Source organism: Ptychodera flava, chromosome 16 (genome assembly GCF_041260155.1).
Source record: "Ptychodera flava strain L36383 chromosome 16, AS_Pfla_20210202, whole genome shotgun sequence".
Taxonomy (NCBI): Eukaryota; Metazoa; Hemichordata; class Enteropneusta; family Ptychoderidae; genus Ptychodera; species Ptychodera flava.
This window is the reverse complement of record NC_091943.1, coordinates 2,775,417-2,877,074: the sequence shown is the minus strand read 5'-3', so window position 1 is coordinate 2,877,074 and position 101,658 is coordinate 2,775,417. Positions and strand designations below refer to the sequence as shown.

General features: G+C 36.9%; 3 protein-coding genes and 1 long non-coding RNA gene across 4 annotated transcripts; all 4 read right to left on the bottom strand.

The window, feature by feature from the left end:
• Positions 1-2,905: 2,905 nt before the first annotated feature.
• Positions 2,906-5,499, bottom strand: LOC139152521 (uncharacterized). Its single transcript, XR_011556645.1, has 3 exons — positions 5,317-5,499; positions 3,511-3,620; positions 2,906-3,002 (listed from the first exon to the last, which is right to left on the bottom strand). It is a non-coding gene; the product is annotated as an uncharacterized lncRNA (long non-coding RNA).
• Positions 5,500-6,017: 518 nt separating this feature from the next.
• Positions 6,018-14,406, bottom strand: LOC139114898 (uncharacterized). Its single transcript, XM_070676828.1, has 8 exons — positions 14,348-14,406; positions 12,408-12,494; positions 10,431-10,529; positions 10,005-10,124; positions 9,488-9,593; positions 7,708-7,832; positions 7,207-7,378; positions 6,018-6,160 (listed from the first exon to the last, which is right to left on the bottom strand). Exons 2-8 carry the CDS (start codon positions 12,423-12,425, stop codon positions 6,018-6,020), a joined length of 783 nt encoding a protein of 260 aa, XP_070532929.1. The 5' UTR covers positions 12,426-12,494; positions 14,348-14,406.
• A 1,028-nt stretch (positions 14,407-15,434) lies between these two features.
• LOC139114897 (uncharacterized) lies at positions 15,435-49,319 on the bottom strand. Its single transcript, XM_070676827.1, has 24 exons — positions 48,800-49,319; positions 48,011-48,105; positions 44,538-44,661; positions 44,192-44,250; positions 41,294-41,380; positions 37,602-37,700; positions 35,791-35,910; positions 35,280-35,388; positions 31,475-31,599; positions 29,084-29,252; positions 27,684-27,812; positions 26,987-27,173; positions 23,618-23,727; positions 22,959-23,084; positions 22,499-22,759; positions 21,686-21,837; positions 20,950-21,112; positions 20,157-20,267; positions 19,579-19,859; positions 19,224-19,306; positions 18,658-18,698; positions 17,674-17,770; positions 17,260-17,371; positions 15,435-17,053 (listed from the first exon to the last, which is right to left on the bottom strand). Exons 3-24 carry the CDS (start codon positions 44,617-44,619, stop codon positions 16,979-16,981), a joined length of 2,778 nt encoding a protein of 925 aa, XP_070532928.1. The 5' UTR covers positions 44,620-44,661; positions 48,011-48,105; positions 48,800-49,319; the 3' UTR covers positions 15,435-16,978.
• A 13,526-nt stretch (positions 49,320-62,845) lies between these two features.
• Positions 62,846-88,249, bottom strand: LOC139152520 (insulin-like growth factor 1 receptor). The gene is made up of 20 exons (XM_070725710.1): positions 88,163-88,249; positions 85,642-85,740; positions 84,604-84,723; positions 84,114-84,219; positions 78,936-79,060; positions 76,062-76,233; positions 74,672-74,800; positions 73,977-74,163; positions 69,343-69,451; positions 68,685-68,810; positions 68,222-68,482; positions 67,410-67,561; positions 66,674-66,836; positions 66,231-66,341; positions 65,653-65,933; positions 65,299-65,381; positions 64,723-64,763; positions 63,763-63,859; positions 63,353-63,464; positions 62,846-63,149 (listed from the first exon to the last, which is right to left on the bottom strand). The coding sequence occupies exons 10-20, from the start codon at positions 68,749-68,751 to the stop codon at positions 63,075-63,077; spliced, it is 1,443 nt and encodes a 480-aa protein (XP_070581811.1). The 5' UTR covers positions 68,752-68,810; positions 69,343-69,451; positions 73,977-74,163; positions 74,672-74,800; positions 76,062-76,233; positions 78,936-79,060; positions 84,114-84,219; positions 84,604-84,723; positions 85,642-85,740; positions 88,163-88,249; the 3' UTR covers positions 62,846-63,074.
• Between the last annotated feature and the right edge of the window lie 13,409 nt (positions 88,250-101,658).

Genomic DNA, 101,658 nt, shown 5'->3' with positions numbered 1-101,658 from the left:
AGAAGCAGAATAACGGCAACTGCACCCGCTACTATCATTACCCACACATAGAGAGGCAAAGACATAGTTCCAGCTGTAGGTGACAAGTTTGCAAAATGAAGGGTGAGTTTTTGCTGGATCACAATTGTCTCTGCTTTTGTTGTTCATTTAGTTCAGTTTTTTCTGAATATGGTGAATTATTTGGCTAATTTGCCATCACATAACAATATGGAGTGTACGGTTGTTGTCAGCATTGGCATAAAATTGCCATGTGATACTGAACTTTTGTACAATTACTCAGATAATGAGGTTACTGTAGGGAATGTTTGGGTTACATCTGTTTTTATGGGGTACAGATGTTGAGTGCAATCTATCTCTAAGAATGAATGTTAAAGAATTTACAGTTATTTTACAAGTTTATTTGAAAATTATTTTTTTTGACGTTCAAGTTTTCAGTTCGTGTTGACCTTAAGATTTACTGAGGTTCAAAAGAGTTCAAAACTCTTGACAAGGCAGTATTGAGGGTCCCAAACCCAATGGCTAGGCCCCTATTGGTTTTGTAGGAGTTCAATAATCTTCTGCAACTTTTTCTTCTTCCCTAAGTTGTTTGCTCACCTAGAATTCAAAATCGCTCGACGTTAACTTCTCAAACTTGAAGGGCTAATAAGTAGATATGAGTACCAATGTACCTGACTGTAAAAGTTTCGATAGGTCACATGACCTAGCGGCCATATTGGATTCCCAAAACCTTAAAATGACTTCTCCTGATGACCTAGGTTTCCAGTCGATTTGAAATTCTTTGTATAGCAATCGCGATTCTAGGTCTTTGAAATTTACAAATAAACGTGACCTTGGCCGCCAAATTGGATTTTGCGAAAATCCAAATTTAATCTTCAAAAATCGTCTTCTGCAGAACTAATTCACCGATTGAACTGAAATTTTACTCATATCATCCTCATGTGATAACTTTTAAGTTTGTGAAAAGGCAGTTGGATAGGTCACATGATTTGGCCGCCGTATTGTATTTTGCGAAAATCCAAATTTAATCTTTAAAAAAATCTTCTTCTCCAGAACGAACACACCGATTGAATTGAAATTTTACTGGTGTCATCCTTATTGTGAGTACTTTCAAGTCTGCGAAAGGCTTTTGAATCGGTCCCGTGGTTCGGCCGTGGTATTGGATTTTCAGCAAATCCAAATTTAATCTTTAAAAATCTTCTACTCCAGAACAAAAACACCAATTGAACTGAATTTTACTTGTGTCATCCTTAGTGTGAACACTTTTAAGTTTGCGAAAGGCATTTTGATCGGTTATATAGTTTGGCGGTCGTGTTGGTTTTCGTGAAAATCCTACGATTACAAGCTAAACCTACAATAACAATATTATGATGTTCAGATTTCTTTTGCGTAAGAATCAAAAGACCATTTTAATCTCAAATTTTGCACATGGTATCATCATGGCAAGCACCTGAAACCAGGGCAACCGTTTGGGTCCCGCCAACACTGCTCGCAGCTTTAATTCTGTTTGTCGTTTGAATTGATACATATATATATATATATATATATATATATATATATATATATATATATATATATATATATATATATATATATATATATATATATATATATATATATATATATATTTACTGAAATATTTTGTGTGCTCGTTTCGTGCATCAACAGGCAATTGCAATGTTATATCATCTCTTCTTGGTTGGTCAAATGCGAAATTGTCAATTTGCTGGGTTTTTTATTTTTATTTGTAGTTCAGTCGTCAGGAAAACATTATCACAGTATAGCGTGTTGTACAATCGAATTTAACATTCTTCGATATGTATAATGCACAAATTATCGAGTTCTCATAAAACAGCTTACCACTCTCTGCCTGTCTGGTAACATATACCGTAAAGTTGCAAAAAGCTGTGTTATTGGATTGATCCGAAGCCCATATGATGATGTCGTGCTTTCCAGTGCCAAATCTTTGTCCTGATTCTCGATTTGATCCCCAAGCAACTGGCTGACCAGAGTTGTCAAGAACCGTAGGGTTGATCCAATTGACTACGGCGGAATTTCCATCAACGTCTGTCCTCACAGTTAGGTCTCCAGGACAGTCAGTGATATTTGGTGCCTGGACGTCTGTTGGAAATAATGTGATGATCAGGTCATACATGGCCAGATATAAAGTTGTTTAAGTATAGGATAAAGCCCGAGTACGAGGGCTCTTCTGGTATATAAAGTCCAACCCAACGATAAAATGTCGAGGCCGCAGGCCGAGACATTTTATCGTAGGGTTGGACTTTATATACCAGAAGAGCCGAAGTACGAGGGTTTTATCCGACTTAAAAACCAACGCCCCTAACTGATATATTTTCGTTTTCAATGTGTTTACGTCAACCGTCCCCTTTGTCAATGTAACATGTTTAGGATATGAATTAAAACTTTTATTTGTGAAATAGCCTTCCAATGTAATGGAACATCCTATAAATGCCCTAGGGCACATTATATAAATGCCCTAGGGCACAGCAGATTTTGTGTTGCAGCTGGTTTCCGCTGTGTTACCAAATTTGAATTTTTAAAAGTACCAGATGTCTACAGAATGTGACATGTTCACTTTTGATTGGACAGTACTTTACTACAGCGCTGTCATTCGTTTCTGGAATTTGGTGACCAAGGCTTTACGAGTAAATAAAACACCCTGAATTGAGCACTCTGATTGGTCAATCAACAGTAGATAGTTTTTAAAATCTTGATAGAGCATACCAACTTGACATAATATATAATGTGCCAAATGAAATAAATAGCTAAACAAATGCTTATTAAACAACTAAAATTAATTTTAGTGTGCATAATATAAAGGAAAAATTAGTTTGAATGTTTATAAATTGACTATCTTACCCAAGTCGCACACTTTTCCGTCCATCCGTCCAGACAAACGCAGCCCGTTGATCGATCACATGTCATTGCCTGTTCGCAATTGCATGTGTCGTTGCAGAAATTACCAAACAAGTTTTCCGCACAACCTATATGGGAAACTCCATTGCTAATGTATTATGTACTTTGTATGTGTAGAGTGTAGCTTACCAGGTGGATGAAGGTTGGACTAAGAAATTCTGTGGCAGTTGTTTTCTTCTTTTAATTATACAGAAATGTTTTGTCAAGTTGATATACTTCTCATAAATTTCACTCTGTTGGTTGAAAATAGTTTGTTGTCCTAGTCCACATATCGTGTTGAAATAGAAACACAGCCTGTATGTTCCAAATGTTGACACAAGAGTTAAGTCCAAACAAACTATCGTGACCGCTCATATTAGACACTACATTGATTTTACAGGTTTATAAATTTGTATTTTACCCTACTTTAGTGAATGTTTTCAGAACAATACCAATATTTTGAAAGGCTACTGCTGTTGCCCCTTTTAAGATTTCAATATCAAAACAAACTACGAACATACGACAAAGGAGAAGAAATGTTGATGTTCATATTAAAGATTTAGCAGGGATATTGTTACAATAACGTAGAGTGGTTACCTGAGTAGGTAACGGTAGCTTCAGCGACGTATTCTGTTCCATCGAAATCGGTAACTGAACACTGGTAAGTACCGACTCGGCCCTCGTTGAAATCGGAAATTATCAGTCGACTAAAGTAAAAAAGACGAATTCGATTACAAATAACAACCACACAGTACTTGAAGGAGTTCAACATATTGAAAATTGAAAATTTGCTTTAGTCACTCGGGAAATTTAAAATCATTTTTACTTCAAACCATATTTTAAGGCATAAATATACGATTGAAAAAATCTGAACTTGTTCTAACAAAGTGTTATGTAGGTAGTGGAATTCTTTACTCTTCTGTAATAGCGAAATACTTTGTACCAGTAGACTATTCAACGGTAACCCAACGTTGGATTTTATTATTCATTGAATGAACATCAAGCAATCGCTTTTACATATGTTAATATCAGCAAAGCGATAGAATGAGATATTTAACTGTAAATCACCCACTTATTTCTAAAATTTTATTGTTTTTACATATGAAAGCACTTTCTCGGTCCTAAGGGTATTCAAGGTATGTGTTGAGTGTTTGCTTACTGGTGGAAATGATGGTTCACCGTCAGCATACAGGTTTTCGTTTATGCGAAATTTTCAAACAGATGTTTTCATAGCGTTTTACTAGCAATAATGACAAACATTAACAATTCGGACACTTTTTCATCAGATAATGTGAAAGTCACGATGCCGTGGTTAAACCTCAAGTAGGATCTCGAATTCAGTTCTACAAAATATACAATTGAAGAAATCTGTGGAAAGTTTCTGCACTCTGGAATGAGATAAGACAAAATGACGGTTATAGATGTCCGGCTTTTTGGCAAAATGGATTGAGTATAATTAGTTATTTTGCCTTTCAGAAAACGAGAAGGGTTTGCAAGCGCAACTATTTTCCAAATCAGGATTTTGTACATTGCTTTTCTGAACATGTTGTAGTTTAAAGGGCCGACAATGTATCCAGATTGAATGAATTTTCTTTGACTCGATAAATTTATTGCCTGTTAATTGTGGAATACTTCGATAGCTGGTGTGAGTAATGTGCTCAATCACGACAATCTTTTGTTGTGTTTAGTACAAATCATGGGGCAATCAATGATGGGGGCAATATAAAATAGTTGATGATTTACCATTTATACTGTGCCTAATGTTTAATATCTTGAACAAAGTGGCCAATCAAGGAGTTATTACATGTAACGATATTTCTGTCTCAAAACTCTAAACCAAATATTGTGAAATTTTATATACCAAAAAATATGAACGAATTCTACTATTAAATTGATGATTTACTAAATGTAGTTGTGCATTTCCAAATCTACAATGATGCAAAAATATCCTTACGCAATATAATTTGGTCACCATTAGAGCATCTGATATATATATATATATATATATATATATATATATATATATATATATATATATATATATATATATATATATATATATATATATATATATATATATATATATATATCTGCTGTTTCATCAACACGTTACTGATATTTCTTAAAAGCAACGAACACGATTGGAACTAATTTGAGATAATTGGATGGTGAAGTAATGTCGACTTAATCTGCAAAAGAAACCTCATCTACTTTTCTTTTTATGTTAAACACTCGTTTTATGGGTAATTTGTAATATTGCAATATTCAGCTATAGGGCAGCTAACCCTTTTTAGAAATTTGAAAAATATGAAGATCCAATTATCCCAAATTAGTTCCAATCGCGTTAACGGTACCATGGATCTCTTCTGCCAGACACTAGATTCTCCTATGAAATTTACTGACCTGCTATGCAGTTCATAAAAGACCTGCTCTATGGAATCCAATGGTATTGTACCAGTTGAACCATTGAAAAATGTCCATATTGTACTGTTTGTAGATTTGACTTTAAAGTTGTAGTGGCAGGAAAGGAAGAACATTTGTCCGTAGATGGGCACATTGCTCATAGGAACTATCCATATCTCTTTTGAAGCTGCAATGAAACAAATGCGCCTGATACTGTCCAGAAAGTGTGCAATGATGTTTTGCAACACTGTGTAATGCTCGTGAAATTAGACATACTTAACATATTTTATGTTGAAAAAACACCGCTATTACCGCTGAGGACTTTATTTCAGATGAATGTTTGGAAGAAGTTAATGAAGCTTTAAATTCTGCAAACATAACTTAATATCTTATCTCCCTTGATAAGGACAATGCGATATTTTTCGATTACCGCATAACAGCTTTTTACATTTTATATGGCGTCTGTATTTACAGACTGTGTTTATGTTTTTCTATTGGATGATTCGAACTCACGGCCTATAGTACATACTCACCTAGCAAAGAAGTCGGTCATCACGGGAGCTACGCTGCATGCTACAAAAGGGTTGAATAACCGAAAGGTATCATTGCACTTTCGGCTGTTTGTCTTTATTGTTTGAGTTGGCTTCCGAAGCAATCCGTACAGTGAAGTAAAAAAGAAAGTATTTGCAATTTCAAAGGTATCAAATTTGTCTACCTATATCGCAGGCTGGTCCTGTCCATCCTTTTGGGCATTTACAAGCACCATTGAATCCATGACAAGTAGCACCATTTCTACATATGCAGTCTTTATCACACATCAAACCATATCTACCTTCTGGGCAGCCTGTAGGAAAAAATGTCCGAAAATTGCAGCAAGAAAAAAATGAAATGTGAAGGATTTCGACTGTAAAAGCATATTGATAATATAAATATTGGGACAGCGTGCAAGGTTGCCCTACCGGAGGCAGTGTTATGCTGTCTCGTCTGGTATAATAACTCTAACACATTGGCATAACCCTCTGTCGTACAATTTTATATTTTGATGCTTAGTTTTTAAAATGAAATTGAGATAGTATGAAAATGGTCAGGATTCTCGAGAGGACCCGATTCAAGGAAACCTCCGTTCATTCTCTATGCTGACCTGCAGTGCTAACGCTCATGCCGCTCTAATTTTCTGTTGCTGGAAAATCTAAATACTTGACCAATTCAAACTTCATTCCAGAACTCCATGATAGAGTTACAGTCCAACACTTTCGCAAAGACGCACATAGAATAAGCAAAGATAAGTTAAACTGAGACATACGTTTTCAACAAGCTCATTGACTCAAGTCGGCATAGGAGAATAAGTGAAATTGATAAGTAAGGGGACAAAAATCCTGAACAATCTGATTTCGTACCCTATCTTGTTAAATTGTATTCAAGCTGAATAACAGCTTTCAAGTACATATTGTTTGCACAGAATTCACCGCCGCTGTTGAGATGCTATGCACACCGTGTGTTAAACATGGCTCGGTGATCTTCATTAGTTGTTGCCGACAAGGAGAAATATATACCATCATTATTATTTCTGTCGCTTTCATAGATTACCAAGTGTCTGTGTTATAAGCATAGCATTACGCTTTACCTAAGCCTAACACCAGTCCTGACGCCATTCCTCATACAATTGTCAATGGCAGACTGCCGACAGGGTCGATACCAAAGCCCACCATTATCGTCGCCCAGTAACATGTAGGACTAGGAAATCGTTGCGTTCATAAATCTCGAGAACACTGAGTAACGCGAAGCGTCATTATAAAGAGCAATTATGAGGAAATGCAACAATAATTAGACAATAGATTAGACCGTTATAAATACAAATGTAGTTGACTGTGGTCATGAAATTTAGCTCACCGTTAATTACAAATTCTCCTTTCACTGTGTTCATGATAAATTCTGAGGCGGAAGGAGCAATAGATATAAGCATCACGACAGCTTCTCTGGTAGGAATCTGCTCAAGTGATAATTCGCCAATACAATCAGATCGTATCGGAAAATCGTTGGAAAAATTTCTAGGAAACGTGTCCTAAAGGAAAGAAAACGTAAACTTGAGTGATACATTTCAACTTATCTTAATCCAACCCTTATGTTTGCTAGAATAAAGTTCATCTCACCTCTTTCAATTCTCAAGGGTATACCTTTCTATTTTGTCGTTAGTCTCCGAAACAAGCAAATAGTTTGACCCTGGTGTTCCTACTCTTCATTGTTCTCTGACTACGATAGTATCACAACATGAGGAAAAAGGTAGTTTCAAACATATTGAAGGCAATTAGACCAATTTTGGAACAAGCATTTGGTTGTGATGAAGAAAATGTCAGTTCTGGTAACACAAGATTGACTCTCAATATAACTTACCCTGCCCTGATAGAACCTGGTTTTTGGTTCAGGAACTGGTGGTCCCTCCAGTTGACTAAATGTTACTATAAAATCACATAGGAATCTGAATGGATCGATTAATTCTACGAAGATGTCGGCACCACCTGTATAATTAAAAGAATGAGTTCAAATGAATATTTGCAGTATAACAGTACACCATTAGCTTCCACCACCATTTGGCATGATCAAATGATAAGCTTTTGTAGACTTATTTACATCAAGACAGTTGTTATGAAAAGCTTACAATAAAATGTGTTTTCTCATTCTGCCGTCTCGGTCAACAAGCCCACTACTTCCGTCTATTGCTGTACCACTATCACCACAGTCCTGGCGAAACGATATAACCATAAAGAACTGATAAATCTGGTTGTCGTCATTGTTGCTCAAGTTTTCATCCGATTTCACTGAACAAAACTAGATTGTTGTAGCTATTATTTCACTCTTATTGATGTCCTTGCAAACATACGCACAGGGGAACAAGTAATTAACAAAGGGATACAATATCTTTTGTTTTGAAGTAGAGACATGAAATGAGCACAGGATCGACTGCCACACTCTTTCTGTAAACTTAAGAATCAAAGGAGGGCAAAGGAGCGTAATTATTAACCCTGCAGTTAGTACCCGGGGGTCATTACCTCCCGTTATAGACAAATTTACAGCTTAATTATCAAATAGCAACTATGTTCTTCTCTTATTAATACGTTTTGTTTGCACTATGCATACCAAGAATTATACCATGAACCTACTCGTTTCCAGTTTTTAATGACAATGATAACAGTAAATCATTTGCTGTATGTCTTTACAAAACAAGGGATACTTAATATGTGCATAGCTGTCAGAATGAAATGTTAGGGAAACGACAAGATACAGAATTAGTTTATCAGCCCTTATCTAATTTTTAATTTTTCGTCAGTTTTAATACCATAACACAATGACGGACGCATGGAACCTGTTTTAGGAAATGGATCAATATAATGGTCATGTGTATGTCTCTTCTACTTTCCTCTATTGCAACACTGGATGGCACATAGTTCATGAACATCAATCAGAGGATTGCGCCAAGGAGATCAGTATTTATATTGAAAGTTTACGATAAAAGGTAAGTGTGATCAACAGAGTCGTCGAATTTTGCCTTATAATAAAGCCAAATAAAGAATCAAGTGCGATGATATCATTACTGGTAAAGAACTAATGGCATAAATATTAATTACATGGGTGAAATGTTTCCTTATTACACTCACTGAATTATGTTGCCGTTCAAATGACGATGACAGTGTGGATTATAGTACGGCCTTAGTCCTTTCAACACATTTATGTTTCACAGATAGTGTACTTAACTGAGATTAAAGGGGGAATTCTTCAGAATCTTTTCACTTTACTGAGTGCTTTAATTTTAAGGCAGAAAGAATAAGAGATGGGTAAGAATTCAACTTTCGGGTATCTGGTTTCCAAAATTCTTGCCAGAAGTAGACATCGAAAATGAGATAGCCATTCTGCAAAAAATACGGGTCACTGGCAATTACTTTCAATAAGTAAGATTTCATCGAACAAAGATTTAGAGGTTCGAAACCTCTGTAAGTTTTATCAGTATTTGGCTAACATCATGAAGTGTCAGAATGCTGTACAGAGCCTTTATTGGTGTATTTTTGCTCCCAGTACCATGGCTACCCACACATCTTACATGACCTGCCACTGCTGTTTTATGCAATATTGCATATTCAAGGCATTAATACTGAGGAGTTCAATTGAAAGGACTTACATCTACCATTGTCGGAGTCTGCATCCAAAATGACATCTTGAAGTTGAATATCGAATCCACGAATTCTTGCTTCGCCAAAAAAGACATCGAAAATGAGATAGCCGTTCTGCAAACGAAAAGTGAAACCCAAAATACTATCGTTAGGCCATCAAATCTCCTTTAAAAATACGGGTCATAGACAATTATTTTCAATAAGTAAGATTTCATCAAACAAAGATTTAGAGTTTCGAAACCTCTGTAAGTTTCATCAGTATTTGGCTAACATCCTGTTGGCAAATTGGCAATGATAGTTACTACTACCAATGTGAGTGAGAAGACTGACGATTCTGCATACACGGCTTTCGAATTGTTTTCTTTGGATGGCATTTATTGCATGCCAGAAAGCTTCGGAATACTGTGATATACGGTTTATCATGTAAATGTCGTCAGTTCGTTACTGGAATACAAGTTTTATCGCAACAATTTATTGAGATCATTGTCGTCTGTTAGAGTAATACACATTTAGACAATCACTCACTTGGGCCGTTGGAAGGCCTTTATATACAGGAGTTTCACACGTTGAGTTGTAAAATGGTGGCCAGTCCGACTCGTCCAGAAGAATCATTGTCAACGTTACCATATTCTCTAGTGAACGTTCCTTTTGGCAAAAAATGACAAAATTAAGAACTCGTCGTGTAACCATGGCTGCTTAAACAAATAGGTCTTAGAGCTTTTATGTGATTATCGTTATATTGAAGTCAGATTTAATAATAACTATCTTCATAAAGATCTGAAAAGACTTAACTATATATGAGACAGTTAAAATAAAAACTAAAGTGAAGTAAACACATTTCAGTTGATATGTTGAAATAAACTATGTAGTCAACCTATAATTGACGTACTTTAAAATGAGTGTATATTTTATATACTGTAATTTAGGACAAAAGATAAGCATGATGCTTACCATAAATGACATGTGCAGCTTGTAATAAGCGTCGATATCACAGTCAAAAAATCCTTTCGTGAGTAGAATACCCTCAGGCTGTAGCTTGAATCTGTCGTCCTACGAAAAGGAATTTAATGGTATTGAATATAACTATTGGTTGATAAATTAGAAGATACAGCAAGTGGATGAATTAATTCAGCTTCACGATTCCACACAATGGTTTCATTTTGAGCAACTTATGGGTGACTTATAAAAGGTACAAAGGTACTTGGATTGCATTTTAAATTATGCAGATGATATTTGTACGGATATCTTTACTTGTATGACTTGTCATTTTTTAACAAGATTGGAACTAATTTGGGAGAATTGCATGGTGAAGTAAGATTTAACCTACAAATTTTATCTCATCTGCGTTTCTTTTTATATTACACACTTGTTTTATGAGTAATTTGCGATATTGCAACATTCAGCTATATGGCACCTAACACTTTTGAGAAATTTGTAAAATATGAAAATTCAATTATCCCACATTAGTTCCAATCGTGTTCTTTGGAAAATTTCTAAGCATTTCTGTAGCTTTACATTAAATATGTATATATTCATTATAAATGTGTTTGCTTTGTTGGTGTAACTGATTCTTCCCATACTTCTATTGTCACAACGATTCTACACAACGATTTAGCCAGGACTTCATCAAGAAAATCACATACATACGTCACAACGTTAAGTCCAGCACGTCAACCAGTAACAGAGGCACTTAAAAATCTAGAGTAACTCCAATTTATCGCAATTCAAGTTCGCCCAAACAGAGGATATCAGGAAAATCAGAATCAATTAGCTATCAAAATCATACTGCTTCGACCAAATTCGAGTTTCACTGCTTAAGAAATGTCTCGATCCCCTTCTTTCATTCATCACAAAAAACTATCATCCTATCTCTTCACACTAGCACAGTTCCACAGCTATTCAAGTCAGCAGTCGTCAATCCACTCCTCATGAAATCGTCACTGGACTTCAACATTCTCAAAAATTATCGACCTAATTCCAATCTGATATTTCTTTTTGAAGTACTTGAGAAGATCATCGCCGTTGAAATCACCGACTATCTCAAAGGAAACTAGGCCTGTTACAACGAGCTCAAAATACTGCAGCAAGAATAATCACACGTACCAGGAAATTTGCGCCGATCACCCCAGTTCCCACCCATCTCCATTGGTTACCAGTTCGTTTCAGGATTGACTAAAGAAATTGCTGTTAACTTCCAATGTTATTGACAACAAAGCTCATGTGTACATCAGTGATCTACTCAAGCCCCATATTCCAACTCGTACACTCCCTTCATACACCAAGAAACTTTTAAAACATGCAACCTACAAAACCATCACCTATGGTTCTGTGCATTTCCATACGCTGCACCTAAACCATGGAACGCACTACCAATCGAAATCAGAGAATCCCAATTCTTGGAAAATTTCAAACGAAAACTGAAAATGCGTTTCATTCTGTGTGGTGTAACCATTGATCGCCACAGAGCAAAACGCTTTTTTGGATTTTGGTACTTAAAAAAAACTTTGTTGATTGATTGGTTGATTGATTGAACTACTAAAAATAAGTTAAGGAGCTCGTTCTGTCACATACTCATTGTTGTTTTGAAGCGGACCAAAATTTTACCTGGTTTTAGTGATCCTACTAGTTCGACTGGTTCCTTTTTGGCTCCGACGAAAAATTATCGAAACGCTTTTACTCTAACAATCTTGCAGCAGTTACTGTTGATCCATAATTCCATAACGTCAAGTCTAAGTTGCCCCGAATCCATTTTGACTGGTTATAATGCACGGCTAGTATTGTTCGTTTTCTATTCATTTCTTTCCGCCTTGGATAAAATTTTTGTGATCATCCCCCCAATCGAATTGATTCCTCTGAGATAAAGCAGTTTACGCAATTCCAGACTTATATTGGATTAACAAGGACGTTGACCCATTTTTACACATTTACCTTGTTTCCTGACAGCATCTGGAACGAAGTTACGTTGCTTCCCAGAGCGTCTTTGAAATTAAACACTATCTTTCCAGGATTTGAGCTCTATATGATAGAGGAAAATAGTTATGTAATCCATCACTCATTAATTTGTGTATCATGTCAACATTAATGTGATCAAGCCAACGTGTTAAGAGGCGTAATTTAAGTCAACAGGTTAAATGCGATGACAAAAATAAAAGACCGACTGCTTTATAATTGAAAGTTTTGATGGAAGTCGACGTGTAAATTTCTATTAAGATAAGGGAGAAACCGCATGGAAGAAAAAAAATAAACGTTCCGGGCCGTCTGCGCCAAATACAAGTAGGGCAATTTCAGAGGGTATCATTAAGCTTAACAATCCATCTGTGACAAGTTACTTTTAACCCTTCTGAAGTAGCGAATACTTGAGAGGTCATACAATAAAAGTCCCCTTATGCCCTTTGAGCTTTGTTGTTATAACGATTACGAATTTAGAAATGAAATTTAACATGACTCACTTTACAATTATTTCAAAGGCAAAGTATCGAGCGATACGGCTCACAAGTCAAGATACAGTTTTAGGGTGACCAATTACGTCTAGGTGATGTGATGTTCTAAACAGACTGCGAAAAATCTTCAGTAATAACTTTATCAATTTTCTGATCTCCTTTCAAATTCCAAGGTATGTAATTTGATTGCCGCCAGTCAGAAAAAACCAAAGACCAAAAAACTTCCTAATTTTTCTACTTTCCGAGACTGGTCTCATTTTTCTTTCTCAAGGCCTATGTACTATATGAAAAGGAGTGTGTCACATAATTGTAGCCTTATTTTGGTTTTTAATATTTGTTTTGACAATCAAACATAATGAAATTTTTTTCGTTTTATCAAGCATGGGAAACATCATCTTCTGAAATTAGCTTTCCGACTTCAATGATGAATTGTCATAAAACGAAAATTCAGCAAAAAAATGAATAAATGTTGTTTTCAGTCCACAGAGCTTCTCTTTATAAACGACCAATTCACACCTTTTTCTTCTTCATTTGACCAAATCGACTGCGATTATAACGGGGGATTGAGATCGTGTCGCCGCTCCATATATTTTAAACCTGTACATTTGGATACATTACGAAATGACTGAAAGTGAGTCACCTTACTGTCACTTCTGTTCTTTGCCAATAGTAGGATCAATGATAAGTGCTTCCCTACACCTGTTTTCTGTAAAAGCCACAGCTAGAAGGACAAGAGGTATTTTGGCACACGGCCTATGTGTTATTGTTGGCCTCAAACGGGTTGGAAGCAATGTGTCATGGATGTAAAGCGTAGGCTACATGCTATAAATCAATATGCATGGCAGTTCAGGCATTTATATCAGTGTGAAAGGCTTTGCTACAAACGCAATCCATTGACATTATAAAACTTCCATTTTGTTGTGTTGGTCATAAATTTGAATGAGTTAACTTCTGCTTTATAGAATAAGATCGCGTTTTCGTCTCGACTGAGCAATACGTTGTATGTAAAGAGAGCACATCCTTTAAAGTATTACGTCGCAGTTTTCACTTTCAATTTGAATGACGCAGTCTACATTAACAATGATAATGTATATTGAACCGTTTATTCGTTTTTGTGACAGTTTTAAAAGCTTGCAACTCACCAACATGAAACCGTCATATATTTTTAACTCATCGCATTTATGATGATCAACAAGGAGCGACTACGCTGAGAGTCTTACAATAGCTAATGTAAATTGTTAACTCTGTATAAAGAAAAGTTTAGCCTGACTACACAAAAGTATCTATTCACACTGTAATATTGAATAAAGAGTTGCCGAACGTGTGGTGATACGTTCTAACCTTCCTGAGCACAGATCACCGACTTTTAAATTTACATCGCTTCCATAAGTGGTTAAAGAGCCCCCAAATTATGTAGGCGTTACTTACTTCGGGTATACGGATCGTAAAGTTCAGGTTATTCTCGCCTTCAACGTGCTTTGAAGAGGCTTTTGTTGCGAAAAAAAGAGAGAGAAAGATTAAGGCAGGGTAGGTAACGTACAAATAGCATGCATTAATGTCATATAGCGTTGATTTATCTTCATACGAACGAAACTTCCCTATAATCTGCTTTAAATTGCCCTAGATAGTTTCTTGCGATTTTTTAAGGTCAGTCAATCGGGTATATTTTGCCACGTCAAAATATATGATAATCCGAACCTCTGCGCCGCAACATGCTAACCAAGTGAACTACAAGCATATTACAGCCAGCAGCTTTACACACACTTACCTACACAAAATAATGTCATAAGACAGAAAAAACAAAGGACGCGCGTCTCCACGTAACGTATTCCTTGTCCGACAGTCTTCATGATTGATCCTTCATGAAAGTATGTGTTTCAACAGACTGCTTCCGAATTTTAAATTTGAAGCAACAGAGCGTACTATTAAAACGGTTGAAAATCACATCATGAAAATAAGATGCGTGCGTATCATGTGACTCAGGTGAGAACAGAAATAGGGAATTCCAGTACAGCTAAACAAACACAATGTTTGCTTCGGTGACCCGACCGGCCCTAGACTTTTTCAAGTGGCGTCTCTAATTGTACCTAGAGTTGTGGGTTTCGGTCAACAAAGAGAAAAATATTTTTCAAGTGGCGTCTCTAATTTTACCTAGAGTTGTGGGTTTCGGTCAACAAAGAGAAAAATATTTTTCAAGTGGCGTCTCTAATTTTACCTAGAGTTTTGGGTTTCGGTCAACAAAGAGAAAAATATTTAAAAATGCTTCCAACCGTTGAAGCCTAATTTTCGGAGCCATGTTACCGAAAACACACATATTCTTTTTATGTAATACAATATTTGTCTTCTATTCATTCTATTCTATTCATTTATGTAAAACTGGGCCAATAAGACGACCGTGTTTAATTTATATTGTTTAATACTTTTTAGAGCGTCACTTTTTGCAGTCAAATATAAAAGAAAGTTTACATTTGTAAAAAAATACACCTATACCAAAAATAAATCAGGCCAGAAAATACAGAACACAGAAAAGCTTTAATCAAAACAATTATAAGAATTCTAACACACACTTACAACGTCTGATTGCCTATTTCTAACGAGGCCTTGTATTTAAAGACAATGAGCTAATCTGTTGAGAACATGACCAAATACGAAAGTCAGAGGACCCCAAAAGACTTGACGCAAAGTTCAAGAGTGGTCAAATCATTTTCTATAGGGAGGCCGATGTCGATGACACGCTCTCAATGACAATGTATGAGAGTGGAACTCCTACCGGTGCTAACGTAGTTTTGCTTAGCATATTAATTACTTTACATTCACTGATTATATCTCTGCATAAAATGGGTTTTTTTCAAAGTACAAACTTCGTATCGTAATGAAAATATTCAAATGCCAAAAGTTATGGCAGCAAACTCCGCCTTGTGCCTTTGTGGCAGTACCAGGCAAATTTATTTCGCTCTTTTTGGCCAGATGCTATCGTATAGTCATAGTTAAATTCACATGCACGAAAGGACAAGCTACAATGAAAACTGCAAAGTTTAAAGATCGACTTTCTCCACAGGTTACGCAAGTCAGAACTGTAAAACAGTACATCATTAACCATTCTTACAATTGTATTTTCACTGTAAGATATTCTTTTCATCAGACTATACTTTTATTTTCGTAAAAGAGCATCAAAACTATCAATCCTATTAGAAACAAACATATAACTTGCACTACTGCGTCTATCATAGCCCAGAAAAATACGAGCTGCATCACTGTAACCAACTTTCACTTTCTTCAAGACACCAGCAGTATAATCATTAATAAATCGACTGTGACCGAATTGTAGACAAGAGCAATTTATAGTCTGTTGTGCCGCCAGTCTCTGTTAGAGACTTGCCTTAGTTCCTTATTCTACCAAAGGTTCTCGGATGGCAGGACGAGCAACCAACAAGTTCTATAGATTAGTGCATTCAATTCAGTACAGATGCAAATGTACATAGTAATCGTGCGCGTTTTAATAAGTTTTAGCACATTCCTAAGTTGCTTGTTTACGATGGATGAATCCCGAATGTGTTCATACAAAATATTAGACTATTGTTGAAATCAACATTTCGAATCTGAAATTTGCGAACATTTATGAAATGCGATGTTAATATCTATCGAAAGTTATACCGCATGGATGCCAAATGCAGGCCTGGTTTACATCTAGTTAACGACATCTCAACGCAAAGTGTCACGGCAAACATGGCAAAACTATCATATAACTTGAGGCCTACATAGAATCGTAGTTCTTGTGCTTTTCCTTTGTCCTAGATTGCATCGTTCACATTTAACGTCCACAGAGTATTCAACCAAAAGGTTTCAGACGACATCTTTAATATGAAGCATGAACACAGTCTTTCATATGTTGACAGGAATTTAGATAATTTCCGATTAATGCTTGTGCTCGACATTTCAAGACTAAAGTCTTCTTTGTCAAACGCGTGTATATTGGTTGCTGTGCATAACGAGTGACGTCTCTTTTAGCACATGGTCGATTGTCAAACAAGACTTAAATGTTCCAGCCACACGCTGTTGTCATACAGGTAATTCAAATGATTCGTTATTGAGTCCATTGTTGTGTCTTTCTTTAAAGTCTTCAGTGAAGAATCTCTAAAAATGATGAAAACATTGAATTTGTAATGATGAACATGTAAGAAAGAAAGAAAAATACACACTCAGAAAAACAGCATGTGCCACTCATCAAAAATGATATATTTCGCATTCATGTAAATTTGAGATTGTTATAAGTTTTTCTAACTGACAGTCTACGAAAACACTCGAGGAGCACAAAATAAAGTGAAGTTCATAGAACTTACTTCAGATTTGTTCACTTGAGTTCCTAACATATAATCGAAGTCGGCCATCAACTGGTCCGGTGTTGGGCGATTGTATCGGTCTTCATGCCAACAGTGCTGCATAATCCGGTAGCTACAAAGAATGAAACATAGCGGTGTACGGTGACAAACATTCCTGCATTTCTGTATCCCTGTATCTTGGCATAGTATACAGCTGAAATAGTATAAGTATATCATATTACATACAGATTACAAACTCGGCATGGACACGGAGTTGAAGGTGGCGATCGGCTTCTGGTATACACGGTGAGTACGTTCTGTTCACGTTTTAAATGAATACGATGTGCCAACGTTTGAAATTAAGGGGTAAGTACAGTGGTACTTCCAGGAAGGTGGAATATTATGACCTTGATGATACGTGTGAAAATTACTTACGCAGTAGGTGTACATCCTTCTGGTTTCAATGGTCTTCTGCCACTTTGTAGATAGTCAAGTAAATTTTCAACTGGTACACCCATCATGGGAGAACCACCTTGTCAAAAGACGAGTATCGAACAGAAGGTATTAAATGAGATAGAACTACAGGTATCCATATGTTATAAACACAATTGTAACGAAGTGAGACAATAGGATATCTTTATTGTTCGAATTTATCAAAAATACTAGGTGGCGTATAGCTGAAAGTTGAAACATTACAGATCACCAACAAAGACAAGTGCATCGCAAAAAGGGATAAGTGGTTAAGCTTAAATCTGCTGATCATATCAACATTACCACAGTTTCCTTTTTTCCAAATTAGTTTCAATTATGTTCGAAGTGGAAACCTTCTCTCTGTCTCTAACTTCAATACAAAATATGTGATGTTCCGCACTTTTTCGTATTTAGGCTAATAAGAGTTTGTTCGAGTTACATAGAAGGATATACAGTTATATTACTCATTACTGTCAGAAGAATCAACAAAGTAACATTACAATATGATCAATTTATCAGTGAAAATAACAAGTCATTGATATGGACTAGTTAGTTGTATATATTTACCCCATTTTCTGTGTGTTTTCAAAAATAGAGTGATGGCTGAGTGATCTGACAGGGCACAAAGAAGAATACCATATTTCCTCTACACTATCAATAAAGGAGTCGCTGATCAAGAAAAGGTCAACCCTGCTTTAAATGATGGCAGGATTGAGACGCTTCTAGGCGCGCGTAAAGACGAACTTGTGGATTAAGAACCCGCCGCACGTCAACCAAATCTAGCAATCAAACATTTTTAAAATAAGGCTTTTTGACAGTCGCCACTCGCGGGGGTTCTCTGCCATACGATCTTTATCGATGTCAAATGCCAGGTTATGGTCACCACCCCAAATGAAGCAGAGGTCTGGGACTGATGTGCCCTCTTTTACCTTGATTTTCAGAACTTACCAAGAGAACCTATTTCCCAAAGTAGTATTCCGTACGACCATCTGTGACAAGAACAAACATACAAAATTACTGTATTGCAAAATGTCAATGAATATTGTTTATAAAACACAGGCTAATATCAGTATTAAGAGAAAATGAGGTTCATGTCGTTGTTTCATTTAAGGAAGTAAACCTAACATACAGTCGTTACAAACTTATTTTCTTGTTGTCATATTCGAGGTGATAAAATATTATACAAGTAAAACGAAAAACATTCGGAAAGGTTCTATTGATAATAGATAGAAGAAACATTATCAGTGTTACAAACGTTGAAGTAATCGTATTTTTTTTTTTAAATTATGAAAAATAAGGGTATCTTAAAAATTCCACATATTCTACATTAGCGTTTTTACTAATTTTGATGAATTTATATGTAATATTTCTGATGAATTTTTACCAAATCGACATCACATTTCATATGCTGCAGTTTTTATTCAAAATTGTGGCAAAAATCAGAAAAAAACTGACTGTGGTATATTTTATCAAGTCAACAAAAATTTGTTCTGGAGCTTAAAGGGTTAACTTACCTATCGCCTTCAAGTGTAAATGTTCCATCAACGAGGAACTCTGGCGGCATCCATCGTAATGGAAATCGGATTTGATGATTTGCCTGCGAACAGAGATATCACAAACGCTGAAGTGAGTATACGCAGTAAAACGTGGCACGTGTGACCTCATGATAACCCTCTTTCCACCAGAACGCTCCTTTAAGCTTGCATATCCACAGAAGATAGAAATCGGTAGACAGGAAGGGCTCAGATTAAATAAACGGTTTTAGCAGACAAGAGGATAGAACTACCTCCTAATATTTTCCTTGTTTGAAAAGGACTAAAAGAACGTAAATGGTGTCTTTTAAGAAAATCAAAATAATTAATAACATACCCATGAAAGTGAATGATAATCACTCTCAGGTCTTTCGTAAACGTCTCGTCCAAGTCCAAAATCTCCGATCTTGGCAGTAAAATCGTTAGTCAGAAACACATTGCGAGCAGCGATGTCTTTGTGCATGACACGTTTCATGGACATGAATGACAGAGCATTAGCGACATCTCTTGCAACTTTGATCAATCGTGTTTCAGTCCCGGAGTTAAGTAATCTCAGCGATATGAGGTAGTTTTTCAGATCTCCGTTGGATGCATATTCTGTCAGTATGTATTTTGGATCTTCATGGACGAAGAAGAACTTAAATAAGTTAACATTAATTAGGTTTCCACTGTGGATAACAACGCTTTCTTTCGAACAAAACTTTTTATTACTGTGAAAAGAAATTAATTAATACGATTCACGATAAGATTACAGATATTCAGATGAATTGAGAAACACCTTATTTCCAAAAACCTGGCATTGGTATACAATTTAGGTAATGGTCTTATCTTTTGCTTTGTCAAATCGTAGTTTAATCGTATGAAGCTGATTTTCTTAACCCATTTGTCCCTATAGGATGAAGTTAATTGTCCTACCTCCAATTATGCGAATGCCAAGAAATGAGATAATATTAGGATGGCATGCTAATTCCAGCAGACACCGGACTTCGTTGATGAAATTTTTCCGGCTTATTGCATCTGAACGAGCTGAATTGAAAAGCGAAAATCATAGTTCAGTAGACACTTTCAAGCGAACCATCGTCTCGTGTCTAAACCAGTACAAATGACATGGTCGCTGATATGACGCAAGGAATGGAAAATATTAGGTAATAATCGATTTATCATATACATGTACTCATGCTCAGAATTTTGTGAGTGATAGGAGAAAAATTGAATTTTCACGCCTTACTTTCATTCAATCTTGCTCATTAACAAGGAAATATCTGTTTAGTGGAGGTTAGATAAAAATTACAAAAACTTTAATAGAATAACCACGTGATATAACATTATTGCCGTATTTAGCTACCTTAAATATCCTTGTTCCTCAAAACCCTTCTAATTTTTATGTCGGCGACATCACATCGTAGACAGACAGCGGCAGTCATTTTGTTTGTATATCTTGCTTGCTATCACACTGAAAATGTAGTTTGGAAACACTCCAAACCTGATGACGCCTATTGTGCATATGGGAACACACACGGAAAATATTACTGTTGATATTGCAGGGAAAACGCCACCCGGATGGAGCGATATAGGGGCATTGGTATATGATAACGTTTATGAGCACACGCTAATCCTGACTTTCATATTATAAGGCCGAGAGGGCGCAAGGCGAATAGCAGCCTTTATCAAAGTGGACAGCTTGTGTGTTTACAGGTATTTGACCCACTTTCGCAGAGAGTTTTGGCTGCGACTATTTGTTCCTTTCCGTGGAGGACCAATCGAGCTTTGTAGACTCGTCCGTACTCTCCCAGACCAATCGGCTCTTCATCAAGTATCTTCAAAGCTTTCTTCTCAACATTCCAAGCCAATGCTGCTTTTGGTAAATGTTCCTAGATAGAAACGATACATATAATTTTAATTGAATTAGTAGCATAGTAACGAAAAGAAAGTAAGCATAGAGACACATTTTTCGAAATCATTTGTACCAGATTTATTTATTTTTGTTTGCCCACTTCCGGCTAATCTATGTGATAAAAATGCGAAGTTGAAAATTGAACAATTTTGTCTGCATGACGTAGGGACCCGTCCGTGTAAGATCGTATAAGGGTCTGGAAAGCAAAACCTGAACTCGAGAAGTGAAGAAATCATACACGTGTTCATATAAAGTACTTACGTTAATTAAGATACAGTTGTACTTAACCAATATTTTTTACCAAAGATGACATGAAAACCCGGCCAAACTATATCTTTTCAACAAGCAACAAGTTTAGTATGGTATCAATAGTTTACTCGAAGAATGAAGATGGTACATACTTGGGGTAGAAAATCTAAACTTTGGAATTAATGATAAAGAAAACGAAACCAAACGGTATTTTAATCATGGGTTGAAAACTAATTGAAATAGAAATTATCTTCGCAAAAGAGTCAATTTTAGCATAATAATGAAATAAAGTGAGTCTTGCCTGTAGATAATCTTCAAACTCTCGGTCGTTTCCATCTACGGGTACGTAAGACCATTGCGTTTTCACAATATACATGATCAGGAGAAGAATAATGACAACTGCACCCACTACTATCATTACCCACACATAGAGAGGTAAAAACATAGTTCCAGCTGTAGGTGATAAGTTTGCAAAATAAAGTGTGTATTTTGCGGTATCACACGATTTTGTTATTCATTTAGTTCAGACTTCTTGCTCAATGTGGTGAATTATTTAGCTAATTTGCCATCACATTACAATAGGATAGTACGGTTATTATTGTTAGCGTGGGTACACAATTGCCATGTGATACTGGACTTTTGTAGACGAACAATTACCCAGATAAAGACGTTACCGTTACTCTAGAGAATGTTTTGTTATATCTGAGGTACACATATCGGGTGAAATTTATCTCTAAGAAACAGTTTGAGGGTCGAATATTTATTTTAAGAATTTACAAGTATTTCATTTTGACTTCAGTTTTCCAGGTCATGCTTGCCTTAAGAGTTACTGAGGTTCCAAACAGTTCAAAACTCTTGACCAGATAATATTCCTGCTTGTCTTTTCTAAATTATAAAACGTTTGAATTGATACATATTTATTGACATGTTCTGTGTGCTCGTTTCGTGCATGCTTCTTGGCTGAGCGAATGTGACATTGTCACCAAATTTGCCTGGATATTTTATTCGTAGTTCAGTCCTCGGGAAACATAACAAAATAGCCTGTTGTAAAATTGAATTGAACATTATTCGATAGGTATAAGGCGTAAATTATCCAGACCTTAAAACAGCTTACCATTCTCTATTTGTCTTGTAACAAATACGGAAAAATTGCAAGAGGCTGTGTTATTGGATTGATCCGAAACCCACATGATGATGTCGTGCTTTCCAATGCCAAAACTTTGTCCTGATTCTCGATTTGATCCCCAGGCAACTGGCTGACCAGAGTTGTCAATAATTGTTGGGTTGATCCAACTGACTACGGCGGAATCGCCATCAACGTCTGCCAACACAGTTAGGTCTCCAGGACAGCCAGTGATATTTGGTGCCTGGACGTCTGCTGGACAAAATGTGAGGATCAGGTCATGCTTGTCCACATTTCAAATTGCATACAATCTTGATAGACCATTCTATCTTGTCATGGTATATGTCTCAAAAAAGAAATAAATATATAAAATAAATGCTGAATAAACAATAGAACTGATCTTCAGTGTGCGTAACAGATAAGTCTGAATGTTTAAAATTGACAATCTCACCCAAGTCACACGATTGTCCGGTCCATCCGTCCAGACAAACGCAACCCGTGGATCGATCACATCTCACTGCCTGTTTGCAATTGCATGTGTCGTTGCAGAAATCGCCAAAGAAGTTTTCCGCACAACCTATGTGGTAGAGTACACCGCTAATTTGTTATTTCTTATTAATTATTGTGTAGAGTGTAACTTACCAAGGTGGATAAAGGTTTTACTAAGAAACTCTGTGACATTAGTGACCGTCTTTTAAATATACAGAAATTGTCTGTAAAGTTTGTTAAATTTCTCTTAAATTTCATTCTGTTGGCTGAACACTTTTCTTTACCTGGTCCACATATCATTTGAAATAAAAACAGTATTAAGTCCAAACAAACATTCATTTGTCAAAACTAGCGTGATCACATATTGTTCACACTGACTGTGTTTTACAGGTTTATTAGTTTGAGGTGTAGCCTACTTTAGTAAAACGAATTATAAAATGCACATTTTTTCAGAGTAATATCAATATTTTGAAAGGTTACTGCCCCTTTTAGGACTTCAATATCAAAACAAACAACGAACATAGAGTACTACGACAATAACAAAGGAATCTGCGTAACGCTGTTGATGTTCACGTTAACGATCAGGCAGGGATATGGGTAACAATAATGTAGAGTGATTACCTGAATAGGTAACGGTAGCTTCAGCGACGTATTCTGTTCCATCGAGATCGGTAACTGAACACCGGTAAGTACCGACTCGGCCCTCGTAGAAATGAGCAATTATCAGTCGACTGAAGTAAGCAAATACGAAGTCTATTACAAATAATAAGCACATAGTACTTGAAGAAGTTCGAAAAGTTGAAAATTGAAAATTTACTTCAGTTGCTCGAGAAATACAAAACCATTTTTACTTTCAAGCGTATATAAGACATAAATATAGAGTCAGAATGAAAAAATCTGAATTTGTTTTGTCAAAGTGTTATGCAGGTAATGAAATTCTTTACTCTTCTATAAAAACGAAAGACTTTGTACCAGTAGACTATTCAAATGATCAAAGGTAACTGATGTTCGGATTTTATTATTCATTCAACGTACATCAACAATGCTTTTTACATCTGTAAATATGAGCAAAAAAAAAAATAGAAAAAAATATTGTACCTGTAAATCAAGCACTTATTTCTAAACTTGTATTGTTTTTATATGCTCAAAGCGTACTCACGCGGTCCTGTTGATGTGCAGCGTGCTCAGAAGGTTATATTTTATTGGTCGATTGTCACGTTTCAAAACAACTCAGTGAGTCTTTTTGTATAATTGATTTAAAACGGTAAGATTCAGCAATCCATTTGGATATCAGCTTCCGAGACGCTACACATCAGCCAAAGTCATGTGTTTAGGCTTCGTTTACTGGTTGAAATGAACATTCACCTTCTTCAGACAAGATTTTGTTTAAATACGAACTTTCCAAAGAGATGGTTTTCATAGCGTTTTATTAGCGTTAATGACAACATTCACAATTGAGACACTTGTTTATTTGATAATGTGAAAATCACGACGCTATATTTAAACCTCAAGTAGGATCTCGAATTTAGTTCTACAATATATACGATTTAAACTATCTGTGGAAAGTGTCTACACGGAATGAGATAAGACAAAATTGCCCACCTTTTTGCGTTTTCGAAAAGCTTATGATTTACAAATTGTCATTGTTCATAATTGATCACTAATCTGATAATATATACTTTGCATAAGTATATAAATGTATAACATTAACTAAATGCAACCACTTGGGCTACATACATTGCTCATATATATTAAACGATATCTAGTTTCATTTAATTACAAATATGAAGGTGTCATTGCCTATTCCCATTTTTTAATTTTCGAAAAAGAAATTGAGAATTGGAAAAGAAAATTCTGGATTGATTTTACAACACTTTCTCAGACAAAATTGACTCATGCTGACGCCATGTTGAAGCAAGAAGTCTTTCTTTTAAATGTTTTGAAAAGGTTAGATGCCTATTCCTTATATTTGATATACTTAAAATTGAACGTGTTCCGCCAACGATTGTTGATACATGGTTCCAAATGTTTTTCATCATATTTCCATGGAAACCGAAAAAAATAGAATGAAAAATAAAAAAAAATGGCGTTTGTTCCATTTTCCGTCATTAACGTTAATTCAGAATAAACCGATGAAAGCATTTTGACACTGATGTGTTGACACTGAGAAAGTGAGTAGTTAGATTGACGGGTAGGTAGGGTAAGGTATATGGCGTCTAATCCTTGCCAAAATTGCTACTTTCTATTTTACTGTTGTGAATTCAATTTACAACTCAATGTTCTATTCTGAATTCAATTTTACAACTCAACATTCTATTCTGAATTCAATTTTACAGCTCAACATTCTATTCTGAATTCAATTTTACAACTCAATATTCTGTATAGAATAGTAGTACACAAAGTCAAAAGAAACGTTGAGTTGTAAAGTTAAATTCAGAATTGAATGTTGCGTTGTAAATCTCAATTCAGAACAGGATGTGAAGTTGCAAAATTGAAGTCAGAATTGGATGTTGAGTCTTAAATTGAATTCAGAATAGAATATTGAGGTGTCAAATTGAATTTAGAATAGAGTGCTGAGTTGTAAAATTGAATTCAGAATAGAATGTTGAGCCATCAAATTGTTTTCAGAACAGTAAAATAGAAAGTAGAAACTTTGGTATGGATTGAACACCACATAAGATATTGCTATATCTCTACAAGAAAGTCAGCACTAGGTACATAAGGTTAGAGTTGATTAAATGTAAGAACGCAAAAAACAATTTTAAACACGTCTTTTACTCAAATATTGACCAAATGCTGCTTCAAAGATTGATAACCTTAAATCTGTGTTAAGATGTTGAATTTGCGTGCTTGTTGTATAGAATAGATTTTCACTTGAAGATTGCGCTGACGTTAAGCTTGGACTTTGAAATTCTGGGTTTCCACAAAGTTGATGATTTAGAAAGAGCCGAAAAAACAAATCTTCACGTTATATTCTATACTGTAATAAACATAGCCGAAATTGTGCTATCGAGGTTAAAACTCCCCGCTTTGCTCTCAAGAACTGAATAATTTTTGGTTGGCGTGGATTGCTTACTTTTTGCTCATTTACATAATTAATGATTTTAGAAAAACCGTATATACATTGATATTTGCTTTACAAATGTTTATCACCCGTGAAAGCCTTTAAGGGGTGAAATGAAAGATAATTGCTAATTTGCATATTTAATGAACTTCCCTAATAGGGGAAATATATCTGAAGTGACTTGATCAAAATTGACGAAAGTTGGTCATTCAACAATGTTACTTCAGTAAATTCCTAATTTGCATATTTAATGAACTTTCCAAATTAAGGATATATATCTTGATTGACTTAATCAAAGTTGACGAAACTTGCTATGTACATTGACGATACTTCGATACAACATTATTCAAAGTCATTAAGCGCTTTATTTCAGTCAATTTCTAATTTTCATATCTGATAAACTTTTCTAATTGTGATATATACCGAGATTGACTTGATCAAAGTTGGCAAAACATATTATGTACACTAATTATACCAGGTTAAAACAATATTGAAAGTCTTTACGCATTTTTATATCAGCTTATGTATCATTTGCATATCTAATGGCTTTCACAGTTTGGTATATATGGCTTGAAGAACTTGAAAAAAGGCAATTACACTCGGTGATACAATGACAGCAGTCAAAGAAATCTAGTATTTTTTACTCAATATATGACCTTTGCAATTAATATTTGGCGTTTACTGTTTATGATGTTAATCATAACACTTTCAATGACGTTGCAAACATGTAGCAAAAGTTTAAATTTACACACAACCGCAATATATAATGAAACACTTGAGCATTTGCAGTTTATCTGATTATAATCAACTAACCATACTAAAAAGTATGATATTCTGAGGTTTCACCAATATTTGACTGATATTTATTAAAAGCCAAAATGGATCTCTTCTGTGAGGCACTAGAGTCTCATATGAAAAATACTGACCTGCTATGCAGTTCATAAAAGACCTGCTCTATTGAATCCAATGGTATTGTACCAGATGAACCATTGAAAAATGTCCATATTGTACTGTTTGAAGAGTTTACTTTAAAGTTGTAGTGACAGGAAAGGAAGAACATTTGTCCGTAGATGGGCACATTGCTCATAGGAACTATCCATATCTCTTTTGAAGCTGCAATGAAAGAAATGCGCCTGAAAAGTTACAATAATTTTTAATACATTTTGTATAATGCTCGTGAAAGTAGGCCTACTTAATATTTTTTCATGTTGAAATAACACGACTACCACCACGAAGGACCTTATGTACTGTGATGCATGTTTGGAAGCAACTAATGAATTTTTAACTGCTGTAAACATAACTTAACATTTTATCTCCCTGTGAAGGACCAGTCGATTTCGATTATAGCATTTTACAGTATTTTACATAACATCTGAGTTTGAATACTGAGTTTATTTTTTTCTATTGAATTCGAACTCTGAGGCAATGAATCATACTCACCGAGCAAAAAGTCGGTTATCAAGAGGAGCTTTGCTGCATGCTACAAAAGGGGTTCACTAACTGAAAAGTCTTTGCAGTTTCTTTTATTTGTTTTTAATGTTTGAGCTGGCTCCTGAAGCAATCCGTACAGTGAAGTAAAAAAGAGACAGTATTAACAGTTTCATAAGTATCAAATTTGTTTACCTATATCACAAGCTGGTCCTGTCCATCCTTTGGGGCATTTACAAGCACCATTGAATCCATGACAAGTAGCACCATTTCTACATATGCACATTTTATCACACATAAAACCGTATCTACCTTCTGGGCAGCCTAAAGGAAAAAATGTCCGAAAATTGCAGAAAGCAATACATGAAACGTGAAAGATGTCTATTTCAAGAACATCTCGATAATATATCTATTCTGCACATGAGGCAGCCTGCCACCAGACTGAAAGATCCAGTCGTGTGCGGGCGCTCCGGCTCACTGCGACCTACGACCCTTCAGCAGGTCACAGGGCGCCGGAGCGCCCGCACATGACTGAATCTTTCAGTCTAGCCTGCCACTTGCCCAACTGAAGCCCGCGTAATACTGGGAATCAACTCTCCTCTGGTACCTATCTTTGACGCATTGGCATACATGGGATCTGATGATTTATCTTGGCGTTTCATCATGTTTATAATGCTCTTATCATAGATAATCCTCTGTAGTACAATTTTGTACCTTGATGCTTATTTTATTTTTAAAAAAGGTGATATACCATGAAAATGATCTGGATTCTCGAGAAGAACCGATTTAACAAAATCTCTGTTCAGTTTGTTACCTTCAATGCATAAGATCTTGAACAAACGCTTGCCTGCAGTGATAATGCGCATGCAACTCTAATTCTTTGTTGCTGGAAAATCTAAATATTTGACTAATGCAAACTTAATTCAAGAACTCCGTGATAGAGTTACAGTCCAACACTTTCGCGAACGGGCACATATAATGAGCAAAGGTAAATTAAACTAAGACTTACGTTCTTAACAAGCTCATAGGGCTCAAGGAAGCACAGGAGAAATAAATGAAATTGATTTGTACGAGGACAAAAACCCTTAACATTCTGATTTCGTACTGTATCTTGATAAACTTTTTCAAGCTGAATGATAGTTTTCAAGTACACATCGCTTTCACAGAGTTCACCGCCTCGGACTCAGATGCTATGCACAACGTGTGTTAAACATGGCTCGGTGACCTTTAATAGTTGTTACCGACAAGAAAAATTATAGAACATCATTATAATATATGTTCTTGGTTCCGTAAATTACCAAGTGCCTGTGTTAAAAGCACAGCGTTGCGCTTTACTGAAGCCTGACACCAGTCTTGACGCCACTCCTAATACAAGCAATAGTGTCAATGGCAGAGTGCTGACATGGTCGATACCAGAGCCCACCATCATCGTGGTCCAGTGACATGGAGAACTAAGAATTCGTTGCGATCATAAATTTCAAGATACTGAGTAATCAGAAGCGTTATAATAATAAAGAGCGATTATGTAGGAAAGGTGACAATAATAAAGTGTGATAAATACAGATATAGCACTGTCGTCGTGAAATTTAGCTCACCGTTTATTACAACTTCTGCTTTCACTGCGTTCATGACGAATTCAGCGGCGGATTCAGCAGCAGATATAAGCATCACAATAGGTTCGGTAGAAATCTGCTCAATTGATATTTCGACAATACAATCAGATCGTATCGAAAAATCGTTGGAAAAATTCCTAGGAAACGTGTTCTGAAGGAAAGAGAGCATACGTGAGTGATACAGTTCATCGTATTTTAATCCGACAGTAATGCTGGCTGGAATAAAGTTCATCTCTTACTACCGCTTTCAGTTCTCAAAGGTATACGTTTATTAGCTCACGTGTTCACACACGTGAGCTAAAATCGTAGTGATGTCTCTCGGTCTGTCTGTCTGTCTGTCTGTCTGTCTGTCTGTCTGTCTGTCTGTCTGTCTGTTTACATGATAACTCAAGAACGCCTTAACGGAATCAAATCAGATGTAAGTACTGTATACCTATCGCAATAGCTGATTAGATTCTTGTTGGTGTTGCTTGCATGTTAATGAAATTATTGAATATCATTTTTTCATATAACGGTTTTCGATGGAGACAGTATTGACAGTGTTGACATATATCAAGAAATACTGCACAAAATTTCATGAAAGTGTTCACTGATGACAATCTCAGAACATGATGATGATACTGTGAGTGTCATGTTAATTATCTGCTCATTTGCATATTAAATGAACTTTTGTAATTACTAATATAATTCCAAAATTCCTTTATCGAACTCGGTGATACCTGCTACAAATATTTATCTGATACATATCTAATTGCACTGAGAAGAATTGAACAGTGTCAAGTTATCAAACAGCTTATTTGCATAGTTAATGAAGTTTTGTTATTAGTAGTAGAACATCGAAACTACATCAAATTTGATGAAATCTGCTGCAGATACAGATCTGACAGATATCTGACTGTGTTGTGAAGCGTTTAGTAGTTTGAAGTTAATTGTGGATTCATGTGCATATGTACCTACTAAAAATATTTAAGTTATAAATATGTAGTTGTTGCGTGAAGCACTGAACAGTGTCAAGTTAACTAAGGATATTTAATGAACTTTGTAATAAGTGATCTTACTCTGAAATTATATGATGAAATGTGCTAAGATCTGATGTAATTGTCCTTTGAAGCATTTGATAATGTCAAGTTTATTAATAGCTCAGTTGCACATCAAATAAAGTTTGAAATTAGTGATTTAACTCCGAAAATAATGTGCTAAAGTTGATGAAACCTGCTACAGATTATCTGATATTGATCTGACGATATCTGATTGTTCTGTAAAGCAATTAGCAGTGTCGGGGTTCGACCACCAATTATCTCATTTCAACCACCAGATTCTATTTTGGGTGGTCCATCTTGTTCACCAAGTTTTCGGCGGTCACACTAGTACACTGAAAAGTTGTAAATGTTACACGCCTTGCTAGAAGTATCCAGACACGCAATAAAGAGATAGATACTTTGACAATTATGTAGTATACATCTTGTCTGTTCAATCACAGTCCCTCCACTGTAGTTGAATGGTAGTCCTTCAACAACAACCCCACTCCATTCTTCTCTACTGAGTGTTCGTTTGGATAGGCAATTTCTCTCTTTGTTGTACTGTTTACTGCTATGATTATGATGAGTTCGTTGATCAGTTTGTAATTCTGTCGAAAACTTTAAATCTGTAACACAAGTCCTTTGCATATAACCAGTCAGTCAGTCAGTCAGTCAGTCAGTTGTTAGTTTGTTATGCAGAGGTCAATAATAGGTTAAGTTGATTTGTTGTGAAAATTAGAAATATTTCGAGTAGATTTACCGGGCATCCAACTTAAACCACCTGAACAACTGTTACAGCGTAGCGGCATGGTTCCAGAACAAAACGTCGGCCCACTATCACAGGCAATGGCAATATATACTGGAACATGTAAGCATTTCAACCTCACATCTGGTTTTACTCTATTTGTGTTGTTAGTCTCCCAAACATATAGTTTGACTATGGCCTTATTACTCTTCATTTGTTTTGTCTATAAGGTTAACGCACATACGCACTACACACACACACACACACACACACACACTCTCTCTCTCTCTCTCTCTCTCTCTCTCTCTCTCTCTCTCTCACTCTCTCTCTCTCTCGCTCTCTCTCTCTCTCTCATAGTTTGAATTTCTGAATGCGATGGAACCAACATTCGGTTACGCAAGATATCCATCGTCTGCTTTTTAATCTAGACAAATACCAACTACAGTCCACTCATTGCCTTTTTGCGACAAGGAGTGGATTTTTTGTCGTTTGGCATATTGTGAATTCCCCTTATAGCGATGTTATCTTTTCCTAAACTTAGATTCAAAATATCAGGACACCAACATACTGATTAAGAAGATGTCAGTTCTGGTGATCAATGTAACCTACCCTGCCCTGATAGAACGTGATTTTCGGCTGAGGAATTGGTGGTCCCTCCAGTTGACTAAATGTTATTATAAAATCACATAGGAATCTGAATGGGTCGATTAAATCTACAAAGACGTCAGCACCACCTGTATAATTAAAAGAATGAGTTCAAATGAACATTTGCAGTGTAACAGTACACCAGTAGCTTCGATCACCATTTGGGGTTGCAGATGTGGCACGATCGAATGATAAACTTTTTTAGACTTATTAACAGCAAGACAGTGGTTATAAAAGGCTTACACCGAAATGTGCTTTCCCATCTACCACCTCGGTCACCTCGTCCACTACTTCCGTCTGTTGCTGTACCACTATCACTACAGTCCTGACGTAACGATACAGCAACAAAGAACTAATAAATCTGGTTGTTGTCGTTGTTGTTAAAGCTTTCATCCGATTTAACTTAACAAAACTAGGTTGTTGTAGTTATTGTTGCAATCTTTTTGGTGTCCTTGCAAACATATGCAAAGGGAAACAAATGATTATCAAACAAATTCAACAAAATTCAATATCTGTATCTTTGAAATAAAGACATATGATGAGTTCAGGGCCGACTGCCACACTCTTTCTGTAAACTTAAGAAAGGAGGGTAATCATCGTCCCTGCCTTTATTACCCAAGGTCATTACGTCCCAGTTATACACAAATTTACAGCTTAAGGGACTGGACACAAATTACAGGGGGGGGGGGGTTGGGCCGGTGTTTTTTGGGAGTGGGTCGCCATTTTTCGCGCAAGCATTTTTGAAGGGTCATAAAATTTTGTGCAAGCCTATGGGGGAGGGTCACCTTTTTTATGCATCAAAGCTGAAGTTGCATGTGCACATATTAAAGAATATGGAATACTGAAAAAAGAAAAATACCTCCTGGCACTTTCAGTTTCTGTCATTTCCATTTTTGGCGCGCCCTTCGGGCGCAAGTTTAAGGATATAAAAAACAATGTAATGATGATCCAAGCAGCGACATTGATTTAAGTTGTCATGATTTCTACTTATAACTCCTCTATTGTACATATAAACTGTCCCTATAATGACGCTTTCAATAACAATTTGGGAGATCACTTATTTGATATCATTCTCCCATTGACAATACATTAGGTATAGGTCGGTGTCAAATGTTCATGAAGCTGTATATACATTTTTCATTTTTTGAGGACATTGACAGAATACAAACTATTCAGAATAGTGCAAAATGTCATCAATAACAACTGGAAGCTTCAGGTCAAACAACTTTTGAATAACAATTTTGGATCAGATAACCTATGAGTTATTTGTAGTTTTCTCATAGCCTACAATGTATAGAGAATCAACATTCGGTGAAATTCCAAAATCAAATTTCTTGCACAACCATTGACTTGAAACCACTCTAGTCTAATCATGAACATTAATGCTAATAATTAGGTGTACATAAATGCACAAATTTACCTAGCTTTACAGTAAAAAATTGGCCGACTAGCGGGAAATACAGTATTCGTTAAAATAAAGAGCAAGGTTTAGTCTCTGCTTTGCAAGTGTTTTATCTCCCGCTGGTCGGTTAGTATTTTACTGTATTTGATTTAACTTTTGCTCTTTATTTTAACGAATACTGTATTTCCCGCTAGTCGGCCAATTTTTTACTGTATTCCTTCACACTTGCTGCAGTTTTATCTCTCTTTTGAGGTCATTTGTAATTTTTACCTAGCTTTATATTGGAAAAAAATATTCATAGTTTCATCATAGGCTGCCATGCATAGTGAATGGACATTTCAGTGAAATTCTAAAATCAAATTTCTTGCACAACCATAGACTTGAAACCACTGTAGTCTAGTCATGAACATTAATACTAATAATTAGGCGTACATAAATGCACAGATTTACCTAGCTTTGTATTGGAAAAAAATATTCATAGTTTCATCATAGGCTGCCATGCATAGTGAATGGACATTTCAGTGAAATTCCAAAATCAAATTTCTTGCACAACCATTGACTTGAAACCACTCTAGTCTAATCACGAACATTAATACTAATAATTAGGTGTACATAAATGCACAGATTTACCTAGTTTTGTATTGGAAATAAAATATTCATAGTTTCATCATAGGCTGCCATGCATAGTGAATGGACATTTCAGTGAAATTCCAAAATCAAATTTCTTGCACAACCATAGACTTGAAACCACTGTAGTCTAGTCATGAATATTAATACTAACTATTATGTATACATAAATGCACAAATTTACCTAGTTTTGTATTGGAAAAAACTATTCATAGTTTCATCATAGGCTGCCGTGCATAGTGAATGGACATTTCAGTGAAATTCCAAAATCAAATTTCTTGCACAACCATTGACTTGAAACCACTCTTGTCTAATCATGAACATTAATACTAATAATTAGGTATACATAAATGCACAAATTTACCTAGCTTTGTATGGCAAAAAAATATTCATAGTTTCATCACAGGCTGCCATGCATAGTGAATCGACATTATCGATGAAATCTAAAAATTACATTTTTGTACATGCAAGCACTTTTTACCTGCCACTTCAAACAAAGTATATTTACATAAATTATCACACATATATGATTTGATAGTTTTTGGAAAAGCGTTACATCGGCCGCATTTTACCTTCTTTTTGGGAGGGGACTTCAAAAGTATAGTAAGTCAGAAGAAGGTCTTGAACACATTGCGGGTTTGTTTGGGGGGGTATTGAGTAACAGGGGAGGGTAACTTATTTTCATGCACGGATAAGGGGGAGGGTCACTAATTTTTGTGCATGTACTTTTGAAGGGTCACTATTTTTGATGCAGCGGTGTTTCGAAAAACACCGGCCCAACCCCCCCTGTAATTTATGTCCAATCCCTAATTATCAAATAGCAACATACTTTCTTCTCATATTAATACATTTGTTTGCATTCTGCATACCTAGATGATATAATGAACTTACTCATTTTAGCTTTTTAATGAGAATGATAACAGTACATCATTCGGTTCACGTCTTAACAAAACACAGGATATTTTACAGCTGTCACAATTGGTAATGACAAGATACAGTGCGGGAGCTATCTTATCAGCCCGTATCAAATATTTAATTTTTCGTCTTGTTTCACACCATAATACAATTATGGATGCATTGAACCTTTACGAAAATGAATCAATATACTAGTCATCTGGAGGATCTCCTAACTACTGTCCTTTATTGCGAACACTGGATGGCAGATAGTGCATGAATGACAATCAGAGGATTGTGCCCTTGAGATCAGTATTTATATTTAAATTTTACGATGAAAGCTTACTGTAATCAACAGCGCCAATGAATTTTGCCTTCTAATAAAAGCAAATGAGCATGTGCGATTCGATAATATCATTACTGAAAGAAGACAAATGGCATAAATATTGATTACATGGTTTAATTACCTTATTACACTCACTGAATTCTGTTGCCGTTTAACTGACGATGACAATTGTGGATTATAGTACGGCCTAAGTCCTTTCAACACATCTGTGTTTCACAAGTAATGTACGTACTTTGCTGAGATATAAAGGGTTATCCTTAACATGAAGGCAGTAGGAACAAGAGAGGGACAAGCATTCAACGTTCGGGTATCTGGTTTCCAGAATTATTGCCAGAAATATATTCTTAGGTATCAGAGTGTTCTACAGTGCCTTTACTGGTGTATTTTGGCTTCTGGTACCATGGCTACCCATGCATCTAATATGACCTAGCCACTGCTGTTTTAAGCAATATTGCATATTCAAGGCATTAATATCGAGGAGTTCAATTGAAAGGACTTACATCTACCATTGTCCAAGTCTGCATCCAAAAGCAGATCTGGAAGTTGAAAATCGAATGCAGGAATTCTCGCTTCGCCAATAAATATATCGAAAAAAACTTGATAGTCATTCTGCAAATAGAAACGTGAAAGTCAAGATACTATCGTTGCGCCATCCTATCTCCTTTAAAAATACAGGTTATAGACAAAAGGTTTCATCAAACAAAGTTAAGAGTTTTGATACCTTTGTGAGTTTTATCAATTTTTGACTTACATCCTGTTGGCTAATTGGCAATTATACTTATTACTACAAATGTGAGTGAGGAGATTGGCATACCTGCATGCACAGCTTTTGAATTTTTGGCTTTGGATAGAATTTATTTCAGTGCATTCCAGAACGCTTCGGGACACTGTGATATACGAATTATCGTGTAAATGTCCTCTTTTTGTTATTGGAATACACGTTTTATCGCAAAAATTTATTGTGATCATTGTCGTCTGTTTGAATAATACACATAATAGATAATCACTCACTTCAGCCGTTGGAAGGCCTTTGAAAACAGGAGTTTCACACGTTGAGTTGTAAAATGGTGGCCAGTCGGGCTCGTCCAGAAGAACCACTGTCAACGTTGCCATATTCTCCCGTGAATGTTTCTTTTGGGAAAAAAGACAAATTTAAGAACTCTTCGTGTAACCATGGCTGCTTAAACAAATATGTCTTAGAGATTTTATGTGATTTCGTTATATTGTAGTCCGATGAAAGTCAGTAGATTTTTGATCGGATTCGAACTCATAACGTATGGACTAACGAAGACATCGCAGTCAAAACCGCTCAGCCAAATCCCCCCATAAAAACGAGTGGTTCAATAACCGAGCTAAGTTGTTACAATGTTTCTGACTTCGACTCCTTTACACACTAGAGTTCATGAAGCACCAGCACTCACATATTGGCTATCGCAAATCGCACACAAACTTTATCAGAATAATGAAAACATCGCTTTCCTGGGCGAAAGATAGCCTCGGGGACAATCTGTCCCCCAGCAGAGCTATCAACCTAGGGTAGAAAATTCAGTACGTTTTCGATCGGTTTCGAACTCTCAATGTACGGTAACTAGTCACCTAGCTATGACATCGCAGTCAACACTGCTTGGCGAAATCCCGACCCTTAAAAAGACTGGAGAAAATTCCCCACCCTTAAAATAACTGTCTTTATGAAGATCTGAAAAGACTAAATTACATATGAGACACGTTTCAGGTGATATGTAAAAATCAGCTAGCACCCTCGCACCTGCACCAGTTGTATATAAGACCCGACACTGTTGTCGAATGTGTCGACCTGTTGGCTCACCGTTTTACAGTTTGGTCGGATTCTATTTTTGAAATTCATCCACATCCTTAACGGTGTTTTAATCAACCTGGAAGCAAACTGTTTTTTATGATTCTCAGCTTAGACCCACATTTCTAGTCCTGGAAACTTAAAAAAACATCAATACCCAAATCGTGAAAATATTACAACCATAGCACTTCAATGCTTATCTAAAACGATTGTACCGGTGACAAAATCAAGGATAGTTAGTCATCGAGCTATCTTTAGTACCCACTCCCCTGGGATTAGTTTGTACTACCATTAATAAGGTAATATGAATGAGCTTTGTTCATTGGACACTCACTGGAGTTTGACCAGGATCATTAAAGGGGCCATTATATCTGGATCTGGTATCTGGATGTTTACTTTGTGTGATGAGTGTCCTGTTTAGTGTTGTGTATCACAAATCTGTACGTCTTTCTTCAAATATCTTTTAAGTTTCTTTTAAGACACACAATCTGTTAGTTACTCTTTATTAGAGTGCAATGCCGCTTTCCCTGGCATTTACATTATTGTGCGTTGGTTCAAGCCTTGCGCGCGTACTTGTTCTTTTTCTTGTTGTAGTGCCTGAAACTGCTTTTACGGCCCCCAAACAGTTATGTAGTCAAGCGATAATTGGCATTTTTTTAAAGGAGTAGTAGCCTGTCATATGAGATATCCTGTAGACTTTTCACACAAAAGGCGTCAGTACAGCTTATATCTCTTCTTCTTTCGAATTTGGCATTCATAGATACATTACTTATAGAACTCCTACTTCCTGCTTTAGCCAAAGCTGCTAGTTGTACGGTGGGTGTGGGATGCAGACACGTAGATCACTAGTACACATTTACACCTCTGCAATTGGCGTCGGTGTTATTCTTCGCCATAACGCAAAATTTTGGACGCAAGTATGAAGGTGTCATTACGTACCGTGTAAGTACATCGTTCGTGGATGCATGCACTATATTAATTTTGGCCAAAAGATAACCATGTAACTCACCATAAATGACATGTGCAGCTTGTAATGAGCGTCGATATCACAGTCAAAAAATCCTTCTGTGAGCAGAATACCTTCAGGCTGCAGCTTGAATCTGTCGTCCTAAGAAAAGGAATTAAATGATACTAGTACTGACTCAAGCTATGGGTTGATAAGCAAGACGATTCTACAAGTGAATGGATAAGTTCAGCTTCATGATTCCCAGTAATGATTGAATTTGGAGCAGCATATGGGGTGACTTATAAAAAGAATAAAGGTACTTGGTACTTTGATTCATTTTAAATTATCCAGATGATACGGCTAGTTTTCAATCGGGTTTGAACCCACAACATACGGCATCAGTCGCCTAGCGGAGAGACCACAGAGAGAACCGCTCGGCTAAATCTCCACTCCCAAAAAAGAGTGGTTCAATAGCCAGCTAAGTTGTTACATTTTTCTGACTGAGACCGCTCCACACGTTGTAGAGTTCGTGAAGCACTCACGCACGCATGCTCACTATCACACATCGCACATACAAACTTTATCGAAGCGAAGAAACGAATTTCATCGCTTTAACTTGGCGAACGATAACCTCGGGGACAATTCTGTCCACCAGCAGAGTTACCAACCTAAGGTAGAAAATACGGCTAGTTTTCAATCGGGTTCGAACACAACATACACAACATAAGGATATCTTCACTTGTGTGACTTGCCTTTCTTTGCAACATTTCTAAGCATATAAAGGATTTGCTTGATATTAAATATTTATATATTCATTAATTATGTGTTTGCATTGTTGGTATAACTGATATACTTCTATTCTCGATCTTAAACAACGATTCAGCCAGTACTTCATCATGAAAATCACCGATATTCGTCACATCCTCAAGTCGAACACGTCAACCAGTCAACATAGCCACTTCAAAACCAAGAATAAATCCTATTTATCACATGCACAATCAAGTTTGTCGTCTCCGAACAAAAAATACGGGATTAATTCTCTGGTCATTCTACGTCACGACAACCCGCGTCTATGTCATCAATTTTGGTTCGTCGGACTTTTTTTGGGTCGATCAAACAACATGGCGGCCGATGTTTCTCCCACGATCAAAAGTCATGGAATGAAATCGATATTTTCACAGACTACGACATTACTAATCCGAACAATGTAAACACAAGAGTGTACCGCCTGTATATTCCGAAGGAATTGCGTGAATAATTTGCTGAAACAACGAACTCGAAGCTGGTCGCGTATACCATGGGTTCCGTACGCATTGCAAACAGGGTCAGGCGCGACGTTAACAGTGTTCGCGCCGTCGAGATTCAGTCGATATTTGTTCCCGAAATATAGCGTATCTTCGTCTGTGATAAATTTCTAGGACTATGCTATCTTTGAAATAGAGTATAAATTTGCGGAAGGTAGTTTCCGTGTAGACCGAGAGCTGTCATTTGCTCAACACATGAACGAACGTGAGCGCTAACGCACACGACGGACGACTGGAAATGATTGAAAACTTGTGCACGGCGTACTGATATTTATTCCTAAAGTAGTTCAAAAGTTTAAACGCGGAATCGTCATGGAAAACTTATTTTATTTTGCAAAAAATAACGAATTCTTGGCTTGTGCATATGATAAGTATATTATTCCCTAATATTTTTCTTCGTTCAGCTCGGAAAATACTCGTGATGTAATGACCGTGTCACCACTCGTCTTCGCCTCGTGGTGATACGGTCATTACGTCACTCGTATATTCCTTTGCTGAACGAAGAAAAATATTAGGGAATAATATCTAATTATCGCACTTCTAGTCCGTCATAACAGAGGATGTCAGCAAAATCATAATTAACTCGACATGAAAATCATGCTGCCTCGACAAATTCCAACTTCACTGCTCAAGAAATGTCTCCCTCTTCTTCTTCCATTCATCACAAAAACTGTCAACCTGTCTCTTCACAATGGCACAGTTCTACAGCTAATCAAGTCAGCAGTCTTCATTCCACTCCTCATGAAATCGTCACTGGACTTTAACTTAACCGACCTATTTCCAATCTGCCATTTCTTTCTAAAGTACTTGAGAAGATCATCATTGTCCAAATCAACGACTACCCTCAAAAAAACCTCTCTCCAGCTACCATCTCAATCAGCTTACAGGAAATGTCACCGTACTGAAACTGTCCTCCTGAAAGTACACAATGACATTTGTTTATCCGTGGACTCTGGCAATTATGTTCTACTCATTCTCCTTGATCTCTCTGCAGCATTCAATAATATCGATCACAAGATATTACTTCACAGACTCTCTCATCTTGGTATCGCCGGTGTTGCACTCAACTGGTTCAACTCATACTTGATGCAAAGGAACAGTCCGTCAAAATCAACAAAATCATCATAACTCAGTTTCGGAGTGCCATCGGGCTCTGTCCTAGGCCCTCACCATCTACATTGTGTCATTTGGAAATTTAATTGAAAAGCGTGAGCTTAACCTCCGCTAGTATGCAGACGACAACAAGCTTCTTCTTTCATGTTCGCATCGTGACTCTCGAGCCTTGTTTTCAGTCCAAAGATGTATATATGACATCAAGGAATTGATGACTCAAAACAAACTCCAGCTCAGCGACAATAAAACAGAAGTCATTTTAACAGTGCACCTGCTCCAGCAAACAGTGTCAACAACGGTTCTACCTCTAGCTTACCCTTCTCATCTGCTCGAGAAATAGGTATAATCTATGACAACAATCACATGTTTAGTTAGCACATTAAGTACACTTGGAAATCAATCTACAGCCAATTCCGCCCCTTGGATCTTTACGACGCCACCTTACTAATGGAACCTGTCAAACATACAACTTCTGACAGCCCAATTTGACTATTGTAATTCACTTCTATATAGAGTCCAAGACAACACAATCGGCCTGTTACAACGAGTCAAAATACTGTAGCGAGAATAATCACACATACCAGGACATTTGCGCCGATCACCCCAGTTCTCACCCATCTCCATTGGTTACCAGTTCATCACAGGATTGACTACGAAATATTGCTGTTAACTTTCAGGGCAATTGATGACTGAACTCATGCGTACATCAGTGACCTACTCCAACCCTATACTCCAACTCGAACACTCCCTTCATCTGCAACCTACAAAACCATCACCTATGGTGGCCGTGCATTTTCATACGCTGCACCTAAACTATGGAACGCACTACCACTCGACATCAGAGAATCCCTAAACTTTTAAAAGAAACTGAAAACGCACTTTTTCTCCAAAGTATTCTGTTTTATTTAACCGTTGAGCGTCAGAGAGCAAATCACAGTTTTTTTTTTATTTTGGCACAATAAAAACTCTACCGATTGATTGATTGATTGATTGATTGAATTGATAAAATAACTTGAGGAACTCTTTCTGCCATATACTCATGGTTCTTTTAAAACAGGCCGAAATTTTACCAGGTGAAAAGAGATCCCTACAAGTTCGACTTGTTCCTTTTGTACGCCAACGAAAAAGATTACGAAACGCCTTTGCTCTATCAATCTTACGCCAGTTACTTTTGATCCATATTTCAATGATGTCAAGCCTAGTCCACCCGAATCCATTTAGGTTGATGATAATGCACGACCAGTATTGTTCGTTTTCTCTTCATGTCTTTCCGCCTAGGCTAGAATTCCAAACTTAAACAGGATTAACAAGGACGTTGACCAATTTTTACACATTTACCTTGTTGCCTGACAGCATCTGGAACGAAGTTACGTTGCTTCCCAATTCGTCTCTAAAATTAAATACTTTCTTCACAGGTTTTGAGCTCTATAAGACAGAGGAAAATAGTTATGTAATCCATCACTCATTCATTTGTCTATCATGTCAATATGACCAAATCAACGTGTTTACAGGGATAATTTAATTTAATCTAATTTGAAAAGTTAGTTGCAATGACAAAAGCACAAAAACGACTGCATTATAATTGGAAGATTTGATGGAAATTTGATTTGTAAATTGTATATTAAGGTTACGGGAAAAACTACTTAGATTAAAAATAACTTTCAGGGCCAAATTAGCCAAATGAAAGCAGGGCAAAATTCAGAAGGTATCACTAAGCATAACAATCAATCTGTGACAAATTACGTTTAACACTTCTGAAGCAAATATTTCATACGCCATAAACCAAACGACCCACTAGGCCCTTGTAGCTTTGTGGTTTTAAAGATGACAAGTTAAGAGAGGCGCACGCCCACAGTCCTCCGCACAGAAATGAAATGTAACATGACTCACTTAACAAGTCTTATTGGCAAAGTATCCAACATTACGGCTCACAAGTCCTTATTCAGTTTTAGGGCAACCAATTACATCCAGGTGATGTGATATTCTAAACAGACTGCGCAAAATCTTCTCACTAACAATAAATTTGTCATTTTCCTGATCTCTTTTCAAATTCCAAGGTATGTAATTTGATTCCCGCCAGCCAGAGAAAACAAGACAAAAGTACTTTGTATATCTTTCCACTAGCTGAGATTGGTCTCAAGATCAATCATGTATTTTAATAATAATTTGATAATAGTTAATTGCATTTCAAGCCCTCCGGCTCAACTGCAGAGGAGTTACACGTCAAAAATGCAAATAAATTAAAAATTTACAATTCAAAAATAAACCAATCCGTAATTAACAATTTCTACTTTAAGGATTGTCAACATTTAACTTACAAAGTATTTCTTTTCGCAACTGAAAAGCTTTAAATAGGAAAATACCAAGTTTACGTAATACGAATTCATCGGTAGAACGTAAAAACGCTGAAACTTAGATATATATCCAAATAATTATTCCAAATAATGTATTCTATGTATTATATGAAAAGGAGTGCGTCACAAAATTATAGCTTTATTTTTTTTTTTTTTTGATATTTGTTTTGATAATGAACCATTCTGGAAACTATTTCGTGTTACCAATCATGGGAATCATCATCTTCCCGACTTCAATGATGAACAGATACAGCAAAGTTAGTCATAAAACAAGAGTTCGGCAAAAATAAATAAATTTTCTTTTCGGTTCACAGAGCGCCACTTCATAAACGACCACTTCACAGCTTTTTCTTCTCTATTCAATAAAATCGCCTGCGATAATAACAGGGGAGGGTATCGCATCGCAGTACCATATACTTGTTACCTGTAGATTTGGATACTTTAAGAAATGACTGAAAAAGTAAGTCATCTTACTTTCTCCTCTGTTCTTTGTAAATAGTAGGGTCGATGATGCGTGCTTCCCTACACCGGTTATTTGTAAAGGACAAGCTAAAAAGACTATGGGTATTTTGGTTTACAGCATGTGTTATTTGTAGCTTCAAATGGGTGGGAAGCAATTTGTCATGGATATAAAGCGTAGGCTACAATGTTTTAAATCAACATTCATGGCAGTTATTTCATTTATATCAGTGTGTAAGGTTTTACCGCTGACACATATAACTGACATCATAAATTTTTTTTTCTGTTGCTCATAAAATTGAATGGGTTAACTTCTGCTCTACAAAATTAGAGCGAAAAATAGATTGTATGTAAAGATTAATAGATTTATATAAAGAGGGCATATCCTTCAAAGTATTGCCTCCACGATTTTCATTTACGATTTGAATGAAAAATGCAGTCTACGTTAACAATAATAATGTATATTGAACTTTTTATGAGCTTTTGTGACGAAGTTTTAAAAACTTGCAACTTCCAACATAGACCTTTTCCGTAGTTTACTACGACACCAATCAGGTTTTTTTATTTACCTCGCAAAAGAATGAAAAAGCTTAGTCTTTGAATAATTGAACATGTGCCAACTTTATCTCTGACTATCTATGACTCATCTCCTACTTCCATTAATTATGTCGAATGTGGCAACATCTAATATCAACCGTTTTTTAAGAGCCGTCGACTGTTTCTGCTCGGTTCTAAACTTTTGACAGATCCAACGTATTCAATACGAGGGCAAACGTTGCAGAATTCGTAGACGTCGACTCATGGGGAAATGGTTGAAAATACATGTTTATATTATCGAGGTAGCTAGTAGAAGTATAGACAATAGGTCGTGAACCGACGGGTGTTATAGTCCCGGTCGAAGTAAACTACCAAAAATGTCTATGGGTTGGCTTGTGGGATGAATTTTTGACCCTCAAGCGCGATTGCTACGCCATAGCACTGCTGCAAAGTGTATTTCATATCCGTTTATGAATTTAAGAGCAGCGACTAGAATGACTCCGGTTAGGTGTCGTCAGACTTGAGTTTAACCCCTATCTTACCGGACATTCAGGATGGGGACCACTTTGTAGTCGGGGACCACTTTGGGATCTTCACACACATGAAACCGTCATAATTTTTAAACTCATCGCATTGCTATGACGGTCGACAAGGAGCGACAAGGCTCGTAGAATAGTTCATGTAAGTTGTAAAGGCTGTATAAAGAAAAGTTTAGCCTGTCTTCCGAAAACAGCATTTGTTCGCATTTTTATATTGAATAGAGAGTTGCCGAAGGTGCTGTGATTCGTTTTAACCTTCTAGAGCACGGATCACCGACTTTTAAATTTTACGTCGCTTCCACTTTCTAACTGGTGAAAGAGCCCCGAATTATGTAGGCGTTACTTACTTCGGGTATACGGATCGTAAAGTTAAGGTTATTCTCGACTTCGACGTGCTTTGAAGAGGCTTTTGTTGCGAAAAAAAAAATGAGAGAGAAAGATTAAGGAAGGATAGGTAACATGCATTAATGGCATAACGTTGATTTTGACACGAAGGATACTTCGCCATAAAGTTGTACTAGATAGTTTCTAGCAAGTTTTGAAGGTCAGTCAATCGGATACTAAAAGTACAGGGTTGATTTTGTCGAAAGGTATGCTATGTCAAGAGATATGATATTCCGAACCTCTGCGCCGTAACATGCTAACCAAGTGAACTACAAGGATATTAAAGGCAGCAGCTTTACACACACTTACCTACACAAATTAATTTGATCAGACTGAAAAAACAAAGGACGCGCGTCTCCGGGTAACGTACTCTTTGTCCAACAACCTTCATGATGGATCCTTCATCAAAGCATGGGCTTCAACGCACTGACTGCTACCAAATGTATAATGTAAAGCAAGAGCGCGAACTATTAACATGGTTGAAATTACATCATGAAAATAAGATGCGTGAGTATCATGTGACTCAGGTGCGAAGAGAAACAGGAAATTCCGGTATAGGGAAACAAAAACTGTGATTGTTTCGGTGACCCGATCGACGCTACGGTTTATTTTTTTTGAAGTTGCTTATCTAAATTTTATCTAGAGTTATGGGTCTACGCCAACAAAGAAAAAAATTTAAAAAATCTCCCCATTGTCGTACCCTAATTTTGGAGTCATGTTAGCGGAAACACACATATTCCTTAATTTGACCTAATATTTCACTTCTGTACATTTTATGTAAAAAGGGCCGATGACTGTATTTCATGTATATTGTTTAATACTTGTTATAACACAATTTGTTGCAGTAAAATATAAGAGAAAGTTTACAATAGTAAAATGCATACAACTAAACCAAAAATAATTGTAACAAGAAAATACGGAACACAGAAAAAGTTTAATTAATATATAAATAAGAATTCTACAACACACCTACAAGGTATGATTGTCTAACGGAGCCTTTTATTTAAAGACAATGGACTAGTCTGTTCAGAACATGACCACATACGAAATTCAGAGGACTCCAACATGGTTTACGCAATGTTCAACAGTGATGATTTTCTTGGAAGGCCGATGGCGATTACACGCTAAGAATGACAACATATGAGAGTGGAATTCCTACCGGTGCAGTGCTAACGTAGTTTTGCTAAGCGTAATAGTCACTTTAAATTCACTCATCTTATCTATGCTTAAAATGGGGACCGTGCTAAATCAATATTCACGAAAAGGTAAGCTACAATGAAAAATCCAAACCTTTCAGTTAAATCTCACATGCGGACCAGGAAGTTCCGACAAATCTGATATAATAAATTGTGAAACTAACGTGGGAAAACATATTGGGGAGTCATACACTTTGCGAAACTAAATCAAAATTCAACCACTTCTCAGAAGCCACAATACTCCAAGTACTAGAACCATGATTTCATAGGGTAATTCATAGCGCATGCGTCACTAGGAGCGTAAATATTTCCCTTGCTTCTGAAGGCTCTTAGATTCAAGTTTCAAGAGTACATGTATTATTATATTACAGCATGTCAGTTATAACAGTGCGTTATTCTGGTTAGACAGCGATAAGTTTTTCAAGCTGCAGGATGTTTGAACATACCTGCCAAGTCCTTACCCAGATCCTTTCCCCTTTCTCTTTAAAATACCCCTGCTTCTAATTTGGCTCCAAACAAAACAAAACAATAATGAATTCAAACAATGAGTATGGCACATTCTAAATAGTGGCATATGGCATTGCAGATACAGCGCAAGGGGCACGGCCAATCTGTTCTATTATGCAGTGGAACCTGTGGTCAGGTTGAAACCAACAGGTGAAGCCACCACCTACCGATGCCCAACAAACTGTCGTACATCACTGGAGGAACGTTTCCCAGCTATTGCAACATGCTGGGGACCGAAAAAGGGTTTGATCAATTACTGGCAGAGGTTTTGCTCAAAGAAACAAATATACCCTGCGTTGGAATCGCCATCAGATGTGTTGGAATATTTCGTATTGGCTTATTTAGGAAATGAAACTGGGCAAATTCAGTTTAAATGCCTGCAAACGGGCATAATGTAGGCCGATATCAGTAAGATTACCCTCAAGCACATCATCCTGCTGGACGTCAAATACTTCCCACTCCTAAAGGATGGAAAATTCAAAGTTATTCTGTTTACATATATATAGGCGCCAGCATGGAGACACCATATGTGGATCCGCAGAATTTCAAGGACGTGGAGAATGCAACGGAGAAAACAGAACGACAGAAAGGCCTTAAACCATGTTTATAATTCAGTGTGTAGAGACCTGCAGTTTCGTTGCACACTAACTTTGTGAATGGAAAGCTTCCCCACGAGTCACATCGGTGGCTTTCATGTTTATGTGTTGCCTTATGTTATTCAATATCTTGATAGGATTTTGCTGAAAGCTGACACATTTTACAGATGCAAATTCATCTTTGTAGTGTTTGACTAATGTTCACAAAGCCTCATTCACTCATATGACCTTTTTTTGCAATATCATCAATTATTTGTGAAATGCATGATATACAGCCTAAGTATTTGTGAAGCCTTGTCAACTGCTGTATGTCTTCTCACAAACACAATGTTACAGATTTTTCAGTGTTCTTATTTGAGGAGCAGCTGCAACACGAACAGTATGACCACCATACTGACCAGCCCGGAAAAAAGTAAAGGTTGGTGTTCAGTGAATATTTTATCTAATGGAAGCAGGGTGAGCATATCTGTGATCTGCAAATACTTTTCAGATTCACTCAATCCTCAGGTTTTAGCTCAAAATAATTAATATCACAGCCTTAATATGCAGAAGGTGCTCTCCTGCACTTGGTCTTCAAGAAGGCAGAGGGAGGTTGAATGTAAGAGTCATTGAGATCGAATTATGTCATATATTTTATCTTTGTCTATTCCCCTCTAAATGTATCAATTGTATCTGTGACAAATCCTATATTGTGTGGCTACGTAAATTATTCTCCAGGGAATTGGCAGTTTTCTCTGATTTCACATACAATGGATGATAAAGTACCTCATCTTTTTATTATATTTAAACGCATCACTTGTTAAATCCCGTATTTAACGTAGCATTTTACATATCTATGAGCATTTAAGCAGACAATAGCAGCATAGCCTTTTCATGCATACATGAATGTGAAAAATGTGTTCAAACATTTAAATGATGTATATCAGGGGAAAATTGTTAAAAAAATCAGTCTTTGCAATTAATGCTACTATCTTTTCTAATTTTGAAATTCTATTTGCCTAAAAGTTCTACTGTATGTTAATCTTTGCGTTGGTGATGTTGCGCCTTTTAGTCTAACCACTGAAGTAATAACTTTTTGATTTGTTGTTGGTTGTAGTCATGATTGTAAACCCGGAAAAATATAGCAGGAATTTCATTAATATGCAGTGAAAATACACACACTAATCTGGAATGATAAAACTCATGCTGAGTTTCACTGTTTGCCATGTCTACAACCTGCATATTTCAAAAAGTGTTTCTCAACATCTATGTGTTTCACCAAACAAATCAGAAGACCAAGATTTTAGCTTCAGAATTTGAGATCTACATCCTTTTTTCAGTGGGTTCAGTATCATGAGATGAAAATAACAGGTAAGGCAAAATAATATTTCCATTCAACTCTACAGGTTTTGTTATTAAAAAGCAATAATATTATGATAAACAGACTGCAAAGAAAGTACTGCAACTACACATGCCAAGTAGCATGTTAAATGTTCAAACAAACCTGCACTATGTTTCACTTCTGCTTCAGCTCCATACATTTAATATCGCTGTATATGGGTCCAATAAAGATATGGTCTTTCACTTTATCAGCGGCATCTACGACACAAAAGATATTGCACATTTTAATCTCTAATTTAAACAATCATATATAATGTACGAGTTTATAAATCTTATTTTCCATCCACTTCGTTATATACAGTGTCTATAAAATTTAAAGCATTCTACATCATGCTAAACTAGTGCAAGTCACACTTACTGTATCCTAAGCGGTACTGCGATATAACATGCACTATGCATTATCTACACCCATTCACTGATGTCGAAAATCTACATTTTCTTACAAACAATGACCGAGTGGCAAGGGGGTTGCAAAATAACCGTTTATGTCTAGTAAAAAATCTAAACTAGATCTATACTGCTTGGTCAAAAGTGTATGAAAGGTGAAAAAGTGGGGTCAAAACCGTTGTTCATGTATGCACGGTACCGACGTGATGTGGTAACTGCAACTGCAGATAGAAATACGTCGTCCGATTTTAACTTGAGACCAATTGATACCTGGTCTCTTGAAATCTATTATTTTAATCCTCAAATTACCGTAAACTTGAAGTGCGCTCTTTGGTGTTCCTGGCCCAGACTATGTCTCTTATATTCGTCCCGCTATCAATACGATCTCAACCTCTATCTAGCGCAACGTTTGTCGTGTCAGTGCCCCATCACTTTTGTTGCATGTACAAAATACCGTTTGCTTGTTCTGCTCCTAAATTAATGCAACCTTTTAAGGTGGACCTACCTGACTTCTTTGTACGAAGATATCACGACCAGCACGGATGAAGTCAGCTGCATCGAAACAAGGCTCAAATTCAGTCGTAACAAATTTCTGTTAATGCAGAAATGCCCGGCGTCCCACTTTTCAAGGCAGTCTTATATGTGTCAAGTCAGTATTATTGTTGGCAAATGGATTTTAGGCAGCATTCGAACTCTAATGATTAACCTTAACGGTGACGTAAACCACACACACCCAGCGACGAGCATACCACGTGATTTTGACACCGTTCACGATATGTCTGCACGATCGATAACAAGTGCATATATAGAGTGAACTGGTCGTATTTTCCATTGGTTGTACACAATTAACAGTCAAAATGGAAAAAATCTCCCGACCGACCAACTGCAATAAATTGTAGCCCGCGGGCCGTGCGCCACATATTTCTGTCGTGTTGGCTTTGTAGCGCCGACCCGTAGGCTACACAGCCAACACGACAGAAAAAGCCGATGCTCGGCCTGTGGGCTACAATTAATGCACCTACCCTACTAATCATTCCTGGTGACCGCGGGGACAACAAAGTCGTCTCAACTATGGTTTTATTGCATAGTTTGTCAGAGAATTTCTATTCTTTGACGTCATGAAACGAACGTGTGAACAAACCACTCCGCTTGACCCTTGAGGTTCTCTAAAATATTGAGGTCAGACCTAGATACAGGGACAGGTAAACAACAGTCCTAATCTGATGTCCGGTTTTGCAGGGTAGAGCAGCATGGCCACCATACCACGAAGCTGTGTCAAGGTCAGATGTATATCAAACCTCAGGTTGAGTAAGCTGTGTCTTGATATTAATTTGCTGTTTTGGTGACCCTACTGAGTTCGTGACCATGAAGGTAAAGTTTGATTAATTGTCAATTCAAATGGAAGACATTTTGAAGGACCAGAAACCTACATATATCTGATGTTAACGTGGGTCGTTTTTTAAACGTCAGCATTAATTTGTGCCGTTTATGGACCTGCTAAATTCGAGCTTGTGTCCAAGATGCACATCGGAATTTCCAACATAAACAATGAATGGTATTGGAATTATAAATCAATTCGTATGCAAACTGTGATGAGAAACATTTTAAACCTGGTACTCCTGCCATGAATCAATCCACGGTGTCAACGAGAATAATCGACTTTTTGTTGACGACGGGCACTCAAAGATCCTTGCACACGTACGTGTGACTCTTTCAAGACTGTTACGTAGATTTGAAAGACTAGTGATATAATTCGCCCAAGCAATAGCGTCGCTGAGACGGGCAGTTCAATTGAACAGCCATAAAAGCAGTCCGTTTACCACATCAGTTATAAGGCATACTGAAATACTGAGTACAGGTCTCCAGTGGACAATTCAACCCACTGTAAAACTATAGACCTGTTATGGCACTCCAGCCTTGTGAGTTATAATAAAGGTAGGGGTTGTCAGAACTGCGCCTATGTGACCTTCTTTTTACTAACAAAGGATTTCATGCACAGCATCTAGATGAATCACGTCAACATAGCTGCAACATTTACATTTTAGGATGTACAATTTGAAAAACACTTTTTAACTTTCATCAGTCGCCAAGGTAGCTTGGATCTCAGCTGGGACGGCAAAGCTCCAGTCTCAGAGTTGTAACATTCAGTGTTTACACGGTATGTATGGATCCATACGACTTTTGAGCGAAGTTCCGACGACCCCTCCCCTCTAGTGAAAAACAACACACACCTCAAGTATGGGCTTAAATGGGCAACTTTTTTATTAAGAATTTCAGGTTTTCAAAAAACCAAAGGACAGGCTGCCCTACAAATAAAATTACAAAACGATATGAAGCACAAGTTAATATTGACATTAAGTAAAAACGGGAGAACAAGTCCTGCCATTTTTATGCAGGAAAGCTTGTTTAACAAGAGATGACAACCTTGTTTTAAGTTTATCGTGGGGAATAGTGGTGTATAATGTGGAAATCAAATGTTAGGATACACCTGTACTTGTTTTTTTCTTTACTCCTAAATGAAGCAACAATTCCTTTGAATTCTTTTAGTATCCACATTTGATTCAACCCACTCGTTTCACACACTTTGTAACATTATCGAAAAAGGCCTTTTTTGATGGTTGTTAAAATTATAGTCAACCATATAAGAATGTTATCACTATATGTAGCAGGTTTTTTCAACTTCGCACAGTACTCTCAGAGTTTGATCACAAATTACAAAATTTTATTTAATATGCAAATGAGCTGTTCATTAACTTGACACTGCTCAATGCTCTATGGGACAATTAGATATCCATCAGATCAACATTTGTAGGACGTTTTATTTAATTTAATGCTATAATTTTAGAGTAATGTCACTAATTACAAAGTTCATTAAATATGCAAATAAACCCTAAATTAACTTGAAACTGTTCAATGATTCATAGCACAATTCTATATTTATCAAATCAATATCTGTAGCACGTTTCACAAAATTTTGGTGCCGAAATTTCAGAGGTATATACCTAATTACAAAGTGTATTAAATATGCAAATAAACCCTTAATTAACTTTACACTACTAAATGCTTTACAATACAGTTAGATATCTGTCGTATCAGTATGTGCAGCAGTTTTCATCACATTTGATGCAGTTATTTTTGAGTTATATGACTATATATACGACTTCATGAAATATGCAAATGAGCTAATTATTAACTTGACACTGCTCAATGCTTCTCAGTACAATTGGATATTTATCAGATCAACATCTGTAGCAAGTTTCATAAAATTTAACGCTGTAATTTTGGAGTAATATCACTAATTACAAAGTTCATTAAATATGCAAATGAACCCTTAATTAACTTCACACAACTAAATGCTCTGCACCAAAATTAAATATCTGTCGGATCAGTATCTGCAGCAGATTTCATCACATTTTGTGCAGTTATTTTGGAGTTATATCACTAATTACAAAACTTCATAAAATATGCAAATGACCTTTTTGTTAACTTGACACTGCCAAATGCTTCTCAGTACAATTAGATATTTATCAAAACAATATCTGTACCCTATTTCACTGACTTGGGTGCTGTAATTGTAGAGTTATATAGCTAATTACAAAGTTCATTAAATATGCAAATGAACCCTTAATTAACTTGACATTACTAAATGCTTTACACTATAGTTAGATAGAGTCAGATCAGTATCTGCAGCAGATCTCATCACATTTTGTGAAGTTATATCGGAGTTATATGACTAATTACAACCTTCATAAAATATGCAAATGAGCTATTTATTAACTTGACACTGCCTAATGCTTCTAAGTATAAATAGATATATATCAGATCAATATTTGTTGCAAGTATCATCAAGTTTAGTGCAGGAATTTCAGAGTTATCTCACTAATAACAAAAGTTCATTAAATATGCAAATGAGAAGATAATTGACATGACACTCACAGTATCATCACAATGTTCTTAGATTGTTATCTGTGAAAAGTTTCATGAAATTTTGTGCAGTATTTCTTGATATATGTCTACACTGTTATTACTGTCTCCATAGGGAAACCATTGTACGGAAAAAAACAATATTGCATAATTCATTAATATGCAAGCCACACTAAACAAAATCTAATCAGTTCTTGCAAGTAGCATATGGTACCTGTGTACCAGATCTGACTTGAATCCCTTTAGGCGTTTTTGAGTTATCGTGTAAACAGACAGACAGACAGACACACACACTAACACACACACACACGGACAGACAGACAGACATCGCTATGACATTAGCCCACGTGTTTACACACGTGAGCTAATAATTGTGACAGAGGTTTAGTAGTGCATTTGCTTGATCCTGCAATAAAGCGTTGTTTGTAAGGGTTGTTGATCAGTTTAGGTATAAATTACAACTTAGGCAGTGTTTTGTCCTTCTCTTTCAAAGGAATGTCAAATCAGTTACGTTTGATCCATATTTCCATAATGTCAAGCCTAAATTCCTCCGAATCCATTTTGGTTGGTTATAATGCACGACCAGTATTGTTCGTTTTCTCTTCATGTATTTTCGCCTGGGTTAAATTTTGTTGTGGTCAATTCCCATATCGATTTGATTACTCTGAGATAAAGCAGTTTTCGCAATCCAAACTTTCATTGGATTAGTAAGGACGTTGTTGACCCATTTTAACACATCTACCTTGTTTCCTGACAGCATCTGGAACGAAGTTTGGTACCGGGCGTTGTGGGTTCGAGCCCGATAAAAACCCATCGTATTTTCTAACCTGGGTTGATAGTTCTGCTGGTGGACAGTATGTCCCCGAGGCTGTCTTCCGCCCAGTAAAAGCGATGTATTAATTGCTTCTCTTCGATAAAGTTTATGTGAGATGTATGAAAGTGTGTGTACTAGCGTGTGTGCTTCACGAACTCTACGGCGATCGAGTGGCGAGGGCGCAGTCAGAATTGCAGCATCCTTAGCTCGGTTATTGAACCAATCTTTTTGAGATTGGGGATTTAGCCGGGCGGTTCTGTTTGCGGCCTCTGCTGCTAGGTGATTTGATACCGTGTGTTGTAGGTTCAGCCCGATTGAAAACCATTGTATTACTTTGCTTCCCAATGCGTCTTTACAATTAAATACTTTCTGCCGAGGTTTTGAGCTCTATAAAACAGAGGAAAATGGTTATGTTATCCATGACTCAGTCATTTAACCATTATGTCAACATTAATGTGAGCAAGTCAACGTGTTTACAAGCGTAATTTAAGTCAATAAGTTAGTTGCGATGAAAGTTTTGATGGAAGTCGATTTGTAAATTGTCTATTAAGATTAAGGAGAAACAGCGGCGAATAAAAAAAATAAACGTTCCAGGCAATTTGCGCCAAATGCAAGCAGAGCAAATTAAGAAGGTATCATTAAGCCCAACGATCCATCTGTGACAAATAACGTTTAGCCCCTCTGAAGTAGCGAATATTTCTAGCGTCATACACCAAAAGTCCCCTTATGCCCTTTTAGCTTTGTTGTTGCAACGATTACGAGTTTAGAAATGAAATTTAACATGACTCATTTACAATTATTTTATAGGCAAAGTATCCAACACTATGGCTCACAAGTCCAGATACAGTTTTAGGGTGACCAATTACGTCCAGATGACGAACAGACTGCGAAAAATGTTCTCAGTAACAATAACTTTATCATGTTTCTGATCTCATTTCAAATTCCAAGGTATGTAATTTGCTTCCCGCAAGTCAGAAAGAACCAAAGACCAAGTACTTCCTAATTTTTCTACTTTCTGAGACTGGTCTCATTTTTCTTTCCCAAGGCTAATAATATATTCTAGTACTATATGAAAAGGAGTGTGTCATATAATTATAGCTTTATTTTGTTTTTTAATATTTGTTGTGACAATGAGACATAATGGAAAAATATTTCGTAGTTTTAAGCATGGGAAACATCATCTTCTGAAATAATCTTTCCGACTTCAATGATGAATTGTCACAAAAGGAAAATTCAGCAAAAATTGAATAAATTTTGTTTTGAGTCCACAGAGCTCCATTTTATAAACGACCAGTTCACAGCTTTTTCTTCTTCATTTGACCAAATCGACAGCGACTATAACAGGGGGTGGTGATCGCGTCGCCGCACCATAGATTTGTTACCTGTACATTTGGATACATTACGAAATGACTGAAAATGTCTTACTGTCACTTCTGGTCTTTGTCAATAGTAAGACCGATGATGAGTGCTTCCAAACACCTGTTATCTGTAAAAGCCACAGCTAAAAGGAAAAGATGTATTTTGGTTCACGGCTTATGTGTTATTTTTGGCCTCAAACGGGTTGGAAGCAATTTGTCATGGATGTAAAGCAGGCTACGTGCTATAAATCAACATGCATGACAGTTTGCTATTTATATCAGTGTGAAAGGCTTTGCTACAAACGCAATCCATTAACATTATAAAACTTCCATTTGTTCTGTCGATCATAAATTTTAATGAGTTAAGTTCTGCTTTATAGAATACGATCGCGTTTTCGTCTTGTTGGTGTACCGTCTATTTACTGTCTGTTCTGTGCTGTTTTGTGTCTATGTTTACAACTATTGTCTTACAAATTTTGACCTAGTGTTATTGGATTATGGATTGGTATGATTGCGATTATTTTACTTCGGGTATACGGATCGTAAGGTTAAGGTTATTCTCGAGTTCAACGTGCTTTGAAGAGGATTTTGTTGCAAAAAAAATGAGAAAGAAAGATTACGGCAGGGTAGGTAACGTACAAATGGCATGCATGAATGTCATATAGCGTTGATTTATTTTCACACGAACGAAACTTCACTATAGTCTGTTTTAAATTGCACTAGATAATTTCTTGGGATTTTTGAAGGTCAGTCAATCTGATATTAAAAGTGCAGGGTTGATTTTGTCGAACGTCTTGCAACGTCAAAATATATAATACTCCGAACCTCTGCGCCGCAACTTGCTAACCAAGTGAACTACAAGGATATTAAAGCCAGCAGCTTTACACACACTTACCTGCACAAAATAATATGCTAAGACAGAAAAAACAAAGGACTCGCGTCTCGTGGTAACGTATTCCTTGTCCGACAGTCTTCATGATTGATCCTTCATGAAAGCATGTTTCAACAGACTGCTTTCGAATTTTAAATACGAATCAAAAGAGCGTACTATTAACACGGTTGAAAATCACATCATGAAAATAAGCTGCGTGTATGTCAGGTGACTCAGGTGTGAACAGAAACAGGGAATTCCGGTACGGCTTTACAAACACTGTGTTTGCTTTGGTGACCCGACCAGCCCTTGACTTTTTCGAGTGGCGTCTCTAATGTTATTTAGAGTTGCGGGTTTCGGTCAACAAAGAGAAAAATATTTTAAAATGCTTCCAACATTTTTAGCCTAACTTTTGGAGCCATGTTACCGAAAAACACATATTATTTGACCCAATATTTGTCTTTTGTTAATTTTTATGTAAAAAGGGCCAATACGACGACTGTGTTTAATTTATATTGTTTACTACTTGTTATAGCGTCATTTTAAAATATTTTTTAAAATTTAAATGAAATTTGTAAAATACATACACACCTACACCATAAAAAATCTCACAAGAAAATACAGAATAATAATAATAATAATAATTTATTTTTCTAAAGCGATTTCCATCAATAAAATATCAAACCGCTTTACAATGAAATACAAGATGAAAATACAATAATAATAAAAGTACCATAAAAATGCTATAGTTAAAATACAACAAGTACATTAAAATACTCCGTTAAAAATACAAACTCTACAATGCAACATGATACGAACATCAAAACGATGACTTAATCATTATAGTACTTTCTGAAGAGATATGTTTTCAGAGATGTTTTAAAAGAGGCAACAGATGGTGACAATCTAATTTCTTTTGGTAAGGAATTCCATAAAGTGGGAGCAGCATTAGAAAAAGAACGGTAACCAAAATGTTTCTGTTCCCAGTTCACCGGCTCCAAAATTGGTGTGAACGCTGAGCGTGTAAACCGTTTAGGAACGTGAACTGTGATAAGATCAGAAAGATAAGCAGGTGCTTGATCATGCAAAATTTTATGCACAAAAAGAAGAATTTTGAAATTAATTCTAGCATGGATAGGCAACCAGTGAAGCTCACGTCTCACTGGTGTGATGTGTTCATGCATTTTTGTGCGTGTAACTAGACGAGCAGCAGGATTTTGAAGTAACTGAAGTTAACAGAGGTATTTGTCTTCGATACCGAACAGCAAGCTGTTGCAGTAATCGAGACGTGATGTTACAAAAGCGTGCACAAGTCTTTCAGTGTCGTATTTCTAATACGACCAATTCTTTGCAGAGCAAACGATGCACACTGACATAATTTCACAATTTGAGTACTCATATATGCACAGCAATTTAAATAAACACCAAGATCACGAACAGATTTAGACGTAGTAACATCAGTGGTCCCTACTCGAAGAGATGACAGATCAACTGATTTCTTAAACTTTGAACAGAAGTGGATCACTTCTGTCTTAGCATCATTCAAAACCAACCGATTTTCAATCATCCATTGACGAATATCATCAATACAATGTTCAACTATGAATGCTGAGTCGACAGCACGCTCACATATCAGATACAACTGAGTATCATCTGCAGATAACATCAAATCCAGTGCATGTTTGATTATTATGTCTTCTAAAGGTGCCGCGTACAGCGTGAAAAGTATTGGGCCCTGCCCACTTCCCTGAGGGACACCACAATCAAGAACACAGGAAATGTTTAATCGAAAAAATTATAAGAATTCTAACACACACTTAAAACATCTGATTGCCTACTTCTAACGGGGCCTTGTATATAATTAAAAACAATGGACAAATCTGTTGAGAACATGACCACATACGAAAGTCAGAGGACCCCAAAGTTGTTTACACAATATTCAAGAGTGGTAAAATCATTTTCTATAGGGAGGCCGATGTCGATGACACGCTGACAATGAGATTGTATGAGAGTGGAACTCCTACCGTTGCTAACGTAGTTTTGCTCGTCATGAAAATATTCATATGCCAAGAGTTATGGCAGCAAACTCTCCCTTGTGCCTATGTTTCTGTACCAGGCAAATTTATTTCGCTTTTTTGCAAGATGCTATCTTGCAGTCATAGTTAAATTCAAATTCACAAAAGGGCAAGCTACAATGAAAAGTGCAAGCCTTTAAGTGAAGGTAGAATGCGCCTCGGGGACAGATATCTGGACTCTCAAAACTTTCACAATTCTTTTCTTGTCTACGAATTGGAGTAAGAAAAAGCTTCATTATTTTCGAAAATCGAAAATTTTATTTTTTCTCCATAAAGTTAGCACAGGCATGGCGACCAATTTGACTTTCAAGTATTGGTAACTCTTGAGTAATTTGTTTGTCGTGTGCCAAAATACATTCAACCCTTCTGAAGTAGCATTGTGGTTTTAAAGATTACAAGTTCAGAGAGGCGCACGCCTACAGTCCTCCACAAAAAAATGAAATGTAACATGATGCATCATGGGCAAGTGGCTAGAGCAGTGGACGCACGATCACAGGATGCTGAGTTCGAACCCCCGGCATGGCCATAGTGTTGTGTCCTTGAGCAAGGCACTTTATTCCTAATTGCGTCTCCCCACCAAGGAGTGATAGGTACCTGGTAGGACAGTAGTTGTAATGTGTGCGTTCAGCTCTGCTGCGCTTATTGGCTGCACATGTTAGCTGTTGTTTGCTCCCCTGTGAGTTGAGTGGTATCATATAAGGTCCAGTGACCAGCGGTAATAATAATAATAATTGTAAAGCGCCTTGAGCGCATGTACTTGTGGCACAGAAATCTAATAACAATTCATTGAAGCTGTGGGAATTCTGGAAAAAGGTGTTGTTTATTTTAATTTTTGGCAATAGTGGTGACTTCTAATTGTCGTACGTATATTCTCTCCGCCCAGTTAGATAGGTGTTTCTTTTGACATCACTACCCTTATGAATATTCATATACTTGCAAAAACCATCAGTCGTTGTGTCTGGCAGCGCGTGCTCATAGCTGCTGAGCTGCACAGCCTAGCTAGTTTTCAATTGCAGGCCCATCGTGGCAGTCGTGGGCGCCCACAAACAATTAGGCACAGCGACTGTGGAGAGTCTATGCCAGTGGAATGTTAAACGTATCTTCAGCGTGGCATTTGTAGTTGTGGCGAAAACCATAAATCCTCTCCCTGTGCTGACGTTTTTGGGTTTTACTTTGTTCATGTGCATTTACTGTAAGCAATCGAGTAAGTTTTGGAATGGAGTTAGAACAAAAGTATGAGTTTTTCCACGAAATCTGTGCTACAAATATAACTTCACGCATGCACACTCGTTTGCCATTGTAGTCTGCCAATATGAGCATGTGCAATCGAGTCTACTTGAGCGTAAATGTGTCGTCTGTACACTACGTCTCGTGCTAAAATCATGTCGTTGAGCTTTGCATGATGACAGAAACTGGAATTACTGCAGAGAATACCTTTCTGACTACCTATCTGACTCACAGATTGATATATGGCGGGTGCCACATGTGGGGCAGGATGCGCTTACTATTTTCGAAACACCTGACATCACTTCTTGGTCTTTTGGCCAGAGGTCCATATATCTTTCTTTCATGAATTTGACTTTGTTTGTGTACCGTCTATTTACTGTCTGTTCTGTGCTGTTTTGTGTCTATGTTTACAACTATTGTCTTACAAATTTTGACCTAGTGTTATTGGATTATGGATTGGTATGATTGCGATTATTTCAGGACATCACATATGAGTCTCTAAGGTAACAAGTAGGACGTTTAGGAAATCCTTATAGAAAGTTCGCGCCGCCTGTGGCCATTTTGTGGAATAATAATCTTATACGTACCTGGAGCGTAGACAGTATTATACTGTACATATTGCCGGATTGTATGCAATGGAATTTTGCGTTTCACGTTGTTCAATCGTTCAGATGGAAATGCCGCCCTTCTCCAAACTTTGAAAAATAAGGGTGACAGACTTTGGAATGCTAACTCTAGTATATAACAACGACGTTATTTAATGAGAAGATCTTTGTATTCGAGCAGGGCAACAGTTTTTGATTTGAGAACTCTCATCATGTCGGATTCACTGAAACAGTGAGTATTCAACAACTTTTTCCTATGTCCATGTTGCACTTGTGAAAAAATAAGCGAATCCACAGGCCTTTGGCGAATCAATAAATGCGTTTTTCACCAAGCTGAACGGTTGAAAGATGCGTCCGCCACTTTAGGACGAGCTAGATAAATGCAGTCAAATCCAGCTGGGCATAGAATTTGCCATAGTATGACTTTGTTCTGGAGACGACCGGCCGTGCCGTGGAACCTTGCAACAAAGTTTCAATATCTGAACTGACGTACTTGAATGACAGGCACAGGAAACGATGGCCAATAAAAACGCATTCTCGTTGCATTTTGATAATAATGTATCAATCACGATGACACAGAAATTATGCCTCGTCCCAACAGGAGGGCCATGGTCTATTTTTAGCCCTTCTACAGTATGTCTTAGTGCTGATGAAAAGGCCATATTGTTTTCATGTTGTCATGGCGACTTTTAAAATTTGCATACAAATCTGAGAGTGAAACGTGTTCATATGTCACAAAACTCCCACTGTCGTCCATTATACCTGTTTCCTTGGGTATAAAGGTGTGCAAGTATACCCATCAAAAGACTAGAAAATTCACTTCATGGGCAGAATCTTGTAAAATAGCCCTCTCTTGTCTAATTAACAAAAAAGTACCCCTGATCTAAAATATGCATGGACTACCAGCCACTGGGCTACCAACTTCAAAAAATGGTAGCCCAAGTGGACTACCAGGGAAAATAAGTTAATTTTGAGCCCTGGGCAGTATTAAACATGAAACATTTAACTTGTAATATTTCCCCCTTGTCTTGGCCTACTGGGTTTTAAAAAAATGTTTAAAGGTATACAGGGACCATATTCAAATTTAGCCATTGCTACCATGAAAAGGGGAGATTTAGCAAATCATAGAGTTTATGGGGTCACGCCAGGTCACACAAAAAGTAATGAACCTTTACATGGCCATAATTTTACTATAGTTAAACAATCAGAAATAATTTGTCTTCATTATTCTTCCTGGAATGAGGCAAAGAAATCAAAATAAATCATAATAAAATGAACATTAATTCGTCGTTAATTATAAATCCATAAAATAAATAAATACCAGTGAATTATGTTTTAAATAAAACAAAAAAACTGTGTGCAACTGTTCCTGCTTGTGATAAAAAATAGTACATTGGGTGATAAGGGGAATGGTTCTACTCCAAAATAAAAAGGACGCGATGCGTTCCACAGACTCAGTACGCCCAAATAATCACGTGATGCCGGTACAAACAAGCCCACATGTGTACTAACGCGCATGGAAATACATGTACGTTTATGTGCGTTAGTGCACATGGCTTTGTTTGTACCGTGGTCGATTCGAATTCCTTGTTTGGCCTTTTGGGTGCGGATACTGGTAGAATTAATTTTAGCACATAAAATTAATTTGAATGCATAAACTTAATTCGAGGAATGCATAATAAGTTAGTACTATACTATATAACACTTATTTGGGATGACTGCATGAAACAAAATTAAAAATGCTTGAAAAATTATTTCTGGTCTATATAAAAATTAATTCAACACACTAAAATTAATGGAAAACAATTTTGACCAGAATGGCCCCAATATACATTATCTTCATTATTCTTCCCAGAATGAAGGCAAAGAAATTACAATTATTATTATTATAGAACAAATGTTAAAAGTTATTACTTAGAAATCCATAAAATAAATAAAAAAAAGTAAATTATGTTTTAACATAGATCCTCTAAAAGGGTCTATGGTTTTAAATAAAAAAAACTGTGGTTACCAAAATGGTTACCATGGCAACATAAAACAAAAATGAACATGGAGTTCATGCTGTGATAAATACACTTAGGAGAACATTTGCATAGTAACTTGGATTAATTTTAATGGAATTTGGAAAAAAAATAAAATTTAAAATGCAAATAGGTTACTTTGGAAGCACAAGGCAGTAAAAATGGATATCATATTTTGTCTGTCTACCCCTAAATATCCCTTTGGTATAATATTTCTGTTGATTACTTGATCTTTACACTGGATATTTGGTCTTTCTAACCCAAAATATCCCTTTGATATAACACATTCTGTTGATTACTAGATTTTAGGTGGGATCTTTGAAAAACTGGTAATTTTTACTCCTGAATGGTTGCCATGGAAACATCTCACATTAAAATGAGTGTGCTTTTTTGGTGTGCTAACCAGAAAAACCCTTATTATCAATTTTTTACATCAATCAATAGTTCTTTAATAGGAATTAAGGAAAAAGTAACATTTTCAATCCCAAAATAGTTACCATGGCAACTCGAAACATTAAAATAAGTCTGCTTTTTGTCTTCTCTGACCCGAACGCCTCGCCAGATAATTTTCATATCAATCAAAGTAACTTTTCATAGGATATTAGAAAAACTGAAATTTCCAACCCCTAAAATGGTTACCATTGAAACATGGGGCAATGAAATCGATATCATATTTGGTCTTTTCGACCCAAAATACCCTTATGGTGAAATTTTCACGGATATTGAGCCTATTGTTATTCGCGTTATTATTTCTATATAATACTTATATTACTTTAATTATTATGACTCACTTTACAATTCTTTCATAGACAAAGCATCCAACACTGCGGCTCACAAGTCCAGATACAGTTTTAGGGCAACCAATTACGTCAAGGCGATATGATGTTCCAAACAGAATGCGTAAAAGCTTCTCAGTAACAATAACTTTATCATTTTTCTTATCTCTTTTCAAATTCAAAGGATTGTAATTTGCTTCTCATCATGGGTATGCTTTTTGTAATGCTACACCTTCGATTCTGTTCCCGATTAAAGACAAAGGATATTCATCGCGGCTTTCTCGTTACCGTCTGTTTCGCAAACGCAAGTTTAGCAATGTGGGATTATTGTCTGACCTATATTGTATCATTCATTAATAAATCGACTGCGACCGAATTGTAGACAAGTGCAATATATTTTCTGTTGTGCCGCCAGTCTTTGTTAGAGACTTGCCTCAGTTTCTATTGAAGGTTCTCAGATGGCAGGACGAGCAACCAACAAGTTCTATAGATTAGGGCATTCAATTCAGTACAGATGCAAATGTACATAGTAATCGTGCGCGTTTTAATAAGCTTTAGGACTTTCATAAGCTGCTTGTTTACGACGGGTGAAATCCGGGTGTGTCCATACAAAATATTAGACTATTGTTGAAATCAACATTTCGAATACGAAATTTGCGAACATTAATGAAATGCGATGTTAATATCTATCGAAAGTTATACTGCATGGGTGGCAAATGCGGGCCTGGTTTACATTTGGTTAACAACATCTCAACGCAAAGTGTCACGGCAAACATGGCAAAACTATCATATAACTTGAGGCCTACATATAGAATCGTAGTTCTTGTGCTTTTCCTTTATCCTAGATGATGTCGTTCACATTTAACGTCCACAGAGTATTCAAACAAAGGATGTCAGACGACATCTTTAATATGAAACATGAACACAGTCTTTCATATGTTAACAAGAATTTAGATAATTTCCGATTAATGCTAGTGCTCGACATTTCAAGACTAAAGTCTTCTTTGTCAAACGCGTGTATATTGGTTGCTGTGCATAACGAGGGACTTCTCTTTTAGCCCATGGTAGATTGTCAAACAAGACTTAAGTGTTCCAGCCACACGCTGTTGTCATACAGGTAATTCAAATGATTCGTTATTGAGTTCATTGTTGTGTCTTTCTTTAAAGTCTTCAGTGAAGAATCTCTAAAAATGATGAAAACATTGAATTTGTGATGATGAACATGTGAGGAAAAAAAACTACACACTCAAAAAAACAGCATTTGCCACTCATCAAAAATGATATAGTTCGCATTCATGTAAATTTGAGATTGTTATAAGTTTTTCTAACTGACAGTCTACGAAAACACTCGAGGAGCACAAAATAAGGTGAAGTTCATAGAACTTACTTCAGATTTGTTCGCTTGTGTTCTTAACATATAATCGAAGTCGGCCATCAACTGGTCCGGTGTTGGGCGATTGTATCGGTCTTCATGCCAACAGTGCTGCATAATCCGGTAGCTACAAAGAATGAAACATAACGGTGTACGGTGACAAACATTCCTGCATTTCTGTACCCCTGTATCTTGGCATAGTATACAGCTGAAATAGTATAAGTAAATCATATTACATACAGATTACAAACTCGGCATGGACACGGAGCTTAAGGTGGCGATCGGCTTCTTGGATACACGGTAAGTACCGTATATTTTTAAAATGAAAACGATGTGCCAACGTTTGAAATTAAGGGGTAAGTACAGTGGTACTTCAAGGAAGGTAAAATATTATTACCTTGATGATACATGTGAAAATTACTTACGAAGTAGGTGTACATCCGTCTGGTTTCACTGGTCTTCTGCCGCTTTGTAGATAGTCAAGTAAATTTTCAACTGGTACACCCATCATGGGAGAACCACCTTGTCAAAAGACCAGCATCGAACAGAAGGTATTAAATAAGATAGAACTAAAGGTATCCATGTGTTATAAACACAATTGTAACGAATTGAGAGAATAGGATCTCTTTATTGTTCAAATTTATCAAAAATACTAGGTGGCGTATAGCTGAAAGTTGAAACATTACAGATCACGAATAAAGACAAGTGCATCGCAAAAAGGGATAAGTGGTTAAGCTTAAATCTGCTGATCATATCAACATTACCACAGTTTCCTTTTTTCCAAATTAGTTTCAATTATGTTCGAAGTGGAAACCTTCTCTCTGTCTTTAACTTCAATATAAAATATGTGATGTTCAGCACTTTTTCGTATTTAGATTAATAAGAGTTTTTTTTCGAGTCACATTGGAGGAAATACAGTTACATTACTCATTACTGCCAGAAGTATCAACAAAGTAACATTACAATATGACCAATTTATCAGTGAAAATAACAAGTCATTGATATGGACCAGTTAGTTGTGTGTATTTACCCCATTTTCTGTGTGTTTTCAAAAATAGAATGATTGCTGACTGATCTATCAGGGCACAAAGAAGAATACCGTATTTCCTCTACACTATCAATTGAGGAGTCGCTGACCAAGAAAAGGTCAACCCTGCTTCTAAGCGCGCGTAAAGACGAACTTGTGGATTAAGAACCCGCCGCACGTCAACCAAATCTAGCAATCAAACATTTTTAAAATAAGGCTTTTTGACAGTCGCCACTCGCGGGGGTCCTCTGCCATACGATCTTTATCGATGTCCAATGCCAGGTTATGGTCACCACCCCAAATGAAGCAAAGGTCTGGGACTGATGTGCCCTCTTTTACCTTGATTTTCAGAACTTACCAAGAGAACCTATTTCCCAAAGTAGTATTCCGTACGACCATCTGTGACGAGAACAAACATACAAAATTACTGCATTGCAAAATATCAATGAATATTGTTTATATAACACAGGCTAATATCAGTATTAAAAGAAAATGGGGTTCATATCGTAGTTTCATTTAAGGAAGTAAACCTAACATACAGTCGTTACAAACTTATTTTCTTGTTGTCATATTCGAGGTGATAAAATACTATACGAGTAAAATGAAAAACATTCGGAAAGGTTATATTGATAATAAATAGAAGAAACATTATCAGCTTACAAACGTTGAAGTAATCGCATTATTTTTTAAAAGGATTATGAAAAATAAGGGTATCTTAAAAATTCCACATATTCTACATTAACTTTTTTACCAGTTTTACTAATTTTGATGAATTTATATGTAATATTTCTGATGAAGTTTTACCAAATCGACATCACATTTCATTTGCTGCAGTTTTTATTCAAAATTGTGGCAAAAACCAGAAAAAAACTGACTTTGGTATATTTTATCAAGTCAACAAAAATTTGTTTTTGAGCCTAAAGGGTTAACTTACCTATCGCCTTCAAGTGTAAATGTTCCATCAACGAGGAATTCTGGCGGCATCCATCGTAATGGAAATCGGTTTTGATGATTTGCCTGCGAACAGAAATATCACAAACGCTGCTGTGAGTATACGCAGTGAAACGTGGCACATGTGACCTAATGATAACCCTCCTTCCATCAGAAGGCTCCTGTAAGCTTGCATATCCACAGAAGATAGAAATCGGTAGACAGGAAGGGGCCAGTTAAATAAACGGTTTTAGCAGACAAGAGGATAGAACTACCTCCTAATATTTTCCTTGTTTGAAAAGGACTAAAAGGACGTAAATGGTGACTTATACGAAAATCAAAATAATTAATAACATACCCATGAAAGTGAATGATAGTCACTCTCAGGTCTTTCGTAAACGTCTCGTCCAAGTCCAAAATCTCCGATCTTGGCAGTAAAATCGTTAGTCAGGAACACATTGCGAGCAGCGATGTCTTTGTGCATGACACGTTTCATGGACATGAATGACAGAGCATTAGCGACATCTCTTGCAACTTTGATCAATCGTGTTTCAGTCCCGGAGTTAAGTAATCTCAGCGATATGAGGTAGTTTTTCAGATCTCCGTTGGATGCATATTCTGTCAGTATGTATTTTGGATCTTCATGGACGAAGAAGAACTTTAATAAGTAAACATTAATTAGGTTTCCACTGTGGATAACAACGCTTTCTTTCGAACAAAACTTTTTATTACTGTGAAAAGAAATTAATTAATACGATTCACGATAAGATTACAGATATTCAGATGAATTGAGAAACACCTTATTTCCGAAAACCTGGCATTGGTATAGAATTTAGGTAATGGTGTTATCTTTTGCTTTGTCTAATTGTAGTTTAATCGTATGAAGCTGATTTTGTTAACCCATTTGTCTCTATAGGATGAAGTTAATTGTCCTACCTCCAATTATGCGAATGCCAAGAAATGAGATAATATTAGGATGGCATGCTAATTCCAGCAGACACCGGACTTCGTTTATGAAATTTTTCCGGCTTATTGCATCTGAACGAGCTGAATTGAAAAGAGAAAATCATAGTTCAGTTGGCATTTTCAAGCGAACCATTGTCTCGTGTTTGTATATCTTGTTTGCTATCACACTGAAAATGTAGTTTGGAAACACTCCAAACCTGACGACGCCTATTTTGCATATGGGAACACACACGGAAAATATTACTGTTGATATTGCAGGGAAAACGCCCCCCGGATTGAGTGATATAGGGGCATTGGTGTATGATAACCTTTATGAGCACACACTAACGCTGACTTTCATATTATAAGGCGCAAGGCGAATAGCAGCCTTTATCAAAGTGGACAGCTTGTGTGTTTACAGGTATTTGACCCACTTTCGCAGAGAGTTTTAGCTGCGACTATTTGATCCTTTCCGTGGAGAACCAATCGAGCTTTGTAGACTCGTCCGTACTCTCCCACTCCAATCGGCTCTTCATCAAGTATCTTCAAAGCTTTCTTCTCAACATTCCAAGCCAATGCTGCTTTTGGTAAATGTTCCTAAATAGAAACAATACATATAATGTTAATTGAATTAGTAGCATAGTAACGAAAACAAAGTAAGCATAGAGACACATTTTTGGAAATTATTTGTACCAGATTTATTTATTTTTGTTTGCCCACTTCCGGCTAATCTATGTGATAAAAATGCGAAGTTGAAAATTTAACACTTTTGTCTGCATGACATAGGGACCCATCCGGGTAAGATCGTATAAGGGTCTGAAAAGCAAAACCTGAACTTGAGAAGTGAAGAAATCATACACGTGTTCATGTAAAGTACTTACGTTAATTAAGATACAGTTGTACTTAACCAATATTTTTTACCAGAGATGACATGAAAACCCCGCCAAACTATGCCTTTTCAACAAGCAACAAGTTTAGTATGGTAGCAATAGTTTACTCAAAGAATGAATATGGTACATATTTTGGGTTGAAAATCTAAACTTTGGAATTAATGATAAAGAAATCGAAACCAAATGGTATTTTAATCATGGGTTGAAAACTAATTGAAATAGAAATTATCTTCGCAAAAGAGTCAATTTTATCATAATAATGAAATAAAGTGAGTCTTGCCTGTAGATAATCTTCAAACTCTCGGTCATTTCCATCTACGGGTACGTAAGACCTTTGCGTTTTCACAATATAGACGATCAGGAGAAGAATAATGACAACTGCACCCACTACTATCATTACCCACACATAGAGGGGTAAAAACATAGTTCCAGCTGTGAGTGATAAGTTTGCAAAATGAAATGTGTATTTTGCGGTATCACACGCTTTTGTTATTCATTTAGTTCAGACTTCTTGCTAAATGTGGTGAATTATTTAGCTAATTTGCCATCACATTACAACATGGATAGTACGGTTATTATTGTTAGCATAGGTACATAATTGCCATGTGATGCTGGACTTTTGTAGACGAACAATTACCCAGATAAAGACGATACCGTCACTCTAGAGAACGTTTTGTTATATCTGAGGTACACATATCGAGTGAAATTTATCTCTAAGAAACAGTTTGAAGGTCGACTATTTATTTTAAGAATTTACAAGTATTTCATTTTGACTTCCGTTTTCCAGGTCATGCTTGCCTTAAGAGTTACTGAGGTTCTAAACTCTTGACCAGATAATATTTCTGCTTGTCTTTTCGAAATTATAAAACGTTTGAATTGATACATATTTATTGAGATGTTCTGTGTGCTGGTTTCGTGCATGCTTCTTGGCTGGGCGAATGAGACATTGTCACCCAATTTGCCTGGATATTTTACTCGAAGTTCAGTCCTCGGGAAAATATAACAAAATAGCGTGTTGTAAAATTGAATTGAACATTATTCGATAGGTATAGGCCCTAAGGCGCAAATTATCTAGATCTTAAAACAGCTTACCATTCTCTATTTGTCTGGTAACAAATACGGAAAAATTGCAAGAGGCTGTGTTATTGGATTGATCCGAAGCCCACATGATGATGTCGTGCTTTCCAATGCCAAAACTTTGTCCTGATTCCCGATTTGATCCCCAGGCAACTGGCTGACCAGAGTTGTCAATTATTGTAGGGTTGATCCAACTGACGACAGCGGAATCGCCATCAACGTCTGCCAGCACAGTTAGGTCTCTAGGACAGTCAGTGATATTTGGTGCCTGGGCGTCTGTTGGATAAAATGTGAGGATCAGGTCATGCTTGTGCACATTTCAAATTGCATACAATCGTGATAGACCATTCTATCTTGACATGGTATATGATGTGTCAAAAAAGAAATAAATAGATAAACTAAATGCTGAATACACAATCGAACTGATCTTCAGTGTGCGTAACAGATAAGTCTGAATGTTTAAAATTGACAATCTTACCCAAGTCGCACGATTTTCCGGTCCATCCGTCCAGACAAACGCAGCCCGTGGATCGATCACATCTCATTGCGTGTTTGCAATTGCATGTGTCGTTGCAGAAATCACCAAACAAGTTTTCCGCACAACCTATATGGGAAAGTCCACCGCTAATTTGTTATTTCTTATTAATTATTGAGTAGAGTGTAACTTACCAAGGTGGATAAAGGTTTTACTAAGAAACTCTGTGACATTAGTGACCGTCTTTTAAATATACAGAAATTGCCTGTAAAGTTTGATATATTTCTCTTTAATTTCATTCTCTTGGCTGAAAACTTTTCTTTACGTGGTCAACATATCATTTGGAATAAAAACAGTATTAAGTCCAAAAACAATCAAATATAAAAACTAGCGTGATCACATATTGTTCACACTGCACTGTGATTTACAGGTTTATAAGTTTAACGTTTACCCTACTTTAGTGAGAAGAATTATAAAATGCACATGTTTTCAGAGTAATAACAATATTCTGAAAGGCTGCTGCCCCTTTTAAGACTTCAATATCAAAACAAACAACGAACATAGAGTACTACGACAATAACAAAGGAACCTGCGTTACGCTGTTGATGTTCTCGTTAATGATCAGGCAGGGATATGGGTTACAATAATATAGAGTGATTACCTGAATAGGTAACGGTAGCTTCAGCGACGTATTCTGTTCCATCGAGATCGGTAACTGAACACTGGTAAGTACCGACTCGGCCTCGTTGAAATGAGCAATTATCAGTCGACTGAAGCAAGGAAAGACGAAGTCGATTACAAATAATAACCACTTAGTACTTGAAGAAGTTCGACAAGTTGAAAATTGAAAATTTATTTCAGTTGTTCGAGAAATAAAATAATTTTTATGCGTGTATAAGACATAAATATACAGTCAGAATGAAAAAATCTGAATTTGTTTTGACAAAGTGTTATGTAGGTAATGAAATTCTTTACTCTTCTATAAAAACGAAAGACTTTGTACCAGTAGACTTTTCAATGATCAACAGTAACCGATCTTTGGATTTTATAATTCGTTCAACGGTACATCAACAATGCTTTTTAAATCTGTAAATATGAGCAAAAAAAATAGAAAAAAATAGTTTACCTGTAAATCAACCACTTATTTCTAAACTTTTATTGTTTTTATATGCTCAAAGTGTACTCACGCCGTCCTGTTGATGTGCAGCGTGCTCAGAAGGTAATATTTGATTGGTCGATAGTCACGTTCCAAAACAACTTAGTGAGTCTTTTTGTGTAATTTATTTATAATGGTAAGATTCAGCCATCCATTTGGATATCAGCTTCCGAGACGCTGCACATCAGCCCAAGGCATGTGTTGAGGCTTCGTTTACTGGTCGAATTGAACATTCACCGTCTGCAGGCAAGATTTTCTTTAAATACGAAATTTCCAAACAGATGGTTTTCATAGCGTATTATTAGCGTTAATGACAACATTCACTATTGGGACACTTTTTCATTTGATAATGTGAAAATCACGAGGCCATATTTAAACCTCAAGAAGGATCTCGAATTCAGTCTACAATATATACGATTTAAACTATCTGTGGAAAGTGTCTACACGGAATGAGATAAGACAAAATGGCTCACCTTTTTGCGTTTTCGAAAAGCATATGATTTACAAATTGTCATTGTTCATAATTGATAACTAATCTGACAATATATACTTTGCACAAGTGTATAAATGTATAACATTAACTAAATGCAACCACTTGGGCTAAATACATTGCTCATATATATTAAACGATATCTAGTTTCATTTAATTACAAATATGAAGGTGTCATTGCCTATTCCCATTTTTTAATTTTCGCAAAACGATTTGAGAATTGGAAAAGAAAATTCTGGATTGATTTTACAACACTTTCTCAGACAAAATTGACTCATTCTGACCCCATGTCGAAGCAAGAAGTCTTTCTTTTTAATGTTTTGAAAGGTTAGATGCCTATTCCTTATATTTAATATACTTAAAATTGAACGTGTTCCGCCAACGATTGTTGATACATGGTTCCAAATGTTTTTCATGATGTTTCCATGAAAACCGAAAAAAAAAAAGAATGGAAAATTAAAAAAAATGGCGTTTGTTCCATTTTACGTCATTCACGTTAATTCAGAATAAACCGATGAAAGCATTTTGACACTGATGTGTTGACACTGAGAAAGTGAGTAGGTAGATTGACAGGTAGGTAGGGTAAGGTATATGGCGTCTAATCCATGCCAAAATTGCCACTTTCTATTTTACTGTTGTGAATTCAATTTTACAACTCAATGTTCTATTCTGAATTCAATTTTACAACTCAACATTCTACTCTGAATTCAATTTTACAGCTCAAGATTCTATTCTGAATTCAATTTTACAACTCAACATTCTATTCTGAAATCAGTTTTACAGCTCCACATTCTATTCTGAATTCAATTTTACAACTCAATATTCTGTATAGAATAGCAGTACACAAAGTCAAGAGAAATGTTGAGTTGTAAAGTTGAATTCAGAATAGAATGTTGAGTTGTAAATCTCAATTCAGAACAGGATGTGGAGTTGCAAAATTTAAATCTGAATTGGATGTTGAGTCTTAAATTGAATTCAGAATAGAATATTGAGGTGTCAAATTGAATTTAGAATAGAATGCTGAGTTGTAAAATTGAATTCAGAATAGAATGTTGAGCCATCAAATTGTTTTCAGAACAGTAAAATAGAAATTATATTATATCATGCTACCATGCGCCCTTCTGATTGGACGAGAGCTCATTCCACCGATGCTAAAATACTGTTTTAGCACTGATAGCAGTGCTAAAACGGGCCCCTAAACCAGCATTTTCGAAAATTGCCCAGTCGGTGCATTTGAACGTACCTATCTAAACCATAGACCCTCGAGAAAGACCGAAACAGTCCACTTTGTTTCAAAGACCGAAGACCGAATTTTGATACACAGATAAAATGTGGGTCTGTAACTCACCTCTTGGTGTAAATAAGTTGGGATCGATGATGAAAGACATCTCTGAAGCAGCACGTTTGGGGTATGATGCACACAAATATTACTAGGGCGACAGCGCACTGTGCACTTTAGGGGAGTCGAGACACGATATATCCTAGTACCGCTCTTTAAAATGAAGATAGTATTCGTTCATACACAAATAAATTGACACTTCCTCACAATAACGGTATGTCAGATATTATTTACCAAAGTTTGGGCTCTAACAGATCGGGATGTCCTGACGATGAAGACCAAGAAATTCAAAATAACAATGGGATGACTCCTGGCGACTGAGACGATATTTGACATCAAATGCAACGAGCAGTGTCATCGTCCAGCTCTCCCTGCATCGGGCAACACACTCAGAATCTGCACAACTGTTCATCACAGTTGCAGTCATCGCAAGTCTAGATTATTTTAAAACTGCTTGTTTTCTGGTACAATTAACGTCCAAATTATCCATCAAAAATAGATCTTGTAACTTCACTCAGCCACCACTGAATGTCGCGACGGTATGCGGTACAGAATGAGACAAGTCTATTTTTAGTATGCCAAAAAAGCCAGGACTATTGTTCTTATGTAAATTTACGAAAAAAAAATTGTTACTTTTTTCTTTTGATTTGAACTCTTGACCCATTTTCTGTGTGAGTGCAGCAGGTGTTGCATGCGAATAAAATGCAATGTCGATATGGACGTAGGATAGCCTACTGTGTGCCTTTACGGAATCCCAATTTATAAAAATGCTCGGTCTGGGGCGCAGAATTTCCGACGTTCGATCTCTCAGACGTCCGTTTTCTGTATTTGGCGCTTAGAATGATGAAAATGCCCAAGTAAGACAACAAATACAGGCAATTTGATATAATATTATAGCAATAACCCCCTTCGCAGTCGGGTATACACTCGATTTTGGTACAATTCGCTCCATATACAATTCGCTCGTGCTATATGTCGCTCCTGCGGCGGGGGTTATTGCTTAAGTAGAAATTTTGGTATGGATTGGACAACACATAAGGTATTGCTATATCTCTAAAAGAAAGTCAGCACAACGTACATAAGGTTAGAGTTGATTAAATGTAAGAACGCAAAAAACAATTTTAAACACGTCTTTTACTCAAATATTGACCTAATGCTGCTTCAAAGATTGATTACCTTAAATCTGTGTTAAGATGTTGAATTTGCGTGCATGTTGTATAGAATAGATTTTCACTTGAATATTGCGCTGACGTTAAGCTTTGAATTTGAAATTCTGGGTTTCCACAAAGTTGATGATTTAGAAAGAACCGAAAAAACAAATCTTCACGTTATATTCTATACTGTAATAAACATAGCCGAAATTGTGCTATCGAGGTTTAAACTCTCCGCTTTGCTCTCAAGAACTGATTAGTTTTTGGTTGGCGTGGCTTGCTTACTTTTTGCTCATTTACATAATTAATGATTTTAGAAAAACCATATATACATTGATATTTGCTATACAAATGTTTATCACCCGTGAAAGCTTTAAAGGGTGAAATGAAAGATAATTGCTAATTTGCATATTTAATGAACTTCCCTAAAAGGGGAAATATAAAATCAAAATTGACGAAACTGTTTATGATGTTAATCATAACACTTTCAATGACGTTGCAAACATGTAGCAAAAGTTTAAATTTACATACAACCGCAATATATAATGAAACACTTGAGCATTTGCAGTTTATCTGATTATAATCAACTAACCATACTAAAAAGTATGATATTCTGAGGTGTCACCAATATTTGACTGATATTTATTAAAAGCCAAAATGGATCTCTTCTGTGAGGCACTAGCACTAGTACAGAAATTTGCGAGAAATTTGCGAGAAATGGACACTTTCTCGCTGTCTTGCGAGAAGTAAGCGAGAAAACATACTTTCTAGCAATCAAGCTGCGAGAACTGTGCTTTCTCGCATGCATCTGCGAGAAATTGAATTCTCGCAATCAATTAGCGAGAACTATGTTTTCTCGCTCTGCATCTGCGAGAAATTGTGAAATTTTTGTGAAATGCTTACACAGAAGAATACAATTTCTTGCAGATGCAAAGCGAGAAAGCAAATTTCTCGCTGACTGATTGCGAGAATTCAGTTTCTCGCAGATGCTGAGCGAGAAAACACAGTTCTTGCCAGCTGATTGCGAGAAAATTAAATTCTCGCTAAGTTATTGCGAGAAAGTTATGTATTCTCGCTTTATTCTCGCAAAAAGCGAGAAAGTGTCCATTTTTCGCAAATTTTATGTACTAGTGTAGAGTCTCATATGAAAAATACTGACCTGCTATGCAGTTCATAAAAGACCTGCTCTATTGAATCCAATGGTATTGTACCAGATGAACCGTTGAAAAATGTCCATATCGTAATGTTTGAAGAGTTTACTTTAAAGTTGTAGTGACAGGAAAGGAAGAACATTTGTCCGTAGATGGGCACATTGCTCATAGGAACTATCCATATCTCTTTTGAAGCTGCAATGAAAGAAATGCGCCTGAAAAGTTACAATAATTTTTAATACATTTTGTATAATGCTCGTGAAAGTAGGCCTACTTAATACTTTTTCATGTTGAAATAACACGACTACCACCACTAAGGACCTTATGTACTGTGATGCATGTTTGGAAAAAACTAATGAACTTTTAACTGCTGTAAACATAACTTAACATCTTATCTCCCTGTGAAGGACAAGTCGATTTCGATTGTAGCATTTTACAGTATTTTACATAACATCTGAGTTTGAATACTGAGTTTATTTTTTTCTATTGAATTCGAACTCTGAGGCAATGGATCATACTCACCTAGCAAACAGTCGGTTATCACGGGAGTTTTGCTGCATGCTACAAAAGGGGTTCACTAACTGAAAAGTCTTTGCAGTTTCTTTTATTTGTTTTTATTGTTTGAGCTGTCTCCTGAAGCAATCCGTACAGTGAAGTAAAAAGAGACAGTATTAACAGTTTCATAAACATCAAATTTGTTTACCTATATCACAGGCTGGTCCTGTCCATCCTTTGGGGCATTTACAAGCACCATTGAATCCATGACAAGTAGCACCATTTCTACATATGCACTTTTTATCACACATAAAACCGTATGTACCTTCTGGGCAGCCTATAGGAAAAAATGTCCGAAAATTGCTGAAAGAAATACATGAAACGTGAAAAATGTCTATTTCAAGAACATCTCGATAATACATCTATTCTGCGCATGAGGCAGCCTGCCACCAGACTGAAAGATCCAGTCGTGTGCGGGCGCTCCGGCTCACTGCGACCTACGACCCTTCAGCAGGTCACAGGGCGCCGGAGCGCCCGCACATGACTGAATCTTTCAGTCCGGCCTGCCACTTGCCCAACTGGAGCCCGCGTAATACTGGGAATCAACTCTCCTCTAGTACCCATCTTTGACGCATTGGCATACATGGGATCTGATGATTTATCTTGGCGTTTCATCATGTTTATAATGCTCTTATCATACATAATCCTCTGTAGTACAATTTTGTACTTTGATGCTTATTTTATTTTTTCAAAAAGGTGATATACCATGAAAATGATCTGGATTCTCGAGAAGAACCGATTTAACAAAACCTCTGTTCAGTTTGTTACCTTCAATGCATAAGATCTTGAACAAACGCTTGCCTGCAGTGATAACGCGCATGCAACTCTAATTCTTTGTTGCTGGAAAATCTAAATACTAGACCAATGCAAACTTAATTCAAGAACTCGATGATAGAGTTACAGTACAACACTTTCCCGAACGGGTACATATAATGAGCAAAGGTAAATTACGTTCTTAACAAGCTCATAGGGCTCAAGGAAGCACAGGAGAAAGAAATGAAATTGATTTGTACGAGGACAAAAACCTTTAACATTCTGATTTTGTACTGTATCTTGATAAACTTTTTTCAAGCTGAATGATAGTTTTCAAGTACACATCGCTTTCACAGAGTTCACCGCCTCTGACTCAGATGCTATGCACAACGTGTGTTAAACATGGCTCGGTGATCTTTAATAGTTGTTACCGACAGGAAAAAATTATAGAAAATCATTATAATATATGTTCTTGGTTTCGTAATTTACCAAGTGCCTGTGTTAAAAGCACAGCATTGCGCTTTACTGAAGCCTGACACCAGTCTTGACGCCACTCCTAATACAAGCAATAGTGCCAATGGCAGAGTGCTGACATGGTCGATACCAGAGCCCACCATCATCGTGGTCCAATGACATGTAGAACTTTGAATTCTTGCGATCATAAATTTCAAGACACTGAGTAATCAGAAGCGTTACAATAATAAAGAGCGATTATGTAGGAAAGGTAACAATAATAAACTGTGATAAATACAGATATAGCACTGTCGTCATGAAATTTAGCTCACCGTTTATTACAACTTCTGCTTTCACTGCGTTCATAACGAATTCAGCGGCGGATTCAGCAGCAGATATAAGCATCACAATAGGTTCGCTGGTAGAAATTTGCTCAATTGATATTTCGACAATACAATCAGATCGTATCGAAAAATCGTTGGAAAAATTCCTAGGAAACGTATTCTGAAGGAAAGAGAACATACGTGAGTGATACAGTTCATCTTTTCTTAATCCAACAGTTATGCTGGCTGGAATAAAGTTCATCACTTACTACCGCTTTCAGTTCTCAAAGGTATACGTTTATTAGCTCACGTGTTCACACACGTGAGCTAAAATCGTAGTGATTTCTGTCTGTCTGTCTGTCTGTCTGTCTGTCTGTCTGTCTGTCTATCTGTCTACGGTCTGTCTGTCTGTTTGTCTGTCTGTCTGTCTGTCTGTCTATATACAAGATAACTCAAGAACGCCTTAACGGAATCAAATCAGATTTAAGTACTGTATACCTATTGCAATAGCTGATTAGATACTGGTTGGTGTTGCTTGCATGTTAATGAAATTATTGAATATCATTTTTTCATATAACGGTTTTTGATGGAGACAGTATTGACAGTGTTGACATATATCAAGAAATACTGCACAAAATTTCATGAAAGTGTTCACTGATGACAATCTCAGAACACTAGGCAATGTTGCCGTGAGTGTGTGGGGGTTCGAATCCCGTTTGGGTTATAGTAAAAAATTTATATTCTTTAACCTGAGTGGACAGTATTGCTGGTGGATATTTACTTGTCCCCGAGTCTGTCTGATAGCTCAGTAAAAGCTTCGTGCTTTTCCGATTACTATATGTGTGTGTACTGTGTCTGTGTGTACTGTGTCTGTGTGTCGCCTGCTCCACACACACCGTGTTGTTCGGTCGCGCACAGAATTGCAACATCTAAGTCGGTTACTGTGACCAATTCTTTTGGGTTGGAAGCAGTGGCCGACTGGTTTTGTGTGAGGCCTATCAGCTAGGCGATGTTGCCGTGAGTGTGTGGGGGTTCGAATCCCGTTTGGGTTATAGTAAAAAAATTATATTATGATGATACTGTGAGTGTCATGTCAATTATCGGCTCATTTGCATATTAAATGAACTTTTGTAATTACTAATATAATTCCAAAATTCCTTCATCCAACTCGGTGATACCTGCTACAAATATTTATCTGATACATATCTAATTGCACTGAGAAGAATTGAACAGTGTCAAGTTAACAAACAGCTTATTTGCATAGTTTATGAAGTTTTGTTATTAGTAGTAGAACATCGAAACTACATCAAATTTGATGAAATCTGCTGCAGATACAGATCTGACAGATATCTGACTGTGTTGTGAAGCGTTTAGTAGTTTGAAGTTAATTGTGGATTCATGTGCATATGTACCTACTAAAAATATTTAGGTTATAAATATTTAGTTGTTGCGTGAAGCAATGAACAGTGTGTCAAGTTAACTGAGGATATTTGATGAACTTTGTAATAAGTGATCTGACTCTGAAATAATATGATGAAATGTGCTAAGATCTGATGTAATTGTCCTTTGAAGCATTGAACAATGTCAAGTTAATAAATAGCTCAGTTGCACATCAAATAAAGTTTGAAATTAGTGATTTAACTCCGAAAATAATGTGCTAAAGTTGATGAAACCTGCTACAGATTATCTGATATTGATCTGACGATATCTGATTGTTCTGTAAAGCAATTAGCAGTGTCGGGTTCGACCACCAATTATCTCATTTCAACCATCAGATTCAATTTTGGGTGGTCCATCTTGTCCACCAAGTTTTTGGCGGTCACACCAGTATACTACAGAGTTGTAAATGTTACACTCCTCACACAGGGTTTATTTCTATAAGTATCCAGACACACAATAAAGAGATAGATACTTTGGCAATTATGTAGTATACATATTGTCTGTTCAATCACAGTCCCTCCACTGTAGTTGAATTGTAGTCCTTCAACAACAACCCCACTCCATTCTTCTCAACTGAGTGTTCGTTTGGATAGGCAATGTCTCTCTTTGTTTTACTGTTTACTGCTATGATTATGATGAGTTTGTTGATCAGTTTGTAATTCTGTCGAAAACTTAAAATCTGTAACACAAGTCCTTTGCATATAACCAGTTAGTTAGTTAGTTAGTTAGTTATGCAGAGGCCGGGTGCAGAGGTCAATAGGTTAAGTTGATTTGTTGTAAAAATACTGAAATATTTCGAGTAGATTTACTGGGCATCCAACGTAAACCACCTTAACAACTGTGACAGCTTAGTGGCATGGCTCCAGAACAAAACGTCGGCCAACTATCACAGACAATTGCAATATATACTGGAACATGTAAGCATTTCAACCTCACATCATGTTTTACTCTTTTTGTGTTGTTAGTCTCCCAAACATATAGTTTGACCATGGCCTTCTTGCTCTTCATTTGTTTTGTTTATAAGGTTAACACACACAGGCACTACACACACACACACACACACACACACACACACACACACTCTCTCTCTCTCTCTCTCTCTCTCTCTCTCTCTCTCTCTCTCTCTCTCTCTCTCTCTCTCTCTCTCTCTCTCTCTCTCTCTCTCTCTCTCTCATAGTTTGAATATCTGAATGCGATGGACCAACATTCGGTTACGCAAGATATCCATTGTCTGTTTTTTAATCTAGATAACTACCAACTACAGTCCACTCATTGCTTTTTTCGTCAATTAGCGGATTTTCGTCATTATGATATTGTGAATTCTTCTTAGCGATGTTGTCTTCTCCTCAAGTAAGACTCAAAATATCAGGAGACCAACATACCGATCAAGAAGATGTCAATTCTGGTACTCGTGACGCATAATTTACTGTCAATGTGACCTACCCTGCCATGATAGAACGTGATTTTCGGCTGAGGAATTGGTGGTCCCTCCAGTTGACTAAATGTTACTATAAAATCACACAGGAATCTGAATGGGTCGATTAAATCTACGAAGACGTCAGCACCACCTGTATAATTAAAAGAATGAGTTCAAATGAATATTTGCAGTGTAACAGTACACCAGTAGCTTCGAGTACCATTTTGGGTTGCAGATGTGGCACGATCGAATGATAAACTTTTTTAGACTTATTCACTGCAGGACAGTGGTTATAAAATGCTTACACCGAAATGTGCTTTCCCATCTGCCGTCTCGGTAACCTCGCCCACTACTACCGTCTGTTGCTGTACCACTATCACTACAGTCCTGGCGTAACGATACAGCCACAAAGAACTAATAAATCTGGTTGTTAGGGGCCCAAGCCGACCGGCTGGGACCCTATTGTTATTGCTCAAGTTCTACTGACTTCCTCTTCTTCTTCTTCTGCAGTTTCTTTGCTCACCTAGATCTCTCGAACGGCTGAACGAAAACTTCTCAAACTTGCAGGGCTAATAGGAGCCAATTAGCACTCGTGCACCTGACCCTTGAAATTTTGATTGGTCACGTGACCTGGCGGCCATATTGGATTTTCCAAAAACCTAAAGATGGCTTCTCCAGAAGACGTAGGGGTCTAGTCGATTTGAAATTTTTTGTATAGCAAGCATGACCTAAGGTCTTTAGAATTTGCAAATAAAATCGCATGCGGTCACGTGACCTTGGCCGCCATATTGGATATTCTAAAATACTCATTTAATTTTTAAAAATCTTCTCCTCCAGAACCAAAACACCGATTGAGCTCAAATTTTACTCATGTCATCATTACAGTGATCTCTTTCAAGTTTGCAAAAAACATTTTGATCGGTCACGTGGTTTGGCCGCCATAGTGGATTTTGTGAAATCACAATTTAATCTTTAAAAATCTTCTTCTCCAGAACCGATTCACCGATTGAACTAAATTTTTACGTCTATCATCTAAAGTGTGATCTCTTTCAAGTTTGCAAAAGGCGTTTTGATCGGTCACGTGGTTTGGCCGCCATATTGAATTTTGTGAAATCGCAATTTAATCTTTCAAAATCTTCTCCTCCAGAACAAATACACCGATTGAACTAAAATTTTACACTTATTTTCCTTAGTAGTAGTCCTTTTAAGTTTGCGAAAGACATTTTAATTAGTCGGGTAATTTAGCCGCCATATTGGATTTTGTGTAAATCTCAATTTAATCTTTAAAAATCTTCTTCTCAAAAACCAATACACAGATTCAACTGAAATTTTACTCATATCTTTCTTAGTGCGAGCTCTTTCAAGTTTGCGAAAGGCATTTGGATCGATTAAGTCGCCCCAATGTTCATAAGGCTGTAGATTAAAACCTCGTCAGTCAGAAGATCGATCAGTGATGTATGTTATATTGTACACTTGAAAGTCAAAGACGACATGACAGACTGCAATGCCCGCTGTCTAATTCAGCTAGCAGTCCCACGAACCCTAATCTCGGCCCCTTGTGTAAGGCTACATTGATGCCAGGTTTTGTACGCCAGGTGAAGTTGTCAAGTATACTGCCACAGAAGTACTTAGAGAAGTGTGCTCCTAGCTTTAAGGGGTGGCCAACTGCTGTGATTGACTGAATAAGAGCGGGACAAGGTCGCCGCACATTACTGGGGTCTATGCACAGCTAATATGTGAGTGTCAAGGGTCATAAATGAAGCTGTTCGGTGATTTTATGTAGTTTATATGTAGGTGTCTGAATGCATGCTCACTTGTTCGTCACGAGTAAAAAAAGAAAGATACATGACATTGCAAGGTGTGGTGATTTGTTTTTGTTTCTCTATCTGACATGCATGGAGTGGCCCTGGTGTCTTATGTAACTGAGAGCATGTAGCTGATAAAAAATGTAAACAAGAACACATCAAGCCAAGCTCTTAATGTCGCAAAAATCGCTGATACATATCCATTAAAACAACACTTTGTTCTGCAGCTTGATCGAATGTCACTGTAATTGCTTTGTGCCATTGCACGCCCGGTCTGTGAAATCGCCGAAATTTGCCCGATATTTATCAGCGGTTTTGGGACTCTAATATCGATACCAGACGATACTAGATTGACTTGCCCTGTGCCTCCTTACGCCGGATCTGTGAAATCTCCGATATTTACTCGATATTTATCGGCGATTTTGGGACTCTAATATCAATACTAGACGATAGTAGAATGACTAGCCCTGTGCTTCGGTACGCCAGATCTGTAAAATCGCCGATATTTACTCGATGTTTATCGGCAATTTTGGGACTCTAATATCGATAGTAGAAAATACTAGAATGACTTGCCCTGTTCCTCGGCACGCAAGGTCAGTGAAATCACTGATATTTACCAGATACTGTATATAGTTATCGGCGATTTGGGGAGTCTAATATCCAAATCAGACAATACTAGGTTCTGTCAAATCGCGATAAATATCCGATATATATCGGAAATTACACCACCTTACAGATCTGGTCAAGCCCGACTTCCAAGGACTGACTCTTACTTTAATACTGAACGATATAGATTCTGTCAAATTAGGGGGGAATATCCGATATTTGAGATTTCACCACCTTCTGACCTTGCAAGTTTTGGTCAAACCCGACTTCCAAGGACTGACTTTAGCTTCGATACTACACGATATAAATTCTGTCAAATCGCGGGTATATGTCTGGTATATATCGAAGATTTCACCACATTACAGGTTTTGCCCAACCCGACTTCAAAGTACTGACTCTAGCTTCGATACTAGACGATACTAGCTAGATTTTGTCAAATCGCGGGTTAATGTCCGATATATATCGGAGATTTCACCACCTCACAGTTCTGGTCAAACCCGTTACCACGATGTTTAACATTTGTTTCCTGAGTGACAACTCCATACTTTGTTATTGCCAGTAACTTTTGCAGTTTAATATTAGGACTTTTCAGGTTTTGAAGAACACCTTTTTGTTCTACCCAACAGTTTGAAATTCATAGTGTACAGGTCATCAAAACAACTAGTACGCCAAGAAAAATAAAATGTTTCTTTCTTATCCTAGACATATTTCAAAAATTATGTGGCGACGCAGGTTTCATTTTTCATTCTTCAATCAACAACGTGGGAAAAAATGACAACAACATACAAATGCACGCAGAGATAAATGTACAGCAGTGTTGCTTTATTATTTTTGTACAGCAACAGTTCAGCGGTTTGACTTTAAGTGCAGCATTTGCAAAATTTTCACAGAGTAATATAAGAGTGAAATACGTGTACAGTTCTGAATGGAATGTTAGTGTCAATTATTTAGTTTACGGTTCTGTTTTATACATGCACTATTGTGATGTATTTTTTGCAGTTTTTTCATTTATTTCCTCATGAGCAGAAAATAGGTGGACGCAGCAGATCTGAATTGACACGCGCAAGGATAAGAAAAAAACTTTATTTTTCTTGTCATCACATCAGTCTGTATGGCTTACAATCAGTGGAAACTTATTGTAATGCTATGTCCCCTTTGTCTATGACACACACTTTTCAAAGTCGTGTAAATGGGAAATGGGGAAAACGATCTTTGACACGAAGTTTTCATGTATAACAACTAGTTTAAGGATTTATCAACACATAGGACACATGGTAAATTTCAAGAATGAGCTATGATGGTATACATCAATTGTACTTAAAATTCTTGTTCGCCTCTCTCTGTCAAGCATACTTTTCAAAATCATTTTAAATGAGAATTGAGATGCGTGAGCTTTTAAATGTATTTCCACATGTGTTAACAACTAGTCTAAAGATTTCTCTACACTAGAGACACATGGAAGCTCAAAATTTGCACATTGTATCATCAGTGCAAGTACTTTCAACCATGGCAACCGCTTGGGCCCCGCCAACGCTGCTTGCAGCTTTAATTTTCATTGTTGTTAAAGCTTTCATCCGATTTAGCTGAACAAAACTAGGTTGTTGTAGTCATTGTTGCAATCTTATTGGTGTCCTTGCAAACATATGCAAAGGGAAACAAATGATTATCAAAGAAATTCAATATCTGTAACTTTGAAATAAAGACATATAATGAGTTCAGGGTCGACTGCCACACTCTTTCTGTAAACTTAAGAAAGGAGGGTAATTATAGTCCCTGCCGTTATTACCCTAGGTCATTACGTCCCAGTTATACACAAATTTACAGCTTAATTATCAAATAGCAACATACTTTCTTCTCATATTAATACGTTTTGTTTGCATTCTACATACCAAGATGATATAATGAACCTACTCATTTTCGCTTTTTAATGAAGATGATAAAGAATGCACGTCTTAAAAAAACACGGGATACTTTACAGCTGTCACAATGGGTAACGACAAGATACAGTGCGGGAGCTATCTTGTCAGCCCGTATCAAATATTTGATTTTTCGTCTTTTTTGACACCATAATGCAATCATGGAGGCATGGAACGTTTAAGAAAATGGATCAATATAATAGTCATGTGGAGGATCTCCTAACTACTGTCCTCCATTGCGCACACTGGATGGCAGATAGTGCATGGATGACAATCAGAGGATTGCGCTGAGGAGATCAATATTTATATTGAAATTTTGCGATGAAAGCTTTGTGTCATCAACAGCGCCATTGAATTTTGCTTAGTGTTATCAACAGCGCCATTGAATTTTGCTTAGTGTTATCGACAGCGTCATTGAATTTTGCCTTATAATAAAAGCAATTAAGCATGTGCGTTTCGATAATATCATTACTGAAAGAAGATAAATGGCAAAAATATTGATTACATGGGTTACCTGATTACACCCACTGAATTCTGTTACCGTTAAAATGACGACGACAGTTGTGGCCTAAGTCCTTTCAACGAATCTATGTTTCACAAGTAATGTAATTTGCTGAGATATAAAGGGTTATCCTTAATATAAAGGCAGTAAGAATAAGAGAGGGACAAGCATTCAACGTTCGGGTATTTGGTTTCCAGAATTCTTGCCAGAAATACATTCTGAAGTATCAGAATATTCTACAGTGCCTTTACTGGTGTATTTCGGCTTCTGGTACCATGGATACCCGCACATCTAACATGACCTAGCCACTTCTGTTTTACGCAACGTTGCATATTCAATGCATTAATATCTCGGAGTTCAATTGAAAGGACTTACATCTTCCGTTGTCGTAGTCTGCATCCAAAAGTAGATCTGGAAATGGAAAATCTAATCCAGGCATTCTCGCTTCGCCAATAAATATATCGAATAAAAGATAGCCATGCTGCAAACGGAAAACGTGAAAGTCAAGATACTTTCGTTGCGCCATCCTATCTCTTTTAAAAAACGGCTTACAGACAAAAGATTTAGAGTTTTGATACCTATGTCAGTGTTATCAGTGTTTGCCTTACATCCTGTTAGCAAATAAGCAATTATACTTATTACTACAAATATGAGTGAGAAGATTGACGATCCTGCATGCACAGCTTTTGAATTGTTTGCTTTGGATAGCATTTATTTCAGTGCATTCCAGAAAGCTTCGGGACATAGTGATATATGAATTATCGTGTAAATGTAATCTTTTCATTATTGGAATACACGTTTTATCGCAATTTTTTGTGATCATTGTCGTCTGTTTGAGTAATACACAAAATAGACAATCACTCACTTTAGCCGTTGGAAGGCCTTTATAAACAGGAGTTGCACACGTTGAGTTGTAAAACGGTGGCCAGTCGGGCTCGTCCAGAAGAATCACTGTCAATGTTGCCATATTCTCCCGTGAGCGTTCCTATTTGCAAAAATTGACAAACTTAAGAACTCTTCGTGTAACCATGGCTGCTTAAAAATAGCTTTTATGTGATTATTGTTATATATCAGTCCGATTTAATTCAGTAGATTTCGATCGGATTCGAACTCACAACGTACGGACTACCGAAGAAATCGCAGTCAAAACCACTCGGCCAAATCCCAACCCTTAAAAACGAGTGGTTCAATAACCGAGCTAAGTTGTTACAATGTTTCTGACTTCGACTCCATTACACGCTGTAGAGTTCATGAAGCACCAGCACTCAATATTCGCTATCGCACATCGCACACAAACTTTATCAGAGCAATGAAAACCTTGCTTTACTGGGTGAAAGAATCCTCAGGACAATTCTGTCCACCAGCAGAGCTATCAACCAAGGGCAGACAGTTTAGTAGGTTTTCGATCGGATTCGAACTCAAAATGTACGGTACCTAGTCACCTAGCTAAGACATTGCAGTCAACCCCGCTCGGCAAAATCCCCGTCATTGAAAAAGACTAAGGGAAATTCCCCATCCTTAAAATAACTGTCTTTATGAAGATCTGAAAAGACTTAATTACATATGAGGCAGGTAAGATGACAACTGCGGAACAGAAGACTCGATTCTCTTTTCGAATTTGGCATTTGGCATATTTGGCATATTTGGCATAAGATACACTCTTAGAGAACTACCGCTTCCTGCTTTTGCCAAAACTGCTAGTTTTTGTGGTGGGTAGGGGGATGCAGACATGTAGATCACTAATACACATTTACATACCTGCAATGGGTGTCGGTGTCATTCTTCACAATAACGCAAAATTTTTGACGCAAGCATGAAGGTGTCTGTACGTACTGTGTAAATACATCATTCGTAAATGGATGTATTATATTAATTTAGGACAAAAGATAAGCATGTTGCTTACCATAAATGACATGTGCAGCTTGTAATAAGCGTCGATATCACAGTCCAAAAATCCTTTCGTGAGCAGAATACCCTCAGGCTGTAGCTTGAATCTGTCGTCCTAAGAAAAGGAATTTAATGGTGTTGAAAAAAAACAACTATGGGTTGATAAGTTAGGAGATACTGCAAATGCCTGGATAAGTTCAGCTTCATGATTCCAAACAATAATTTCATTTGGAGCATCTTATGGGTGACTTATAAAAAGTACAAAGGTACTTGGTACTTGCATTGCATTTTAAATTATGTAGATAATATTTGTAAAGATATCTTTGCCTGTGATATTGTCTCTCTTTGCAACATTTCTAAGCATATAAAGGATTTGCTTTATATCAAATATTATTCATTATTCATGCCATTACTTTGTTGGTATAAGTGATATACTTCTATTCTCGATCTTAAACAACGATTCAACCAGTTCTTTATCAAGAAAATCACCGATATATGTCAGACCTTCAAGTCGAACACTTCAACCAGTCAACACACAACCACTTCAAAATGCACGGTAAATCTAATTCAAGTCCGTCCAAACAGAGGATGTCAGCAAAATCATAATAAACTCGTCATCAAATCATGCTGCCTCGACAAAATTCCAACTTCACTGGTCAAGAAATGTCTTCATCCTCTACTTCCATTCATCACAAAAACTGTCTACTTGTCTCTTCACATTGACACAGTTCTATAGCTATTCAAGTCAGCAGTCTTCATTCCACTCCTCATGGAAATCGTCATTGTATAGGACTTCAACATTCTCAAGAATTACCGACCTATTTCAAATCTGCCATTTCTTTCTAAGGTACTTGTCCAAATCAATGACCTATTAAAAAAAGCTCTCCAGCTACCATCTCAATCAGCTTACAGGATATGTCACCATACTGAAACTGTCCTTCTGAGAGTATATAATGTCACTTGTTTACCCGTGGACTCTGGCAATAATGATCTACTCATTCTCCTTAATCCCTCTGAAACATTCGATACCATTCACAACAAGATAGTACTTCATAGACTCTCTCATCTTGGTATCGCAGGTGTTGCACTCAACTGGTTCAACTCATACTTGATGCAAAGGAACAGTCCGTCAAAATCAACGATATCATCATAACTCGGTTTCGGACTGCCACTGGACTCTGTCCTATGCCCTCTTTTATTCACCATCTACATATATTTATTTGGAAATTGAATTGAAAAGCGTGAGCTTAACTTCAGCTAGTATGCAGACGACAATAAGCTTCTTCTTTCATTTTCGCATCGTGACTCTCCAGTAGCCTTGTTTTCAGTCGATACATGTATTTATGACATCAAGGAATGGATGACTCAAGATAAACTCCAGCTCAGCGACAATAAAAAAAAGTCCTTCTGATTTAACAACAGTGCACATGCTCCAGTCAACAGTGTCAACATCAGTTCTTCTTCAATCTTACCCGTTTTATCTGCTCGCGATATCTGCATGGTATATGACAACAATCACATGTACACTTGGAAATCAATCTACAGCCATCTCCGCCCATTGGATCTTTACGACGCCAACTTACTATCGAAACCTGCCAAACCTTAATACATACAACTTTGACAGCCAAACATGACTATTGTAATTTACTTCTATATAGACTCTCAGATAACACAATAAGCCTGTTAGAACGACCTCAAAATGCTGCAGGAAGAATAATCACACGTGCCAGGAAATTTGCATTCATCACCACAGTTCTCACCCATCTCCATTGGTTACCAGTTCGTTTCAGGATTGACTACAAAATTTTGCTCTTAACTTTCAAGGCTATTGACAACCAAACTCATGCGTACATCAGTGATCTACTCCAGCCCTATTATTCCAACGCGTACACTCCGTACATCCACCAAGAAACCTTAAACATCTGCAAACTACAAAACCATCACCTATGGTGGCAGTGCATTTTCATACGCTGCACATAAACTATGGAACGCACCACCACTCGATATCAGAGAATCCCTAAATTTTCAAAAGAAACCAGAAAAAGCACTTGTTCTCATAGAGCATTCTGTATGGTTTAACCATTGAGCGTCAGAGAGCAAAACATTGTCTGTTTTTATTTTTGGCACTATAAAAATTTTGCTGATTGATTGATTGATCAAATCGCCCTGCCATATACTCATTGTTGTTTTAAAGCAGATCGAAATTTAAACAGGTGGAAAGAGATCCCTACAAGATCAACTGGTTCCTTTTTGTCTCCGATGAAAAATTATCGAAACGCTGTTGCTCTAACAATCTTGCAGCAGTTATGTTTGATCCATATTTCCATGTGTCAAGCCTAAATTCTCCAGAATCAATTTTGATTGGTTACAATGCACGACCAGTATTGTTCTTTTTCCCTTCATGTATTTCCGCCTGGGCTACCATTTTTTGTGGTCAATCCCCCAATTGATTTGATTACTCTGAGATAAAGCAGTTTTTATCAATGCCAAAATTTCATTGGATTAACGAGGACATAGACCCATTTTTACACATTTACCTTGTTTCCTGACAGCATCTGGAACGAAGTTACGTTGCTTTTCAAAACGTCTTTAAAATTATATACTTTCTTTCCAAGTTTGGAGCTCTATATGACAGAGAAAAATAGTTCATGTAATCCATCACTCATTTTATTTATCATGTTAGTGTGAGCAAATCAGACGTGTTTACAAGCGTAATTTAATTTAATTTTAGAAGTTAGTTGCGATGATAAAAGTACAAAAACGACTACATTATAGATTTTACGGAAGTTTGATTTGTAAATTGTCTATTAAGGTTATGGAAAACCCACTTCGAATAAAAATCCTTTCCAGTCCGTTTGCGCCAAATGCAAGCTAGGCTAATTCAGAGGGTATCATGAAACCTAACCATCAATCTGTGACAAATTACGTTTGAGCGAATACTTCATACGCCATAAACGAAAAGACCTATTAGGCCCTTTTAGCTTTGTGGTTTTAAAGATTATAAGGTTAGAGAGGCGCACGCCTTACATGCCCCCGCACAGAAAAGAAATGTAACTTGATGACTCACTTTACAATTATTTCACAGACAAAGTATCCAACACTACGGCTCACAAGTCCAGATACAGTTTTAGGGCGACCAAAGACCAAAGTACTTGCTATCCTTTCTGCTAGCTGAGATTGCTTTCATTTTCCTCATTCTATGACACAGTATGAAAATTAGTATGTATTAAAACTAGTATGTTGAAATTAGTATGTCACAGAATTATAGCTTTATTTGGATTTTTGATATTTGTTTTGATAATGAAACGTTATGAAAAATATTTCGTTTTATCAATCATAGAAACCACCATCTTCTGACATAAGTTTTCGGACCTCAATGATTAATCGATACTGCAAGTTCGGCAAAAAATGTCATTAAATAAATTTTCTTTTCAGTCCACAGAGCTTCACTTCATAAACGACCACTTTACAGCTCTTTCTTCTCAATTCGATCAAATCGCCTGCGATAGTAGCACGGGAGACACCATAGATTTGTTACCTGTAGATTTGGTTACTTTAAGAAATGACTGGAAAAGTGAGTCATCTTACTTTCTCTTCTGTTCTTTGTAAATAGTAAGATCGATGATGCGTGCTTCGCTACACCAGGTTATGTGTAAAAGCCAAAGCTAAAAGGACTATGGGTATTTTGGCTGCATGTGTTATTTGTAGCTTCAAATGGGTTGGAAGCAATTTGTCATGGACACGAAGCGTAGGCTATATGCTTTAAATAAACATGCACAACAGTTCGGATATCTATAGCAGTGTGAAAGGTCTACTGCTAATACATATAACTGACATCATAAAACTTCCATTTTTTGCTGTTGCTCAGAAATTTGAATGGGTCAACTTCTGCTCTACAGAATTAAATGGCGTTTTCTCCTCGACTAAACAATACATCGTAAAAGTAAAGAGGGCACATCCTTTAAAGTAATACCTTCAAGATTTCAATTTTGATTTGAATGAAAAACGCAGTCAACATTAACAATAATAAACGTATATTGAACTTTTTATAAATTTCTATGACGAAGTTGTAAATGCTTGCAACTTCCCGCATATAAAGCTGTCATAATTTTTAAGTCACCGAATTGCTATGACGATCGACAAGGAACGACTACGCTCTTAGAATAGGTAATGTAAGTTGTTAATTCTGTATACAGAGAAGTTTAGCTGGACTTCCCAAAACAGCATTTGTTCGCACTTTTATATTGATAAAGAGTTTCCGAACGTGCGGTGATTCGTTTTAACCTTCTAGAGCACGGATCACCGATAATAAATTTCACGTCGCTTCCACTTTCCTAAGTGGTGAAAGAGCCACGAATTATATAGGCGCTACTTACTTCGGGTATATGGACCGTAAAGTTAAGGTTATTCTCGACTTCAGCGTGCTTTGAAGAGGCTTTTGTTGCGAAAAAAATGAGAGAGAAAGATTAAGGCTGTGTAGCTGACGTAAAAATAACATGCATAAATGTCATAGCGTTGATTTATTTTGAAACGAAGAAAACTTCGCTGTAAAATTGTATTAGATATTTTCTAGCAAGTTTTGAAGGTCAGTCAATCGGATACTAAAAGTACAGGGTTGATTTTGTCGAAAGGTATGCTATGTCAAGAGATATGATACTCCAAACCTCTGCGCCACAACATGCTAACCAGGTGAACTACAGGGATATTAAAGCCAGCAGCTTTACACACACTTACCTACACAAAATAATCTGATAAGACAGAAAAAACAAAGGATGCGGGTCTCCAGGTAATGTACTCCTTGTCCAATAGTCTTCATGATGGATCCTTCATAAAAGCATGTGCTTCAAAGGACTGACTGCTACCAAATGTTAAATATTAAGCAAAAAAGCACACAATTAACACGGTTGAAAATCACATCATGGAAAAAGCTGTGTTTGTATCATGTGACTCAGGTGAGAACAGAAACAGGAAATTCCGGTATAGAGAAACAAAATCTGTGCTTGTTTCGGTGCACGGTGACCTTACCGACCCTAGAGTTGTTTTTGAAATGGCGTCTCTAAATTTTATCTAGAGTTGTGGGTCTCGGCCAGCAAAGAGAATAATATAAAAAAAGTTTTTGCATCGTTTTACCCTAATTTTTGGAAGCATGTTAGCGGAAACACACATATTCTTTTATTTCACCTAATATTTCACTTCTATTCATTTTTATTTAAAGGACCGACGACTGTATTTCATGCATATTGTTTAATACTTTTTATAGAACAATTTGTTGCAGTAAAAAATAAAAGAAAGTACACGTTAGTAAAATCCATACACCTACACCAAAAGTAATTGTAACAAGAAAATACGGAACACAGAAAAAGTTTAATCAATATGATTAAAATAATTCTATCACACATTTATAAAGTCTGATTGTCTATTTCCACAGAGAAACATAGACAGAGTCGCAACTGGCATTGTTTAAGGCGTGCAGCGGTTACATAACCCATCCATGTTCGCCTCGCCTCAGGTTGCTCTCGCCTCTCTTTTCCGAAGACTGCCGACCATGCATCCTTCGGTAATTTTCGGATTTTCGCCAACTGTTAAGCGAAAGTAAGTTCAGCAAAGTTTGTGTTGTTGTTGGCGTGTGGCGCTGAGCGGAATTGAAGTGCTGGCGAAAACGGGAGTGTTTTGAGCTTCAGGAAAGTGAGTTTTACCTTTTTTAAAATTCCTCTCATATTTTATGAATATATAATTAGTGTGTTTGAACCAAATTTGAAAGTCTTTTATCGATACTGTCTGGTTTTACTCAACGGTTTACGGTCAGTCATACCGTCTTTTACACGTGCGTCAAGGAAGGACATGTTTATGAAACTGCTGGCGTGTAATGTTTTGATGGGCGTGAAGCAGTGTTTCTGGCCTGAGAGCTCACAAAGTAACTATGGTTGCTACGCGACTGGAAGTACGATGCCATCTCGTCGTATTTTTCGCATAATCTCGTGCAATTATCAACCACAAACAAAGCCTCCAAAAAGTTTAACACCTTCGAAGCTCATCTTAATATGAAAAGCCAATAGTCTACCGAGACGACCATGGAACAAAAGGCATGCCGCGTTACCAGTCTGTGTATAATATTTGTCTGTGCTATTTCTAAGGAGCCTTGTATTCAAAGTCAATTGACTAGTCTGCTCAGAACATGACCACATATGAAATTCAGAGGACTCCAACATTGTTTATGCAATGTTCAACAGTGATAAAATCATTTTCTTTGAAGGCCGATGGCGATGACACGCTAAGAATGACAACACATAAGAGTGGAATTCCTACCGGTGCAGTGCTAATGTAGTTTTGCTAAAAGCGTAATAGTTACTTTACATTCACAGATCATATCTATGCTTAAAATGGGGACCTTACTAAATTCATATTCACGAAAGGGTAAGCTACAATGAAAAATCCAAACCTTTTAGTTAAATCTCACACGCACACCAGGAAATTCCGACAAATCTGATATAATAAATTGTGAAACTAACGTGGGAAAACATACACTTTGTGAAACTTAATCAAAATGCAACCACTTCTCAGAAGCCACAATACTCCAAGTACCAGAGCCATGGTGTCATTGGGTAATTCATGGCGCATGCGTCACTAGGAGCTTAAATATTTCCTTTGCTTCTGAAGGCTCTTAGATTCAAGTTTCAAGGGCACATGTATTATTATATTACAGCATGTCAGTTATAACAATGCGTTATTCTGGTTGGACAGCGATAAGTTTTTCAAGCTGCAGGATCTTTGAACATACCTGCCAAGTCCTTACCCAGATCCTTTCCTCTTTCTCATCAAAATACCCCTGCTTCTAGTAAACTGGCTCCAAACAAAACAAAACAATAATGAATTCAAACAATGAGTATGGCACATTCTAAACAGTGGGATATGGCATTGCAGATACAGCGCCAGGGGCACGGCCAATCTGTTCTATAATGCAGTTGAACCTGTGATCAGGTTAAAACCAACAGGTGAAGCCACCACCTACTGATGCCCAACAAACTGTCGTACATCACTGGAGGAACGCTTCCCAGCTATTGCATCAAGCTTGGGACCGAAACAGGGTTTGATCAATTAGTGGCAGAGGTTTTGCTCAAAGAAACAAATATACCCTGCGTTGGAATTGCCATCAGATGTGTTGGAATATTTCGTATTGGCTTATTTTGGAAATGAAACTTGGCAAATTCAGTTTAAATGCCTGCAAACGGGCATAATGTAGGCCGATATCAGCAAGATTACCCTCAAGCACATCATGCTGCTGGACGTCAAATACTACCCACAACCTCTAAAGGATGGAGAATTCAAAGACATTCTGTTTACATATAGATAGGCGCCAGCATGGAGACACCATATGTGGATCCACAGAATTTATCTCTCTCAGACATCAAAGACGTCAAGGACGTAGAGAGCGCTAAGGAGAAAATAGAATGACAGAAAGGCCTTCAACCATGTTTATAATTCAGTGTGTAGAGACCTGCAGTTTTGTTGCACACCAAATTTGTGAATGGAAAGCTTCCCCACGAGTCACATGGGTGGCTTTCATGTTTATGTGTTGCCTTATGTTATTCAATATCTTGATAGGATTTTGCTGAAAGCTGACATGTTTTACAGATTCAAATTCATCTTTGTAGTGTTTGACTAATGTTCACAAAACCTCTTTCACTCATATAATCCTTTTTACAATATCATCAGTTATTTGTGAAATGCATGACATACAGCCTAAGTATTTGTGAAGCCTTGTCAAACTTCTGTATGTCTTCTCACTAACACAATGTTACAGATTTTTCAGTGTTCTTATTTGAACAGCTGCAATACGAACAGTATGACCACCATACTGACCAGCCTGGAAAAAAGTAAAGGTTGGTGTTCAGTGAATATTTTATCTACTGGAAGCAGGGTGAGCATATCTGTGATCTGCAAATACTTTTCTGATCCACTCACTCCTCAGATTATAGATCAAAATAATTACTATCACAGCCTTAATGTGCAGAAGGTGCTCTCCTGCACTTGGTCTTCAAGAAAGCACAGGGAGAGGTGGAATGTAAGAGTCATTGAGATCGAATTATGTCATATATTTTACCTTTGTCTATTCCCCTCCAAATGTATCAAATGTATCTGTGACAAATCCTATATTGTGTGGCTACGTAAATTATTTTCCAGGGAATTGGCAGTTTTCTCTGATTTCACATACAATGGATGATTGAGTACCTCATCTTTTTATTGTATTTAAACGCATAACTTGTTAAATCCTATATTTAACGTAACATTTTACATATCTATGAGTATTTAAGCAGACAAAAGCAGCATAGGCTTTTCATACATACATGAATGTGAAAAATTTGTTCAAATATTTAAATGATGTATATCAGGGGAAAATTGTAAAATAATCAGTCTTTGCAATTACTGCTACTATCTTTTCTAATTTTGAAATTCTATTTGCCTAAAAGTTCTACTGTATGTTACTCTTTGCATTGGTGATGGTGCGCCTTTTAGTCTAACGACTGAAGTAATAACTTTTTGATTTGTTGTTGGTTGTAGTTATGATTGTTAACCCGGAAAAAATATAGCAGGAATTTCATTAATATGCAGTGAAAATACACACACTAATCTGGAATGATAAAACTCATGCTGAGATTCACTGTTTGTTATGTCTAAAACCTGCATATTTTAGAAAGTGTTTCTCAACATCTATGTGTTTCACCAAACAAATCAGAAGACCAAGATTTTAGCTTCAGAATTTGAGATCTACATCCTTTTATTCAGTGGGTTCAGTATCATGAGATGAAAATAACAGGTAAGGCAAAATAATATTTCCATTAAACTCTACAGGTTTTGTTACTAAAAAGCAATAATATTATGATAAACAGACTGCAGAGAAAATACTGCAACTACACATGCTAGGTAGCATGTTAAATGTTCAAACAAACCTGCACTATGTTTCACTTCTGCTTCACCTCCATACACGGTATTTAATATCGCTGTATATGGGTCCAATAAAGATTATGGTCTTTCACTTTATCACCGGCATCTACGACACAAAAGATATTGCACATTTTAATCTCTAATTTAAACAATCATATATTATGTATGGGTTTATAAATCTTATTCTCCATCCACTACGTTATTTGCAGTGTCTATAGAAGTTAAAGCATTCTACATCATGCTACAACTGTGCAAGTCACACATAGTGTGTCCTCAGTGGTACGGCGGTAACATGAACTATGCATCGTCAACACCCATTTACTGATGTCAAATATCTACATTTTCTTACAAACAATGACCGAGTGGCAAGGGGGTTGCAAAATAACCGTTTATGTCTAGTAGAAAATCTAAACTAGATCGATATTGCTTGGTCAAAAGTGTATGAAAGGCGAAAAAGTGGGGTCAAAACCGTCGTTCATGTATGCATGGTATCGGCCTGATATGGTAACTGCAACTACAGACCGAAATACATCGTCCGATTTTTAATTAAGACAAACAGATACCTGGTCTCTTGAAATCCATTATTTTAATCTTCAAAATTATCGTAAACTTGGTGTTCCTGGCCCAAACTATGTCTCTTACATTCGCCCCGCTATCAACACGATCTCAACCTCTATCTAGCACAACGTTTGTCGTGTCAGTGCCCCATCACTTTTGTTCCGAGTACAAAATACCGTTTGCTTGTTCTGCTCCTAAATTCATGCAGAAATGCTCGGCTTCCCACTTTTCAACGCATTATTATATGTGTCAAGTCAGTATTATTGTTGGCAACTGAATTTTAGGCAGCATTCTAACTCTAATGATTAAACTGAACGGTGACGCAATTAAAAAATAAACCACATACACCCAGCGACGAGTATACCACGTTATTTTGACGCTGTTCACGATATATCTGCACGAGCGATAGCAAGTGCAGATATAGAGTGAACTGTTCACATTTTCCATTGGTTGCACTCAATGAACAGTCTAAAATGGAAAAAAAGCTCCCGACCGACCAGCTGCAATAAATTGTAGCCCACTGGCCGTACGCGTGCGCCACCATCTTCCGTGGTGTCGGCTGTATAGCGCCGACCCGTAGGCTACACAGCCAACCCGACAGAAAAAGTCGGCGCTCGGCCTGTGGGCTACAATTATTGCACCTACCCTGGTAATTATTCCTGGTGACCGCGGGGACAACATAGTCGTCTCGACTATGGTTTTATTGCATAGTTTGTCAGAGGATTTTTATTCTTTGACGTCACGAAACGAACATGTGAACAAACCACTCCACTTAACCCTTCAGCTTCTCTAAGATATTGAGGTCAGACCGAAATACAGGGACAGGTGAACAACAGTCCTAAGCTGACGTCCGGTTTTGCAGGGTAGAGCAGCATGGCTACCATACCACGAAGCTGTGAAGGTCAGATATATATCAAACCTCAGGTTAAGTAAGCTGCGTCTTGATATTAATTTGCTGTTTTTAGTGACCCTAGTGAGTTCATGAACATGAAGGTAAAGTTTGATTATTTGTCAATTTAGATGGAAGACATTTTGAAAGGACCAGAACCCTATATATGTCTGATGTTAACGCGGGTCGTTTTTTAAACGTCAGAATTAATTTGTGCCGTTTATGGAGCTGCTAAATTCGAGCTTGTGTCCAAGATGCACATCGGAATTTCCAATATAAACAATGAAGAAAGCTCGGATGAACGATATTGGAATTAGAAATCAATTCATATGCAAACTTTGATGAGAAACATTTTAAACCTCATACACCCTGCTATGAATCAATCCACGGCTCCAACGAGAATAATCGACTTATTGTTGACGACCGACACTCGAAGATCCTTGCACACGTGTGACTCTTACAAGACTGTCACCTAGATTTGAAAGTATTATGATTCGCCCGAGCGATAGCGTCGCTGAGACGGGCAATTCAGTTGTGCAGCCATAAAAGTAGTCCATTTACCACATCAGTTATACGGCATACTGAAATACTGAGTACAGGTCTCCAGTGGACAATTCAGCCCACTAAAACTACAGACCTGCTATGGCGCTCCGGCTTTATGAGTTATAATAAAGGTAGCGGTTGTCAGAATTGCGCCTTTGTGACCTTCTTGTTACTAACAAAGGATTTCGTGCACAACATCTAGATGAATCACGTCAACATAGCTGCAACATTTAAATTTTAAGATGTACAATTTGAAAAACACTTTTTAACTTTCATCAGTCGCCAAGGTACCTTGGATACAGTGTTTACACAGTATGTATGGATCCATACGACTTTTGAGCGCACTTCAGACGACCCCTCCCCTCTAGTGAAAAACAACACACACCTCAAGTATGGGCTTAAATGGGCAACTCTTTTATTAAGAATTTCAGGTTTTCAAAAAACCAAAGGACAGACTGCCCTACAAATAAAATTACAAAACGACGTGAAGCACAAGTTAATGCTGACATTAAAAAAGAAGAAGAACAAGTTACCAAAAAAAAATGGGAACGAGTGGGTGGGTAGAAAGAAGGCATCAATATGACATTAAACTGGTCCAATAATCATTTTCATTCAAGGTAATACATTACCTAGTCCATCGGACATTTGAGATTTACAAAATTTAAGTAGGACCATCCTGAACCACTGATAGTTAGTGGTGGTACCAGGTGTCCGGAACGGGTAAGCGTACCCTGGTAGCATGCTACACCCGTCAGGATTGGTCCCAAAATTGTCTAAATATTGTATGAAGTGATACAATATATAAATCACTATAATAAGTCAAAGCTGGGAATGCTGTCGCTAATCATTTGAGTGACCGAGGTGTCATATTTGGCCACAATGTCGTCATATCGACCGTAGAACTTTTTTAATGTCCTCACGAGTCTTTTGGATGTGTATCCCTGTCTCACTAGTTTTGATACCAATAAGCTGTGTCTCATTTGAAAATCAGCGTTGGAATCACAAGCCCTACAATATCTGAGAAGTTGAGACACGTACACACCATAAGCAGGTGCAGATGAAATATTACTTGATAAGTGCAGATACTTTATGATTTCAAAATCGAAATCTGTCATACAGCTTAGTGTGTAGCCCATTAGTACCCACTTGTAGGAACAGATCAAGATATGAAGCTGAGTTCTTACCCTCAGTTGTTTCTTTGATTTCCAACTCATCAGGATAAATATGATGTAAGTAATTTGATATGTCTGGATTGTCTAGACTAATCAGATCATCAATATATCTGTGCATGTTTTAAAACGCCTTGCAAGTTTTTTAGACCCTGCTTTGTAAAGAGATTGTTGGAACTCATCTTCATATGAATAGAGAAATAAGTCAGCAAGAAGTGGTGCACAATTTGCACCCATTGGTATGCCGATAGATTGTTGAAACGTCATATGTTGTCAATTAAGAAATTAAGCATGTTAATAATTTCTTCATCTGTGTATTTGTGCTGGTCATCCATGTTGTTACTAACATAACCTGACCTATGTTTGATGGTAATGTATTGGTACCTTCTACTGCCATTTTTATGCAGGAAAGCTTGTTTAATCCATTACTCATTAATTTGTGTATCATGTCAACATTAATGTGATCAAGCCAACGTGTTTAGAGGCGTAATTTAAGTCAACAGGTTAAATGCGATGACAAAAATAAAAGACCGACTGCTTTATAATTGAAAGTTTTGATGGAAGTCGACTTGTAAATTTCTATTAAGATTAGGGAGAATCCGCGTCGAATAAAAAAATAAACGTTCGGGGCAATTCGCGCCAAATGCTGGCAGGGCAAATTAAGAAGGTATCATTAAGCCTAACGATCCATCTGTGACAAGTTACGTTTAGCCCCTCTGAAGTAGCGAAAACTTTTGGCGTCATAAACCAAAAGTCTCCTTATGCCCTTTTAGCTTTGTTGTTGCAACGATTACGAGTTTAGAAATGAAATTTAACATGACTCATTTACAATTATTTTATAGGCAAAGTATCCAACACTGCGGCTCACAAGTCCAGATACAGTTTAGGGTGACCAATTACGTCTAGGTGATGTTATGTTTTTCTGATCTCATTTCAAATTCCAAGGTATGTAATTTGCTTCCCGCAAGTCAGAAAGAACCAAAGACCAAGTACTTCCTAATTTTTCTACTTTCTGAGACTGGTCTCATTTTTCTTTCCCAAGGCCAATAATGTATTCTATGTACTATATGAAAAGGAGTGTGTCACATAATGATAGCTTTATTTTGTTTTTTAATATTTGTTTTGACAATGAAACATAATGGAAAAATGTTTCGTTGTATTAAGCATGGGAAACATCATCTTCTGAAATAATCTTTCCGACTTCAATGATGAATTGTCATAAAAGGAAAGTTCAGCAAAAATTGAATAAATTTTGTTTTCAGTCCACAGAGCTCCACTTTATAAACGACCAGTTCATAGCTTTTTCTTCTTCATTTGACCAAATCGACAGCAACTATAACGGGGATGGTGATCGCGTCGCCGCACCATAGATTTGTTACCTGTACATTTGGATACATAACGAAATAACTGAAAATGTCTTACTGTCACTTATGGTCTTTGTCAATAGTAAGACCGATGACGAGTGCTTCCCAACACCTGTTATCTGTAAAAGCCACAGTTTAAAGGACAAGATGTATTTTGGCTCACGGCTTATGTGTTATTTTTGGCCTCAAACGGGTTGGAAGCAATTTGTCATGTATGTAAAGCGTAAACTACGTGCTATAAATCAACATGCATGGCAGTTTGCTATTTATATCAGTGTGAAAGGCTTTGCTACAAACGCAATTCATTGACATTATAAAACTTCCATTTGTTCTGTCGGTCATAAATTTAAATGAGTTAACTTCTTCTTTATAGAATACGATCGCGTTTCGTCTCGCCTGAGCAATAGGTTGTATATATCCCTTAAAGTATTACGTCGCAGATTTCACTTTCCACTTGAATGACGAAGTCTACATTAACAATAATAATGTATATTGAACCTTTTATAAGTTTCTGTGACAGTTTTAAAAGCCTTAAACTCCCCTACATAAAACAGTCATGACGTTTTAACTCATCGCATTGAATGACAATCGACAAGGAGCGACTACGCTGAACCGCTGAGAATAGCTAATGTAAATTGTATACTCTGCATAACGAGAAGTTTAGGCTGACTTCCCAAAAGTCTCTATTCACACTGTAAAATTGAATCAAGTGTTGCCGAACGTGTGGTGATACGTTCTAACCTTCCTGAGCACGGATCACCGACTTCTAAATTTTACGTCGCTTCCACTTTCCTTAGTGGTGAAAGAGGCACGAATTATTTAGGCGTTACTTACTTCGGGTATACAGATGGTAAATTAACGCTATTCTCGACTTAGTGCTTTGAAGAGGATTTTGCTGCGAAAAAACTGAGAAAGAAAGATTAAGGCAGCCTGAGGGTATGTAACGTACAAATAGCATGCATTAATGTCATAGCGTTGATTTATTTTGACATGAACGAAACTTCACTATAGTCTGTTTTAAATTGCACCAGATAGTTTCTTGGGATTTTTGAAGGTCAGTCAATCGGATATTAAAAGTGCAGGGTTGATTAAGTCGAAAGTTTTGCCAAGTCAAGATATATGATACTCCGAACCTCTGCGCCGCAACATGTTAACCGAGTGAACTGCAAGGATGTTAAAGCCAGTAGTTTTTCACACACTTACCTGCACAAAATAATATGCTAAGACAGAAAAAACAAAGGACACGCGTCTCCAGGTAACGTATTCCTTGTCCGACAGTCTTTACGATTGATCCTTCATGAAAGCATGTGTTTCAACAGACTGCTTCCGAATTTTAAATATGAAGCAAAAGAGCGTACTATTAATACGGTTAAAAATCACATCATGAAAATAAGCTGCGTGTATGTCATGTGACTCAGGTGTGAACAGAAACAGGGAATTCCGTTGCTTCGGTGACCCGACCGGCCCTTGACTTTTTTCGAGTGGCGCCTCTAATCTTATCTAGAGTTGCGGGTTTCGGTCAACAAAGAGAGAAATATTTTAAAATGCTTCCAACTTTTAAACCTACCTTTCGAACCATTTTACCGGAAACACATATTCTTTTATTTGACCCAATATTTGTCTTCTATTAATTTTTATGTGAAGAGGGCCAATAAGACGACCTGTGTTTAATTTATATTGTTTACTACTTGTTATAGCGTCATTTTAAAAATATGTTTTAAAATATAAAAGAAAGTTTACGTTTGTAAAATACATACACCTATATACCATAAATAAATCCTACAAGAAAATACAGAACACAGAAAATGTTTAATCGAAAAAATTATAAGAATTCTAACACACACTCAAAATGTCTGATTGCCTACTTCTAACGGGGCCTTGTATATAAAGACAATGGACTAATCTGTTGAGAACATGACCATATACGAAAGTCAGAGGACCCCAAAGTTGTTAACGCAATATTCAAGAGTGGTAAAATCATTTTCTACAGGGAGGCCGATGTCGATGACACGCTGACAATGAGATTGTATGAGAGTGGAACTCCTACCGTTGCTAACGTAGTTTTGCTCAGCTTACTAAATACTTAACTTTCACTCATTATATCTCTTATTAACATTGGGATTTTCCAAAGTACTGGCACGGTATCGTCATGAAAATATTCATATGCCAAGAGTTATGGCAGCAAACTCTCCCTTGTGCCTATGTTTCTGTACCAGGCAAATTTATTTCGCTTTTTTGCAAGATGCTATCTTGCAGTCATAGTTAAATTCAAATTCACAAAAGGGCAAGCTACAATGAAAAGTGCAAGCCTTTAAGTGAAGGTAGAATGCGCCTCGGGGACAGATATCTGGACTCTCAAAACTTTCACAATTCTTTTCTGCTCTACAAATTATGAGAGCTCGATTTAAAGCTCTTGGAGTAAGAAAAAGCTTTATCATTTTCAACAATCGAAAATTTTAGTTTTCTCCATAAAGTTAGCACAGGCCTGGCGGCCAATTTGAATTTCAAGTATTGGTAACTCTTGAGTAATTTGTTTGTCGTGTGCCAAAATATATTCAACCCTTCTA

What these genes read in the sequence shown, in the direction of transcription:
- LOC139114898 (XM_070676828.1), bottom strand. An exon ending in AGCTGCACATGTCATTTATG is followed by an intron (nt 10,125 to 10,430) that starts GTAAGCATCATG and finishes TTTTGCCAAAAG; the next exon opens with GAACGTTCACTAGAGAATAT. An exon ending in CCAGGTTCTATCAGGGCAGG is followed by an intron (nt 7,379 to 7,707) that starts GTAAGTTATATT and finishes TCTTTCCTTTAG; the next exon opens with GACACGTTTCCTAGAAATTT.
- LOC139114897 (XM_070676827.1), bottom strand. Translation starts at nt 44,619, where the DNA reads ATGAAGGTTGTTGGACAAAGAGTACGTTACCCGGAGACGCGCGTCCTT. An exon ending in TCACGTTCTATCAGGGCAGG is followed by an intron (nt 29,253 to 31,474) that starts GTAGGTTACATT and finishes TCTTTCCTTCAG; the next exon opens with AACACGTTTCCTAGGAATTT. An exon ending in AGCAGAAGTTGTAATAAACG is followed by an intron (nt 27,813 to 29,083) that starts GTGAGCTAAATT and finishes TTTTTCCTTTAG; the next exon opens with GCTGCCCAGAAGGTAGATAC.
- LOC139152520 (XM_070725710.1), bottom strand. Translation starts at nt 68,751, where the DNA reads ATGAGATGTGATCGATCCACGGGCTGCGTTTGTCTGGACGGATGGACC. An exon ending in TACCAGACAAATAGAGAATG is followed by an intron (nt 67,562 to 68,221) that starts GTAAGCTGTTTT and finishes TATCACTCACAG; the next exon opens with CTGGAACTATGTTTTTACCC. An exon ending in AGCTAAAACTCTCTGCGAAA is followed by an intron (nt 66,342 to 66,673) that starts GTGGGTCAAATA and finishes TTTTCAATTCAG; the next exon opens with CTCGTTCAGATGCAATAAGC.